This window comes from Oncorhynchus mykiss, chromosome 1 (assembly GCF_013265735.2).
Source record: "Oncorhynchus mykiss isolate Arlee chromosome 1, USDA_OmykA_1.1, whole genome shotgun sequence".
NCBI classification, from domain to species: Eukaryota; Metazoa; Chordata; class Actinopteri; order Salmoniformes; family Salmonidae; genus Oncorhynchus; species Oncorhynchus mykiss.
Genome location: NC_048565.1, coordinates 37254648 through 37398826, shown reverse-complemented (window position 1 = coordinate 37398826; position 144179 = coordinate 37254648). Strand labels below are relative to the sequence as shown.

The 144179-nt window shown below is 42.7% G+C and overlaps 2 protein-coding genes across 5 annotated transcripts; both read left to right on the top strand.

Moving 5' to 3' along the window:
- The first annotated feature begins 1192 nt into the window (after positions 1-1192).
- Positions 1193-18259, top strand: LOC110522348 (ETS homologous factor). 2 transcript variants are annotated; one of them, XM_021600689.2, is made up of 9 exons: positions 1193-1453; positions 10883-10988; positions 11184-11441; positions 11781-11837; positions 14409-14429; positions 14535-14597; positions 15153-15182; positions 15336-15531; positions 15950-18259. In XM_021600689.2, exons 2-9 carry the CDS (start codon positions 10892-10894, stop codon positions 16047-16049), a joined length of 822 nt encoding a protein of 273 aa, XP_021456364.1. In that variant the 5' UTR covers positions 1193-1453; positions 10883-10891; the 3' UTR covers positions 16050-18259. The 2 variants fall into 2 exon arrangements, with proteins under 2 accessions (XP_021456364.1, XP_021456372.1); XM_021600697.2 differs by lacking the exon at positions 14409-14429.
- Positions 18260-51183: 32924 nt separating this feature from the next.
- On the top strand, positions 51184-111271 carry pdhx (pyruvate dehydrogenase complex component X). Of its 3 annotated transcripts, none has more exons than XM_021600676.2 (11): positions 51184-51588; positions 58873-58956; positions 64417-64517; positions 73676-73854; positions 76370-76468; positions 87796-87967; positions 90709-90856; positions 96928-96986; positions 103253-103411; positions 106836-106900; positions 110269-111271. In XM_021600676.2, the coding sequence occupies exons 1-11, from the start codon at positions 51453-51455 to the stop codon at positions 110492-110494; spliced, it is 1428 nt and encodes a 475-aa protein (XP_021456351.1). In that variant the 5' UTR covers positions 51184-51452; the 3' UTR covers positions 110495-111271. The 3 variants fall into 3 exon arrangements, with proteins under 3 accessions (XP_021456351.1, XP_021456341.1, XP_036832957.1); XM_021600666.2 differs by having other exon boundaries at positions 110239-111271; XM_036977062.1 differs by lacking the exon at positions 51184-51588 and adding an exon at positions 56752-57284 and having other exon boundaries at positions 110239-111271.
- The last annotated feature ends 32908 nt before the right edge of the window (positions 111272-144179 follow it).

The following is a 144179-nucleotide window of genomic DNA, read 5'->3' as shown; positions in this document are numbered from 1 at the left end:
GGGGACTCATGTGAGATTCGAACCCTTGCCATAATCTGTGACAATTACATGAACTAGGCACTTTACACAGAGAGCAATTTGACCAGTGTTGGAACATGTCCAACTACATCTACGATTTTAACTGGCTGCAGAAGTTGTGCCAGGATGTAATCACTGCCACCTGGTGAGGTTAGAAAAGGGCTAACGTGTGCCATGTTATCTGACAGGACCAGCTACAATTTAGCTTTCTGTAACATGCAAGTAAATCGACAACTTTAATTGACTGTTTAACTCTAAATGTTTAACTTTAAATGCTTGGAAGTGTGTGTGTGTGTGTGTGTGTGTGTGTGTGTGTGTGTGTGTGTGTGTGTGTGTGTGTGTGTGTGTGTGTGTGTGTGTGTGTGTGTGTGTGTGTGTGTGTGTGTGTGTGTGTGTGTGTGTGTGTGTGTGTGTGTGTGTGTGTGTGTGTGTGTGTGTGTGTGTGTGTGTGTGTGTGTGTGTGCGCGTGTGTGTGTGTGTGTGTGTGTGTGAACCACACTTTGACCAACTGGGGACATTTTGTTAGTCCCCATTGTTAAGATCATGTTTTCAATATCCCTATATTTCTGTTATTACAGTGCTATCACTCTGTTATTAGTACGCCTGCGTGGTAATTTCACTGTCGATGGACCTGACCTGAGTGCAATGGCAACCATGAACTGTGGAAATACGGTCTAGTAAATGTTGACTGACCTAGTTGTTGTGTAATTTTAAGTGAGCACCCACAAGGTCAAATGTTATTTCTAGGGGGTCTAGGGTTAAGGCTAGAATTAGTGTTATGGTTAGAATTAGGTTTCAGAGCTAGGGTTAGGTTTAGGGTTAGGTTTTGGGGTTTAGGTTATGGTTATATTTTTTTTATTTTGAATGGAACTGAATTGTGTGTCCCCACAAGGTTAGTTTTACAAGTGTGTGTGTGTGTGTGTGTGTGTGTGTGTGTGTGTGTGTGTGTGTGTGTGTGTGAGTGAGTGAGTGAGTGAGTGAGTGAGTGAGTGAGTGAGTGAGTGAGTGAGTGAGTGAGTGAGTGAGTGAGTGTGTGTGTGTGTGTGTGTGAGTGAGTGAACAGAGTGAAAGTAAAAGCTATGACAGGTATGTGCTGTTATTCACTCCGTCACCCAAATCCAAATTACTAACTTGCATGAACTTACCCTCGTAGCCAATTGGAGAGAGATAAGGATAGGACAAGGAAGCTGACAGCATAAAATACCCACTGCTGGAGCAGCACCTTGGTGTGTGTGGGCAAGCACTTTTTTTTGTTTGTTTTTGGAGTTGGAAAGGCACAACTGCTAGCACTGACAACAACACTTCACCCACCTGTGTACAGAAGCACAGCTACTGTAGCTACCCACCTAAAGTCATCTGAGAGAAGAACGAGCGAGAGAGAGAGACAACACACCCATTGAACACAGGCCTGGTCGGACTCCATTCCACAGCTCTGGTAGGAAAACATGCTAAGCATTTTTAGGCAACCAGATTTGCTCCTGTTGTTAGTTGCTGTTATAATGACTGAATGGAGTGAAATCAATCTAATGTCAAATGGCTGGGCATAGGAATGAATGGGTGTTTTCATTTATCAGACAGTAGGTATTTTAACTGTAACAAAGCAATGTAGGCATTACTTTAATTGTCTTTTCAAACTAGATTGTGCTTGTTTGGATTCATGTGTCTAACTGTGTCAAGCTTTGATTGCCAGCAATGCTTCTTCAACTTTTTCAAGCATGACATAAAACTTTTAAAGAGCTGTTCATACGGTGTTAAAGAAGATGGCTGATTTGAAATAATTGTGCGGCTTGCTTTTGAATTCCTGAAGAGAAAGGCATATGCGTTGGTTTACAAGGTAAACGTGGTCATGGGCAAATCAACAGTGCCAGTCAAAAGTTTGGACAGACCTACTCATTTACTTCATTTGGACTATTTTCTACATTGCAGATTAATAGTAAATAACACACATGGGATCATGTAGTAACCAAAAATCAAATAAAAATATATTTTATATTGAAGATTCTTCAATTCATCTCAAATTTGGACTCATCAGACCAAAGGACAGATTTCTACCTGACTAATGACCATTGCTTGAGTTTCTTGGCTCAAGCAAGTCTCTTCTTACTTTTGGTGTAGTAGTGTTTTTTTTGCAGCAATTTGACCTTGAAGAAACTTTCAAAGTTCTTGAAATTTTCAGAATTGACTGACGTTCATGTCTTAAAATTAAAAGAGTTATGATGGACTGTCCTTTCTCTTTGCTTTTTTGAGCTGTTCTTGCCACAACATGGACTTGGTCTTTTACCAGATAGGTCTATCTTCTGTATACCACCCCTACCTTGTCACAACACAACTGATGAGCTCAAATGCATTAAGAAGGAAAGAAATTCCACAAATTAAGTTAACAATGCCCATATGTTAATTGAAACGCATTCAAGATGACTACCTCATGAAGCTGGTTGAGAGAATAACAACAGCGTGCAAAGTTGTCATCAAGGCAAAGGGTGGGTACTTTGAAGACTCAAATTTAAAAAATATTTTGATTTGTTTTTTACCCTTTTTTGGTTGCTAATTTGATTCCAAATGTGTTATTTCATAGTTTTGATGTCTTCACTATTATTCTACAACGTAAGGGCTCTGTTTTGCTTTGAGAAACAAACTGCCCCTTTGAAAGAGACGTACAACAAAATGCTGGTCAGCTCTTTTTATACCACATAAATATGCAAAAACAACCTTCTAAAATGAGCAACATATATTATTAATGTTTTCAAATGATTATCCATAACGTTCTATTGGTTCTATTCCAGCATGCTCTTGGAAAATGTTATGAAGCAATACTGTTTGAATCTGTTTCAGCACTGTCTGTAGGTCTCAATGTCATGTTTGATATTGGCCGTTACTTATTCAGTGGGGAGAACAAGTATTTGATACATTGCCGATTTTGCAGGTTTTCCTACTTACAAAGCATGTAGAGGTCAGTAATTTTTATCATAGGTACACTTCAACTGTGAGAGACGGAATCTAAAACAAAATCCAGAAAATCACATTGTATGATTTTTAAGTAATTAATTTGCATTTTATTGCATGACATAAGTATTTGATACATCAGAAAAGCAGAACTTAATATTTGGTACAGAAACCTTTGTTTGCAATTACAGAGATCATACGTTTTCTATAGTTCTTGACCAGGTTTGCACACACTGCAGCAGGGATTTTGGCCCACTCCTCCATACAGACCTTCTCCAGATCCTTCAGGTTTCAGGGCTGTCGCTTGGCAATACGGACTTTCAGCTCCCTCCAAAGATGTTCTATTGGGTTCAGGTCTGGAGACTGGCTAGGCCACTCCAGGACCTTGAGATGCTTCTTACGGAGCCACTCCTTAGTTGCCCTGGCTGTGTGTTTTGGGTCTTTGTCATGCTGGAAGACCTAGCCACGACCCATCTTCAATGCTCTTACTGAGGGAAGGAGGTTGTTGGCCAAGATCTCGCGAAACATGGCCCCATCCATCCTCCCCTGAATATGGTGCAGTCGTCCTGTCCCCTTTGCAGAAAAGCATCCCCAAAGAATGAGGTTTCCACCTCCATGCTTCACGGTTGGGATGGTGTTCTTGGGGTTGTACTCATCCATCTTCTTCCTCCAAACACGGCGAGTGGAGTTTAGACCAAAAAGCTATATTTTTGTCTCATCAGACCACGACCTTCTCCCATTCCTCCTCTGGATCATCCAGATGGTCATTGGCAAACCTCAGACGGGCCTGGACATGCGCTCGCTTGAGAAGGGGGACCTTGTGTGCGCTGCAGGATTTTAATCCATGACGGCGTAGTGTGTTACTAATGGTTTTCTTTGAGACTGTGGTCCCAGCTCTCTTCAGGTCATTGACCAGGTCCTGCCGTGTAGTTCTGGGCTGATCCCTCACCTTCCTCGTGATCATTGATGCCCCATGGGGTGAGATCTTGCATGTAGCCCCAGACCAAGGGTGATTGACTGTCATCTTGAACTTCTTCCATTTTCTTATAATTGCGCCAAGAGTTGTTGCCTTCTCACCAAGCTGCTTGCCTATTGTCTTGTAGCCCATCCCAGCCTTGTGTAGGTCTACAATTTTAACCCCGACGTCCTTACACAGCTCACTGGTCTTGGCCATTGTGGAGAGGTTGGAGTCTGTTTGATTGAGAATATGGACAGGTGTCTTTTATACAGGTAACGAGTTGAGAACAGGAGGGCTTCTTAAAGAAAAACTAACAGGTCTGTGAGAGCTGGAATTCCTACTGGTTGGTAGGTGATCAAATACTTATGTCATGCAATAAAATGCAAATGAATTACTTAAAAATCATACAATGTGATTTTCTGGGTTTTTGTTTTAGATTTCGTCTCGCACAGTTGAAGTGTACCTATGATAAAAATTACAGACCTCTACATGCTTTGTAAGTAGGAAAACCTGCAAAATCGGCAGTGTTTCAAATACTTGTTCTCCCCACTGTACATGAGCTCATAGGGATGCAAACCTCCTCTCCAGATGAGCACTGATCTGTGACTGATTACATGCATGAAAGTCAAACTACTGTTTTGCAGTGGTGTAAAGTACTTAAGTAGTACTTTAAAGTATTTTTAATTGAGTCGTTTTTTTGGGGTATCTGTACCCTACTATTTATATATTTTTTTCACAACATTTACTTCAATACATTCCTAAAGAAAATTATTTACTTTTTACTACGTACATTTTCCCTGTACACCAAAAGGTACTCATTCGATTTTGAAAGGTTGGCAGGACAGGAAAATGTTCCAAATCACAAACGTATCAAGAGAAGATCAATGGTCATCTCTACTGTCTCTGATCTTGTGGACTCACTAAAAACAAATGATACGTTTGTAAAATATGTCTGAGTGTTGGAGTGTGCCCCTGGCTATCCGTAAAAAAAGTATTTGAAAAACACATGCCGTCTGGTTTACTTAACATAAGGAATTATTTTTACTTTTACTTTTGATACTTAAGTATTTTTTGCAATTACTATGTACTTTAAAACTAAAGTATATTTAAAACAAAATAATTGTAGACTTTTAATCAAGTAGTTTTTAACTAGGTAACTTTCACTTTTACACTTTTACATTTTCTATTAAGGTATCTTTTCTTTCACTCAAGTGTGACAGTTGGGTACTTTCAATCACTGCTGTTTTGTTTTAGGTTGAATGACTGTACCTGATTATAACCTACTCTACAGTAATCACCTAGCATTGGTTGTAACTTGCATCAGTTGATATAAAACTCCACAGTGTATCTGTCCTCAGACACTTCAGAGCCAGGAAAGAGTGACCTGCCTGCACTTGCTTGTTGCTTACCTGAAGTGACATTGATCAGTGATCGTACTATTGTCTGTTCACTTCCTTCATCTTTAAGTCTTTCCTCATGGTTTTACATAATTATGTTATGAAACTTTGTTTATTTGGTGATATGCACAGTCAGTGAATATTGATCAGAGGTGAGTTTCCAAAGCGCTTTGTCTAGCTAACATGGAACTTTATGACTCATCCCTGAATAGTACACACCATGTATCGTTAACAAGTTAACCTTCAACCGTCCAGGAGACTATAGAAACTAGACCTGATGATAGCATGTCCCTAACTAAACATTCAGGAATACAATGCCAGCAGTCTACTCACATGTACAGTCTTTAGGCTGCTTAGACTAGACAGCAGGCAAACAGACAGTAGACTGCACTGATGGTAACCTAAAGCGTACATTTGGCAAGGCTTGGCAAGATGTCAATAGGATCTAGATCTGAACCCAACACTTGGCCTGAACTGTCAAAGGCCATATACCTCTAGTGAAAATCATACTCAGGGATCTTGACTCAAGTTCTTGGGAAACTGGTTTTGGATTGAGGAAGACAGTATAATTTATTATTAATACATGTTTTGCTTATTCTTTGGTTATTGTATGTTGTTTTCACTGTTCAAACTTTATGGTGGGTTGCGACTCAAAAGAAACCTCAATTGCTTGGTCACGAAACAGAAAAGTTTGGAAACACCTGGACTCAACAAACACTAAAATATGTGACAAAGTCATTGCAAGTACTGTGGTGCAGCCACTCCGCCTTCCTCTTATATACTCGTCACAGGCCTCAGTGCCGACCTCCAACTTTAATAATGTATACTGAACAAAACAATGAATGCAACATGCAACAATTTCAAAGATTTTATTGAGCTACAGTTCATATAAGGAAATAGATTCATTTGGCCCTAATCTATGGATTTCACATGACTGGACAGGTGCGCAATGGGGAGCCAGGCCCAGCCAATCAGAATGACTTTTTCCCCAAAAAAGGGCTTTATTACAGACATAAATACACCTCAGCACATAGTATATATTTACATATTGAATGCAAATATGGTTGTGGTGAACGGTTTTCTCAACAACAGTTCAATGAACGTAACCATGTTGTTGACCCACTATGGCCAACACTTCACAGGCAGTCAAGGGAGTGATATGGAGAAGAGTATACCATGGTTCACATACAGTACTGTAGCACTACTGTCTTTCTATAAATATTCACTGATGTTATTTGTGTTGCATTTACTTTTACAATGGAACTTCAATTCTTTGGACCTTCATTAACTTGTTTGTCAACTTTAAATGTGTCATTAAAGTCAAAATGGGGCCAACCAACTTGCTGGTGGAGAATGCAGTGATTAGTACTAAATTTGTCGCCCGTAATAAAGTGCAGTGCGTTATGATAAACTGCATCTAATGGCTTTAAAGAAGTGGCAGCTGTGTCCATATAGATGATGTCGCCATAGTGTAGGACTGATAGGAACATCGACTGAGTAATCTGCTTTATACTATTTAGCCAGAGGCAAGACCTATTTCTATAGAAGAAGCCCATTTTAATTCTCAACTTCTTAACTCATCAATATGCTTTTTAAAAGACAGCTTTTCATCAATCCAGATGCCCAGATATTTGTAAGCACGGACACGATCAATAGACACCATCCAAAGTGCATATGCATAAATCATCAGACTTAACTGTATGCGCTCTAGAGAACAAAATATATTTAGTTTGACCTTTAGTCAGTACTCATTTCTGGTCAATAAAGTTTTTGTATAATACAATGAAGGAAGACTGTAGTATAGATAGAGCCTTTTCAACCGTGGGGGCAATAGCATACACAACAGTATCATCGGCATACAAGTTTAGGTCACATTTTTTTAACGATGGTCGATAGTTAATGTTAACATTAAAAAGCACAGGACCCAGAATCGACTGCTGCGGGACTCCTTCTGTAAGGGAACCTGATTTAACACCATCAGTAGATATACATCGAGTTCTATCTGTCAAGCAATTTTTAAGCCAATTGAGGAAAGCCTCTGAATTAGCAATGAGTGATCAACAGTTTCAAAAGCCTTTGACAGGTCAATGAAGAGGGCAGAATAATGTTGATTTTTATCCATGCAGGTAACCACATCTTTTATACCTAGGGATGAAGCAGAGATGGTGCTATGACCTGATCAAAAACCTGAATAATGAACACTATACTGTGTATAAAAAAAATTGTGGACACCCCTTCAAATTAGCGGATTGGACTATTTCAGACACACCATTGCTGACAGGTGTATAAAAAAAGCCATGCAATCTCCATGCTCAAACATTTGCAGTAAAATTGCCTTTCTAAAGAGCAACACAGAATGGGATCACTGAGTGCTGAAGCACGTAGTGCTGTTCTCAGTTCCAACACTCACTAGTGATTTCCAAACTGCCTCTGGAAACAACGTCAGCACAAGAACTGTTCATCGGGAGTTTCATGAAATGGGTTTTCAAGGGCGAGCAGCTGTACACAAGCCTACGATCACCATGCGCAATGCCAAGAGTTGGCTGAAGTTGTGTAAAGCTCGTCGCCATTGGAATCTGGAGCAGTGGAAACGTGTTCTCTGGAGTGATGAATCACGCTTCACCGTCTGGAAGTCCGAAGGATGAATCTGGGTTTGGCGGAAGCCAGGGGAACGTTACCTACCCCAACGCACAGTGCCAACTGTAAAGCTTGGTGGAGGACAAATAACGGTCTGGAGCTATTTTTCATGGTTTCAACTAGGCCCCTTAGTTCAAGTGATGGGAAATCTTAATGCTACATCATACAATGACATTCTACACAAATCTGTGCTTCCAACTTTGTGGCAACAGTTTAAGGAAGGCCCTTTCCTGTTTCAGCATGACAATGCCCCGTGCACAAAGCGAGGTCCATACAGAAATGGTTTGTCGAGATCGGTGTGGAAGAACTTGATTGCCTACACAGAGCCCTGACCTCAACCTCATCGGACACCTTTGGGATGAATCAGAATGCTGACTGCTTGCCAAACCTAATCGCCCAACATCATTGCCAGACCTTGCTAATGCTCTTGTGTCTGAATGGAAGCAGGTCCTAGCAACAATGTTTCAAATTCTAGTGGAAAGCATTCCCAGAAGAGTGGAGTCTGTTATAGCAGTAAATTGAGCACCAACTCATAATTAATGCAAATGGTCTTGGAATGAGATGTTCGACGAGCAGGTGTCCACATACTTTTCGTCATGTAGTGTGCATTTAGAATACATTTCAAAGATAAGAAAGATCTTAGCTGAGAATGAATCAAGGATTCTAATATTTTAGCTTGGCAAGAAAGATTAGAAATAGGCCGCAACCTTTGTGAAGGGAAAGTACATGGGCCGCCTTCCAAACACCGGGAGTATCACATCATTGAATGCAACTAACCCCACTCATTCTACCATCAGAAAAACAAATAGGCATACAGTGCAATCAGAAAGTATTCAGACCCCTTGACTTTTCCCCATTTTGTCACGTTACACCCTTATTCTAAAATTGAATTTTTTTAAATCCCTCATTAATCTGCACACAATACCCATAATGATGAAGCAAAAAAACAGATTTTTTTTTACAAATGTGTTAAAATAAATAAAAAACAAACACCTTATTTACATAAGCATTCAGACCCTTTGAGACTCAAAATTAAGCTCAGGTTTGTCCTGTTTCAATTTATAATCCTTGAGATGTTTCTACAACTTGGAGTTAACTTGTGATAAATTCAATTAATTGGACATAATTTGGAAAGGCACATACCTGTCTATATAAGGTCCCACAGTTGACAGTGCATGTCAGAGCAAAAACCAAGCCATGAGGTTGAAGGAATTGTCCGTGGAGCTCAGAGACAGAATTTGGTCGAGGCACAGATCTGGGGAAGGGTACCAAACAATGTCTGTAGCATTGAAGGTCTCCAAGAACACAGTGGCCTATATTATTCTTAAATGGAAGAAGTTTGGAACCAACAAGAATCTTCCTAACTGAGCAATCAAGGGAGAAGTGCCTTCGTCAGGGAGGTGACCAAGAACCCAATGGTCATTCTGACAGAGCTTCAGAGTTCATCTGGAGAGATGGGAAACGTTCCAGAAGGACAACTATCACTGCAGCACTCCACCAATCAGGCCTTTATGGTAGAGTGGCCAGACGGAAGCCACTCCTCAGTAAAAGGCACATGACAGCATGCTTAGAGTTTGCCAAAAGGCACCTAAAGACTATCAGACCATGAGAAACAAGATTCTCTGGTCTGATGAAACCAAGATTGAACTCTTTGGCCTGAATGCCAAGCATCATGTCTGGAGGAAACCTGGCACCATCCCTACGGTGAAGCGTGGTTGTGGTAGCAACATGCTGTGGGGATGTTTTTCAACAGCAGGGACTGGACTAGTCAAGATCGAGGGAAAGATGAACGGAGCAAAGTACAGAGAGATCCTTAAGTGGCCCAGCCAGAGCCCGGACTTGAATACGATTGAACATCTCTGGAGAGACCTGAAAATAGATGTGCTGCAACGCTCCCCATCCAACATGACAGAGCTTGAGAGGATCTGCAGAGAAGAATGGGAGAAACTCCCCAAATATCAAATCAAATCAAATGTATTTCTATAGCCCTTCGTACAACAGCTGATATCTCAAAGTGCTGTACAGAAACCCAGCCTAAAACCCCAAACAGCAAGCAATGCAGGTGTAGAAGCACGGTGGCTAGGAAAAACTCCCTAGAAAGGCCAAAACCTAGGAAGAAACCTAGAGAGGAACCAGGCTATGTGGGGTGGCCAGTCCTCTTCTGGATGTGCCGGGTGGAGATTATAACAGAACATGGCCAAGATGTTCAAATGTTCATGAGTGACCAGCATGGTCCAATAATAATAAGGCAGAACAGTTGAAACTGGAGCAGCAGCACGGCCAGGTGGACTGGGGACAGCAAGGAGTCATCATGTCAGGTAGTCCTGAGGCATGGTCCTAGAGCTCAGGTCCGAGAGAGAGAAAGAAAGAGAGAAAGAGAGAATTAGATAGACCACACTTAAATTCACACAGGACACCGAATAGGACAGGAGAAGTACTCCAGATATAACAAACTGACTCTATACCCCCGAAACATAAACTACTGCAGCATAAATACTGGAGGCTGAGACAGGAGGGGTCAGGAGACACTGTGGCCCCATCCGGGGACACCCCCGGACAGGGCCAAACAGGAAGGATATAACTTTGTTATTATAGGGTATTGTGTGTAGATTGATGAGGGGAAAAAAACAATTTAATCAATTTTATAATAAGGCTGTAGCATAACAAATAGTTGAATTCAAGGGGTCTGAATACTTTCCGAATGCACTGTGTATGTATGCAAAACAGACACCCACACTCTCCCTATACTAACTCCTGCACTTTCACAACTGTCAATGTTGTAATTTAGAAATATCTCATTTGCAAACGTCTCAACTCACTATGGGGAATAACACTGTCTATGTGCACTGTGTGTGATTACATGGCAGCCTACCAATCGCCTTGTTTGGGGTTTTACTCCCTACTGACTGTACGTGTCTTTCTCCCCCAGCTCTGGACCATGGTCCGTCATACCACCTGTATCATGAGCATCCCTTCCACTGCCAGCATTGAGAGCCAGCTGCCCACAACATGGAGCTCCTACCCCTGCCCAGACAGTGAGGACTTGTTTGGTTACTCAATGGCTCTTTCTGTAAATTGCTCTGCTGGTTTAATTATTTACAAGTACCTGGGTTAGCCGGAGTTAATATTTTTTCACAAAACCCCCAGCACACTCGAAGATTAAATATTTGATATGCTACTCACAGCTATTACAAAACGCACCTAATCTCTATCTTCAACCCTATCCCCAGTTTCCACAGTGATGCCCGGTTACACCAGTCGACTGTGGTCCCAGGACTACAAGCCTCAGTATTGGTCAAAGTACCTGGTGTGGCAGTGGCTGCAGCAGATGGTGGACATGCACCAGATTGACGCTGCCAGCATCCACTTCCAGAACTTTGACGTGGACGGCCATCAACTGTGCAGCATGACCTACCAGGACTTCACACGGGCCGCGGGCACCGTGGGGCCTATCCTCTACCAAAGCCTCAACGAGCTCAAATGGAGGGGTAGGTTCACACATTGGACAAAGCTGTAACGTCCTCTGTTATTGTTAGTGTCTTATATTAATCAGAATGGAGGCCAGGTCTGGCCATGTATTGTAAAAACATACTGTTAGTGATACATTTGGTCTTCAGATTTTTGAATGTATTATTTATTTTCAACATTATTTGAATTGGTTAGAAAACCACAAACAAACAAGAACAGACAGTTGACCCAGTGTATGGTGGAAGGATCAAGGATTTAAGCATCAAGTTTGATTACATACAACACAAAATAAAGAAGGTTGTTGTTACTGTCAGTGAAATAACAATGACCTCTTGTTTCTCCCTGTCATCCCTACACAGGACAGTATCCTGGAATGGAGTTTAACCCACTGGACATTATCAAATCAGAGCCAGATGGTAAGAGCTGTCAAAAGCATACAAACCCAGAGAGGATGTAGTACATTGTTTTCACGTCCTTTATTCAAAATGCACTGTTGTATGCTTATAAAATTGTAATATATAAAGTTATAGAATGTATACAATGCTTCAGACCCTCTTAGAGAACGGGGAGTATATAGAGAATCTAGATCAGGGTTCCCAAACTGGCGGGCCTTGTGCTGGATTTGGCCTGGGGGTAGTTTTATTTGGCCCCAAGCAACAACAACAAAAAAATAATCATGTTTTGTTGAATTTACATTGTTGGAATTAAGACTAAAAACAACAAAAAAGCAGTTCCAAGTGATTTTAATTTGGAAATATTTTCCCAAACATTCACACGCATAATAGAGAGACATATGTGATCGTATACAAATAATAATAATGAATACTGAGGTACTCAAAGCGCTTTGCATACAGTAGTAGGGGGAAACTCAACTCACCTCATCCTCCATCAATGTGTAGCACCCACTTCAGTTATGCACGGCGACCATTTTGTACTAGAACTCTCACCACACATCAGTTATCATGTGGAGAGGTGAGGAGTGATATATGCCAATTAAGAATGAGGAGGATGATTAGGTGGCCATGATGGAATGTGGCCAGGTTGGGAATTTAGCCATAACACCGGGGTGAACACCTCTACTTTTACAATAACCGCCATGGGAATTTAAATGACTACAGAGTGTCAGCACAAGCATTTTAACATCCTGTCCAAAAGACAGCACCATAAGCAGGACAATATTCCCAAATGTAATCAAGGTTTGAAATTATGTCCGTACGGGAGTTGCAACGATGGGACAAGTCTAACTACCAACTGGTTATCATGACAATTGGGAATAAAGGGTGTAAAAAGTTTTTTTTTAATGAAATCATTTGTTTGAAATCATTATGTTTTAGACAAATATATCTGTTTAGGCTTCTGCGATCAATTTGCAGTCTAAGAATATACAGTACTATTCAAAAGTTTGGACACACCTACTCATTCAAGGGTTTTTCTTTATAAATTCTACATTTTAGTGAAGACATCAAAACTATGAAATAACACTTATGGAATCATATGGTAACTAAAAAGTATATAATATATTTTAGATTATTCAAGGTAGACATGATTTGCCTTGATAACAGCTTGCACAATCTTGGCATTCACTCAATCAGCTTCACCTGGAATGCTTTCCCAACCATCTTCAAGGAGTTCCCACATATGCTGAGCACTTGTTGGCTGCTCTTCCTTCACTCCTTCACTGCGGTCCAACTCATCCCAAGCCATTCATTTGGGTTGAGTCCGGGTTATTGTGGAAGCCAGGTCATCTGATGCAGCACTCTATTACTCTCCTTCTTGGTCAAATAGCCCTTACACAGCCTGGAGGTGTGTTTTAGGCCATTTTCCTGTTGAAAAACAAATGATAGTCCCACTAAGCGCGAATTAGATAAGATGGTGTATTGCTGCAGAATTCTGTGGTAGTCATGCTGGTTAAGTGTGCCTTGAATTGTAAATAAATCACTGACAGTGTCACCAGAAAAGCACCCCCACACTATCACATCTCCTCCTCATCCATGCATCATGGTGGGAACTACACACGCAGAGATCATCCGTTCACCTACTCTGTGTCTTCCAAAAATCTCAAATTTGGACTCATCAGACCTAAGGACAGATTTCCACCGGTTTAATGTCCATTGCTCATGTTTCTTGGCCCAAGCAAGTCTCTTATTACTGGTGTACTTTAGTAGTGATTTCTTTGCTTCTTCTGATTCACACAGTCGATGTTGAGATACGTCTGTTACTTGAACTCTGTGAAGCATTTATTTGGGATGCAATTTCTGAGGTTGGTAACTAACTTATCCTCTGCAACAGAGGTAACTCTGGGTCTTCCTTTCCTGTGGCGGTCCTCATGAGAGCCAGTTTCATCATAGCTCTCGATGGTTTTTGCAACAAACTTTCAAAGTTCTTGAAATTTTCCACATTGACTGACCTTCATGCCTTAAAGTACTAATGGACTGTCATTTTATTCTTATTTCAGCTGTTCTTGCCATAATATTTACTTGGTCTTTTACCAAATCTTCTGTATACCACCCCTACCTTGTCACAACACAACTGATTGGCTCAAACGCAGGAAAGAATTAAAGAAATTCCACAAAATAACTATTAACAAGGCACACCAGTTAACTAAAATGCATTCCAGGTGACTACCTCATGAAGCTGGTTAAATAATGCCAAGAGTATGCAAAGCTGTCAAAGCATAGCGTGGCTACTTTGAAGAATCTGAAATAGAAAATATATTTTGATTACTTTTTTGGTTACTACATGATTCCGTATGTGTTATTTCATAGTTCTGATGTCTTCACTACTATTCTACAATGTTGAAAATAGTAAAAAGAAAATAAAAAACGTGGAATCAGTAGGTGTCCACACTTTTGACTGGTACTGTATATTTATAAAAAATCTAGTCTGTGATTTCAATAAACTCTTGAGATGTTACTTTATGCCTTTTTTTAAGTAAATGTAAGCTTTATGTGCTCTCCTCTCCTCATATTTCCCTTGTCCATTCCCAGAACCTAGCATATATCCTGCAGGTAGGTACCACATTGAAATGACTAGGAGAGACTTAAAAATGGAACATTTTAACTAACTTACGGACAGCATCATTTTTTATATGTTGACATGTCTTTACTTTTTAGACATTTTTGATCCCTCATGTCGATGTCTCGCACCTGTGGCATCACCCACTACCTCAAGTCCAGGTAAAGGATGAGGACTGAAAACCTATAAACATTATATAAACAAAGACATTGGAACAACACCCAAGCCTTAAGAAGACTTACATCTAGATCTCCAGTAGCCTAGTCCCCAAATAAATTATTGCTGCACCAATACGAATTTGAAACATAAGACATCATTGAGCAAAGTGGCAATTCAAGGCTATTGAAGTCCATGAACGTTCAGTAAGTGACAGTTTTGGGAATGGGCCAGCTGAGTTTACTCCTTCACTAAACAATGTGACTGAGCAAACAATGTATGACGATACAACTGAACAAACTCATCCTGTAAATGTTTCCCACACCCATGTAATTGTACAGTATTGGGTTCCATAGAATTCATACGGAATGCGTAAGACAGCGGTACAAGTGTTAAACACGTATGGGTTAAAGCTCTGTTTGATTAGTTGGTTGGACTACTATGATGCTAGACCCACTAGTGAGTTTGATTGTCACATGTACCAAATATATTGAATGTCTTCATTTTAACTTGCTGTGAGCATCTGCTTAATGACCATGTGTCTATTAATTTACTTTCAGACAGTCGCCCTCATCAGATCAAAAAACACAGTGAGTAGTATTTATCATCTTCAATACTATCGTTCATTATCTTTTAATGTAAATGCTCAATCAGATGATGGCTACATGCTGAATGTTTTGCCTATGCTATAACTGATATGCAGTAGATTGTTCTAATGCCACCACTCATGTGTTTCTCCTCAGACCCCCGGGGGACCCACCTGTGGGAGTTCATTAGGGACATTCTTCTGAACCCAGAGCGGAACTCAGGCCTGCTCAAGTGGGAGGACCGGACAGATGGAGTGTTCCGTTTCCTCAATTCAGAGGCTGTTGCTCAGCTGTGGGGCAAGAAGAAGAACAACAGCAGCATGACCTACGAGAAGCTCAGCCGAGCTATGAGGTAAAGACTGAAGGAATTTGGGTGTTTTGATGTACAGTGGGGCAAAAAAGTATTTTAGTCAGCCACCAATTGTGCAAGTTCTCCCACTTAAAAAGGTGAGAGAGGCCTGTAATTTTCATCATAGGTACACTTCAACTATGACAGACAAAAATGAGAAAAAAAATCCAGAGAATCACTGTGTAGGATTTTTTATGAATTTATTTGCAAATTATGGTGGAAAATAAGTATTTGGTCAATAATAAAAGTTTATCTCAATACTTTGTTATATACCCTTTGTTGGCAATGACTGAGGTCAAACGTTTTCTGTAAGTCTTCACAAGGTTATCACACACTGTTTCTGGTATTTTGGCCCATTCCTCCATGCAAGAAGGCAGTCATTTTGGCTGTTCCATTAACCTCCCTGTCCATACCTTTCCAGATATTACTACAAACGGGAAATCCTGGAACACGTGGATGGCCGAAGGCTGGTCTACAAGTTTGGGAAAAATGCACAAGGATGGAGGGAGTCAGAAAAGTAAAAGAGTCTGGAGCACACCTCTCCACTATTTTGTGCCTTTTTTTTTGCCTGTCTATTTATGTTTGTTTTTTATTTTAATGTGTCACTGTGATGTTTTACTATGTTGTTGTTTTACAAAGAGGAGCAGAATGCCTTGTTGCAACTCTTGACATTTGTGGGAGTTTTTGTATGATATGTTTACATTTGGTTAAGCAAGGCTACATTTTACATTTAATTGCTTACCCAGCTAGCACATAAATGTTCTGAGAACCAAATGTTTCTTAGAGCTTGGTGACAGCGGGGTTGTCATATGGTTATTTTGTATACAACCTTCCTACAACTTTCTGGGAATGGTGCAGGATAGTTGCTTGACTGTGGAACATTCTCGGCACATTTAAGGAACTTGATTTTTTTTTTTTTATATAATCTTGGTATTTCATTACTTTAACTGAATGTTTCCTAAAAGTTCAAACATGGTAGGATTTAATGTCAATTTTGGTAATGTTCTAGGACTACAACTACTTTGACATTGGGAATGTTCTCAAATAGTTCAGAGAATGTTAAGAAACAACAGTCTTCTGTGGGATTTTCAGTACTTCAGCATAATGTTTTCTGCAGGTTTCATCATGGTTATTTTTAAAGTCATGTTCTCAGAACGTTAAGAAAATGTTCCATAAAAACCACAAGAACATTAGTAACATTCAAATAACTTTCTAAGAATGTTATTTAAAAACATTTAATTCTTAGCATCAACAAAACTCTTTATCCTCAATCTTGTTAAGTGTGTTCAGGTGTGTTGGCCTCGCCCACTTTTTGGTCACACCTGATCTTTATTAATGCCTGTTTCCTTTCAAATGGGGTCTGTTTGAATGGACTAAAATGAACATAGCATGCTAGCTCAATCCTGGTTGCACAGTGGAGTAATTCCATGGATAGAGAACCGAAGACTATAGGTACTGAATTTCACTGACGTTGTGCCACAACAGAAAATACATGTGTTTGCAAATTAATTTCTGTGTCCTATCTAGGGTTGCAAAGGGAGGGTATTTTACTGGAAACTTTCAATTATGTAATCTACCACAAGATAATGTATCTACTGGTCTTTTGGGGGTATTTCATAATATCACCGGTGTCTGTAATTCTCTCTGTCCTGTTTTCTGGCCTTTATCACATGGAAAATATATGAAATAATTAAATACAATTATTTAAAAATAAAATGAATGAGAAAGCTGTAAAATATCATCCTAAATATAAACCATCCAACTTAGTGAATACCATTGGTGCCTTTTTATTTATTTTACTACGTCAACATGTATTTTTTTGTGAATGTTTTTGCCTCAAACTGGTGAAAGTTGTGATTAAATGTTGATTAGATGCTTTTCTAGGCTATTTTGTCTTCACCCATATGGTCTATCTATTAGAAACGTATGGACAATATGGACACAGATATATAAATGAACACTATATATGACCATTTCTTTTTTAAGATATTCAAGTATAAATTACCAAAGTTACGATAGATTGCAATAGATTTTCTGTTAATCACCAAAATTAATGAAGATTTCTGTAACTTTGGTACCGATAGGACTAGGTTTGCAAAGCATTCTGTGCTTGGAGTTCAAAACAGTTAACCCAAACTGTTATTAAAATTCTTATTGAGTGAACGTTTTAAGAAAGTAACCTTTACATTTTGTTCAAAACATTCAAAACATTAAGAGAATGTTCTCAGAACTTTATTTAATTACCTTCAAATAACCAACCATTTCCGTTCTCAGAACATATAAACGTTATTTAAGTGTTAGCCATTGATGCCATTAATGCTAGTAAAGTCCTACTGTATGGCATCGTTCCTAGAAGCAATGGTAAACCAAAAAAGTACATTCCCACAACTTCCATTTGAACCAAATTGTGATGAGTACTTGCAGTGATGAATGTTTGCAGTACTGGGTACTTGATAAGTATTTGCACTGAACTACTGTAGATGTATTCACCATACATATGTGCAGTAAAAGGGAAGGACATTGTACTTTTAAATATTTCCGGATTGTTGTACATATTTAAATTGTGAAATGTTCTTTCCAAAGTATGTTTGATTGATGTGTTATACAATGCATTCAGAAAGTATACAAACCCTTCGACTTTTACACATTGTTACGTTAGACTAATTCTAAAATGGATTAAATAAATAACAAGGCCCCATCAAACTACACACAATACCCCATCATGACAAAGTGAAAACAGGTTATACATTTTTGCAAATGTATTAAATAAAAAACTGAAATACCTTATATACATAAGTATTCAGACCCTTTGCTATGAGACTCGAAATTGAGTTCAGGTGCATTCTGTTTCCACTGATCATCCTTGAGATGTTTCTACAACTTGATTGGAGTCCACCTGTGGTAAATTCAATTCATAATTTGACATGATTTTGAAAGGCACATACCTGTCTATTGTATATAAGGTCCCACAGTTGACAGTGCTTGTCAGAGGAAAAACCGAGCCATGAGTTCAAAGGAATTGTCCGTAGCGCTCCGAGACAGGATTGTGTCGAGGCAAAGATCTATGGAAGAATACCAAAAGGTTTCTGCAGCATTGAAGGTCCCCAAGAGCACAGTGGCCTTCATTATTCATAAATGGAGGAAGTTTGGCAGCAGCAATAATCTTCCTAACTGAGCAATTGGGGGCGAAGGGCCAATGTCAGGGAGGTAATCAAGAACTCGATGGTCACTCTGACAGAGCTCCAGAGTTCCTCTGTGGAGACGGTAGAACCTTCCAGAAGGACAACCATCTCTGCAGCACTCCACCAATCAGGCCTTTATGGTAGATTGGCCAGGCGGAAGCCACTCCTCAGTAAAAGGCACATTACAGCCGCTTGGAGTTTGCCAAAAGGCCCCTAATGGACTCTCAGACCATGAGAAACAAGATTCTCTGGCCTGCTGAAACCATGATTGAACTCTTTGGCCTAAAAGCCAAGCGTCCCATCTGGAGGAAACCTGACACCATCCCTAAAGTGAAGCACGGTGGTGGCAGAATCATGCTGTTGGTTTGTTTTTCAGTGGCAGGGACTGGGAGACTAGTCAGGATTGAGGGAATGACGAACGGAGCAAAGTACAGAGAGATCCTTGATGAAAACCTGCTCCAGAGCGCTCAGGACCTCAGACTGGAACAACGGTTCACCTTTTAACAGGACAACAACCCTCTCTGAATGTCCTTGAGTGGCCCAGCCAGAGCCCGGACTTGAAGCCGATCAAGCATCTCTGGAGAGACCTGAAAATAGCTGTGTAGCAACAATCCACATCCAACCTGACAGCGCTTGAGAGGATATGCAGAGAAGAATGAGAGAAACTCCCAAATACAGGTGTGCCAAGCTGTAGCGTCATACCCCAAAAGACTTGAGGCTGTAATTGCTGCCAAACGTGCTTCAACAAAGTACTGAGTAAAGGGACAGAATACGTAAATACATTTGTAAAATTTGTCAAAAAGTTTTTGCTCTTTTCATTATGGGGTATGGTGTGTAGATTGATGAGGGTGAAAAAACAATTTAATAAATAAAGGGGTGTGAATACTTTCCAAATGTGCTGTACAAGGCATATCCTTCAGTACTGTTAATATGAAACTATTATAGGTCTTGCTGTCTTCTTTGCATTCATCCTCATCAGATGTATTTTAGTTTTGTATAGGTAACCGATTGGGCAAGTGTAGTTGCTAAAACTAAAGTGTTAGTAAAGCAGCTAAAATCATGCAGTACGGTATACATCAGCAGTTTATTAGTTACGCTGGCGGGCCCCGTGGCAATAAATAAATTAAACCAAAAGCTTACCTTGACTTGGAAGAGTTCCAGTGTTGGATAGCCATAGCCAGCTAGCATCCCTCTCGGCTTGAACCGGTTGTTTGAATAGGGTAAACTAGCTAGCTGCATTCGCTAACTAAGTAAGTGAAAGTAATATATATATATATATATATATATATATATATATATATATATATATATATATATATATATATATATATTAAATAAATTCATACACTACAGTTCATAAGTTTGTGGTCACTTAGAAATATCCTTGTTATTGAAAGAAATGCACAAAAAAATTGTTCATTAAAATTACATAAAATTGATCAGAAATACAGTGTAGACATTGTTAATGTTGTAAATGACTATTGTAGCTGGAAACGGCAGATTTTTCATATAATATCTAAACACGCGTAGAGAGACCCATTATCAGCAAACATCACTCCTGTGTTCCAATGGCACATTGTGTTAGCTAATCCAAGATAATCATTTAAAAGGCTAATTGATCATTAGAAAACCCTTTTGCAATTATGTTAGCACAGCTGAAAACTGTGTCCTGATTAAAGAAGCAATAAAACTGTCCTTATCTAGACTAGTTGAGTATCTGGAGCATAAACATTTGTGGGTTCGATTACAGGCTCAAAATGGCCAGAAACAAAGACCTTTCTTCTGAAACTCGTCAGTTTTTACTTGTTCTAAGAGATGAAGGCTATTCAATGCAAGAAATTGTCAAGAAACTGAAGATCGCGTACAACGCTGTATACTACTTCCTTCACAGAACAGCGAAAACTGTCTCTAACCAGAATTCAAAGAGGAGTGGGAGGCCCCAGTGCACACCTGAGCAAGAGGACAAGTACATTAGTGTCTAGTTTGAGACAGACACCTCACAAGTCTTCAACTGGCAGCTTCATTAAATAGTACCCGCAAAACACCAGTCTCAAACTTCAACAGTGAAGAGGCGACTCTGGGATGCTGGCCTTCTAGGCAGAGTTCCTCTGTTCAGTGTGTGTTCATTTGCCCATCTTAATCTTTTCTTTTTATTGGCCAGTCTGAGATATGGCTTTTTCTTTGCAACTCTGCTTAGAAGGCCAGCATCCCAGAGTCTCTTCTTCACTGTTGACGGTGAGACTGGTGTTTTGAGGGTACTATTTAATGAAGCTGTCAGTTAAGGACTTGTGAGGCGTCTGTTTCTCAAAGAATTACAATGAAGGAGATCTGGGATTCCTTTATTTTAGACAGTGTCGATTCCACATAATGAAACACTGTATTAGGGCTCCTGAGTGGCTTAGCAGTCTGAAGCACTGCATCTCAGCACAGGAGGCATCACTGTAATCCCTGGTTCGAATCCAAGCTGTATCACGCCTGGCCATGATTGAGAGTCCCATGGGGTTGGCAGGTAGCCCACAGTGGTCTAGTAATGATACCAGGAAAATTTTACATGGTTATGGAAAATAGAGACCAGTCATATAATACGATATGTCAGTGAATTCTTTCTAAGGGTATGCTAAATTAAGCGCACATAAACGTTGGGGTAGATTAAAACAAACGATTAATGATTTGAGGGAGTACAATGGACTTATCAAGACTTATCAAGATCATGTTTTGTTTGTAGTTAAAACGTTTGGGTTGCTGATTATGATATTAATATATTGAATGCTAAATAAATTGACATTTCTCTTCCAGGAGAATGGGGGTAGTAATTTTCTCTCTTTGGAATGTTTCCTCAGGCTATGGTCTTGGAAGAGGGGTTAGTGAAATTTGGCAGTTTTATAGGCATAAAGGTGTCCAGATTCAGTCGTTAAGAGGAGTTACCAGGTTACATAAGGCCTGGCCATTTTTGTTTGTGTTTGACCTATGGTTTAACACACACACACAACTTATTGGGTATGAATACGGGTTAATGCCTAGGTATCTTAAAGGGGCACACACACATATGGAATTTTCAAAAGTGTTTCTTTTCTGAGTTTTAATTGAACACATTAATTATTTTGATTTAAAAAATGTACTGAAGAAACTTACTGTAAACCTAGGAGACGAAATGTATGACCTGTTTGACTGTTTTTAGATAATTGGTCTGATAGAGAAAGTAACAGAGTTTGAATGACCTCTGACCTCTGTCCTGACTTTCTAGTGTGGTTTGATCGCCCTCACTGGAATGCCGAGAGACATTGGACGATGATTTAAAGGTCATATTTAATACTGATTTAAAAGTAATTTGTAATACTGATAATTACGGAGAAGTTTTATAACTAATAGGACCACAAGAAGGTTAGACCTGTCTCTAGTCTATTTTTACTATGAGGATATGGGTAAAAAAAAAAATTTGTTGGAGTTAGGGTAGTATTTGATTTGTAGCGTTGTTGTTTTTACACATTAGTCACTATGGTGAGTTATGCGTCAAGATGGGGGAATTACCTTCTTTTCTTTTTTTTGGGAGTTTGAAGTTCACACCTTGAGTGATATGTAGGGATGTATTGAGTGATGTATGAAGGATTGTATTGTTGCGGTGTACAGCATACAGTTGAAGTTATCAAATGTTTTTCACTCAGGAGTGCAACAGAAGTCCACGTGGAGTGAACATGGAGAGAGATCTGTTCCAAAACTTCTCATATTGCTGGTTGGCAAATGGACAAGACTTAATGAGTTGTGGTGGGGTTCAGGTAAGACGTTGAAATTGGGACATTATCATGGGCCATCCACCTTGAACTGTGAAGCAAGCTGAAGAAGAAAATTAAGAAAAATCCCAGAAGATTAAGTGCTGGAGAAGGGAGGGGGTTGGTCAACTTTACCCGTAATTATTTTAGACTTGGAGGTCTACACTGCTAAATGTATTGTGATTTAGGCTAAGATTGCATTGAGATACTGATCTGTAATTATAACCCTGATTAGGAACTTAATACTAGAATTATGAGATTAATATATTGTAGGGTAATATAAATGTACATTCTGCCAGTGTTAAATTGAGTGTTTTTGATTTTGAATGATACAACCAATGTGAATCACCGAGCAATGTCATTCTAAATTTGTTGGATAATTAATTGGGTTTTAATTAGGATTTGGAAACTGAATGATTTCCCTGACCTATTCCCTATTCCTGACTACATCTCTGATGAGGACCCCAATCCGGAGCATAAGGACCCAGATGTGGAGCCCACACTGAATGTACAAGGTGCCCAGAGAGTGGTGTCTGTCACGCTGACCCCTGTCTTTGTGCAAAGTGCCAGTGTGATGACTGTCCTATTTCCTGTAATGAATCATGTGTGATTACATTTTTTATGTTTCATTTTCTATTCCAGATTGACTGTGTTTAGTTAAGATATGTCTAAAACTCAGCAACCAAAAGAAAGGTTGTTTACTATGGATGAAATATCAGGCACTAGAAATATGTACTTTGTTTGTTTGAATTTACGTTTAACAATAATCATGTAATGCTTGTATACTTACATTTTTTGTGGAAGAAGCTTAGCTTTGAGAGGGGAATGTCAGGGAAAAATGACATACTTACTTGATTTGTTTGATATTAATAGTAATTTATATTTAACTAAGAGTGAGACTGGCCTGCTAATGCTGAGTTTTCATGGTGTCCACTCTAGCACCCTGTAGCTAGTCTGGGTGTCAGCTTGAAGCTGACGATTGATATCTCTGTGATAAAAAAAAACAGCCACATTCCAGTCTATCATTAGTGGTGTATGTGAGACATATGTCTCTGGTCTAACTGGGCCTGCATGCTATAGATGAGATTGAGGCTCTCTCTATGGTTCTTAGACATCCTGGCATCTGGGAGACAGCACCAGAGGCAGATGACCATAGGATGAACCCAAAGTGGCTTATCGTGTGCCCCAATCTATATGGGATGGGTGGAACCAAGCATTCTGGGTATAAGCTTTATGAACTGTGCATTGTCTGTATGATTCAGACTCTCAGCCCAACAGTCAGTCAAGACTGTTGGGTTGACGTCTCATTATTGCAATAATGAATAGATATTAAATAAAGATGATTGTTTGAAGAAATGACTAAGTCTCTCTCAGTACTGCATTTCCACAATGTGTGGTGCATATATTTAGTATAGTTTTATCTAAAAAAGATTTTAAAAAGTTGTTTCACTATTTCCATTTTTCTGAAATCCACCGAGGAGGATGATCCTTCCCTTCCTCCTCTGAGGAGCCTCCACTGACTGGCACTGTCACCATGTCTGGCATGCACAATGCATGCTAGTAAGTTGTACTGCAAGCAGTGACATTGTAGCAGTGGTGGAAAAAGTACTCTATTGTCAAAGATAGCTTTTAAGAAAATGACTTAATAAAAATATATTGGCACCCAGTAAAATACTACTTGAGGAAAAGCCTAAAAGTATCTTGGTTTTAAATGTACTTAAGTACAAGTCACATTGTATAATGATTGGAGACAGGCGCAGGAATACGTAATAGGGGGTTTTATTGTCTCCACCCAAAGAAAAGAGGGAGGTTTAAACCTCTAAATAATACATGGAACGAGACCTGTAAAACAAGTGCACAATAACACGTAGCATGGAAGCCGATACAATACCAGTGTCGTGACGTTGCTCATCGAATGATTAAAAGTTTCTAATTGCGTGATTAACTTAATCAAGCAATCATTAACTCATTAACCTGGGGCACCATGGGAAAATAAGTTTTTATTGAGTTTTATTTCCCGAATTAACTCAAAGAATATCAGAATATAGATTTTCCAACAGACACTAATTAACCAGTTACCTCCACAATCTTGTTCTGAATGTCGCATAATCCGGGAATTTGCACGGACCCGGGTCTCAGCAATGAGTTCGTACCACGCCAATCTTAGTTGGGTATTTATTTACTAGAAAGCTAAAATGATAAAATATACACATACACATTCTAGGCTATTGATTAGAACTTAGTATAACGGGCCAACACACTATGGTGCGTGTTACCCAAAATGGGGATTTAAAAAGGAGAAAAAGAGAAAGTACACGAGAGAAATGTTTATTTGGGTGAATTTGTCAGCTATGCTTATTCTAACCCTAGCCTTGCCCCAAACTGCCGCTCTTATGGGTCAGAATATAATGATGTAATTACGTGAGGAAGGTCTCTGTTGATTCTCCTCGTGTACCGTTCAGGCAGCTCAATCACGCACTTCTCCGGCGCACCTCTCTGGTCGTACTCACGATGTCCTTTTGGCTTAGGAGTCTGTTCCCTCGTCCTTGTTCTGGAAGGGCTCTTCTGAGGACAGACAGCTCTGTAGCTCAGAGCTCACAGCGTAGGAATGAAACAGTGTAGATACCACAATTCGATGGGAGGTGGAGGCTAGGTGGTTCGACTTGAATTCACCCGCTTAGACACAGCTACTCATCCGCAGCTTGGCTAGAAAAAGATTTCTTTGTCTTCAAACTTGTGTTGTGTTTTGGGTTTGTTGACTTTTTAGACCTCGGCTGCAGCTTGGGTCACTTAGTCTTATCTGTAAATTCTTTACTCACAGGTTTTATACCCTCGTGTCAGAAGTGGGCATAACCGCCTTTAGGGCAATTCCCTGGGTGAATCTAGTTAAGAGGCAAGGTCTAGATTTTACTCAAATTAAATTTTAGACAACTTTACATTTCATCTAACCAAAACATTCTCTTTGATTTGGACATTTTCCATACAACGTACAATGGATAAACATATACTAGGTAAACTGTTGACGTTACAATGTTTTTGTAATAACGTCATCTATTAACCTTTAATAACAAAACAAAAATGACATACATTTTCATATTCCATCTATCGTCATGACCACCATTATGGCTGATGGAAAACATTGTTCCAAAGTCCCTTTATTTCATGTTAATGTTCTGAGGCTGGTTCTCCATAGTAACAGGACAAAAGGAATGTGTCTGTGGCCTAAGATTTACCAGGGGAGTGAGGGGTCATAAAATCCCACATCTTCAGACCCCTAGATCTCTCCTCCTATGTTGGGGTTGAGAGATAATCTGTAGGGTTGTGGTCTCCTGTAACCTGACCTGATCAGGACAGTGATGACAACAGGTACTCACACGACCAACAGTCATGGTAACAATAACAGACAAGGGAGAACGGAGGGCACATACATACGCATACTAATCAGGGAGAATGGGAATCAGGTGTGCGTAATGAGACAAGACAGTCCAGGGTTGGTGGTAATGAATCCAGTTCAATGACACCTAAAAGGCCGGTGAAGTAGATCTCCGGAGCTGGTGAACAGAATGAGCAGCAGTACCGTCGGGATCTCCCCCCACCCGATGCGCTGAAGGTGGGATGACACCGGCCTTGGGGACGACTACAGGGATAAGGTGCGGGTCAGTCAGGGCATCGACAGTGATAATCCCTTTTCAGCGAAGCTTCCAGGTTCTCCACCGCAGGAACACAGCAACGCGGGCTCCTCAGTGTGCCGAAACCAATCATCCACACAGGGGCCTCAGTCTGGCTCAGATGCCAAGGTCAGCTGATATCCCAACACTCACTGGAAAGGAGTGAGGTTAGTGGAGGAGTGAATTCTGCGCGTACTCAGCCCAAGGTATAAAATCCACCCACTCCCTCAGCCAGTCCTGACAGTAACACCTCAGGAACCTGCCCACTTCCTGATGGACCCTCTCCACCTGCCTATTAGCTGGAGGGTGGTACTCCGGGGTCAAATCAAATCAAATTTATAAAGCCCTTCTTACAGGAACCAGGCTCCCATAGTGCCGTGATACCGTAGTGCCGGAAAACGTGTGTAAAAAGAGCCTCCGCGATTTGCATGGCCAATGGGAGCCCTGGCAGAGGAAGGAGGCGACAAGCTTTGAAAACCGGTCCACAACGACAAGAACAGTGGTGTTCCCATGGGGGGGGGGGGGGGGGGGCGGTCAGTGACAAAGTCCACCGAGAGGTTAGACCAGGGTTGTTGTAGAACCGGCAGGGGAAGGAGGTTTCCATAAGGGAGGTGTCTGGGTGTCTTAGACTGGACACAGATGGAGCAGGAAGAGACATAAACCCAGACGTCCTCGCCAAGGTGGGCCACCAGTACATCTCAGTCAGGCAGGCGATGGTACGGCCTATCCCAGGATGACCCAACACAGGTGCCGCCCAGGTAAGGAGGCAGTCCCACACACCTGTAGGCACGGTTCTCCGGGCAATGTGCAGGTGTGGGTTCCGTACGCAGGGCCTGCCGTATGTCGGTGTCCACTTCCCACACCACTGGTGCGATGATACGGGATGGAGAGAAGGGGGTCTCCTCTCCCTCCCTCTCCTCTGCGTCATAGAAGCGAGACAGGGTGTCTGGCTTCACATTCTTCGAGTCTGGCCTATAAGAAAGCGCGAATTGGATCCTGGAGAAGAATAGAGCCCACCTGGCCTGTCTCAGGTTAAGCCTCTTCACTGCCCTGATGTACTCCAGGAAAGGGTGTTTGGACCCCTCCAGCCAGTGCCTCCTTGCCTCCCTCTTGACCGCCAAGAGTTCCCGGTGCCCTACGTCGTAGTTCCTCTCAGCGGGGCTCAGCTGCTTGGCATAAAAGGCGCAGTGCCGCAGCTTTGGAGGGGTTCCGATGCGCTGGGACAGCACTGCACTGACTCCTTCAGAGGCATCCACTTCGACGTTGAAGGGAAATGAGGGGTCGGGATGTGCCAGCACAAGAGAAGTGGTGAAGCGTGCCTTAAGTGTCTCGAACGACGACCCCCCTCTCCACCTCCGCAGTCCAACGAAGTCGCTGGGGACCTCCTCTCAGCAGGGAGGTAAGAGGCGCGACCACCATGCTGAAGCCCTGGATTAACCGCCGGCAAAAATTGGCGAATCCCAGGAATCACTGGACTGCTTTCACGGAGTTGGGGATGGACCATGACCTGACTGCTCTGACGCGTTGCTCCTCCATCTCCGCTCCCTCCGAGGATATGAGGTAGCCCAAAAGGACACAGACTGCTAGAAAAACAAACACTTATCTTGTTTGACGTATAGATCACGCTCCAACAGTCTTCCCAGCACAGACCTGACTAACGAGACGTGCTAGGCGCGGTCAGCAGAATAGACCAAAATGTCATCTATATTAAACCACTACGCCCCATCCCAACATGTCCCGAAACACTTTGTTAATAAAAGCCTGGAAGACTGAAGGAGCATTAGATATACTCGTAATGGCCCGTGGTCGTGGAAAAGGCCATAATGAGCCCCACCCATCTCTTTTGATTTGAATTGATTTAAATCTGAATGTATTAACAACAGCAGTCAAGCACCCAAGCTAACTTGCTAGCTACTTCCAGACATCTAAGTGATAGATAGAGAACAGCTCACTGAACATTAGCAGAGCTGGCTAGGTTGTTACGTTATCCAGAGCATTGGTGACTGCAACTGTGCTGTCAGATTGTCAGTTTGTATATTCAGAGTGTTTGAGTTCTGTCACGACTCCGACCGAAGGTGGCTCCCCTTCCCGTTCGGGTGGCGCTCGGCGGTCGTCGTCGCCGGCCTACTAGCTGCCACTGATTATTTCCTCCCCCTCCTTATGTGTTCATTGAGTGCACCTGTTTTGAATTATGTATAATTAGTGAGGCTTTATTTAGTCAGCCGGCCCGCCTGGTTCCTTGTGCGGGATTAATTATTGTGACCTTCTGTGTTGTGTAAACTTGTGTGCACGTCTGTGAGTTACGTGCTTTCCCATTTCGTGGGTCTTTTCTGGACAGTTTAAGTCCCCCTGTTTGGGGCGTTTGTTTTGTATTACGCCCTGTGTTTTCGTGGGGTTGGCTTATGTTCGCCGTTGTGGTGCATTAAAATAGCACTCCCCTGAACTCTCTGCTTCCTGCGCCTGACTTCTCACCCACTACACTCAGAACGTTACAAGTTCAGAGCACACACCGGACGCTCTAGCCAATGAGTAGGGTTGATCTAAATGTTCTGACCTCACAGCGGCAGTCAAGCACCTAACCTAACTGGCTAACATTAGCTAGCTTGCTAGCTACTTCCAGACAAATAATGAGCAGAGCTGGTTAGGCTGTTTTCATGTAATCCATAGCGTTGGTGACTGCAACTGTGCTGCTAGTAGCAATTTAATTAAGCTTTTTTGCCGATGTTTACTGACACCGGCCATATTCAAAGGGTGTTGAGCGTTCGTAAATTCAGTTATTCTGCGCTCTCTGGCACACTTGGATGAGAGTGCTCTGAAATATGAATAGATGGCCAGACTGAATTTAGCAATGCACCCGAAATGGTTACTTATAGCGGAGTCTTTTGTTAAGACATGAAGCTAGCTAGTTATGTAAACAATGAACCATAATCCCAACTCATGACGTTACTATCATGCATGAATCTGCAGGTAGCTATCCAACCAGGTCAATGTTAGCTAGCTAACATTACGCTATAGCCAGCAAAGCAAATTGCTCTGAGATACGAATAATAAGTCATACACGTAATGTTAGCTAGTGAGCTAACGTTAGCTAGCTAGCTAGGTAAACAATGGATCATAATCACAAATCTTGACGTTACTACCCTGCATGCATCTGCAGGTACCTAACCAACCAGGTTCAATGTTAGCTAGCTAACATTAGCCTATAGCTAGCCAAGCAAATGGCTCTTTCTGTCAAAATGTGAGACGTGTAAAATCTGAAAATGTAGCTAACTAGACTATCTTACCCGTATGTATACATCATTCATGGTTAGACACATCTCCTGTCGGATGCCATGGTTGCCCTTAGTTTGAAGATGTAATCCAGAGACAGGCGTTTTCTCCATCTCCTTAGCTACCAGACTCGAATTCCAAACTCAGTCCTCCAGAAAGTGGAGAGCAACACAGTTTTAATACACAATACATAAAAAAAACTGCGTTCGACAGGATTACCTAGACATACTGACCAGCACAAATAAACAGAAGCATGCTTTGTGGCGGACCAATCCAAACTCATCTCTTGGCATGTCCAGTACACTAATTATCTCAGCCAATCGTGGTTGCTGTCTTTGGCTAAACTAAATTTTCTCTATTTCTGCTTTTTGTGACTCCTCTCTTTGGCTGGAAAAATGGCTGGGTTTTTCTGTGACTAGGTGCAGACCTAACATAATCGTTTGTTGTGCTTTCGTCGTAAAGCCTTTTTGAAATCGGACACAGTGGTGGGATTAACAACAAGTTTATCTTTAAAATGGTGGAAAATACTTGTATGTTTGAGTCACTTTAATTATGAGATTTGTTGTTTTGAATTTGGCGCCCTGCACTTTCACTGGATTTTGTCATATCGATCCTGTTAGCGCGATCTAAGCCATAAGAAGTTTAACAATTTTGTTTGTATTTACAGATTTTTACAAGTTATTCTTATTTCCGTATTTACAAGTTTGTTACTCACACTTACTTCCGGTATAGGTACCAACAACAGGAGACAGCCTACAGGGAGGTGAGGGCACTCGGAGTGGGGTGTCAAGAAAAAAAACTCACTCAACGTCAACAAAACTAGGAAGATGATCGTAGACTTCAGGAAACAGCAGAGAGAGCACCCTCTCATCCACATTGAAGGGACAGCAGTGGAGAAGGTGGAAAGTTTTAAATTCCTCGGCATAGACATCACAGACAAACTGAAATGGTCCACCCACACAGACAGTGTGGTGAAGAAGGCGCAACAGCGCAACGCATCACCGGGGGCAAACTACCTGCCCTCCACAACACCTACAGCACCCGATGTCACAGGAAGGCCAAAAAGATCATCAAGGACATCAACCACCCAAGCCATTGCCTATTCACACCGCTACCGTCCAGAAGGCGAGGTCAGTACAGGTGCATCAAAGCTGGAACCGAGAGACTATCTGAAGGCTTTCAGACTGCTAAACAGCAATCACTAACTCAGAGAGGCTGCTGCCTATATTGAGACACAATCACTGGCCACTTTAATAAATGGATCACTAGTCATTTAAACAATGCGTTAAATAATACCACTTTAATAATGTTTACATATCTTACATTACTCATGTCACATGTATATACTGTATTTTATATCATCTATTGCACCTTGCCTATGCCACTCGGCCATCACTCGTCCATATACTGTACTTACATGTACATATTCTCATTTACCCCTTTCGATGTGTATTAGGTAGTTGTTGGGGAATTGTTAGATATTACTGCACTGTCGGAACTAGAAGCACAAGCATTTCGCTACTCTCGCATTAACATCTGCTAATCATGTGTATGTGACAATTAACATTTGACTTGATTAGGAGTTTTTGGTTATATGGGCTGGGCGGCTGCTGCACCAGCATCCTCCTCCTGAATCCTCCTCACGATGGCTGCAGAGGCTGGGATCCTTGGGATATGTTGCCTCCTCTGTATTTGAGGTCTTACCAATGCCTTGCCCAGCTCCTCATGAAAGAGCCTTCTCCTCTGGAGCTTCCCTCTGTTCCCATCTGGGTTCAATACCATCCAGATGACAAAAGTGTTGTACGCCGAGATGTCCAAGATGTTGAAGAATATCACAAGTGGCCAGCGAAGGCTTCTTCTTTTGCAGCTGTAGCCAGTCACCAGTTTGTCTGAATTGTCCACCCCTCCCATTTTGTTTCATTGTAATTCATTATGATTTCTGTTTTTTGATGTTCCTGGCCACAGATTCTCCCATCCCTATGCAGTGTAGCATATTTTTGCCTTTCTATGGCATGTAGGACACTTGGGATGTGTCGGCCGTGAACACAAACTTAGAAATAATAGGCCTGTTCCATGTATTCAACAGCTGAGGTGGGATCTCTGGCTTGTTTTTCCATACTGTTCCTACCATCGTCAACTTCCTCTTTAAGGAGCTCCTGTTCCAGCTTGTGTGACGTAAAAAAGTAATTGCTTGTGATGCTGTGGTCACAGTCCCTGTGTCATGTCCAGGACAAATCACATCCCTTGATTCTTCTCAGGGGCTCCTCCATCTGGCTTCCCCTTATACACTTATACACAAACAGCATCACAGGCAGCCCAGATCTTGATTCAACTTTTTGCGGGTATAGACGGTACGAACTGTCTGAAGTGGCAGCGGCCACTAAATGGCATAAGCTGCTAATCAACAGAAATCTTGGGCCCAGGGTTAGAAAACAGGGGGACGTGGTCCACCCACTTGTCCCACACTGATCTGATTGCAGTCAACTTGTCTCTCTGCCACCGAGCTGGTCTGGTGTCACGGTTAATGAAGGGGATAATCCTGGAAATAATGTGACAGTTGTCCAGAGACATTGTTACACAGAAAAGTTCTGACAGTTTCTGCATCCCACAGGGATGGACTGGATTCCCCATTTGATCTGAAAACACCAGCAAGGACAAGAACCCCAAAGTATACATGTAAATGAGTTTGGTCCATCTCCTTCCATCTCTCTACAAAAACATGCCTTCCCTCCTAATTAGTGCAGTCCACAATTATTTTCTGGATGTTGTCTGGGATGAACAGTTCAAAATAATACTTTGTGTCCTGCTTATGAGTAACCGCAATCCGCGTCGGCCCTGGTTGCATCCTTATCACATTGGCCGCCATGCTGGGTGGCTCATTCCTTGGGCAAGAAGACCATTCAATTTCATTATTTTTTTTACATTTCTTCCTGCAGGCTGCTGATGAGCTGGTTGCTGACGGGCTGGTCCTGGGGCTGGCTGCTGACGGGCTAGTCCTGGGGCTGGCTGAGGGTCAATCTCATTCTCTTCTTCCAACTCACTGTCAGACTCGAAATTGACAGAGGCATGATCCTCATATACGGAAAATTCTTAATCTTCCAAAGTGGAAGACGCTCCTTCCACACAAGCTTCTCTCTCTGCAAATATGATTTGAGCAGAGATTATTTTTGCCATACTGATTGATTTTGGTAAGGGGCCCCACATACAAAGCTATTTATTTGTTTTTTTCCTCCTCCAATTTGCACCTGGCTGGGGTAGAGTTGGGGAAAATACTGAATTTTTAGCAACGCATCAAAATAATTTATCGAAATAATGTATTTAAATAACATTGTGCAGGTTCCCGCAAGGCATTGTGTAGTTTCACACACTACAAAGGGTAAAGAGAGTACGAGAAAACCAGGACACAGGCAGACAGGCAGGGAGATAGACAGGTTCTTGGTGCTATGTTGAAAGAGCAGACCCAGGGAGGAGGAAGACAGAGTGAAGGCATTCTGCATACCTTTGTTAAATCTTTACTTGTTTTCACTTACACACACACTCTTCCACACTTGTATTACCCTCGGGTCCAGTCAACCCGAACACCACATATTTAATACAAATTATGTGTAGGGGGGTGCATAGTGTGCACTCAATGAAAATGTGTTATTTTACATGTTCCTCACAGAAAATGAGCCAAGGCCAATGAGTCTCAGGTTGAAAAAATAATTTATTATATAATTTTTATTTTAATAAACATTGAAAATGATCTGAACACCACTCCACCATACCAAGGGTTAAACTGCCAGGCCACACTACCTGGAAGGTAGCCTAGTGGTTAGAGTGTTGGACTAGTAACTGAAATGTTGCAAGATTGAATCCCCAAGCTGACAAGGTCAAAAGCTGTTGTTCTGCACCTGAACAAGGCAGTTAGCCCAATGTTTATAGGCTGTCATTGAAAATAAAAATATGTTTAACTGACTTGCCTAGTTAGATAAATAAAGGTAAAAAATTCCCCCCTTAATTTATGTTGCTGTAGGCAATCTGCTGCCGCGTGCACGTGTAGAGCGCAAAGGAACAATGCTTATTTGTGGAAAATGTGATATTTTTAACTAAAGCTTAACTATTCAAAAATTAGATATTTGGCAAAGGTGGGTGTTTTGGAAACCTCACCTCTTTCTGATACAATATAGTAATGTTACGGTGTCAACACAGCTTGGGGTTCGAACCCAGGCTGTGTCACAACCGGCCATGACCGGGAGTCCCATAGGGCGGTGCACAGCCGGCCCAGCGTCGTCCGGGTTAGGGGAGGGTTAGGCAGGGGGGGCTTTACTTGGCTCGCTGTGATCCAGCAACTCCTTGTGCCGGGCTGGGTGCCTGAAGGCTGACATCAGTCGTCAGTTGAATTGTGTTTCCTCCGACACATTTGTGCGGCTAGCTTCCGGGTTAAGTGAGTGGGTGTTAAGAAGCGTAGCTTGACGGGTCATGTTTCGTTTGATGCATGACTTGACCTTCGCCTCTCCAGAGCCCGTTGGGGAGTTGCAGCGGTGAGCCAAGATCGTATTTGGATATCAAGAAAAAGTGGGTAAAATATATTTTTTTAATTCTAAATGTCTTACCTGCATGTGACTGTAGGAGTACTTGAAAAAGTCACTTTTTGGCACTCCAGGGATTTGGTCCTCTTAAAACGGCTTTTAACACAAATTCTGTTTGTGACAATGAAATTCTAACATCGTGCGTGTGTCAAACTGACTTCCTCTGCACTTCTACCGTTAAGTAGTAATTCAAACCATTTTTAGTAAGACCCTTGTGTTATTCAGAAAGTGTCTGGTTTCTGCTAGTTTGTGATAATTCATGAATGGTATATTGAAACACCTTCTCATGTGATGGTGTTCAGGATCTGGAATTCAAACAAACACATTTGTATTGATTAAACTGTTACAGGGATACTTTGTTTTATTTCAATGTTGAATAGCATATCTGGTTAGATTGACTAGATGGATACCCTATCCACGTTATTTCATTGGAGGCCAGGAATCTCTGACAAAAGGGTACAGTATGCATAACCCATGCAATCACTTATCTGGCTCCTCGTATCCTTTGTCACATTGGAAAGATTAGATCCCAATTTGAATGAGCCGTGCTGAATATTTTTTTTTCAAAGCGAATACATTTATGCAATCAGATAGACTGCGGAGGAAGAATAAGGAGGTGATGACAGAACCACAGGCATAAAGACAAACCAGCAATCAGCAAACAGACACTTTTGTATAGTATATCCTTAGTGGATATATCATACTATCCCAAAAACGCACTGATAATAAGTAGCCTATGACTCCATCTGGAAAGGAGCAATGTGTGTTTGGAAACACTGTCTCCTCTACCGGAAGATACACTTTAACTTTTTGTTACCACAGAAACAAGTGAGAGGTTCCTTTGGATAGCCAGAGTGATAGAATACATAAGCAACTTTTAACATGTCTGACTATCTTCCTAACACACCATCCAGAGCAAGCTTGACAACTTCAGCCAGTTAGCTTAGGTGTTTGACTGCCAGTGAGCGATTTGATTAATACCCCGGGCGAATCAGGTTAGCGTTGATTGCATTCATTTTGGAACCAGGCCGTCTCCCAGGTTTGGGCCAGGTGTCCTGTTTTGGCCGATGGAGAAGTCGGCTCAAAACAGAAGTGACGTAGGTTAAGCACGTGGCGTAATGAGTAGGATTCTTTCACATGCAAAAGTAATTGCTTTAAAAAGTATATCTATAAAAGGCTTTATATGCCTTAAAATATATTGAAAAGAGATGTGTGTTTCCAAACGATGCATCTTGCTAGCTTGTGGACAACATGATCGAGCGGCACAGATTACTGTTTGATTTGAGAAAGGCTTCATCCTCATCGCTTTTGCCCATTCATGTTTCCCTGTTCAGCCCAGTACACTTAATCAAACTTTCTTATTGTGAGATCAGATAAGTTAGCTGGACAGCTGGTGTCCGCTCAGAGTGGTTTGAGAGATACTTTATAAGCTAACACCCCGTGTTAGTGGGCATTACTTGAAATCAAACCCCACCCAATCAAACCCCACCCAGCTAACAACAAACATTCTCACAACTTTAGAGAATATTCACTTAAGAGTCTCATTTGGTAATTTCCTAACATTTTCTTAGGAATGTTCCAGTGACATGCCAGGTCTGTTTCCAAGATACCATTCCCTTAATGTCAAACGGAACATAGAAGATTATTCCATCAACTTCCCACCAAACTTACACAGAACATGGTTGCCATGTTCTCAGAATATAAGATATTAATGTTCTAGACATATTTCATGGGAATGTTGCAAGAACATTCCTGTGTCCAGTTTTCTGAAGGTTAGGAGAATATTCCAGCCCACTGATCCCACTTACACAGAGCTACCTTACACCTTGACCTCTTTCTCCCCTCTCTGTTCAGATGAAATCCTGCGACTAGTGATGTCCAGCCGCCCAACAACCTGCCCACTTGAACCCATCCCCTCCTCCCTTATCTAGACCATCTCTGGAGACCTTCTCCCATTCCTCATCAACTCATCCCTGACCACTGGCTGACTTCAAGAGAACCCAAGCCTTTACTCCTATGATGTCAACTACAGACCGGTATCCTTTCTTTCTTTTCTTTTCAAAACACTTGAGCAGCTGTCTAACCAACTCTCTCAAAATGATCTTCTTGACCCTAACCAGTCAAGATTCAAGGCGGCTCACTCAACTGACATTGCGCTCCTCTGTCACAGAGGCTCTCCGCTCTGCTAAAGCAGACTCTCTCTCTCTCTCTTCTGTCCTCATCCTACTAGGTCTATCCACTGCCTTTAACAATGTGAACCATCAGATCCTCCTCTCCAACCTTTCAGGGTTGGGCATCTCAGGCTAAGCACACGTCTTGATTGCATCGAACCTAGCAGGTCGCTCCTGAATTGACTAATTGTAAGTTGCTTTGGATAAGAGTGTTTGTTAAATGACCAACATGTAAAAATATATACAGTGCCTTGCGAAAGTAATCGGCCACCTTGAACTTTGCGACCTTTTGCCACATTTCAGGCTTCAAACATAAAGATATAAAACTGTATTTTTTTGTGAAGAATCAACAACAAGTGGGACACAATCATGAAGTGGAACGACATTTATTGGATATTTCAAACTTTTTTAACAAATCCAAAACTGAAAAATTGGGCGTGCAAAATGATTCAGCCCCCTTAAGTTATTACTTTGTAGCGCCACCTTTTGCTGCGATTACAGCTGTAAGTCGCTTGGGGTATGTCTCTATCAGTTTTGCACATCGAGAGACTGAATTTTTTTTCCCATTCCTCCTTGCAAAACAGCTCGAGCTCAGTGAGGTTGGATGGAGAGCATTTGTGAACAGCAGTTTTCAGTTCTTTCCACAGATTCTCGATTGGATTCAGGTCTGGACTTTGACTTGGCCATTCTAACACCTGGATATGTTTATTTTTGAACCATTCCATTGTAGATTTTGCTTTATGTTTTGGATCATTGTCTTGTTGGAAGACAAATCTCCGTCCCAGTCTCGGGTCTTTTGCAGACTCCATCAGGTTTTCTTCCAGAATGGTCCTGTATTTGGCTCCATCCATCTTCCCATCAATTTTAACCATCTTCCCTGTCCCTGCTGAAGAAAAGCAGGCCCAAACCATGATGCTGCCACCACCATGTTTGACAGTGGGGATGGTGTGTTCAGGGTGATGAGCTGTGTTGCTTTTACGCCAAACATAACGTTTTGCATTGTTGCCAAAAAGTTCAATTTTGGTTTCATCTGACCAGAGCACCTTCTTCCACATGTTTGGTGTGTCTCCCAGGTGGCTTGTGGCAAACTTTAAACAACACTTTTTATGGATATCTTTAAGAAATGGCTTTCTTCTTGCCACTCTTCCATAAAGGCCAGATTTGTGCAATATACGACTGATTGTTGTCCTATGGACAGAGTCTCCCACCTCAGCTGTAGATCTCTGCAGTTCATCCAGAGTGATTATGGGCCTCTTGGCTGCATCTCTGATCAGCCTTCTCCTTGTATGAGCTGAAAGTTTAGAGGGACGGCCAGGTCTTGGTAGATTTGCAGTGGTCTGATACTCCTTCCATTTCAATATTAATCGCTTGCACAGTGCTCCTTGGGATGTTTAAAGCTTGGGAAATCTTTTTGTATCCAAATCCGGCTTTAAACTTCTTCACAACAGTATCTCGGACCTGCCTGGTGTGTTCCTTGTTCTTCATGATGCTCTCTGCGCTTTTAACGGACCTCTGAGACTATCACAGTGCAGGTGCATTTATACGGAGACTTGATTACACACAGGTGGATTGTATTTATCATCATTAGTCATTTAGGTCAACATTGGATCATTCAGAGATCCTCACTGAACTTCTGGAGAGAGTTTGCTGCACTGAAAGTAAAGGGGCTGAATAATTTTGCACGCCCAATTTTTCAGTTTTTGATTTGTTAAAAAAGTTTGAAATATCCAATAAATGTCGTTCCACTTCATGATTGTGTCCCACTTGTTGTTGATTCTTCACAAAAAGTACAGTTTTATATCTATATGTTTGAAGCCTGAAATGTGGCAAAAGGTCGCAAAGTTCAAGGGGGCCGAATACTTTCGCAAGGAACTGTATAAATACATACAAGTACAAAGTATTCAGACCCATTGAATTGTCCACATTTTCCACATCAGAGTCCTTTAGGTGCCGGCTGTCATGTGCCTCTTAATAGCTTCTGTCTGGCCAGTCTACCATAAAGGACTGATTGGTGGAGTGCTGCAGAGATGGTTGTCCTACTGAAAGGTTCTCCCATCTCAAAAGAGGAATTCTGGAGCTCTGTCAGAGTGACCATCGGGTTCTTGGGAACATCCCTGACCTAGGCCCTTCTCCACTGATTGCTCAGTGTGGCAGGGCGGCTAGCTGTAGGAAGAGTCTTCGTGGTTCAAAACCTCTTACATTTAAGAAAGATGGAGGCCACTGTGTTCTTGGTGACCTTCAGTGTTGCAGACATTTTTTGGCACCCTTCCCCAGATCTGTGTCTCGATACAATCCTGTCTCAGATCTCTACGGACAATTCCTTCGAACTCATTGCTTGGTTTTTGCTCTGACATGCACTGTCAACTGAGGGACCTTAAATAGACAGGCATGTGCCTGTCCAATCAATTGACTTTACCACAATCAAGTTGTAGAAACATCTCAAGGACGATCAATGGAAACAGGATGCACCTGAGCTCAATTTCGAGTCTCATAGCAAAAGTTCTGAATACTTACGTAAAATCTGTTTTTGATTGTTAATAAATTTGCAACAATTTGTAAAATCCTGTAATTATGGGGTATTGAGGGTGGTTTCATGAGGAAAATGATTCATTTCATCTATTTTAAAATAAGACTGTAACACAACAAAATGTGGAAAAAGTCAAAAGGTTTGAATACTTTCCGAATGCACTTCAACTACAGTTGAAGTCGGAAGTTTACATACACTTAGCTTGGAGTCATTAAAACTCATTTTTAAACCACTCCACAAATGTCTTGTTAACAAACTATACTTTTGGCAAGTCGGTTAGGACATCTACTTCGAGCATGACACAAGTACTTCCTCAAACAAGTGTTTACAGACAGATTATTTCAATTATAATTCACTGTGTCACAATTCCAGTGGATCAGAAGTTTACATACACAAAGTTAACTGTGCCTTTAAAAAGATTGGAAAATTCCAGAAAATTATGTCATGGCTTTAGAAGCTTCTGATAGGCTAATTGACATCACTTGAGTCAATTGGAGGTGTACCCGTGGATGTATTTCAAGGCCTACCTTCAAACTCAGTGCTTCTTTGCTTGACATCATGGGAATATCAAAAGAAATCAGCAAAGACCTCAGAAAAAAATGGGAGACCTCCACAAGTCTGGTTCATCCTTGGGAGCAATTTCCAAACGCCTGAAGGTACCACGTTCGTCTGTACAAACAATAGCACACAAGTGTAAACACCATGGGACCACGTAGCCGTCATACCGCTCAGGAAGGAGACGCATTCTGTCTCCTAGAGATGAACGTACTTTGGTGCAAATCAATCCCAGAATAACAACCTTGTGAAGATGCTGGAGTAAACAGGTACAAAAGTATCTATATCGACAGTAAAACGAGTCCTATATCGACATAACCTGAAAGGCCGCTCAGCAAGGAAGAAGCTGACGCTCCAAAACCGCCATAAGAATACAGACTACGGTTTGAAACTGCAAACTGGGACAAAGATCGTACTTTTTGGAGAAAGGTCCTCTGGTCTGATGAAACAAAAATAGAACTGTTTGGCCATAATGACCATCGTTATGTTTGGAGGAAAAAGGGGAGGCTTGCAAGACAAAGAACACCATCCCAACCGTAAAGCATGTGGGCTCGGTGCTTTGCTGCAGGAGGGACTGGTGCACTTTACAAAATAGATGGCATCATGGTGAGAGGAAAATTATGTGGATATATTGAAGCAACATCTAGACGTCAGGAAGTTAGAGTTTGGTCACAAATGGGTCTTCAAGATGGACAATGACCCCAAGCATACTTCCAAAATTGTGGCAAATGGCTTATTAAGGACAACAAAGTCAAGGTATTGGAGTGGCCATCACAAAGGCCTTACCTCAATCCAATAGAAAATGTGTTGGAAAAAGATGAAAAAGCGTGTGCGAGCAAGGAGGCCTGCACCATCTCTGTCAGAGGAATGGGCCAAAATTCATCTAACTTACTTTGGGAAGCTTGTGGAAGGCTACCTGAAACATTTGACCTATGTTAAACAATTTAAAGGCAATGCTACCAAATTCTAATTGAGTTTATGTAAACTTCTGACCCATTGGGAATGTGATGAAAGAAAGAAAAGCTGAAATAAACACTTCTCTACTATTATTCTGACATTTCACATTCGTAAAATAAAGTGGTGATCCTAACTGACCAAAGACATGGAATTTTTACTCTGATTAAATGTCAGGAATTGTGAAAAACTGAGTTTAAATGTATTTGGCTAAGGTTTATGTAAACTTCCGACTTCAACTGTATATACAAATTATATGACAAATCAAAAACAGGTTTAGAAATTTTTTGCAAATGTATAAAAAAATAAAATATAAAATTTACATAAGTTGTGACCCTTTCCTCAGTAATTTGTTGAAGCTCCTTTGGCTGCGATTACAGCCTCGAGAATTCTTGGGTATGACACTACAAGCTTGGCACACCTGTATTTGGGGAGTTTCTCCCATTCTTCTCTGCAGATTCTTCTCTGCAGATCCTGTCAAGGTTAGATGGGGAGCGTTGCTGCACAGCTATTTTCAGGTCTCTCGAGAGATGTTCGTTCGATCGGGTTCAAGTCCGGGCTCTGGCTTGGCCACTCAAGAACATTTAGAGACTTGTCCCGAAGCCACCACTGTGTTGTCTTGGCTGTGTGCTTAGGGTTGTTGTACTGTTGGAAGGTGAACCTTAGCCCCAGTTTGAGGTCATGATCTCTCTGGAGCAGATTTTCATCAAGGATCCCCCTGTACTTTGCTGCATCTTTTCCTTGATCTTGACTTGTCTCACAGTCCCTGCCACTGAAAAACATCCCGACAGCATGATGCTGCCACCTCCATGCTTCACCGTAGGGATGGTGTGACGACCCTCCCACTCTGTCTGCCGTATTTTGTCTTTGTTCTTGTTTCCTTCCTTATTAGGATGCCGGTGGGCGGAGTTGAGAGGGTCGTCAGCTACATGGGAAACACCTGGGCCCAGGTGTTTCCCAGGATAAATACACCCCTTCCCCATTCATGGAGGAGACTCTCTCTCCATGCAGACATTTGTAGATTGTGTTGTGGTTCTTGTTGACTTTTTGTTTGTTTGCTTTGGCACCTTTCAACACCCTGCATTATCATATTCATGCATGCAAAACACTCACTTACGCTACTGATTACTGATTACACACATCATTGTATATTTTCCTTAGTTGCTTTAGTTAATAAATATATTTTGTTACTCCTTATCTCCACGTTGTCTCCCTTTGTTACGGGCTTTGAGCCGGTTCGTGACAAGTGGGGGCTCATCCGGGATATTTGAACTGTTGGTTTGGGAGACCGTGGAAGTACGTGTTTGTTTGTATATTGTGTTTGAGTTTAATAGGCCCAGTATTGGTTGCCTTTGGTTGGGTTGTGTGCTGCGTTGGAGAGAGTATAATGGTTAGTTTCCAGGCCCTGCCTAGCCTGGAAACGTTTGTTCTACTTTCTTTTGGGACATCAGCCTGAGGTGAGTAATCGGCTGTGTACCTCAGTGGGAGATTTGGGTAGGGTAGTGGAACTTGCTACCTGGAGCTATAGCTTTTTTCCCCTGATAGGCTTAGCGACATGTTTCATTTTTGGAATATGTTGGGCATGGTTAATGTTTGTTATTTTTGTGTGGTGTCTGTGGACTGAGCAGTTGTCTCGGGGGCACATCCGTGGCTTGGTGGAATTTACCAGCATGCTGGGGAGTTTTTCCTTGCCAGCGGGCTACAGTGCGTAAATTCCCACTGCAAATCTGCACGAAGACTAGGGTTGAGTTATTGTAGGTTTTGGGGAAGCTCCGTATCTCATCTCTCTTCTGTGGTGCTCAGGGTGATTGTCAATTATCGGGTTATGGTCTGGTGTGCTCAGCAGAGGGGAAGAGCGAGATTTTTTTTTTTTTTTTTGTGTTTTGTTGTTGTAACTATGGCATCTTATATAGATGAATTCATTCGCTTTCCATCGGAGAAATTGTTAGATTTAGGTACTAAAGAACAGCTGTTGAAGGTCGCTGAACACTACAACGTTGAGATTAGTGATAAACGTCTAAAGAATTCTATTAGGTTGATATTGAAGGCCAATCTGATGGAGAGTGGTATTCTTGAAGTTACCACTGAGCCAGCCTCTGCTGAGAGTTTGTCGTCTCCCCATAACGTTACAATGGCCATTCCATCGGTTAGTCCAAGTAGTCTTCTTTTTGAACAGCAGAAAGAACTGCTTTTGTTACAGCTAGAGCATGATCGGCAAAGTAATCGTGAGAAGCTAGAGCATGATCGTGAGAAGCTAGAGCATGATCGTGTAAAGTATGAAAAGGAATTGGCATTTAAACAAGATATGGAGCGTGCTAAAATCAAGTTGCAACAAGAACGTATAGAGTTGGTTAGGGAAGGAAAGATCTCAGGGGAGAGTTTGTTTTGGGAAGGTGATCCAGATTTACCTAGGGGTAGTTCCTCTTTTGGTCATGCCCCAGAGACATTTGATATTGTTGGGAACTTACGGTTATTGCCTCAGTTTAATGAAAGGGATCCCGAGACATTCTTTTCGTTGTTTGAGCGTGTTGCTGACGCTAGGAGTTGGCCTGATTCTGACCACACTTTAATGTTGCAGTGTGTGCTGACTGGTAAAGCGCAGGAAGCGTATTCAGCTCTTAGTGTACACGACAGTGCCAATTATGATAAAGTTAAAACAGCTGTGTTACAGATTTATGAATTGGTCCCTGAGGCTTACCGCCAACGATTTAGAACATTAAAAAGGGATGATAAGCAATCTCATGTTGAATTTGCGCGACAATTATCTTTACAGTTTAATCGCTGGTGTTCCGCCTCTGCAGTTGTGACTTTCCAAGGGCTGTGTGATCTGATTATGTTAGAACAATTTAAGGACACAATTCCTGATCGTATTGCCACGTATATTAACGAACAGAAAGTAAAGAATGTCGCTGAAGCTGCGGTTTTGGCGGACGAGTATGTGTTGACTCACAAAAGTGTCTTTGCAGAGCCTCGTATTCGGAAAGAGTGGGGGCGTTCGGATAGATTTGGGCTTCGCTCACCAAGATACTTTGGTTCACGGGCAGAGTTCTATTCAACTAAGGTTGAGCCTGACTCCCATGGTAAAGCTGACTTTGGGCAGGAGTGTCACTACTGTCAAGGTTCAGGTCATTGGAAAAACGAATGTCCACTTCTCAGGTCAAAGGGTGCTTACGCTAAATCCAAGCCTACCGCGTTAGCTGCACCTTTTCCACATCAGTTCACTCATGACTCATTTCCTCAGGCCCAGGAGAATGTGAAAGTCCATATTGATCCAGACTATTTACCTTTTATTACGGAAGGTTTTGTGTCTATGTTAGGAAGTAAAGACTTAGTGCCAGTGAAGATCCTGAGAGACACAGGTGCCTCTGAATCATTTGTGTTGGAATCTGTGTTACCCTTTTCTGCTAAGACTGATTCGGGGAATAGTGTTCTAATTAGGGGAATAGGTTTGAACACTCTGTCAGTTCCATTGCATAAACTGATGCTGGATTGTGGACTGGTGAAAGGTGAAGTTGTTGTGGGAGTGCGGCCTTCGTTGCCTATTGAGGGTATCGACGTTATCCTTGGGAATAACTTGGCTGGTGAGCGTGTATGGCCTGCCGTGTTTCCATCTCTAGTGGTTTCCACTAAGCCTTCATTTGTTGGGATTCCTGATGAGAGTGTACAGAGTTTCCCAGAGGTGTTCTCTGCGTGTGCAGTGACACGTTCTCTGAGCCGTGGCGAATTGGTCACTGCGCCGACTAATGATAATAATACAAAGAAGTATGCCACTGTTTTCCCTGTTATTCCGTTATCTGTAACCCGCTCAGATTTAATTAATGCGCAACGGGATGACCCCACGTTAGAAGAGTTGCGTGACCAAATTGTGCCTGTAGAACAGTTGGGAGATGTCGCCCATGGCTATTTTCTCCAAGAGGATGTCCTGATGAGAAAGTGGGTGTCTCATGATAGTTGTTTTCTGGGGGAGGCAATTAGTCAGGTTGTTGTACCAGTTAAGCTTCGTGACTTGGTGTTGGAAACTTCCCACAGCGACGTTGCTGGACATGTGAGGAAAACCTACAATCGCATTTTAAGACATTTCTTTTGGCCTAGATTAAAGAGGGATGTTTCTGATTTTATAAAAACTTGTCACACCTGTCAATTAACTGGTAAGCCTAATCAAGCTATTAAACCGGTACCATTGTTTCCTATTCCTGTACTCAGCCAACCTTTTGAGTATCTGATTATTGACTGTGTGGGTCCCCTGCCTCGTTCTAAAAAGGGTAGCAGTTACCTGTTCACTGTGATGTGTCAGACCACTAGGTTTCCTGCTGCCTATCCTCTCCGATCTATCACAACTAAATCTGTGTTAAAAGCTTTGACTCAGTTTCTCTCATTGTTTGGAATCCCTAAGGTCATTCAGAGTGATCAAGGATCGAATTTCACCTCTAATCTGTTTAGTCAGGTTCTTCAACAGCTCCATATTAAACACAATTTGTCTAGCGCCTATCACGCGCAAAGTCAAGGAGCACTGGAACGTTTCCATCAAACTCTAAAGTCTTTATTGAGAGCTTATTGTACTGAGATGGATAAGGATTGGGAGGAGGGGTTGCCTTGGTTACTGTTAGCCGCTAGGGAGGTATCACAGGAGAGCACGGGTTTCAGTCCAAATTACCTTGTGTTTGGACATAGGGTGCGTGGACTTTTATCTGTTCTCCAGGATGACTGGAAGTCTCCCGAGCCTCCTCAGTCCCTGTTATCGTATGTGTGTGATTTCCGGAGACGGCTGTATGCCGCTGGTGAAATGGCTAAAGAGAAGTTATCATCTTCACAGGAGAGGATGAAGGGCATATTTGATCGCCGAGCTGAGCCTCGTCAATTTAGTCCGGGTGACCAGGTTCTTGCTCTGTTACCAATTGTTGGTTCTCCTTTTCAAGCAAAGTTTCAAGGTCCATATACAGTGTTGCGCCAGTACACTGAGCAAAATTATCTAGTGGCCACTCCAGAACGAAGGAAAGCACACCAGCTGTGCCATGTAAATCTGTTAAAACCCTATTATGCACGTTCCTCTGAGACTGAACAGTGGGATTCTGCAGAGGACGCTAAACCTGTTCTTTTGGCTGATACCGTTGTTTCCTTGGGTTCTTGTCGTGCTAGATCTGTGCATGAGGAGGAAGATGTTCCTGGTCCTGACGATTGTATATTGCAGGGTAGATTGAAAAATTCAGAAACACTGGATATCTTAGACAGTCTTCTCACTCACCTACCTGTTGATGGGCGGAAAGAGATGGTTGGTCTGATTCAGAGATTTCCAGGTTTGTTTTCTGATACACCTACACGTACAAACTTAATGGAACATGATATTGACATTGGAGATGCTGACCCCATTCGTCAGCGGTTCTATAGAGTTTCTTCAGAGAAACTACGTTGTCTGGATGCTGAGGTCAAGTACATGCTGGAGAGTAACATAGCAGAGCCTTCTTTCTCCAGTTGGGCTTCTCCCTGTATCTTGGTCAGTAAACCGGATGGAACAAACCGATTTTGTACGGACTACCGTAAGGTAAACAGTGTCACAAAGCCAGATTCATTTCCTCTTCCTAGGATGGAGGACTGTGTTGATCAAGTCGGTGCAGCTAAGTTTGTGAGCAAATTTGACCTGTTAAAAGGCTATTGGCAGGTGCCACTGACGACTAGGGCACGTGAAATCTCTGCCTTTATTACACCCTTTGGTCTGTACTCATATTCGGTTATGAGTTTCGGTCTGCGTAATGCACCTGCGACTTTTCAGCGACTTATGAACAGGGTTGTCGCCGGTCTGACCGGGTGCGCTGTTTATTTGGACGATGTAGTGATATATGCAGATACTTGGGAAGAACATCTGTCCCGTATTCAAGCCTTGTTCGAGCGTCTGGCTGCGGCTCGCCTCACAATCAATCTGGCTAAATGTGAGTTTGCTCAGGCAACCGTTACATACCTTGGAAAAGTGGTTGGGCAGGGTGAAGTGCGTCCTGTTCGGGCTAAGGTGGTAGCTATTGATGCTTTTCCATCACCAACTACTAAAAAGGAACTGATGCGTTTCTTGGGCATGATTGGTTATTACCGTAGTTTTTGTAGTAACTTCTCTACTGTGGTCGCTCCCTTGACCGATATGCTGAAAGCTAAGGCTGTTTACGTTTGGTCTACTCGTTGTCAACACGCTTTTGAAGATGCAAAGAGGTTGCTTACCTCAACTCCGGTGCTGGCTGCTCCTCGCATGGATTTGTCATTTACCTTGCAGGTGGATGCTAGTCATGTGGGGGCAGGTGCAGTTTTGCTGCAAGCAGATGTGTCTGGGGTTGAGAGGCCTGTTAGTTTCTTTTCCAAAAAGTTTAACGATTATCAGTTGAACTATTCGGTTATTGAAAAGGAAGCACTAGCACTCATTTGGGCGCTACAACACTTCGAAGTGTATGTCGGGTCGGGGGTAGTACCTATTGTGGTCTACACCGACCATAACCCCCTCACTTTTTTGAGGTCCATGATGTGTCCAAACCAGAGGATAATGCGATGGTGTTTATTTTTACAATCATTCCATCTCGATGTGCGGCACATCAGGGGATCTGAAAACGTGATTGCTGATGCGCTCTCTCGTGCACCCTGCTCCTAAATGTTTACGGGACTGACCATTGCTTCCTATTGTCATGTTCTCTCTGTCCTGTCTGCTCCCTCCTGGTCTTGTTTTCTTCGTTCCTCTTAAATGTTGCTTCCTGGGCGAAGGTTGCTGAGGTTTGGGGAGGCGATTGGCTGGGGCAAATTGTAAGTGTGAACACATAACCCCTCACCAATTTGGGACTGCAGGGGCTGGTATGTTGTTCCGGGGTCCTTGTTGGTCCCCGGTTTTATGGGGGGGAATGTGACGACCCTCCCACTCTGTCTGCCGTATTTTGTCTTTGTTCTTGTTTCCTTCCTTATTAGGATGCCGGTGGGCGGAGTTGAGAGGGTCGTCAGCTACATGGGAAACACCTGGGCCCAGGTGTTTCCCAGGATAAATACACCCCTTCCCCATTCATGGAGGAGACTCTCTCTCCATGCAGACATTTGTAGATTGTGTTGTGGTTCTTGTTGACTTTTTGTTTGTTTGCTTTGGCACCTTTCAACACCCTGCATTATCACATTCATGCATGCAAAACACTCACTTACGCTACTGATTACTGATTACACACATCATTGTATATTTTCCTTAGTTGCTTTAGTTAATAAATATATTTTGTTACTCCTTATCTCCACGTTGTCTCCCTTTGTTACGGGCTTTGAGCCGGTTCGTGACAATGGTGCCAGGTTTCCTCCAGACGTGACGCTTAGCATTCAGGCCAAAGACTTCAATCTTGATTTCATCAGACCAGAGAAACTTATTTATCATGGTCTGAGAGTCTTTAGGTGTAAAAGGCTGTCATGTGCCTTTTACTGAGGAGTGGCTTCCATCTGGCCACTCTACCACGAAGGCCTAATTGGTGGGGTGCTGCAGAGATGTTTGTATGTCTGGAAGGATCTGACATCTCCGCACAGGAACTCTAGAACTCTGTCAGAGTGACCATCAGGTTCCTTCTTGGTCTCCTCCCTGACCAAGGCCCTTCTCCCCCGATTGTTCAGTTTGTTTGACTAGCTGTAGGAAGAGTATTGGTGGTTCAAAACTTCTTACATTTAAGAATGATGGAGGCCATTGTGTTGCAAAAATCTTTTGCTACCCTTCCCCAGATCTGTGCCTCGACACAATCCTGTCTCGGAGCTCCACAGAAAATTCCTTCGAACTCATGTCTTGGTTTTTGCTCTGACATGCACTATCTACAATGGGCCTTTCCAAATCATGTCCAATCAATTTAATTTACCACATATGGCCTCCAATCAAGTTGTAAACATTTCTCAAGCATTATCAATGGAAACAAGATGCATCAGAGCTCAGATCTGTCTCATACCAATGAGTCTGAATACTTGATATTAAAACATATATTTATATATTTTTTGTTTTAAATACATTTGTTAATTTAAAAAAAACTGTTTTCACTTCGTTATTATGGGATATTGTGTAGATTGATGTTTGTATTTAATCAATTTTAGAATAATGCTGTAATGTAACAAAATGTAGAAAAAATTCAAGTGGTCTGAATACTTTCCAAAGGCACTGTGTGTATATATACAGTACCAGTCAAAGTTTGGACAACACCTACTCATTCAAGGGTTTTTCATATTTTTACAATTTTCTACATTGTAATATGATAGCGAAGTCATCAAAACTATGAAATAACACATAATGAAAGATTAGTGGAATCTCTGTGGGTAGCTGGACAGGTAGGATGACTGACAGTGAAGGTGAACAGGTGTCAGGTGACTGTGGAATGGATGAGACTGAGGCAGGAATTCCTTTAACCAAAAAGGTAGTCTGTGCTGCATCACAAAGGAAACAAATAACATGTATCCGATCAAATTCGTCATCCCAAAGATCATATCACAACAATCATTCATGATTAACATAATTAGGGAAGTCAACAATCCAGTTCATTAAGAAGTCAATAGTAATCATCCGTGAGTCATTTAGGCTCGTAACTATTTATCATAAATCATGAAAGAATACAAACAGTGAATGGTTATTCAATCTATAATCCCCATTAGTTTGGTATCAAAGTCGATCAGTTAGCAAACTATGACGTTTCTCATTTCACCCTTTCAATTGTCTTCATATAATTAATTTCATTACATATTAACCACATCGATTGCATAATTGGCCTATGAGGATCCGTAGGGCCATGATCATTGACAATTCACATTACACAATATGTTTGAAGCGTGCGCTCCACCAAGCTGCGCTCCACCAAGCTGCGCTCTGCGGTAATAACGATAAGCAATAAATGATGGCCCACTCCCCCGATCGCCACAGATCGTTCAGATGAAAGGTAACAGAGTCGGTGGACGTGGATTCATGGACGCACAGAAGAGAAAGCAGCGAGATCAGGCGTTGGCAATTTCCTTATTTTATGGAGTTGAGATCTGTCGAACATTTCCACCTGACCTAATTAAAGCGCCCCTGGCCCAGCTGAGTAAGTGGCAATTATTCCATCAACTCCATGGCCTTTTCTACACATATGGAATCATGTATCAACCAAAAAAGTGTTAAACAAATCTAAATATATTTTATATTTGAGATTCTTCAAAGTAGCTACCTTTTGCCTTGATGACAGCTTTGCACACTCTTGGCATTCCTTCAACTAGCTTCATGAGATAGTCACCTGGAATGCATTTCAATAACAGGTGTGCCTTGTTAAAAGTTAATTTGTGGAATTTCTTTCCTTCTGAATGCGTTAATGCTACAAGGTGTGTTATACCCTATTAGGAAAAAGACCAAGTCCATATAATGGCAAGAATAGTTCAAATAAGCAAAGAGAAACGACAGTCCGTCATTACTTTAAGACTTGAAGGTCAGTCAATTCAGAAATGGTCAAGAACTTTGAAAGTTTTTTCATGTGCAGTCGCAACAACCATCAAGAGCTATGAAACTGGCTCTCATGAGGACCGCCACAGGAAAGAAAGACCCAGAGTTACCTCTGCTTTAAAGGATAAGTTCATTGGAGTTACCAGCCTCAGAAATTGCAGCCCAAATAAATAATACACAGAGTTCAAGTAACAGACACATCTCAACATCAACTGTTCAGAGGAGACTGCGTGAATCAGGACTTCATGGTCCAACTGCTGCAAAGAAACAACTACTAAAGGACACAAAGAAGAGAAGAAGAGACTTGCTTGGGACAAGAAACACAAGCAATGGACATTAGACCGGTGGAAATCTGTCCTTTGGTCTAATGAGTCCAAATTTGAGATTTTTGGTTCCAACCGCTGTGTCGTTGAGATGCAGAGAAGGTGAATGGAGGGTCTCTGCATGTGTGGTTCCCACCATGAAGCATGGAGGAGGAGGAGGTGTGATGGTGCTTTGCTGGTGACACTGTCAGTGATTTATTTAGAATTCAAGGCACACTTAAACAACATGACTACCACAGCATCCTGCAGCGATATGCCATCCCATCTGGTTTGCATTTAGTGGGACTATCATTTGTTTTTCAACAGGACAATGACCCAACACACCTCCAGGTGGGTAAGGGCTATTTGACCAAGAAGGACAGATGACCTGGCCTCCACAATCACCCATCACTCAACCCAATTGAGGTTTGGGATGAGTTGGACCACAGAGTGAAGGAAAAGCAGTCAACAAGTGCTCAGAATTTGTGGGAACTCCTTCATGACAGTTGGAAAAGCATTCCAGGTGAAGCTGGTTGAGTGAATGCCAAGCGTGTGCAAAGCTGACATCAAGGCAAAGGGTGGCGACTTTGAAGAATCTCAAATATAAGATATATATCTTGATTTATTTGGTTACTACATGATTCCATATGTTATTTCATAGTCTGTACAATTATTCTACAATGTAGAAAATAGTAAAAAAAAAAATGAAAAACCCTTGAATGAGTAGCTGTGTCAACTTTTGACTGGTACTGTGTGTATATATTTCCAAAATGTGTGTGTGTATATATATATATATATATTTCAAAAATGTGTATATATATGGCGGATTGGAAATGATGCAAAGAATTACATTGCAATATATTTGCAAAATTAAAGCTGATCTTTTTCAATCGAAGATGTGTTTTGTGCTGCATGAGGCAAATGGTTGTCACACCCCTACATTTTCTAGTATCCTGACCACCATATATGTGACAAACAGATACATATCTGTATTCCCAGTCATGTGAAATATGTAGATTAGGGTCAAATTATATTATTTAAAATGACAGATTTTCTTATATAAACTGTAACTCAGAAAAATCTTTGAAATTGTTGCATGTTGCATTTATATTTTTGTTCGGTATATAATACATCGTTAAATATAAAACAAGTTTAAAGAAAGAATATATATATTTCAATTGTGCTGTGCTAGCCCTTTAACTGTGAAAAAAATACTTGAATTGACATGTTCATCAGGTTGCAGCTGAACTACAAGTTCATGACAGAGGAAGACTACAAAGAAGGACCTCAAAGATCCAAGAAGGACGTCTTTGGCATTTAGTTTTATAGGAGAGTTGCAGTCAAATAGTAATCTTGATGAATGTATATCTGTCTAGTCACATGGCTCATTTTACATCGTATATAAACTATTCCACGTAATGGCTTTGTGTTGTACCACTTTACGGTTTATTTTCTTTACTCTTATCACCTGTCAGGCATAAACTTGGGCAGCTCTTACCGACTGAGGACGAAAACATGGCGGCCTCCTTGCGTTTGGGTCGTCAAGGAATTCTATTTGGCCTGAGATTTGCAAAGCTTAAAAAAAAATCCTGGACTTCATATTCGTTTCAGGACAATGTCAGGCAGTTCTTTCAATCGCCATATTTCTTTGGTAAGCGTTGACACTTCATTTATTGTACTAACATTCGTTGCGGATGACGGCCGCTAGCAAACTTGCTAGCTAACCTCTTATTTATTTTTTACATCACCCACTTCTAAAAAAAAATACGTTTCAGCCGAATGTCACTGCATCTATGGGTTTTATTGAAGTAATATGGGTTTTAGGTTTTCTTGGCTTTGCTGAACATTATCAGACGCTCGCTATCCGTTAGCTCTTCTCGTAGATGTTACAGCCGAGCTGTCAAGGTTGCGCAGATTAGGTAGCTAGCCAGTTAGCTAACGCTAGTCATAACAAGTCTTGGTTTTTATTTTTCTAGCTAGCCAGTTGGGCCATTCCTACGATTTGCCATAGTTTTGGACCTCAAACATTTATAAATGTTTTTATTATATATTGTTTTGTATTTTATCAGAAAAGGACGTTTGACTTTCAGGAAAACATTTGTTAACCTCAAGCACTTTCATTTTTTTTCCTTCAACCTGTTAGTTGCAGGTTGGAAATGTGGAGCCTAAATTAGTCATAGCTCTGTGAGTGAGCAAAATTGTGCTAGCATAATGGTGAAGACTTGAACAGGATTAGATATTTTCTATTAAACATATTTGACATTTATAAATGTGCTTAATTTTCTCTAGAATTAACCTAATAGGGTGGACATTTATGGGTGGGACATAGACTAACAAGGTAAAATAGATTCAACTGAGTGTTTGTTTATTTATTTAGCTTTGTTTCTCACCGAAGACATTACACTTCCTGAATTAGTTATTTTCTGAAATTGATAATTACAACAAACTAACAGGGTGGGTGGAATGTGATTTAATAAAATAGTCATTAAAAATACATTATTGATGAGAGGTTTTAACTAGGACCTGATTTGACCAACCTGAAAATCGTGTTGGTTTTTCTGTATGCTGCTCAGTGTCTCTCTACATAGCTTACTCTGTCTTCCTGCTAAAGCTGACAAAACATAGTAGCTATGTTGTAACTAAGTCAGTGATACACTGATGTAAGGTTGATCACGGTTACTCTATTTTAACCAATTCACTCATTCTACCTGGACCTTGTGCTAGGTCAGTTGAGTCATGGACATGGGGCCAGCTTTTACAAATGTGGTGTAATTAGATTTAAAATAATTTGTGTTCAATTCTGCTCCCCACTTCAGATTGTGGCCCTCCTTGCTTTTTTTGTGAAACTTTTTTTTTAAACAAAATATCTAGGCCTATGATATTGATATCAAATTATATTCTGCATTTAAAACATGTTAATAAGATAACATGTTATTTGTCACATACACATGTTTAGTAGATGTTATTACGGCTGTAGCGAAATGATAGTACTGCACTGTTGGTGCTAGAAGCACAATCTAACAATTCACAACAATATACACATACCCTAAAAGTAAAAGAATGGAATTAACAAATATAAATATTAGGATGAGCAATGTCAGAGTGACACAGACTAAAAAACAGTAGAAAATAAAATATAGTAGAATTGAATACAGTATATACATATGAAATGAGTAAAGCAAAAATATGTAAACATTATTAGTGACTAGTGTTCCATTATTAAAATGGCCAGTGATTTCAAGTCTATGGGGCAGCAGGGTTACGTAACCAGTCTGATGGCCTTGAGATAAAATGTGTTTTTCAGTCTCTGTCCCATGACAATTGAGGGAAATAGGCATACTGCTTTTCAGTTTACTTAAAGTGCACAGAAAACATGATCTATTGGTGGGCAGTATTCTAAGATTACACTTAAGATTCAATTTCTGAAAACTGGCCCCTGGTGATGCTGTCTTTTGCTGGATCATTGCCATCGCTTCTCATAAAAATGCCCCCTGGCCCAACGATTTGGCAATTCACAAAGATTTCCAGCAGAGGGCAGCATTGTACCATTTGTGTGTGTGTGTGTGTGTGTACACACAGCCTCAGTGGCCTCCATCATTCTTAAATGTAAGAAGTTTGGAACCACCAAGATTCTTCCTAGATCTGGTCAAACTGCGCCATCGGGGGAGAAGGGCCTTGGTCAGGGATGGGACCAAGAACCCAATGAGCTCTGTAAGAGTGACCCAGAGTTCCTCTGTAGAGATTGGGTAACATTCCAGAAGGACAACCATCTCATAAAAGGCACATGACATTGCGCTTGGAGTTTGCATTAAAGGTACATAAAGGACTCTGACTGTGAGAGACAAGATTCTCTGGTCTGATGAAACCAAAATGGAGCTCTTTGGCTTGAATGCTAAGTGTCATGTCTGGAGGAAACCTGGCACCATCCCTATGGTGAAGCATGGTTGTGGCAGCATCATGCTGTGGGGATTTTTCAGCGGCAGGGGCTGGGAGACTAGTCAGGATCGAGGGGAAAAATGAACTGAGCAATTGTACAGAGATCCTTGATGAAAACCTGCTCCAGAGCTATCATGACCTCAGACTGTGGCAAAGGTTCACCTACCAACAGGACAATGACCCTAAGCACAGCCAAGACAATGCAGGTGTGGCTTCGGGACAAGTCTGAATGTCCGTGAGTGGCCCAGCCAAAGCCCTGGAGAGACCTGAAAATAGTTGTGCAGCGATACTCCCCATCCAACCTGACCGAGTTTGAGAGGATCTGCAGAGAAGAATGGGAGAAACTCCCAAAATAACAGGTTTGCCAAGCTTGAAGCATCATTCTCAAGAAGACTCGAGGCTGTAATCGCTGCCAAAGGTTCTTCAACAAAGTACTGAGTAAAGTGTCTGAATACTTATGTAAATGTAGTATTTCATTTTTTTTTATATACATTTGCTAAAATGTACAAATCTGTTTTTGCTTTGTCATTTTGTGGCATTGTGTATTGATTGAGGGGGAAAAACTATACATTTTAGAATAAGGCTGTAACTACAAAATGTAGAAAAATTCAAGTGGTCTGAATACTTTCTGAATGCACTTAGGTATGTATATACTGTATGAGGAAATCAAGTCACTGTCAAGTTTTTTTTCATTTACTCAATCTTATCTCTACCTCCTTTACAAAGCACATTGGATGAGAAGATCCATGTGATTCAATGCGTTTTGAGAAAGTGAGGAATAGAATGAAAAGAGCCATTGTTCCTGCCTTCCTGGGTGATTTGACCTGCTAAGATTGAATCAGTGTAGACCTATTTGCAGATCTTAATTGGAACTGCCTAATCAGCTGGTTTGTTTCCATGGTCAATTTGAAGTCACAGATACCATCATCTTTGCTCTCAGCTAATGAGTAGTTCAGTGATGTATTTCTATGTTGGGGCCTATTTCATCTGATTTTTTTTTATGAAAATGAGACTTACATAGCCTACACCTAGCCCACTGAATGGGAAACATGGAGGCCTACTGGCTGCTAGGCTCTGCATGCCTCAGTTTTCTCAATGAATTAAGAGCGCAGACTGTTAGCAGTCCTCAGGTCAGTGGTCAGTCAGATGCATGACCCAAAGCATTCTGTAATGGTGAGCATGATGGGGCCTTGGGCTTCAGTCGTGCATGCTGCCCTGAAAATGCTTGACGTAAGAAAGTATTGCATGTAGTTCATTACCTCTCCTCCTCAGGTCTTTGACAGTTTAAATCGGGGTCAGAATACAGAGAGGATGACCAAAAAGGGTCTCGAGAAAGATGCCCTGGAAATGAGGATGATGTGACCTGTGTGTCTTGATGGGCCCTTCTGGACATGCGTCCTCTGTCACCTCTGATCCAATACCCCCGCTAACATTACCCCGTCAAAGAAGAAAATCCCCCCCAAATAAGAAACAAACAGCCTATGCCAGGGGACTCCATCCCTGTTCTTTGAGTGCTTACCCTCCTGTAGGTTTTCGCTCCAACCCAAGTTGTTCTTCTATGATAAAATGGAGCTCTGCAAACAAATTAAAGGTGGATGCCGCCACCTACTGTGCTGGAGTCTGGTCAATCGCGGTTTACAACGTTAGCTCCACATTTCTAAATCCTCCTACCTAATTCAGTAATTCTGAGAAGAAAAATAACCCTTCTAACTTCTAATATACCCTCCCCATCCCTCAAGTTCCTTCCCAACCCCCGTCTAACCTCAACGACTCTACACTGCAATATTTCCCTCTCTTCAACATGCTTACAACAATATAACACATTCTCCACCAGTTCATCCACCATACCCTCCAGACACAAACAATTCACATGCTTACCAACCAGATGTAGTGACAAGTAGCGCAATTGAGCAAACACCACTCTTCCTTCCTAATCTGATCTTTGAATCTTGGTCCACTGACCTTTTCTTTGGAGGGCATATAAATGTAATCGCTGCCAAAGGGCTCAGTCCCATCTCCTCTGCCACACATCTATCAAAATGGCTCTTCTCTTACATTTGGCCCCACCTGTACCCAGTGCAACAATAATATTTAAGTATATCTGGTTTTAAAGCTCTTTTGGCTCTGGTCTACAATTTCATTCCCTTCCACACCTCAATAGGCTGGGGTTATCTCACTACTATTCAGTCTCTCAATTCTCCATAGGAACATTTATGCCACCCATAGTAGGTCACTCCCATTTAGATTTGCCAAATGGCAAACTATTCAATACAGACAGGGAATCTGAGTGTACTATAGTTCTGACAGGTTGAACAACCCCAGTTGTAATTTTTTTTATTTTATAAATTGAACCTTTATTTATCTAGGCAAGTCCATTTTTAAGAACAAATTCTTATTTACAATAACGGCCAAACACGTATGACGCTTGGCCAATTGTGCGCTGCCCTATGGGACTCCCAATCAAGGCCGGATGTGATACAGCCTGGAACGAACATGGTTCAGCTTATCAACCAGCTAATTATTAGAGTCAGGTGTGCTAGATAAGTGTTGGAGTGAACCTACAGGACGGTACAGGAACAAGGTTGGAGAGCCCTGGCCTAAGCCTAGCCAAAATGAAAAAAGAAGCCAGACATATTGGCTTATAATTAAGGTTAATTTGAACTAGTGATCTTTCTGCTGTGGATCTGATTATGATAAGTTTTTTGTAAGGCTGGGATAAAAATCGAGCCTGTGATGAAAAATTATTTCAGGTGACGACGACAGGCGTGGCAGAGCAATGTTTTACAGACAGGAATTGGTCTGCAAGCTCTTGTCATGGCGGTCACGGCCCTTACATTCTCTATCTCTCTGCCTCTCTCTTTCTCTATCTGTGTGTCTCAACAAACGCACACACTCAATTACACATTGGCTTCCCCTGCCTGTTCGGATTAAGAGAGTGAGGGTTATGAATGGGAGGTTTCAGCGGGTGTGCTTTCAGGGCATTGTTGTGCAGATATGTGCTCATCCAGGCCTGAGTTCTTCACACATGACATGCAGAGCAGAAGGAGACCTTCGTACATGAACGGCAAAAACAACACATGAACAACAACACGAGCACCAGAACATGAGGTTCCCTCTGTTCACACACAGCCATGGCTCATCACCATGTATCATTCGGGCCTTGCAAGCCATTTTTAATCCGCTAGTTCTATCTAAAGGTCTGTATTCTAGCATTTGTCATTCTAAGGCAGCAAAACATTGTAATACTCAGTATTACAAGGAGGTGACTTAGTTGGGCATTAGCATGGCCAGCCCAATGCCTACATGACCCTGAGCCAGCTGAACTGTTGTCTTCTGAGTGGCTCTAGCTGCTGTGGATGGCTAGGTCCCAGGCTGTGGTGGCCCAGTGGGTGACAGGGCTACCAGCCCGAGGCAAGTATGTCAGCCGCCATCGCAGCCTACTGTTGATCTGCCTGCACTGCTCTCTCTTCTGTCGCCAGTGTGCTGTCCACTTCCTGTGGCCTGGTGGCTTTCATATCTCCCTGTCAGTGGATGAGTGCTGAGGCACGAGCCCCACAGCTCTCACCCCCTCTCCTATTGCCTCTTACTGTACCACTTCTTTCTTCTTCGTAAGCGCCTATGCATTTTTAGGCTCCTAACTTTCTGCTCCTCTTTCCATCTCAAAATACTGACAATATAGCCTAGCTTGCCTTTTTAATGGACTTATTTGATGTCACACAGACCCAATCAGAATAGGATATACACTACGTGACCAACAGTATGTGGACACCTGCTCTTAGAACACCCCACCCCCCCACCCTCCCTTTTGCTGTTACAACAGCCTCCACTCCTTTCCACTAGATGTTGGAACATTGCTGCAGGGACTTGCTTCCATTCAGCTACGAGCAATAGTGAGGTTGGGCACTGATGTTAGGCGAATAGGCCTGGCTCACAGTCAGCATTCCAATTAATCTCATGGGGTTGAGGTCAGGGCTCCATGCAGACCAGTCAAGTTCTTCCACTCCGATCTTGACAAACAATCTCCGCATGGACCTTGCTTTGTGCACAGGGTATTGTCATGCTGAAACTCATTGTATGCTGTAGCGTTAAAATTTCCGTTCACTGGAACTAAGGGCCCTAGCCCGAACCATGAAAAACAGCCCCAGACCATTATTCCTCCTCCACCAAACTTTACAGTTGACACTATGCATTGGGCCAGGTAGTGTTCTCCTGGCATCCGGCAAATCCAGATTTGTCTGTCGAACTGCCAGATCATGTAGCGTGATTCTTCACTCCAGAGAACGTGTTTCCAGTGCTCCAGAGTTCAATGGCGGCGAGCTTTACACCACTCCAACCGAGGCTTGGCATTGCGCATGGTGAGATTAGGCTTGTGTGTGGCTGCTCGGCCATGGAAACCCATTTCATGAAGCTCACGACGAACAGTTATTGTGCTGATGTTTCCAGAGGCAGTTTGGAACTCTGTATTGTGTGTGTTGCGACCGAGGACAGACGATTTTATTACTCGGGGGTCCCGTTCTGTGAGCTTGTGTGGCCCTGCCACTTCGCAGCTGAGCCGTTGTTGCTCCTAGACGTTTCCACTTCACAATAACAGCACTTACAGTTGACAGGGGAAGCTCTAGCAGGTCCGAAATTTGACGTACTGACTTGTTGGGAAGGTGGCATCCCATGACGGTGCCTCGTTGAAAGCCACTAAGCTCTTCAGTAAGGCCATTCTACTGCAAATGTTTGTCTTTGGAGATTGCATGGCTGTTTGCTTGATTTTTTTTTTTATATATCTGTCAGCAACGGGTTTGGCTGAAATAGCCAAATCCACTCATTTGAAAGGGTGTCCACGTACTTTTGTGTGTATATATGGTGTTGCATAGGCCTATTAATGCATTTATGTTCAATAGACTTCCAGTTATCTAGTCTAGGGTGAAAATGTCCCTCCTGTTTATAGATGAGCATGTATTGCTACTTGTGATCTGACTGGTGTTGATGTGTTCTCTCTTTCCTCTAGGTGCTGCACCAGTCAAAGTGGAGATGCCTGCTCTCTCTCCCACCATGGAGGAGGGAAACATTGTCAAATGGTTGAAGAAAGAAGGTAAGTGAGCCGTGCCTCCATTTGCCAATGTTCACAACATACTCAGCTTTTCTGTTGCATGCAGACTACAATGCTACATAATAATATAATATAATCTGTTGTGGAAATTTCCTCTATTTACCAAATCATGAAAGCAAACCACACACACGTCAGAGTTAGTTATCACAAAGTCAATTTTTAATTATATGAGCTCTATCACAACCCTGTGACTCTCAGATCAATTCAGTGTCTATCAATGAATTCTCTGAGAGCCCCTTACACATTGCAGCTGAGATCCTTTAATAGCAAAAAAACACAGTCATACAGCATAGACATAATAAATCGTTCAGCTTTGTCTCCTAAACTATGTTATTTTCTCAAACTCAGAACCATAAACCAATCCTCCATATCAACAGGCATATATCAAATCCATCCTATCTTTACAAGATCACAGAGACACACTGACTGGCACACAGACATTGTGGAGCCAAGAGATACACGCTTGACCTCTCTCCGGCCCAAGCAACTTAGTCTTGACATAGAACAGATACTGCAACCCCGCCACAGTATTATACAAAAATAACATTCTGATGAGAAGTAACTTACAAACATATGATGAATATAAAACATCTTACCTATGTTACCAACCAATTCTGATTATTCCCCAACAAATCGAGCCTACGAAACAAATCCAATATGGTTGATTTTAATTTTACATCTCCATCCATATACCTTCATAAAGACACACATCACCCTACACACATTCTACATTTTGAGATGTTAATAATGACTGGATATTCCATGGTGCAGTTTAGTGTTTGTCAGATTAGCCAGCTCTCCTAATTTATTAAGGAGGAGAAAAGCAGTGCCCTGTTTCTCCCTTTCTCCACCCCGGAGTGATAGGGGTCCATTGTTAATGTTTAACCATGTGACATCACATCCTTCTACACAGCAGTCAGAGCCCAGCCATGCTGAGAAAGTAAGGCACCTGAGGACTGCTGCCAGTTAATTGGCCCAGAGAAAGTTGGTGCTGTCTATGTCACCGGGTTGCAACGCTGTTCCCCCCCCGCCGCCATAGCCACATAGCCTTGGGTCTTTGGCCTGGTTTGCTATCTAACTTTCTGAGTGCAGTGTATAAAGCAACTGCCTGTCACCACAGGCCATTCCGATTAATCAGTCGACCTCTACCGTGAACCTTACATGGTACAGACAACATCTTGGTGTCATTATACTACATTATGTTCTAAAATATGGAGTACCTCTATATCGGTATCGGCGTTGAAAAATCATAATCGGTCGACCTCTAGTTCACGGATCAAAGGGTCTTACAGGAATAATGTCTAGGTCTAAAAAAGGGCGTAAAAGGGCCACTTTCCTCATGATTTTCCCAAACAAATGTGTCATACAAATGTAAAAAAGCATGTTAAACGTCCTTCCTCGCAATAAATTTGTGAGTTGCAGAACAATATGTGATACCAAAAGTTTTGGGAATCGCCCACTTGGCTTTGTCAATGGATATCCAGCTTTTCCTCTGACCCTATCCCATCCCATCCCCAGTGGTGTAGTGCTATATTTTTTTTAGTTGAGGGAGCACCATTTTTATTTTTTTTGTGACGTCATATATTCTTAAAGTTTGTACAGAGTACCGACAGATGTAGCCTATTGAATATCATTGTAGGATAGGTCTATGCAAAAACTGCATCCTTCAATTGCCACATCTGCCTATGTCCACCCATATTGTTTTAAGGCATACCTAATTTCAAAATAGGCCATAATCGCTGTCAATCGTGAATGATCATTTTTTACATGTTACGGGTGAATGTCCAAACTGCATGCAAATCATTTTCACTTGCAAATCAGTTTCATGGGAATATGCATTAAGATCTTGAATTAGTGCTTTGTGAGTGAATTAAAGCAGATGGTGTTAACAAACTGGCCTTTCTTGTCGACCTATTTTGTTTTAATCAAAGCATACAGTGTGTTCCTTGATTTTTTTTTTCTCCACATTTTGTTACGTTACAGCTTTATTCTAAAATTGATTAAATAAATAAAAATCCTTACAATCTACATGCAATACCCCATAATGACAAAGCAGAACGTTTAAAAAAAATCTTTAGCAAATTTATACAAATAGTAAATTGAACTATTACATTTACATAAGTATTCAGACCCTTTACTCAGTACTTTGTTGAAGCACCTTTTGGCAATTACAGCCTCGTCGTCTTGGGTATGACGCTACAACCTTGGCACACCTGTATTTGGAGTTTCTAACATTTTTCTCTGCAGATCCTCAAGTGTCAAAGCCCCTCCTGCTTTGTCTTTTGCTGTGTGCTATGGTCGTTGTCTTGTTGAAAGGTGAACCTTTGCCCCAGTCTAAGGTCCTTAAGGATTGCTCTGTACATTGCGCCGTTCATCTTTCCCTCGATCCTGACTAGTCTCCCAGTCCCTGCTGCTGAAAAACATTCCCACAGCATGATGCTGCCACCATGGTTTACCTTCGGGATGGTGCCAGGTTTCCTCCAAACGTGATGCTTGCATTCAGGCCAAAGAGTTCAATCTTGGTTTCATCAGGCCAGAGAATATTTTTTCTCATGGTCTGAGTCCTTTAGGGGCCTTTTGGCAAACACCAAGCGGCTATAATGTGCCTTTTACAGAGGAGTGGCTTCCGCCTGGCCACTCTACCATAAAGGCCTGATTGGTGGAGTGCTGCAGAGATGGTTGTCCTTCTGTTAGGTTCTCCCGTCTCCACAGAGGAACTCTGGAGCTCTGACAGAGTGACCATCGGTTTCTTGGTCACCTACCTTACCATGGCCCTTCCCCGATTGCTCAGTTTGGCCAGCTCTTGGAAGAGTCTTGGTGGTTCCAAAATTCTTCCATTTGACAATGATTCTTCTTTTTTCGGCACCCTTCCCCAGATCTGTGCCTCAATGCAATCCTGTCTCTGAGCTCTACGGACAATTCCTTACACCTCATGGCTTGATTTTTGCTCTGACATGCACTGTCAACTGTGGGACCTTTTTATATAGACAGGTGTGTGCCTTTCCAAATCATGTCCAATCAATTTAATTTACCACAGGTGGACTCCAAGTCGTAGAAATATCTCAAGGATGACCAATGGAAGCAGGATGCATCTCAGCTCAATTTCAAGTCTCATAGCAAAAGGTCTGAATGCTTATGTAAATATAAGGTATTTGTTTTTTATTTGTAATAAATTAGCAAAAATAATAACCTGTTTTTTGCTTTCTCATTATGGGGTGTTGTGCGTAGATTTGATGATTTTATTTTATCCATTGTGGAATAAGGCTGTAAAGTAACAAAATTTGGAAAATGTCATGGGGTCTGAATACTTTCCGAAGGCACTATTTTCCTATTCAGCTTCGAATATTAAATGACTAAGTTGTTTTTGTTGTGACATATTATAGGCCTACTATGCTATAGGATATGCTATTCAATTCCAATCAGTGTTTAAGTGATCTTGCGAGACATTGATTAAGCTTTGATCTAACTTCACTAAATGAGATCCATGGTGAGAAGTGATTATCTTCTATTTGTAATAAGTACTGATTAGGCAACAGATCTTGATGAGGGTTATTTTAAGCGATTTGAAGGCCCTTCGAATCGTTTTTCTGAAAGGACAGCACTATAAACGTAAGTGGCCACACATCGTTCTGTGTTCCACTGCGCAAGAGCGGGTCCAAGGCAGACGTGGTGAATTTGGATCCTAGATCTCATCGGTGTGATAAGGTTCGTGTGGTGGATCAGTTTGTCTGCATACGCAATCGAGGTAGTACGTTTCTGTAAGCTAAGCACTCGGACAGTAGGTCGAGTTCAGGTGCGTCGTACATGAGCCCTTAGTCCATAACAAACTGGAGGACAGCCGTTTTAGCAACCCCTGGTAAAGTTTTATGTCTGTTACTGTTCACGTCAGATTTGGCCCGCTCGAAGTGGTCAGGCCTCCGGCCGACGGGCCTCTGCACACACGCCAACAGTTACTAATTATTCGCACGACTGCCAGAAAGAGAGAAGACGGGGAAGAAACCATAATTTAACTTACCTACCTATAAGCTTTAGCCTACATATTTGTTTAGTTTTTCGTTCTAACGTTTTCATGGAATGTTAGTGGTCATTTAAATCAAATTTATTTAGAACAACTTTTCCAGAAATATTTTTGCCAGCTCTGTGTATTCTCAAATTGAAAAAAGTAAGGGAGCCTGCTCACCTGCGGAACAGCAGCACTACATCCCTGCCCATCCCCTTGTATTGTACGTTTGTGTCACCGTGTAGCTTAATCCTATTGCCATTCCAGTGGAGAAGAGTTGAAAGGGGCAGGTGGTTGACTGTTTTACTTTTAATATCGCTCATCACTGGCTAACCCCTTGGGTCATCTGGTGTTAAAACCACACACACACACATCCAATCTAGTCCTCCCTTCTCCCGGCTCTCTGGAGCTTCTGAGGTCAATACTCACTCCCACCCCTGCCCACTTCTTCCCTCACATCCTCTATGATCCTCCCACTACCTTCTCTCCCACAATTCTCCCTTTCGCTCATCCTAAAAGTTGAGGTGATCTTTTACTAGGCAGGATATTGGAGCTGAGGATGGTGTTTTCCTGTATGGATGTGTACCTTCTCTCTCCCTGTGTTATTGTGCTGACCTGAAGTGACCTTCCCGCCCTAGGATCACCTGTTGAAAATAAAGACTGACTCAATGTGACCCCTGCCCAATAGGCCCCAGCATCCATCTTCCTCTTCTGCCTTGTCTTCACTCAATTACAAATGGCCTCTTTTTAATAAAACATCTTGAATCACCCCTCCCCTCTCCTGTTTTAGACTTGCTTCCCTAGCCCCATAGGGAAATGTAGATGCATGAGAAATATTATGAAGAACATATAAATCCACCAGAACCCCTTCCTTTACACCCAGTACTGCTACTGTTTGAATTGAAGGGCAGTCCATAAGCGCAGATGAAGGATATCAAGGATATGGAAAGATTCTGTATGGAGGAATGATCTTCTCCAATCTCATAAAACATTTGAGAAAAAGCCTGTGTCGTTATCCTTGCAAGGGCAGGGTGCTGGAGAACTGAAAACGGGTGCCAATAATTTTGACCCATATCTTTTTGAGATTTTGTTTTTATTACTTTTTAAACTAAATATATTTTCTCTGAGCAATTGTATTACTATATACTGTATAATAATAATAAATTGTCCCACTTTTTTTCTCATACAGTATACAGTAGCTCAGTTGTATTATTGTACACTATTTTTTTGCTCATCTTTATCAAGGGTGACTTTATGTACCCCACTGTATAGCCTAATGATCAGAGTGTTACCACCATAGCAGTTCTATATCTATGGTTTCATCATCCCTTAGAAATGGACTTTCTACACTCTCGCCAATTTTTTTTCATGTAACTTTTTCCTTTTCCCAATTATTGGTCTTTGACATTCTAAGCGGTCTGACTGTTGCTGGTGTCCTGCAGGTGATGCGGTAGCGGCTGGCGATGCGCTCTGTGAGATCGAGACGGACAAGGCCGTGGTTACCCTGGAGTCCAGTGATGACGGCGTCCTGGCCAAGATACTGGTGAGTGAACTGTGTTGTGTGTGTCAGTTCTTAGGGCTTCCCTCTTCTCCTTAATTGGCGGAACATCAGTGATGAGGTGTGCTTCGTGACCTCTGTGTGTTGTGTGAATATTAATGACTCTGCCAAAGACAGACCGATCACTTGTCTTTCATCAACACTGCACCACATGTTTGTACCTCAGAACAGAGGGATGAAAGCAGTTTATCCTCCGCTGTCAGATCGATCTGGCAATGGGAGAAAGCCTCCAATTACGTCCTAACGAGAGAGAGTGAGAGGATATTGATGGAAACTCTGTGGTACAGCTTTGCCTGTAAACCATCCTTTCCTCCGTCCTCTTAATTATAAATGATCCAGCAGTCATAATGACATACTTTTGTGTATGTGGACACACCTTCAAATTAGTGGATTCGGCTATTTCAGCCACACCCGTTGCTGGCAGGTGTATAAAATTGAGCACAGAGCCATGCAATCTCCATAGGATAACATTGACAATAGAATGGCCTTACTGAAGAGCTCAGTGACTTTTAATGTGGCACTGTCATAGTCAGTTCATAAAGTTTTTGCCCTGCTAGAGCTTCCTCGGTCAACTGTAAGTGCTGTTTTTGTGAGGTGGAAACGTCTAGGAGCAACAACTGCTCAGCTGTGAGGTATCAAATCAAATCAAATCAAATTTATTTTATATAGCCCTTCGTACATCAGCTGATATCTCAAAGTGCTGTACAGAAACCCAGCCTAAAACCCCAAACAGCAAGCAATGCAGGTGAAGAAGCACGGTGGCTAGGAAAAACTCCCTAGAAAGGCCAAAACCTAGGAAGAAACCTAGAGAGGAACCAGGCTATGTGGGGTGGCCAGTCCTCTTCTGGCTGTGCCGGGTGGAGATTATAACAAAACATGGTCAAGATGTTCAAATGTTCATAAATGACCAGCATGGTCGAATAATAATAAGGCAGAATAGTTGAAACTGGAGCAGCAGCACAGTCAGGTGGACTGGGGACAGCAAGGAGTCATCATGTCAGGTAGTCCTGGGGCATGGTCCTAGGGCTCAGGTCCTCCGAGAGAGAGAAAGAAAGAGAGAATTAGAGAGAGCATATGTGGGATGGCCAGTCCTCTTCTGGCTGTGCCGGGTGGAGATTATAACAGAACATGGCCAAATGTTCATAAATGATCAGCATGGTCGAATAATAATAAGGCAGAACAGTTGAAACTGGAGCAGCAGCACAGCCAGGTGGACTGGGGACAGCAAGGAGTCATCATGTCAGGTAGTCCTGGGGCATGGTCCTAGGGCTCAGGTCCTCCGAGAGAGAGAAAGAGAGAAGGAGAGAATTAGAGAACGCACACTTAGATTCACACAGGACACCGAATAGGACAGGAGAAGTACTCCAGATATAACAAACTGACCCTAGCCCCCCGACACATAAACTACTGCAGCATAAATACTGGAGGCTGAGACAGGAGGGGTCAGGAGACACTGTGGCCCACTCCGAGGACACCCCCGGACAGGGCCAAACAGGAAGGATATAACCGGAAGGAAGGAAGGATATAGGTAGTAGCCTAGGCCACACAAGCTCACAGAACGGGACCACTGAAGCGCGTAGCGTGTAAAAATATTCTGTCCTCAGTTGCAATACTCACTACCGAGTTCAAAACTGCCTCTGGAAACAACGTCAGCACAATAACTGTTCGTTGGGAGCTTCATGAAATGTATTTCCATGGCCGAGCGGCCACACACAAGCCTAAGATCACCATGCGCATTGCCAACCGTCGGCTGGAGTGGTGTAAAGCTCGCCGCCATTGAACTCTGGAAACACGTTCTCTGGAGTGATGAATCACGCTTCACCATCTGGCAGTCTGACAGACGAATCTGGTTTTGGCGGATGCCAGGAGAACACTACCTGCCCGACTGCGTAGTGCCAACTGTGAATTTTGGTGGAGGAGGAATAATGGTCTGGGGCTGTTTTTCTTTCATGGTTCGGGCTTGGCCCCTTAGTTCCAGTGAAGGGAAATCTTAACGCTACAGCATACAATGACATTATAGACGATTCTGTGCTTCCAACTTTGTGGCAACAGTTTGGGGAAAACCCTTTTCCTGTTTCAGCATGACATGACAGCACAAAGTGAGGTCCATACAGAAATGGTTTGTCGAAATTGGTGTGGAAGAACTTAACTGGCCTGCTCCGAGCCCTGAGCTCAACCCCATTGAACATCTTTGGGATGAATTGAAAGTGCCCGACCTCGCTAATGTTCTTGTGGCTGAATGGAAGCAAGTCCCCGCAGCAATGGTACAACATCGAGTGAAAAGTCTTCCCAGAAGAGTAGAGGCTGTTATAGCAGCAAAGGTGGGACCAACTCTATATTAATGCCCATGATTCCGGATCCACATACTTTCGGTCATGAAATGTGTTTTTCGTATTTATTTTCAACCCAACATTCATTAACTAGCTAAGTGACACACACACACACACACACACACACAGACCCTTGCCTGTCCCACAGCTGATGCCATGGTTCCCTCCAGTCAGTCATCCGATCAGTGAGTGTCACATCGTTCAGAACAGTGTCCTAGTGGCAATTAGCCGTGTAAACCAGGCCACATAGCATAGTTCAGCGAAGCATACCCATGTTATTCTAGTGCTGTGGTTCAGGTGGTGTCTGAGTGTACCCTGAATAAAGAGCTGATATGGAGTAATTACTTAGACAGATAGCAACACGTGTGCATAAACAAGTGTTGTTCTGGAAATATAACATTTCTATGAGATCACTATCAGCAGGCGAAGTGTCTCTCTCATTGTTATGTGTTTTCAATTATTATAATTTCTCCCTTTTTTAGCCCTTGCTCTATTCTCACTCTTCTTCATGTTTTCTTTCTCTTCCTCTTTCTCTTCCCTCTCCCTCCTTCCAATCCATGTCTTGGCTGCCATGGGGATAAGGTAGTTTCCATGGCAACGGCCCAGGAGTTGGAGGAAGGGGCTTAGGAAGGCTTGGAGCTGGCAGAAAGAGGGAGAGCGATAATCCCCCCAGGTTCAGCTAGCATCCAGACCAACACCCCCACCCCTGAATACCCCAGACCCAGTCTCTACTGGGGGTATTAGAGAGGAAGCGTGCCAGTCTCTGTGTGGATGTGTGTCTGCCTCCTGGTGTGTATCGTGTGTGGTGTTACTAGTATGAGCGACGTTTTTCCTGGCTGTGTGTGGAAGGGGCTTGATGGCCTCTGCTCTCTGTAGATCACAGCACAGATTAGCCCACAGTGGTGTAGTAGTGGTGCTGTCTAAGCATGTACCCACTAGGATTCTAGTTTAGCAGCCAGTGTTACATCCGTGAACACACAAAAGGCTGAAATGGCACATGTAGAGATCCCCCACACATTGATGGATCGGTGGTTGTGCAGGGATTTTCGAGATGGATTGATACGGTGGACAGAATGTATGTCAACATTTAACGGTCGAGATAACTAGTGGCAAGATGGATGGATGTTTAGATGGATGGAAGAAGGAAAGGCTAGATGAAGATGGTCTGACATGGTCCACAGTGCTAACCTGACAGCATTTATCATGTCATTTATCACTCTGCTTCCCTCCCTCCATTCCTACATACTTTCTCATCAGGATGCTGTCATTTTAGGATAGATTAATCTTCCAAGGGGGAGTTTGTTGGCTGTGTCTCTGCTCAACTGACATCTTCCCTGCACTACAACTAGCCAAACCATGACTGTAAAAATAATGGACAAAGCCATCCATCACGTGACCTCATTCATTTCTATGTGAAGCCTCAATAGATCATTGAAGTCAAATGAAGTGAGTTAAGATGGCGTCTCATGGAGGCATAACGTGTAGTTAGAGCTACTCGAGGAAGTGACGTTACAGGCTAGCTCGGTGCTGCCCCCTCAAATTCAGTAATGCTGCGTTTACCTGGTACGAGGTAGACGTCAATCCGGATGTCCGGAGCTCAACGGTAAATGCTGTTGTAGCTGGCAGTGAATGCCGTCAGCCACCATGGCAGATGGGACTTGCCGCCAGAGTTCAAATATTTCAACTTTTGCTGTCTGCCGTAGCATTGTTTTCTACCGGATGTTGATTTGCTCTGAAATCACCATAGCAACGCATCCCGTCATGCTGGCTTGCTTTTGCCATCAGTCTTTCTTGCTTTCTTTCCCGCAATGTCGACTGGTATGCCGGTTTTTGCATCCCTTGTCTAAACGCAGCATAACTCAAGTTGGTGGCCGGCCGGAATACTGCATGCTGCCATTAGCAACTCAATTAGCAACTCAACTTCTCTGTACGATTTTAAAATGATTGGTTCAAGGACATACATCTGGTGTATCAGAAGCAATTATTGGTACCATGATTGTCTTCGAAAGTGTTTATTTACATGAAGATTGCCCATGAAGATTGCCATTTCCCCATTCACTATAATGGAGGATCATGCTTTCTGCCAATTATACTTGCTGGAGCGGTGGGCCTTCTGTGGCATTAATGAGAAGGGCCAGTCGTTCTCCCCTGGGCCGAAAGTCTTATGAAGAGAAGAACAGAAAGGCCCGCATGTTGAATATGCTCCCAAATTACCACCTTTTATAGGCAACGTTTCAATCCAACACAGATCTTTGTCTGGTCTTTGAAATTATACAAAATGCATAGGATAACCTCATAAATGGTGTTTTGTTATATAATTTATGAACTAGTTGAAATATTCAGGATAGACCCCGTAGGAACACTATACTCACTGATCTCCCTCGTGTGCTTTAATTTATCAGATTGAGAATGCAGACGAATCAAAAGCCCTGGGAGAGAGAGGGCTGCTGGGGAAAAGCCCTCCTCTGGACTCTAATTAGACTAGTCTGCCCAGTAACAAGTTGCAGGATATAGGATTCAATCATATCGCCTCAAATCCCTCTTTCTGTCTCTCTCCTGGCAGATCAATACACTCACACGGAGGCACATACACACACACACACACACACACCAAATCAATACAGGATATTTTTATTCCAAGAGTCTCCAAATAAGCCACCCTCTTCCCCACCTCTTCCTTTCTCTTTGATCTGGAGGCGAGGGACTAATTGTGTACTGTTTACAAGTCACAGGTGTCAAGCCTATCCTTGTTGAGGGTGCAAGTCTGGGTGTGTGAGTCTTGAATTGTGTCAGAGATCACAAGAGTAAGAGTAATTTTCTGAAATCCATGCATAGCCTGCTAAAAATGGTGTCCTCCTCATCCACCTCTTGACTTATTGTTCTTTACTGAAACCAGCCAGGTCTTCTAATGTATGTCAGTCAGGTTGAACCTGTGCCATTTCAGGTATTTGGCTAAGTGCCTGTGTTTGCTATGATGTGGCGGAATGGTTCAGGACCGGCACTGTCCTTTTGCAACCAGATGGCAGTGTTGAGCCCCACACTAGCAGTGTGTTACACTCTTCTCCCTTTTCTCTCTCTGTGTGCCTATGTGCTCTTGCGTCTTTGATGGAGACATCCACATAAGACGGCACCCCATCTGTGAATAAGTGGAAAGAAAGGGACGATGATGATGTGTGCGTGTGTAAAGGCTGTGAATGACACAGCCCCCAGCTGCAGCTTCTTCGAGAGCTGTGTTAAACGTCTATAAATACCTGCTTGTCTAACTGGTGTTTATAGAGCCTAATGGTAGGGAAAGAGCATCGCTGGTCTCTCACTCACTCACTCACTCTCAAACACACCAGTTACATGCATTGTGTGGCACAGTATTGTGCAAGACTGTGGTTGTATGTTTTCTTGTTCATTGCTCAGTATGTGTTCTTGTATTTGCAGCCCCACAGTCACATTGGAATTTAATGATTTTGTTTTGTAGCACAATAGAGTTGTGTGCCTATTGGGATGGTGGTTGTCAGAGGCAGTTTGAAATACTGCAGTGTTGCACTGATCCAATCAAAGGAAGATATGTGGATTATGATGGGGATATACTAATCTGTCATGCCCTTCAGACAGCTGTATGACCCGGCTAGGGTCAGGGGTCACAGCCAGGGCTGAAGTTCAGTGTCATGTCACATCCAACTGTTCTGGTAATCCTGTCATTTCTCATTGTGGTGAATGTAACCAACATAGCCACATAGTCCTACTGTATGTGGTAATGGCATTTCTAAAGCTATGAGGCCCTGCCATTTATTGATCACCTCACACTGGGCCAGAGGTGCCATGGAGACGCACACACACACACACACACACACTACCTGTAGCACCTAGCATATGGACAGGAAGCCATATATATATATATATATATATACAGTGCCTTGCGAAAGTATTCGGCCCCCTTGAACTTTGCGAACTTTTGCCACATTTCAGGCTTCAAACATAAAGATATTAAACTGTATTTTTTTGTGAAGAATCAACAAGTGGGACACAATCATGAAGTGGAACGACATTTATTGGATATTTCAAACTTTTTTAACAAATCAAAAACTGAAAAATTGGGCGTGCAAAATGATTCAGCCCCCTTAAGTTAATACTTTGTAGCGCCACCTTTTGCTGCGATTACAGCTGTAAGTCGCTTGGGGTATGTCTCTATCAGTTTTGCACATCGAGAGACTGACATTTTTTCCCATTCCTCCTTGCAAAACAGCTCGAGCTCAGTGAGGTTGGATGGAGAGCATTTGTGAACAGCAGTTTTCAGTTCTTTCCACAGATTCTCGATTGGATTCAGGTCTGGACTTTGACTTGGCCATTCTAACACCTGGATATGTTTATTTTTGAACCATTCCATTGTAGATTTTGCTTTATGTTTTGGATCATTGTCTTGTTGGAAGACAAATCTCCGTCCCAGTCTCAGGTCTTTTGCAGACTCCATCAGGTTTTCTTCCAGAATGGTCCTGTATTTGGCTCCATCCATCTTCCCATCAATTTTAACCATCTTCCCTGTCCCTGCTGAAGAAAAGCAGGCCCAAAACATGATGCTGCCACCACCATGTTTGACAGTGGGGATGGTGTGTTCAGTGGGGATGGTGTGTTCAGCTGTGTTGCTTTTACGCCAAACATAACGTTTTGCATTGTTGCCAAAAAGTTCAATTTTGGTTTCATCTGACCAGAGCACCTTCTTCCACATGTTTGGTGTGTCTCCCAGGTGGCTTGTGGCAAACTTTAAACAACACTTTTTATGGATATCTTTAAGAAATGGCTTTCTTCTTGCCACTCTTCCATAAAGGCCAGATTTGTGCAATATACGATTGTTGTCCTATGGACAGAGTCTCCCACCTCAGCTGTAGATCTCTGCAGTTCATCCAGAGTGATCATGGGCCTCTTGGCTGCATCTCTGATCAGTCTTCTCCTTGTATGAGCTGAAAGTTTAGAGGGACGGCCAGGTCTTTGGTAGATTTGCAGTGGTCTGATACTCCTGCCATTTCAATATTATCGCTTGCACAGTGCTCCTTGGGATGTTTAAAGCTTGGGAAATCTTTGTGTATCCAAATCCGGCTTTAAACTTCTTCACAACAGTATCTCGGACCTGCCTGGTGTGTTCCTTGTTCTTCATGATGCTCTCTGCGCTTTTAACGGACCTCTGAGACTATCACAGTGCAGGTGCATTTATACGGAGACTTGATTACACACAGGTGGATTGTATTTATCATCATTAGTCATTTAGGTCAACATTGGATCATTCAGAGATCCTCACTGAACTTCTGGAGAGAGTTTGCTGCACTGAAAGTAAAGGGGCTGAATAATTTTGCACGCCCAATTTTTCAGTTTTTGATTTGTTAAAAAAGTTTAAAATATCCAATAAATGTCGTTCCACTTCATGATTGTGTCCCACTTGTTGTTGATTCTTCACAAAAAAATACAGTTTTATATCTTTATGTTTGAAGCCTGAAATGTGGCAAAAGGTCGCAATGTTCAAGGGGGCCGAATACTTTCGCAAGGCACTGTATATATGTATGTATGTATGTATGTCCCACAACAAACAGACCGGGTAGTCTTGGTAGTTTAATGCGTCAGGGATGTTGTGCAGCTATTTTGTAGTAAACAAAACCATTTTTTTCCTTCTTCTCACTGCCAAAGCAGTCTTCCCTAGCTACCTACTATCCAATGGACAATAGAAATTAGCCTACCTTTTTGCTTTTAGGAATCCCTTGCCTTTACTCAGTGAGACATGGTAGTAAAGTGTTTTTGACTGTTGTACTGAGGGGAATATCCTGGGTGAAACTGGAGGTGTGCCTGGCCTGCTTGCTGGCCTGGGAGCGCAGGTGGTCTTATCCTGCTGTTGTTTCTGGTTAGGTGGAGTCCGTGGTCTTATTGTTGCACATCTATTGTTTAGATGCCACTGGGGAGAAGGTGACTGGGTGAACTCCTTGATTCAAAGCTATCTGACATTCAGCCAGTTACAAGGGCTTGTGTTCTGATCTAATGCAGAAACCAATTGCCTGATCAATTTCATTGTCGCCATGATTGAATGGGACTGCTTTCCCTGTCGGCAACAGCGGTTGTTATTTGTGTTGTTTTTCTCTTCTTTCCTGCGAGCGGAGCTACGCCCTTTAGCAGGAATGACAGCTCCGTAAGTGGATACCATTTGGAAATAGATGGAGTGTTACAGCCCTGCCTCATCCATTGTGCCTGGCCTTTCATTTAGAACTAATCAATATTGACCGGGGAAAAACACCTTGCTGACTATGAGGGGGTGGAGACATCCACGCTGTGCCTTAATGACGCTGTTAGAGACCGAGATGAAGAGAAAGATGGATATTGAGAGCGAATCGATGTGCGACCGGGGGGGGGGGAGGGTGAAGGAACAGTAAGCATTCATTCCCGCCTCCATTAGAGTCCTTGGCCTTGTGTGTTTTGTCAGAACAGAGGTGAGGGGAAATGAAGTGAATTGAGTAGGCAGTGTGGACAGACACACAGTGGATGGAAAGGTCTGCCTATGGTCCCTCTGGTAGCAGTAACATATTATGTCAAGAGGTAATGATCTTTTGAACATCCTCCTCCTGGTGGTTCTTTCCATTCCTATCATTTTGTTCTCTCCCTCTCTAGTTCCTCTCTTCTTCTCCCTTCCTTCTTCCCCCAAATGCTCTTTCTTTCTCGTTCTTATGTGCTTTCTTCCCCTCTCTATTTCTCCACCTCTCCTCAGTCTTCTTGCGCATTCTGAGTCAAATTCAAATGCAGCTTGATAGTGATTATTATTATAAAAGTGTCTCTGCGTGTCCTCAGATGGAGGAGGGCAGTCGTGCCGTGCGTCTGGGGACTCTCATTGCCCTCATGGTGGAGGAAGGGGAGGACTGGAAGACAGTGGAGATCCCGCCACCTGTGGCAGCCACCCAAGCAACTCCCGCTCCGGCAGCCCCCACTGCACCCCCACCACATCCCCCCAGAGCAGCCTCCACAGGACCGTGAGTCTCACCTCTCTCCTCTTCTTCCTCTCTCCCACTATTACATCACTCTACTGTCATGCTCTACTCTGCCATTCTAATCAACTAATCATTAAATTAATCAGTAAATCAATTGGTATTTGTGTAGTGCTTTTCACAAATACACAAACATTTGTCAAAAGTGCTTGATAACAACCTTGGCATGACCCTGTAAAGAGCAAATAGATGCTTCAGTGGTAAGAAAGAAACTCCCAAGGAAGGAAGAAACTAGACTACAGCTGAAGCCCATCCTCTTTTGCCTGGTCAGATAAACGTTCAGAGTACATACAACTCCTTTTCCCATTCTTAGGGTCTCCACCATCACACAACGTGCTAAGTAAGACAACTGTCCCTTTCCACACCCATGTTAAAACGCAAGAGATACTCTCCTGCCTTATTGACAAACATAGGACAGGAACTGGAACTAAACATCAAATCAGGGCCTATTCAGAAAAATGTGTTTCCACTGTCCACTTGTATTCCCATTTTCCCCCAAAGCTTGTTCAAATGAAGCAGGGTTAAAGGTTATTTGCATTTGGGAAAGAACAGGCGTCTTGTTTAATTGGTGTTAGTTCGGAATGAGACAGGACAAATGGACTAGAGGTCGACCGATTAATCGGAATTGCCGATTTAATTAGGGCCTATTTCAAGTTTTCACAACAATCGGAAATCGGTATTTATTTTTTTTTGTAATTTTTTAAAAAGCTTTATTTAACTTGGCAAGTCAGTTAAGAACACATTCTTATTTTCAATGACGGCCTAGGAACGGTGGGTTAACTTCCTCGTTCAGGGGCAGAACGACAGATTTTCACCTTGTCAGCTCGGGTTATTTTATCTTGCAACCTTACAGTTAACTAGTCCAACACAATAACGACCTGCCTCTCTCTCGTTGCACTCCACAAGGAGTCTGTTACGCGAATGCAGTAAGCCAAGGTAAGTTGCTAGCTAGCATTAAACTCATCTTATAAAAAACAATCAATCATAATCGCTAGTTAACTACACATGGTTGATGATATTACTAGATATTATCTAGCGTGTCCTGCGTTGCATATAATCTGCATACAAGTATCTAAGTATCTGACTGATCGGTGGTAGGCAGAAGCAGGCGCATAAACATTCATTCAAACAGCACTTTCGTGCATTTTGCCAGCAGCTCTTCGTTGTGCGTCAAGCATTGCACTGTTTATGACTTCAAGCCTATCAACTCCCGAGATGAGGCTGGTATAACCGAAGTGAAATGGCTAGCTAGTTAGCGCGCTAATAGCGTTTCAAACGTCACTCGCTCTGAGCCTTCTAGTAGTTGTTCCCCTTGCTCTGCATGGGTAACGCTACTTTGATGGTGGCTGTTGTCATTGTGTTGCTGGTTCGAGCCCAGGGAGGAGCGAGGAGAGGGACGGAAGCCTTACTGTTACACTGGCAATACTAAAGTGCCTATAAGAACATCCAATAATCAAAGGTTAATGAAAAACAAATGGTATAGAGGGAAATAATCCTATAATTCCCATAACTACAACCTAGAACTTCGTACCTGGGAATATTGAAGACTCATGTTAAAAGGAACCACCAGCTTTCATATGTTCTCATGTTCTGAGCAAGGAACTGAAACGTTAGCTTTCTGACATAGCACATATTGCACTTTTACTTTCTTCTCCAACACTTTGTTTTTGCATTATTTAAACCAAAATGAACATGTTTCATTATTTACTTGAGGCTAAATTGATTTTATTGATGTATTATATTAAGTTACAACAATACTGAATGAACACTTATTTTAATTGTCATTATTACAAATACATTTGTTTTTTTTAAATCAGCCGATTAATCGGTATCGGCTTTTTTGGTCCTCCAATAATCGGTATCGGCGTTGAAAAATCATAATCGGTCGACCTCTAAAATGGACTCTGAAAGTCACTTGACTTCAATAAGTGTTTGCTAATTTGAGCAGTACCACTGTCATTATCCTCTGTCTAAATTGAGAAAGCGTGAGAGCAGTGTCATGTCAATGTTTTTAGGATTGAAGTGGGTGTTAAGGCCCAACGGCAGAGACATTAAATCGGTCCTTTAGAACAGTTTAATTGCTCCTCTATTAAAATGTCACAGGGCGAAGCATTTACGCTCATAGCTGCTTTTTTGTTTGTCTTTTTAGGTGAAAGTGAATCTAATCAAATAAAATTGTATTTGTCACATACTTCGTAAAACAACTAGTGTAAACTAACAGTGAAATGCTTACTTACGGTAGTGAATGGTAATGCAGGTGCATGTTCTGAACTGTCTAGAATGTACACAAGCTGAGTGCATTGACAGCTTAATGGGCTGAAGCCTATATGGTCTACATAAGCTGAAAAATAACACATTCTGAAAAAATATTTGTTTACATTTAATGTTGAATATTCATGTTCTCTGACCAATCAGGACATGCTTATGGTCAGGTTAATTTTGTGTCTATGTGTCTCTCTGTCCCTATCTCTGTGTGTCTTGTCCTTTCCTCTCCCCCCAGGTTGCGGTTGAGCCCGGCAGCCAGACACATCCTGGACACACACGGTCTGGACCCCCAGCTGGCCACCCCCACCGGACACAGGGGCATCATCACCAAGGAGTGAGTTCACGTACGAGATGTGTTCAGCATGGTGAAGTGCAATGAATAGGGCGGACATGATTCCCCTCTTCTAATCTAGCTATAGACTGTCAAGTGTTTTGTGACTTTAGACTCAGAGTGTGGGTACTGGGTGGTTTATGTGTGTTATACACTACTGAGCAAGTTAAAATAGTGCAAATCTCTCTGAGGAAGAAATTACAATCTAACTGACAAAAACAAGTGCGAGAGATGTTGTGAATGAAAGGGGAGAGAGGAGAGTACGATGTAAAGTGACAACTTTTGCACTCAGTGAATTTCTATCAAGTTGCCAGGTGCTCTAACCCTGGTATGCGGGTGTGCTCACACCAGAGGAAGCTGTGAAACTGTGAGCGCAAACAACACACACACACACACAACTTTAATGGCCACCTGCTGTCACGCAGGGTTTGATGGAACGTTCTAGTTACCCAACTCGCACCCTGCTGGGGAATCTCATTAAGACACAGCTGTCTCCATGGCAACCCAGTCTCCAGGGCCGACTGGTGGCCATAGAAACACAGGCCGTATGTTTTAGGAGACGTATCTGTCTATGTTCCCGTGTGTCTCTTTGTTATTCACACAAGTTTGTGCACGTGTATGTCTGTTAAAGAGCGAGTGTAAGGGGACGTAAGGAACCACACTCGACACAGGAAGATCACCTAAAGGCCTTGGATTCAGTCTTTTGCGATTATTATATGTCACATTGTGTGATGTTACCAAATTAAAATCTTAATATCAACATGGCCAGATTGTATGATTTGCTTCAGTTCTGTCGTCACATTCTGCAATTGTCTTGTGAGGCTACGTCAGCCGATGTAAGGTATGTCAACGGCAGCGGTGTATTTGGTCTGTGCATGTTCCAGCAGCGCAAGCCTTCCTCTATGCTTATGCGCGAGTAAAGGGAGTTTGGAAGAACTGAAAGTATGCATCTTAGAAATAGTTTTCACATGCTTTTAGTCATGTTGCGTACAAAGTTATATGTGGACACCTGCTCATCGAAAATCATGGGCATTAATATGGAGTTTGACCCCCCCATTGCTGCTATCACAGCCTTTCCTCTCCTGGGAAGGCTTTCCACTTGATGTTGGAGCATTGCTGAGGGGACTTCCATTCAGCCACGAGCATTCGTGAGGTTGGGCGATTTAGACCTTGATCGTAGTCGGTGTTCCAATTCATCCCAAAGGTGTTAGATGGAATTGAGGTCAGGGCTCTGTGCAGGCCAGGTAAATTCTTCCATACTGAACTTGACAAACCATTTCTGTATGGACCTTGCTTTTTGCACGGGGGCATTGTCATTCTGAAACAGGAAAGGGCCTTCCCCAAACTGTTGCCACAGTTGGAAGCACAGAATCGTCTAGAATGTTGTAGTTCCAGTGAATGGAAATCTTACTGCTAAGGGGCCTGAACCATGAAAAACAGCTCCAGACCATTATTCCTCCTCCACCAAACTCTACAGTTGGCACTATGCTTTGGGGCAGGTATCATTCTCCTGGCATCCGCCAAACCCAGATTTGTCTGTCGGACTGTCACATGTGGAAGCGTGATTCATCACAGAGGCAGGTTGGAACATGGTCGTTGTGGTAAAACAATGCACAGAAAGTGGTAGGCAATTTTAAGCATTTTTCAAAATCCCATCAGGTAGCCTGATTTCAGATGTCATGTAAACACGAATATTAGGGAAGTCGTTCTTCTTCCAAAGCATGAAACATGTTTAAATTGAACTATTATATTAATCTGACTATTCACAGTAATAATTTGACCCTATTGTGTGCATGCTCAGTTCCGGCCGTGTTCCTGTTAGTCATCGGGATCTGCTCGTAACACCAGCCACACTACACAATAAAGGCTCCAGATTTTTGACACTGACAGAACTTTGTTGGAGACTACGATCGCACGAAGTGGTACTTAATCGGCAGACTTAGACCTGAATGAGGCAAGGCGTCCGGCAATTGTTTACTACCTGAAGATTTGCCCATGGCCATGAGGTGTACATTTTGTCTGGGATGACAAAGTTGTGGCATCAGAAGGCTAAAATTGTACAGTCTGTGCGGATCTTACTGTAGACATTGCAGAAAAGTATGTACACTTCTTTGGTGAGGGTAGATTGCCAGCAATGTTTCCCCTATATGCATTTTACTGCAGCGCACTCAGATAGCATAAGCTACGTAAACGGGCTTAAGCTACGTAAACATGTGTAGAATTTTCTCTCTGCCCTGGCGCAAAATTAGAAGAATTGCAGAAAATGTGCTTTAAAACAGCAACATTTTGTCTCTTCCGGCCAAGAGGAGTGGCCTCTTGTGTGGGTCCACTATAGAACAACAACACAGAACAAAACATATAGCCCATTGATGAGATCATAGTGGTAACGCAAATCCACAGGAAGGGTTCATTTAGGAGTGGAAGGGGATGAGGATGTTGGGTTTTTGTATCACTGGTTATTCAGTGCTTGATTTATCATACCAATAGCCCTCATACACAATGGCGCATGGAAGTAGAAAAAAAAATGAGGCCACTCCCACTTTAGTGTAGCCAACTGCTCATCTATTTTCTGGTGCATCAGTGAGTTTCCTAACTAATGTAAGTAAACACATGTTACGTGGTACGTTGATATGACAGCTCTGACACCAAAACAAACTAACTCCACTGTCTCTCAAATCATTAGTCTTTATCTCTCTCTCTCTTCCTCTATTCATTGTCTGTTGATGTTGAAAAGGAGGCCCTGTGTTTCTGGAGAACATTGTGTACTGTTAACTCCACAGAGGAGAGAATTGGGGGATATGGGGGATTCAACACATTGTCAAATAACAATGACAGGCATGTGGCTGTCCTCTTTCCTTCTCTGTCTCTAAGGCCTACAGCTACAGCATGTACAGAGAACACACATGACTGGCTAGCTACAGATAGATAAAGCACCACTACCTATCTCTACCATGCTTCACTTCACCTCAATGGCTTAGAAAACACTTTCTCATTTGCTGGATGTGTTCCAACAAAATATATGGTTAATATAATTGATTTATACAATTATCATGCATGCCTTGTAAGGATCTGACGGCGAGTGGGTAATCTGTCTCTACCATCAGTCAACCTATAATCATTGGATAACAAAATAGACGAGCTACGATCACGAATATCCTACCAACGGGACATTAAAAAACTGTAATATTTTATGTTTCACCAAGTCGTGGCTAAACGACGACACAGATAACATACAGCTGGCGGGGTTCACGCTGCATCGGCAAGATCGAACAGCTGCCTCCGGTAAGACAAGGGCTGGTGGTCTGTGTATGTTTGTAAACAATAGCTGGTGCACGAAATCTAATATTAAGGAAGTCTCAAGGTTTTGCTCGCCTGAGGTAGAGTACACTATTTACCAAGAGTTTATATTTTTCGTAGCAGTCTATTTACCAAGACCGCACTCAATGAGCTGTAAGCCATAAGCAAACAGGAAAACGCTCATCCAGAGGCAGCGCTCCTAGTGGCCGGGGACTTTAATGGGTAGGTAACAACACATCTGGCACGCTGATCCTCAACACGGCGGCCCCTCAGGGGTGCGTGCTCAGTCCCCTCCTGTACTCCCTGTTCACCCATGATTGCATGGCCAGGCACGATTCCAACACCATCATTAAGTTTACAAAGAAACACAGACAGGAGGAAGGGGAATGAAAAAAGATGGCTAATTAAAATCATACTTTATTTTTATAATATCTGTAGTAATGCGTATTTCCCAAAGTCTGTGAATTAGATAATTGGGCATTTACCCTCTATTATGTCAGGGCATGTCTTGTATAAGCTTCCAGTAATTGAACAAAGTTACAGGAATCTTCAGTAATTTTGGTAATGAACTTAATCAATGGCAATCTATCGTAGCTCTGGTAATTTATACTTAAATAACTTTTAATACATTAAGACTATATATTCATATATTTTATCTGTGTCCATGAGTTTCTAGTAGAGGGAAAAGGTATACCTACTCAGTTGCACAATTGAATGCAATCAACCAACATGTGTCTTCCGCAATTAACCCAAACCCTCTGAATCAGAGCAGGGCTGCCTTAATCAACATCGCCTGGGGAGCAGTTGTTGTTTGGAGATAACTGCCTCGCTCAGACCATATGGTTCAAGAGGAAAATGGTATAATTCATGAAAAAAAGCATCTAATCAACAATGGCATTATTTTCAATTTAACTCTGCAACTCTTCCAACTATTTACTTTTTTCACAACTGCCACCAGTTTGGCGACAAAACATTTTCAACAAATGCATATTGACATAGCAAAATAAATGTTTGTAAAAAATTTAGATTTTTAATGCTGAAACCCTCATATTAAACACCAATGGTATGTATTCACTAAGTTGGTTTATATTTAGGATCTTTTACAGCTTTGTCATTCAATGTATTTTAAAATTATCGTATACAATTCTTTCATGTGTTGTACATGTGATAAGGCCTCACAGAGGGCCAGAGATTATTAGTCTCCTGTGATAATCTGAAGTACCCAAAAGGGCCACTAGAAGTCTGGTGATAAATTTCATAATTCTTAAGTTTCCAGTGATAAACCCTCCTTTGGCAACCCTAATAAGCATGAAGTGGGCTTTGGCTTAAAATAAACTAACATTTACATTAAGTCTGCCTCAGAGCGACGTGTGTCTAAGCCAGCCATATTGTCTCCATACGAAGGGCTATTATCGTCAAGTACATCCCCTGTTGTTAACATCAATACCATTTTAAAGGCACTTACACCATTTCAGTGTGCTGCATGTTTGTCTGCCGGAGGAGAGAGGAATGGAGTAGAGTTTTTTTTTTGTACTTCGGGCTGATTGTGTTTTTATGGGAAGGGTTGTTTCAGAAATGTAACATTTGTCCAAGGAAGTCTGTGGTCGTGACTTATTTCAAGGTACACTGTAGGTTTATTTTTGGTGGATGTTAGGGTTATGCAAAACCTGTCCGCAGCATTACTTTTCTAGATTTCTTATCGCCCTCTGACAAGCGATCTGAAAAGCCTGCCTCAGTTTGACCCAGTGACTTTAGATATTATCCTTATCATCATTACTAATAATAGTATAATTACAGTATCATTATATCGTATCATTACTTTATACGGCAGTGGTTCCCAACCTTTATTGGTTTCTGTACCACCAAGTATATTTTTCTCTTCCCAGATTATCATTGGAAGTAACCCATCTGCATTTTACCAGTAGGCCTATGGGCTCATGAATTTTCTCAAGTACCCCGTGTGGATAGGCCATGTACCTCCAGGGCTCCTACTACCTCTGGTTGGGTAACACTGGTTTACGGTATAACTTCACAGTATTCTTTAATAGCTAGAATCTGCAAGAGATCAGGCCAAAAATCAAACCCAGCTGCACCAGGTTTCTGGACTATGGTAGATATTGTATTTTATGTTGAGAGACTCAGATCTTTCCCTCTGTGGCAATACAAGGCTTTTCTCCACTGGAGTGAAGGGGTTTTCATGACCATCATTCCCTCTGTCGTGTCCCAGATGGCAGTGTAGAGTCTGGGTTTCACTCAGACAGTCAGGGGGAGGTGTGTGTGTGTCTGTTTTATCTGTGGTGTGTGTGTGTGTCTGTGGTGTGTATGCATCTTTAATATTCCAGTCACCTCTTCACAGGCTTTGAGGCTCTTTGGCCTTGTCTGTCAGTGGGTGTAAATGGCCTGTGTGAAAAGCAGATGTCTTGTGTGAGGAAGGATCAGCCAGCCAGGCAGCCAGTGAGCCAGCTAGCTGCACACGCAGTAGCCTATTAGTGAATGATGTCATCGCCACACACTGGGGGCTCTGGGCTGACGATGTATGAGCTAAATTGATGTGCTCTTCATCGTATAGAAAGGACACTCTTCATGTTGCATTGGGATTCATGGATAATGTGTAACACACTCCATACAAAGAAATAGGATGAATGTTGTACATGGTACATATATTGTGGTGTTATTTTTCAAGTTGTAATGTGAAGCTCTACATGCAGCCCCCCCATCCCTTTTGAAAGAAACTGACAGGGAGGTAATGACATCGTCAATGTTTAATCTAAATCTCACATCCTCCTCTTGTTCACTGGCTGGGCTCTCTTTGTTCTCTGAGCAGGAGTAGGAGCAGTCATGCAAATTCAGATGCATATGTACAGTTGAAGTCGGATGTTTACATACACCTTAGCCAAATACATTTAAACTCAGTTTTTCACAATTCCTGACATTTAATCCAAGTAAAAATTCCCTGTTTTAGGTCAGTTAGGATAACCACTTTATTTTAAGAATGTGAAATGTCAGAATAATAGTGTAGAAAGTGATTTATTTCAGCTTTTATTTCTTTCATCACATTCTCTGGGTTAGAAATGTACATACACTCAATTAGTATTTGGTAACTTTGCTTTTATGTTTAACTTGGGTCAAAAGTTTCAGTTAGCCTTCCACAAGCTTCCCACAATAAGTTGGATGAATTTTGGCCCATTCCTCCTGAGAGAGCTGGTGAAACTGAGTCAGGTTTGCGCACAAATTTTCTATTTGATAGAGGTCAGGGCTTTGTGATGGCCACTCCAATACCTTGACTTTGTTGTCCTTAAGCCATTTTGCCACAACTTTGGAAGTATGCTTGGGATCATTGTCCATTTGGAGGACCCATTTGCAAACAAGCTTTAACTTCCTGACTGATGTCTTAAGATCTTGCTTCAATATTTCCAGATAATTTTCCTTTCCTCATGATGTACGATATTTGTCCCCATGTGCAGTTGCAAACCGTAGTCTGACTTTTTTATGGTGGTTTTGGAGCGTCGGCTTCTTCCTTTCTGAGCGGCCTTTCAGGTTGTCGACATAGGACTCGCTTTACTGTGGATATAGATACTTTTGTGCATGTTTCCTCCAGCATCTTCACAAGGTCCATTGCTTTTGTTCTGGGATTGATTTGAACTTTTCGTACCAAAGTAAGTTAATCTCTAGGAGACAGAACGTCTCTTTCTTGAGCAGTATGACAGCTGCATGGTCCCATGGTATTTTATACTTGCGTACTATTGTTTGTACAGATGAACGTGGTACCTTCAGGCATTTGGAAATTGCTCCCAAGGATGAACCAGACTTGTTGAGGTCTTTGCTGATTTTATTTAGATTTTCCCATGATGTCGAGCAAAGAGGCACTGAGTTTGAAGGTAGGACTTGAAATACAGAAGCTTCTAAAGCCATCACATCATTTTCTGGAATTGTACATGCTCTTTAAAGGCACATTGAACTTCTGACCCCCTGGAATTGTGATACAATGAATTATAATTGAAATAATCTATCTGTAAACGATTGTTGGAAAAATGACTTGTGTCATGCACTAAGTAGATGTCCTAACCGACTTGCCAAAACTATAGTTTGTTAACAAGACATTTGTGGAGTGGTTGAAAAATGAGTTTTAATGACTCCAACCTGTGTATGTAAACTTCAGACTTCAACTGTATCAGCAGAACGGGTAGGAAGAGTGGAGTAGTGATTGGGCCACCCATGCAAAGGGGCTCAGGTCTTTCAGAGGGCATGTAGTCACTAACCTAACCTGGAGGAACCAGCCTCTTCTGCCTGTATGCTTGCCTACCTACACTGCTCTTCAATTATATATATGTGTGTGTGTGTGTGTGTGTGTGTGTGCCTGCAAATTGGTTTGTGTGTCTTTAAGTGTGGGTGGGGGAATTCCAACATGCCAAGGACCCCAAAAACAACAACCAAGAACAATGAGAGGAAGGAAGTGAGGGATTGCGAGAGAGACTGCATGGAAATGGAGAGTCAGGGACCCAGTCTTGTCCCTGCTTTATGGACGAGGGCAGCAGGAGTAGCTGGTTCAGACAAAGATGTGGGGTAGGAAGGCCTCAGTGCACTGTTGTGGAACCAGGGTGCTGGAGCAGATACCCAAAAAGGTAATACCAGTCGCCTTAAATTATTTTAACTCAATGTACTAACACTTACTGTAGATTGCAGCTGCCAATAATGTAAGCCGTGGGAAAAGTATCTTCAGTGTGAAGCGGAAGCAACGTACAACAATGTGTCATGACTAACGACAAAGCCATGCAGGTGTTAATATTTATACCAAAATAACATTTCTGATCCTTATTTGCCTGTGCTCTGGGCTGGAGGAAGGTCGAGGCTGTAACCTGAAAGCACTTTACTGCTCTGTTCTGTTTGATGAGCAGAGAATTCAGCCCACATCAAAGATGGCTGCCACCTTTGAACTGCTGATCCAGGTGCCTGCCTGACAAACCACATTAATTACGCTTCAGGGACACTTGATGAAACAGTCAGGTTTTGTTTTTTTGTTTTCCTAGGCGGTTATCATATAGATAATGATATGTAGAGCGATGTTTTGTTGATGTGATTTTTTGCTCATAGTAGTTTTGTTGGCCTTTTAGTTCCCTGCATCTCCTGACTTGTTCAGCCTGCCCAGTGTGCCCATGCGATATGCATGCTCCGTTTGTCCGATGAGAGAGTGAATGCATCTGACACCTGATCCTGGCTTCCATTGTGGCGAGGTATTTGTTTGTGAATGGTGAGCGCTTCTCTTCTCACATCACCGTCCCTGTGCTAGCCCTGGAAGGATTTAATAAGAGTTAGCTCTGTCTCTCTCTCTCTTGCTCTCTCGCTCTCTTGATCACTCGCTTGATCACTGTCTTTCTCCCCTTTCCCTCTTTCTCCTCCTCCTCTTTCTATACCTGGCCCTCCACTTTTTGTTCTCTCACACTCTCTGTCTCTCTGCCTGTGACATTACACACGAAATGAGCAATGGGGTCACTTTCAGTCAGTCTCCTCCAGCCTTGGGTCACACAGTGGAAAGGGTGGTGGCAGTCGTAGTGCTTGACCTGACTACACCAAGCCCTCTCCTGGTTGGGGCAAACTTCTCCAGCTAGATAGACATTCTATTCCTGTCTGCCTGCCTGGGAATTTCCATTGAAAAGCTTTCAGCTAAACAAACGCTCTCCTCTGAAGATGGTGAGAGGATTAGTTAGCTTGCATAAATGTTTATGCGAGTAGTGAGTACTAGGCCAGTCTCTACCTAACCTGGGTTTTGAAAGCATGTTGCTTATCCCTGGGAAATATTTACAGTGCCTTGCGAAAGTATTCGGCCCCCTTGAACTTTGCGACCTTTTGCCACATTTCAGGCTTCAAACATAAAGATATAAAACTGTATTTTTTTGTGAAGAATCAACAACAAGTGGGACACAATCATGAAGTGGAACGACCTTTATTGGATATTTCAAACTTTTTTAACAAATCAAAAACTGAAAAATTGGGCGTGCAAAATTATTCAGCCCCTTTACTTTCAGTGCAGCAAACTCTCTCCAGAAGTTCAGTGAGGATCTCTGAATGATCCAATGTTGACCTAAATGACTAATGATGATAAATACAATCCACCTGTGTGTAATCAAGTCTCCGTATAAATGCACCTGCACTGTGATAGTCTCAGAGGTCCGTTAAAAGCGCAGAGAGCATCATGAAGAACAAGGAACACACCAGGCAGGTCCGAGATACTGTTGTGAAGAAGTTTAAAGCTGGATTTGGATACAAAAAGATTTCCCAAGCTTTAAACATCCCAAGGAGCACTGTGCAAGCGATAATATTGAAATGGAAGGAGTATCAGACCACTGCAAATCTACCAAGACCTGGCCGTCCCTCTAAACTTTCAGCTCATACAAGGAGAAGACTGATCAGAGATGCAGCCAAGAGGCCCATGATCACTCTGGATGAACTGCAGAGATCTACAGCTGAGGTGGGAGACTCTGTCCATAGGACAACAATCAGTCGCATATTGCACAAATCTTGCCTTTATGGAAGAGTGGCAAGAAGAAAGCAATTTCTTAAAGATATCCATAAAAAGTGTCGTTTTAAAGTTTGCCACAAGACACCTGGGAGACACACCAAACATGTGGAAGAAGGTGCTCTGGTCAGATGAAACCAAAATTGAACTTTTTGGCAACAATGCAAAACGTTATGTTTGCCGTAAAAGCAACACAGCTGAACACACCATCCCCACTGTCAAACATGGTGGTGGCAGCATCATGGTTTGGGCCTGCTTTTCTTCAGCAGGGACAGGGAAGATGGTTAAAATTGATGGGAAGATGGATGGAGCCAAATACAGGACCATTCTGGAAGAAAATCTGATGGAGTCTGCAAAAGACCTGAGACTGGGACAGAGATTTGTCTTCCAACAAGACAATGATCCAAAACATAAAGCAAAATCTACAATGGAATGGTTCAAAAATAAACATATCCAGGTGTTAGAATGGCCAAGTCAAAGTCCAGACCTGAATCCAATCGAGAATCTGTGGAAAGAACTGAAAACTGCTGTTCACAAATGCTCTCCATCCAACCTCACTGAGCTCGAGCTGTTTTGCAAGGAGGAATGGGAAAAAATGTCAGTCTCTCGATGTGCAAAACTGATAGAGACATACCCCAAGCGACTTACAGCTGTAATCGGAGCAAAAGGTGGCACTACAAAGTATTAACTTAAGGGGGCTGAATAATTTTGCACGCCCAATTTTTCAGTTTTTGATTTGTTAAAAAAGTTTGAAATATCCAATAAATGTCGTTCCACTTCATGATTGTGTCCCACTTGTTGTTGATTCTTCACAAAAAAATACAGTTTTATATCTTTATGTTTGAAGCCTGAAATGTGGCAAAAGGTCGCAAAGTTCAAGGGGGCCGAATACTTTCGCAAGGCACTGTACATTCCCCAGGTGTTGGGGACATTTTTTCTCAAATGTTTATTTTTGATCATATTGGGCAACGTTGGAGTAGGGGATTTGTCGACTCTGGTTGAGATGAGTGTTTTTCCTCTCCGAACCAAGCAGGGTCAATATCAATAGGCCTGTTCACTGACAGAAGGCCAGAAATTGGATGTTTGCGCTTGGATCGAAAGTACATCATGTATGCTTTCCTCAGGCTTTCAATAACATGACACCGATAAATGGCTTCCTAGTGCCTAGCTACCTACCTACACACTGGTGTTCCCGTATCTGCTGCAATACTCCGTACAGGTGTGTGTGAAAGCAGTTTTTATTTGCATTATTAGTTTGCCCATATTCATGTTGGGACGGTCAGGGTGTCAGAGGAGTGGCCCAGTGTTAAGTATTTTCATACGGTTTCAAAGCCCTGGTCTCAGATCCACCCTCCCTGAGTCGTACTGTAGGCATAGTGTACATTTGCTTGGTCTTGTTGAAATGGTAGGCTACTTGTTTGTATTGATCTGTGTAATAGTGGTGGGGATTGTCCTTTTTACCTCCTGCTTTTTGCTTAATCTATTCTCAACCACCTTGTGCCATTATTTTCCTCTACAGAGATGCCCTTAATCTCCTGAAAAAGTTCCCTGATTCCAAGACAACTCCAGTTACAGCAGCCCCAGTGGCAGCAGCCCCCAGTCCTGTCGCCACCCCAGCAGCTGCCCCACTTCCCCCAGGCAGCAGGCCCATGTACCCCCCTCAATCCATACCTGGCAAGCCTGGAGCTCCGGTGAGTACACACACACACACACACACTCTATCAGTAAACACATTAAAATGTCAAAATTGGGATCAACACCAAGTGCTCAAGGGGCTTGAAGCATGTTCAGAAAGTGTATGGCTTAATGACTCATGCACCTCAACACAGTGGATTATATCATAAGGAAAGCAAGTCGTGGTTAGGGAAGTATAGATTTAACTCTTAGCTCACTGGTGTGTGAAGAGATGGAGGGAGGCAGGGACCACCTCGACGTTGGTATGAGTCACTATGGCTGCCACCTACCCTCCCCCACTTTCTATACAGACTCACACTCTCTCTCTCGCTCTCTCTCTACCTCACCTTCTCTCAGTGCTGCTATTCACTAAAGGTGATGGGCACAACACACAATTTATCAAGATCTATAAATAGTGGAGTTGAGGGCACGTTTTCACGGATTTAATTTTCTCATGACTTCACATTAATAATTTACCTGTAAGTGTTGGAGCCTCGTTCTAGCCTTATGTAACATCTTATAACATTATAAAGGGGAGGAACAGCATTTTTCAGTAGGTAATTCCCTCATTCAGAAAGCCAAGTTTATGCTAATATATACTACTACTATCGGTAGTTGAATGGTGTGACTTTCATGTTCTTCATTTCCTCCTGTTTGTTCCTGTTGTGCAAGTCTGTGAGATCGGTGATTGGACACAGTTAGCTTGATTTCTAAGAACTTCTGAGAAAGTATTGAAACAACACTCTGCTCCAAAGCGTATGAAAAGCTTCTAAGCAGACATTAGCAGTATCTTAATAGTCTCTGGAGGCCCCCATGCTATGGAACAGATCCCGATCGTTGTTTGCACACAGCCCCTATGCTCCCATGCAAAATGAGCATGACGACATATCGTCTTACTCCCTCTCCCGCACAGATTGATCCATCAAACAGACAGAGGCCTGGGGTTGTGCAGGGGGTAACCAGACTTTATCATCTGGTCAGTGGAAACCCTGTAGAGAGCTGAGGACATGGGTCTTGACTTTGACAGTTAATGCAGTTTTAGTATTATGATCATGGAATTCCGAGCACATCATGTGTGTACACATACATTTCAATGTGTCCAGATTCCCTTTGTCTGCGCTATATTCAAATGCCTGTATGCATTCTATAAACGGTAAAATAGACAAAATGTGATAGCCACTACCACCAAGTTGTTGTTGTGTTATCTTCTGTAGCTAACTAGCAAGCAAAGCTAAAGTGATTGCAAATGAGCTACCATAACTAAATATTAGCTAGCTGGCTAGCATTTATAAGGCCAGCAAGCATTTCCTCACATGCTAGGAATGTATTTCCTCCAAAGTTATAATGAAAAGTTGCCTCTCGCTCCCAAAACACATGTTTTTTGGAGACTTGTGGGTGGAGTGCTGATGACTTTGCCCACTGTATTTACTTTTGGTAGCCTGATTGTCCAGACGGAGGAGAAATTAGCACACAGTGCATCGCTGACCACCTCCTGATGTGGTCAGCCAGATCTGAACACAATGTGACTTTTGTCTTTTCAATGTGATCTTCGTATTCTCACAGCAAAGTTGCACGTTGCCACTTTCTCTCTCTGAAAACACCCCTGCTGATCAGTGACTACTGGGACTCCAAATGAGACATCAGTATCACCTCTGTTTCCCCTGACAGACGACTGGTGGGGAGGCAGGAAGGCTCCTGGGTCTCTTGAGGAGTCACGGTAATTGTGTCAGGGTGCCGAGCATCGCTCAGCGGAACAAAAGGCCACCTCCAGTGACAACACTTTATCCTATTTCTTAGTAGTGAGGTGATGACGTAATTTGTTTGCTGTATTCTGATATGAGGGAATAGCATTCTGTGGTATGATGACACACACACTGGCTTTTCGGTCTGTAACGACCAAAAAAACAGCACCTTGACTTTCTCTTACGTTTTATATGATCACAGTCATTGCTGTTTGATGTATTTTGTACTTTTTATTTGATAGCTTTTTTCATTTTTTTTAGCTTGACTTGATGCCCTTGTAAAGAGTATTGTGTTTATTGGACAACTCTATACTGTGGGTTGAATAGACGGCTCCTCCTGTCCTGAGATAGAGCCCAGACCCTGGTCAAGCTTTAGAGCCAAGCCTGTCCAAACACTCCAAACAGCAGCTTCGTAAAGACGACCCAGACTGGTTGGGGTAGTCTGCTTTCCATCCCTGCCTCTTTTTCACTGTAATGGGGATTTAAAGAGAACCTGTTGAGTTTTGACTGTTGAATACTAATTGTAGCATTACTGCAGAAGTGTTTACAGCAATTAAGATCTACACAAGAGGTTACTATTCTTATATATATGTGTGTGTGTTTAGGCATGGTGGATTTAGTTGTAATGGCAAAAATTTCCTCATCTTGTTTGCCTTATTGGGTTTGAACTACCTAGTATAGTGTCTAGCATGTCAATAACTTAAGTGCTAATTGTATTTTCAAGACGATTACGTCGCCTGGTCACAATAAATGACCCAATATACCACCTTAGAGTTGGTCCTATTTTTAGTTGAACAAAATCGATCCCAATCAATCTTTTGTAACGAGCTTGTCAACAGCATTGCCATGGGTTCTGTAGCCTCATCAAAGCCTCTAACTTTAGGTGAAAGTGAATACGTCTGCAATGGCGTTATTGATGGGAGCAGAGTCATAAAGTCGTCCAGAAATATAAATCTGCACAGTGACTGACTGACCGTTCTCTGTTCTGTCCTCTCTTTCCTCCTCTCCTGTCTCAGGGCACCTTCACAGAGGTCCCGGCCTCTAATGTGCGGCGTGTCATCGCCCAGAGGCTGACGCAGTCCAAGACCACCATCCCTCACGCCTACGCCACCATCGACTGTGACCTGGGCGCTGTCATGCAGCTCCGCAAGGAGATGGCCAAAGGTGAGGCCACAGCACATCAGAACATAACAGGGCACAACGCATCACATCAGAACATAACATAACAGGGCACAAGACATCACATCAGAACTAGAGGTCGACTGATTATGATTTTAACGCCAATACCGATTTATTGGAGGACAAAAAAGCCGATACCGATTAATCGGCAGATTTTTTAAATTTTATTTATTTGTAATAATGACAATTACAACAATACTGAATGAACACTTATTTTAACTTAATATAATACATCAATAAAAATCGATTTAGCCTCAAATAAATAATGAAATGTTCAATTTGGTTTAAATAATGCAAAAACAAAGTGTTGGAGAAGAAAGTTAAAGTGCAATATGTGCCATGTAAAAAAGCTAAAGTTTAAGTTCCTTGCTCAGAACATGAGAACATATGAAAGCTGGTGGTTCCTTTTAATGAGACTTCAGTATTCCATGGCAAGAGGTTTTAGGTTGTAGTTAATATAGTATTTATCGGACTATTTCTCTCTATACCATTTGTATTCTATATACCTTTGACTATTGGATGTTCTTATAGGAGCTTTAGTATTGCCAGTGTAACAGTATAGCTTCCGTCTCTCTCCTCGCTCCTACCTGGGCTCGAACAGGAACACATCGACAACAGCCACCCTCGAAGCAGCATTACCTATGCAGAGCAAGAGCAACTGCTCCGAGTGAGTGACGTTTGAAATGCTTTGAGCGCTCACCTCGCTAACTAGCTAGCCATTTCACATCGGTTACACCAGCCTAATCTCGGGAGTTGATAGGCTTGAAGTCATAAACAGCGCAATGCTTGAAGCACAACGAAGAGCTGCTGGCAAAATGCACGAAAGTGCTGTTTGAATGAATACTTATGAGTCTGCTGCTGCCTACCATCACTCAGTCAGACTGCTCTATAAAATATCAAATCATAGACTTAATTTTAACATAATAACACACAGAAATACGAGCCTTTGATCATTAATATGGTCGTATCCGGAAACTATAATTTAGAAAACAAAACATTTATTATTATCGCGTATACCCTGACTCTGCGTGCAATGAACGCAAGAGAAGTGACACAATTTCACCTGGTTAATATTGCCTGCTATCCTGGATTTCTTTTAGACAAATATGCAGGTTTAAAAATATATACTTCTGTGTATTGATTTTAAGAAAGGCATTGATGTTAATGGTTAGGTACACGTTGGAGCAACGACAGTCCTTTTTCCGCGAATGCGCACTGTATCGCTTGTATGCAACGCAGGATACGCTAGCTAAACTAGTAATATCATCAACCATGTGTAGTTAACTAGTGATTATGATTTATTGATTGTTTTTTATAAGATAAGTTTAATGCTAGCTAGCAACTTACCTTGGCTTCTTACTGCATTCGTGTAACAGGTAGGCTCCTCGTGGAGTGCAATGAGAGGTAGGTGTTTAGAGCGTTGGACTAGTTAACTGTAAGGTTGCAAGATTAAATCACTGAGCTGACAAGATAAAAATCTGTCGTTCTGCCCCTGAACAAGGCAGTTAACCCACCGTTCCTAGTCCGTCATTGAAAATAAGAATGTGTTCTTAACCGACTTGCCAAGTTAAATAAAGATGTAAACATATATATATATATATATATATATATATTTTTTTTTTACAGATTTCAAATTGTTATGAAAACTTAAAATCGGCCCTAATTAATCGTCCATTCCGCTTTAATCGGTCAACCTCTAATCAGAACACAACATAACAGGGCACAACACATCAGAACACAACATAACATGCACAGCACAACACAAAGCTGGTCAAAGATGAAGGCTGTTTGTGTTCAAGTAAACAGTAGCGCGACATCACACAACCCAGCTGGACACTGAGGGATATAGGTAGCCTAGCCTCCTTATCGCTAAACATTGCATCATTATTGCTAAGCAGGGAGCTGAGTGACATGAGCCTTCAACGGTTTCTCCCCTTATCAGTACTGCCACATGTGATCGTGTTCCCTGCACTCAGCCCCTCCAAAGCTTCATTATGGCACCCCTCATGTCTCTTGTAACTGTGCCTATACTTCTGAGTATAACAATGTTCAAAGTTTCACCCAGAATTCAACACCTCCATATGTATTTGGACAGTGAAGCTGCATTTATTTTATTTGTCTCTATACTCCAGCATTTTAGATTTGAGATATGTTTCATATTAGACGACAGTACAGAATGCCAGCTTTTATTTGAGGGTGTTTTCATACCTATCTGTTATACCATTTAGAAAGAAACGTGTGTTGAATTATGATGAGTGAGAAGGTAAGAGGCACAGATACCATAAACCCTCCCCCCAGAAAATGCTAACCTCCCGTTATGGTATTAATGAGTGGTAAGCATGTTTTTTGTAGGCATCTCAATCATCATTATTCACGATTCATTCATGATTTTTCTTATTATTGGCATTATTATCAGGATTAATTTAGAAGTGCTCAGAAACATCTTATCTACTCACTTAGAAAGAAAATGACTCCAGTCATCATTCACCATTCAGTTACTATTGTGCAAAACATAACCCAAAACAAACAGCAAATGCATCCGAGTTTGTAGTCACAAGCTTGATGTAGTCTTTGCGTGCAAGGAATATGGGACCAAATACTACACTTTTGACTTCTTTAAAACCCCCCAATGTCCACTCCCCTGTGGAAATGTAATTAGCATAATAAAGAAATCTGCTTAAAAAAATAATAATAATAATTGGATGCCGCCGATGTCGCACTTCCGCATCTGCGGTGAAAGGTGACAGCTAGAACGGTGTTTGTCAGACCATGAGACAAATGCCTAAAAACCTTTGTCATTATGCTTTGTCATTATGGGGTGTTGTGTTAGATTGATTAGGAAAAAACTATTTCATCCATTTTAGAATATGGCTGTAATGTAACAAAATGTGAATGGGTCTAAATACTTCCCGAATGCACTGTATGTACTGTGTACCCTGCATGGCATTGTCATGTCATTTACGCAAAGTCCCATGGGGGGGCTATTCGGTGGCCATTTCCTTTTTAAATTAGGGTAAGATACATATATTGTTGGGTGTCTCCACTGGCAAAGGAGAGACTTTTATTTGCAGGACACTCCAAACTCAAACGTCTCCAGTCAGCCAGGATAATCATGTATTCCGGGTTCAAAACATGTCACATTGATGTGCCCTGTGATTATATCATCGCAGCAGGGAAAAGGTGTCTGCTAAACGCCTAAGAAAGGGAGTGATGGGGGAGAGATGGAGAGAAGAAGAAGGTGGAGGGTGAAGGAAAGGGGGAGGGAGAGCGAGAGAAACTGAAGGGATATGGAGAGAGAGGAGGGCTGGTGTTTCTTTAGTGATATGACATGAAGTGATTAGGCAGGGCTGGCAGTGCCTAACCCATTCAGTCCTGCAGGGGATTTCTTGCATGTTCTCCTTTCACTCCCTCACCTCTTCTCTCATCCCATTTCTCTCCACCAATCAAATTAGCCAAGGCATTGTGCACAACATATGTTCCATGTTTCTTCTGCTTAATGGCTTCTCAGTGAAGGGAGGTACAGGTAGACTACTCTACAAGAAGAGAGAGAAAGATAAAGAACATTGTTTACACGTGTCATAACTACCACCCGATGGTGTTTTTTTATTTTAATACTTGGACCCGAGCCAGTCCAGAAACTCCATGGTGTTTTGGTGGGGTGGCACCAGGGCCCAGAGTTGTTCCTTCTCATTTTACATGGTCAGGAAAAACTCCTGGTCCAGCTCATTATTCCTTTTAAGAGATTAATGCAATGCAACGCGGCCTTATTAAATCTAAACCTGATAGTTAAACCCAACTTTATTTATATGCTCTTCAAGATGACTGTGACAATACATGTAATACATTTCCATTTCCAAGGAATGAAATAATGATTCCTATAATTTTATAAACGCGGAGTGAGTGGCCATTCCAGGCTTATTAGCTTCAGTGTTGTGTGTGTGTTGAGGTATTCTCTATCCTCTGTCCGTCCGGTTGTTTTCCCTTGTTCTCTTTGTTCAGGAGCACAGCGAATTTCACAGTTAGCTCATTAGTGATACTGCTAACAGCATTCATAACCGTCTGCCGCTAATGGGCACTCTTAAACAGCCCAGCACTAACGCCAGGCCCTGCCCTATCCACCCCGGGTACTGTATTGAGGACAGGAGAGACAGTGAGGTATATAGGCGAGAAAGAAAGCGAGACAGAGGGAACCTGGAGGACAGAGAATGAGACAGATGGTAGAGGCAGGACAGAAGGTCAGGGATGTATAAAACATGTGCCTGTTGTTGCTAGAACGTTCCCAGAACACCTTTTAAAGGTTCCCAGAATGTTTAAATAAGTTGTGGGAACAGTCTAGTGCAAAGATTGTGTGGACATCACAATAGATATGTTCGCAAAACACAAGCTGTCCAGTTGTGCGGATTATTATACGTTTATTTTAGGGTGCAAAATGAATTCATCTGATGTTACAAGAACGTTCCCAGAACACGTTTTTTATGTTCTTTATGTTCTTTAAAAGTTCCTAACATGTTTTCTTTTTTCAATTAAAAAAATAAATAAAATTCTCCCCAATTTTATTAGTCTCTCATCGCTGTAACTCCCGTACAGACTCGGGCAAGGTCGAGAGCCGTGCGTCCCCCCCAATCACAACCAAACCAATCCGCACTGCTTCTTGAGACAATGCCAGAAGCCAGCCGCACCAATGTGTCGGAGGAAACACCGCACACCTGGTGACCGTCTCAGCGTGCACTGCGGGTAGCCCGCCACAGGAGTCGCTAGTGCGCGATAGGACAAGGACATCCCTGCCGGCCAAACCCTCCTCTAACCCGGACGACGCTGGGCCAATTGTGCACCGCCCCATGGGTCTCCCGGTCGTGGCCGGCTGCGACAGAGCCTGGACTTAAACCCAGAATATCTTGTGGCGTAGCTAGCGCTGTGATGCAGTGCCTTAGACCACTGCGCCACTCAGGAGGTCCCCCAAACACATTTCTTTAGGTTGTGGTAACATTGTGGGGATATGATGAGAGAGGTTTCCAAAACACTAAAGCTGTCAAGTTGTGCTGACATTCAGATAATGTATGTATTAGGGTGCACAAAACATTCCTTTGACGTTGCAAGAATTTTGACATAACAGCCTTTGAGTTTTGTAAAGGTTCCCAGAACATTTAATGCGTTTATGGGAACAGTGTGGATACATTACAAGAGAGGTTCCCAGAACACACAATATACTCAATTGTGATAACATTTATGCAATGTTTAAGTTAGGTAGCACAGGACATCCCTTTAATGTTGCAAGAATGTTGACAGAGCACTTTGTCTAAGTTCTTTATTAAAGGTTCCCAGAACATTGAATTAAGTTATAGGAGTTGTCTGGGATGTTGCAAGAATATTCTTGTGATATTCACATAGGTTACACAGAACATTCCCACAACGTTCCATTATTTACCAAAAACTGTGTTTTTATGACGTTCATAGCATATTTGTTTTAGGTTTAACATATTTCATTCTGGGAACCTTTTAAAGAACAGACAATGTGTTCTAGGAATGTTCTTGTTCCATCAGGGAATGTCTTTTCACCCTAAAATAAACATTGTAGAATCAATTGCCCATCTGAACAGTTTTTGTTTTTTGGGAACATATATTTTGGGACGTCCCCACAATGTTCTCACCAGACTGTTCCCACAACGTAATCATACATTCTTGGAACCTTTTTAAAGAGTGGTTTAATGTTGTTCTAGGAACATTCAACATCTGGAAAATGTTTTATAATGTACGAACACTCTATAATCATCATCACGACCGGACATTTTGTGTCATGAGAACATTTGCCGCGACCTGACGAATGTTCTGGTAATTTTAGCTGAACCAATTTTGGTTTGCTGGGAGGCCTCTATTTGTCCTAAACACACATGATTAGTAAGTCCGATTCTTCACATCATCCTATAGCTTGCATACCAGATGTCACCTGCCATGGTCTTTAGAGCAGTTGGTATTTGGATAATTAACTTACCTGACTAGCAGCTCTCTTATAGATCTGGAGTGTTTGACAACTGTTGTCTTTTTTCTTTTTTTCCCAGCGGAAATCAAAGTGTCCGTCAATGATTTTATCATCAAGGCCGCTGCTGCTACGCTTAGAGTAAGTACCATGCCTGTTTCAGTCATTCTGTCAATGTTCATTTCCATATGAATGATTTTGATATATCAACAGTGCCCATAGAAAGTACACAGACCTTTGCAAAATGTGTGTTGCTTCACAGCCTGGAATTTATTCGGTTTTAGTTTCCTGAGCAACAAAGCCACGTCACCTTCACCATTGCAGATCCCCTGAAGCCATTCCTCCCCATCTGTCCCTAGTTCAAACAACCCCATTTATATTTATCGACTGACTGGTGGTAGGCTAAGGCAGGCACAGAGCTTACTATTGTCTGGCTGATGGGCAGACTTATAAATAGACACCAATTTCCAGTTAATTCTAGCACATGTTTCGGCCAGTTGATGGGGATTCTGAGAGGTGAATACTCTTTTCTGGAAAGTTTTTCTAAATTAATTTAGTACATTTTTCATGGCAAGGAAAGCGAGAGAAGGAAAACATTTCTGTAGTAGGGAAAATGTCTAGATTTTCAATTTCCTGCGCTCTGTCTGAAGACAACAAAATCTGTAGGATTTAGCTAGTACAATTTGGGGAGAGAATAAGCTTTGATTTTCATAATGTGCATTTTGAATATGAATATAGCTCCTTTGTGTGACTGACTGTATCCATGGAGACCGGGACAGCGGTGAATAAAAGATGAGAACGTGGCTCACCACTTTGTTATGACCTGCGGCCGTGCCTTTTGTCAGAGCAGTGAATCTACTATCACACTGGCCCATTCACCTTTCACCCTGGCCCATCCTTTCTTCTATGGAAGCATCTTATCTTAATATGTTACTGTATCTTATCAATCGTGGTGATAGGACAGGGTATAGTTTCAAGTTTTATTTTCACATGCAAAGGATATGGCAGGTGTAGAACAGTACAGTGAAATGCTTAACCTATCATTTATCTGCATGTCCAGCCCTTATACGCAGAGTGTACAAAACATTAAGAAAACGTTCCACACTCAATTTGTTGGGGCATGGGCTCTACAAGGTGTTGAAAGCGCTCAACAGGGATGCTGGCCCATGTTGACTTCAATGCTTCCCACAGTTGTGTCAAATTGTCTGAATGTCCTTTGGGTGGTGGACCATTCTTGATACACAGAGTAAACTGTTGAGCATAGAAAACCCAGCAGCGTTGCAGTTCTTGACACAAACCGGTGCGCCTGGCAGCTACTACCATACCCTGTTCAAAGTCATTTAAATCTTTTGTCTTTCCCATTCACCCTCTGAATGGCACACATACACAATCCATGTCTCAATTGTCTTAAAGCTTAAACATCCTTCTTTAAACTGTCTCCTCCCCTTCATCTACACTGATTTTGAAGTGGATTTAACTATCTGTGCTCACTAAAGATCCCATGGTATTTATTGTAAGAGTAGAGGTCTTAAACCTGGTGTCCTGTCTACATTTCCAATCTGGCCCTTATACCATCATGGCCACCTAATCACCCCCAACTTCCAATTGACTCATTCACCCCCCCCCCCCCCTCCTTCTCCCATGTAACTATTCGCCAGGTCATTGCTGTAAATAAGAATACCGTCTCAGTTAAATGACTTGGTAAAATAAGGGTTAAAAATAAATAAATACAAATAAAAATGTCGTGCCAAGAGCTGTTAATGTTTCAGTGTATTTTGCCACACAATTGAGTGTGTTCAAATATTCCTATTCATGACAACGAGACAAAATTAACAGTTGCATTCATGAGTTTTATTGACAAATGTCAATAAAAAAACCTGATGCAAACTAATTTATGTGAGTGCTGTAAGTACAGAAATTGTTAGCTCAGTGGGAAATGAATATCCAACTAGTCAGTGACAACTGTTTTGGAGTTTGTGAAAGCAGCAATGCAAGCTTATTACGGTATTATAGACACTATGTCCTTTCTATTCCTATGATCTTCTATGTAGATAAACCCCCTTACCTTCTAACGACTCTTGTGTAGCTTGTTAGTCTCAGCTTTTTATATATTGCATTTAATAGTTTGCAGTTCAAACCATTCCAACTCCACAGACATTTCGGGTAGCCTTCCACAAGCTTCCCACAATAAGTTGGGTGAATTTTGGCCCATTCCTCCTGACAGAGCTGGTGTAACTGAGTCATGTTTGTAGGCCTCCTTGCTCACACATGCTTTTTCAGTTCTGCCCACACATTTTCTATAGGATTGAGGTCAGGGCTTTGTGATGGCCACTCCAATACCTTAACTGTGTTGTCCTTAAGCCACAACTTTGGAAGTATGCTTGGGGTCATTGTCCACTTGGAAGACCCATTTGCGACCAAGCTTTAACTTCCTGACTGATGTCTTGAGATGTTGCTTCAATACATCCACATAATTTTCCTGCCTCATGATGCCATCTATTTTGTGAAGTGCACCAGTCCCTCCTGCAGCAAAGCACCCTCACAACATGATGCTGCCACCCACCCCCGTGCTTCACAGTTGGGGTGGTGTTTCTCCAAAAAATTAGATATTTTTCCCCATCTGCAGTTGCAAACCGGAGTCTAGCTTTTGTATGGTGGTTTTGGAGCAGTGGCTTCTTCCTTGCTGACCAGCCTTTCAGGTTATGTTGATACAGGACTTGTTTTTACCTTGGATATAGATAGTTTTGTTCCTGTTTTCTCCAGCATCTTCACAAGGTCCTTTGCTGTTGTTCTGGGATTGATTTGCACCAAAGTACGTTCATCTCTTTCCTGAGCGGTATGACGGTCCCATGGCGTTTATGCTGGCCTACTATTGTTTGTACAGATGAACGTGGTACCTTCAGGCGTTTGGAAATTGCTCCCAAGGATGAACCAGACTTGTGGAGTTCTACACATTTTTTTTCTGAGGTCTTGACAGATTTATTTAGATTTTCCCTTTATGTCAAGCGAGTTTGAAGGTAGGCCTTGAAATACATCCACAGGTATACCTCCAATTGACTCAAATGATGTCAATTAGCTTATCAGAAGCTTCTAAAGCCATGACATCATTTTCTGGAATTTTCCAAGCTTTTTAAAGGCACCGTCAAGTTAGTGTATGTGAACTTCTGACCCCCTGGAGTTGTGGTACAGTGAATTATAAGTGAAATAATCTGTCTGTAAACAATTGTTGGAAAAATGACTTGTGTCATGCACAAAGTAGATGTCCTAACTGACTTGCCAAAACTAGTTTGTTAACAAGAAATTTGTGGAGTGGTTGAAAAACTAGTTTTAATGACTCCAACGTCCGAATTCAACTGTTATGTAAGTAAAGTATTTCATTTTTTTCCCGCTTTGTCATTATGGGGTAATGTGTGTAGATTGAGGATTTTTGTGTATATATATATATATATATATATATTGCCTTGCGAAAGTATTTGGCCCCCTTGAACTTTGCGACCTTTTGCCACATTTCAGGCTTCAAACATAAAGATATAAAACTGTATTTTTTTGTGAAGAATCAACAACAAGTGGGACACAATCATGAAGTGGAACGACATTTATTGGATATTTCAAACTTTTTTAACAAATCAAAAACTGAAAAATTGGGCGTGCAAAATTATTCAGCCCCCTTAAGTTAATACTTTGTAGCGCCACCTTTTGCTGCGATTACAGCTGTAAGTCGCTTGGGGTATGTCTCTATCAGTTTTGCACATCGAGAGACTGAAATGTTTTCCCATTCCTCCTTGCAAAACAGCTCGAGCTCAGTGAGGTTGGATGGAGAGCATTTGTGAACAGCAGTTTTCAGTTCTTTCCACAGATTCTCGATTGGATTCAGGTCTGGACTTTGACTTGGCCATTCTAACACCTGGATATGTTTATTTTTTAACCATTCCATTGTAGATTTTGCTTTATGTTTTGGATCATTGTCTTGTTGGAAGACAAATCTCCATCCCAGTCTCAGGTCTTTTGCAGACTCCATCAGGTTTTCTTCCAGAATGGTCCTGTATTTGGCTCCATCCATCTTCCCATCAATTTTAACCATCTTCCCTGTCCCTGCTGAAGAAAAGCAGGCCCAAACCATGATGCTGCCACCACCATGTTTGACAGTGGGGATGGTGTGTTCAGCTGTGTTGCTTTTACGCCAAACATAACGTTTTGCATTGTTGCCAAAAAGTTCAATTTTGGTTTCATCTGACCAGAGTACCTTCTTCCACATGTTTGGTGTGTCTCCCAGGTGGCTTGTGGCAAACTTTAAACAACACTTTTTATGGATATCTTTAAGAAATGGCTTTCTTCTTGCCACTCTTCCATAAAGGCCAGATTTGTGCAATATACGACTGATTGTTGTCCTATGGACAGAGTCTCCCACCTCAGCTGTAGATCTCTGCAGTTCATCCAGAGTGATCATGGGCCTCTTGGCTGCATCTCTGATCAGTCTTCTCCTTGTATGAGCTGAAAGTTTAGAGGGACGGCCAGGTCTTGGTAGATTTGCAGTGGTCTGATACTCCTTCTATTTCAATATTATCGCTTGCACAGTGCTCCTTGGGATGTTTAAAGCTTGGGAAATCTTTTTGTATCCAAATCCGGCTTTAAACTTCTTCACAACAGTATCTCGGACCTGCCTGGTGTGTTCCTTGTTCTTTATGATGCTCTCTGCGCTTTTAACGGACCTCTGAGACTATCACAGTGCAGGTGCATTTATACGGAGACTTGATTACACACAGGTGGATTGTATTTATCATCATTAGTCATTTAGGTCAACATTGGATCATTCAGAGATCCTCACTGAACTTCTGGAGAGAGTTTGCTGCACTGAAAGTAAAGGGGCTGAATAATTTTGCACGCCCAATTTTTCAGTTTTTGATTTGTTAAAAAAGTTTGAAATATCCAATAAATGTCGTTCCACTTCATGATTGTGTCCCACTTGTTGTTGATTCTTCACAAAAAAATACAGTTTTATATCTTTATGTTTGAAGCCTGAAATGTGGCAAAAGGTCGCAAAGTTCAAGGGGGCCAAATACTTTCGCAAGGCACTGTGTGTGTGTGTATATATATATATATATATATATATATATAAAATCCATTTTAGAATAAAGTTGTAACGTATCAAAATGTGGATAAGTCAAGGGGTCTGAATACTTTCCCGAATGCAGTGGGAAACCCTTTGGGTAAGGGGGAAATATCCTCATTGGCAACCTGGCTGTTATCAAATGTTGAAATCAGATGTCAATTATGTATATGGAGGCTTTTACATTTACATTTTAGTCATTTAGAAGATGATCTTATTTATTTTCTTCAGCAAAGTTAGTGCTAGCAGAAAAAAGTCAAGTGTACGAGTTATTTCACTGTGCAGTTGTGATTTCACCTCCAGAAAAGGGCCTTCAGAGCTCTGGGAATAGTACATATATTCATCTTCTGAGGAAGTTTGTAAAGATAGTCAGAAATATTAGATCAATATGTCTATAGACTGCAAAAGCATGAACATCATGAGCACGCACACACACTCACATAGGATAAGGTATCTGGGGTGAGATTTCTTAAGCCTGTCTTTGCTTTGTCATTATGGGGTTGTGTGTGTGTGTGTGTGTATCTGCTTATATTGATATATCCCACTGTAAATTGTACAGGTAACAGCCCAAATAATGGAAACATTTGAGAAAATGAGCACTACAATGTACTCTATATGGAAAATAGGTGCTTCCAAAAAGGTGTGGTTCTTGTGTTAATTAAGCAATTAACATTCCGTCGTGCTTAGGGTCATGTCTAAAAATGCTGGGAAGGCCATCATTTTGGCTACCATGGGATGACAATGCCCACATCCACAGGGCACAAGTGGTCACTGAATGGGTTGATGAGCATGAAAAAGATGTAAACCATATGCCATGGCTGTCTCGGTCACCAAATCGCAACACAAATAAACACTTATGGGAGACCACCATCAACAAAGCACCAATTTATGGAATTTCTTGTGGAAGAATGGTACCTCTAATAGAGTACCAGACACTTGTAGGGTCTATGCCAAGGTGCATTGAAGCTGTGGCCCTATTGTTGGCGTTTCCTTTATTTTGTCAGGTACCTGTATTTTCCCACTGTGCTCAGCCTATACTCCAGAGTTTTATGTTTACTGTTCTGTTATTGTATATTCTGTATGATGTCTATGTGGACTGTGCATTTTGTTTGTATATTGTCCATTGCTGGCAGCACCGTCTCACTAAGGCAAGTTCTGGATATGTGTAAATGTAGGCGATTCTGAGAGTCATTGAGTCGGTCTTCCTTTATCCCCTTCCACTCTCTCTCACCCTCAGTCATCTTCTCGTCCTCAGTGTCTAATCTCCTCTGACAAAATCTGACCTGACCTTTGCCTTCAGGAGCTGCCGGAGGTCAACGTGACCTGGTCGGGGGAGGGACCTCAGGCGCTGGACTCCATTAGCATCTCCATCGCTGTGGCGACCCCAAAGGGCCTCATCACCCCCATCATCACGAACGCTGCTGACAAGGGGGTGCAGGAGATCTCAGCTAATGCCAAGGTAGGGTTGAACACCGCTCTACCGATACCCGGGCACTGTTGAGCTCACAGTTCAGAATGGTGGCCTTATGTACTGTTCGAGAAATTCATGCCAGTGAGCTGCTAACTATCCTGGCCGGAGGGGATTACAATCATTAAATGTTACAGTATCTGAAATGGAATTAGCTGTCTCCATTATTTAATAGTAGTTACAAAACACTCAAATTAAAGTTCCACTAAAATGAGTGTAGGACTGTACTATCACCAGCAGCCCTTTGCTCTGAAACTGACTGAGACTGCATTCCTCAGGAGCTTTCTTTAGAAAGGTCAGGCTGGGTAATGACTTGTAGTGTGGAGGCTCATTCTGAATCACTCTCTAGGTAAACACATTAGCAGGGTTCGTGGCATTTACCTTCTTGGACCAGGGAGTATATGCAGATCTGGGTTCAAATACATGTGTATTTGTTATTTAAATACAAGTAATTATTTTCTGTGTATTTCAGTATTTAAGTAATGTGGCCCGAATCAACTGCTTCTATTGGAAGTATTTGAAAGTATTTTCAAATAAGGTCCTATAAATAGCCTACGATTTGAAAATATTTTTAAATCCCTGGGTTAAATGCATTGGAGTGTATTTGAGTCTGTGTGTTGGACTATTTTCATGCACCTGCTGTTATTGACAAATAGATACAGACCGCCACCCTTTGTCTTACCGGAGGCAGCTGGTTTATCTTGTCGATGCAGCATAAACCCCGCCAGCTGTATGTTATCCATGTTGTCGTTCAGCCACGACTTGGTGATATTACAGTTTTGAATGTCCTGTTGATAGGATAGTCTTGATTGGGGCTCATCCAGTTTTTATTATCCTATGATTGCACGTTGACTAATAGGACGGATGGTAGAGGCAGGTTACCCACTCGCTGTCGGATTCTTATAATGCACCCTCAACCTACGGCCCTATATCACCCTCTCTTCTTCATGTGAATTACAGTGATTGGGGCCTAGTCTGAAGTAAAACCTTTGCGTCCGATTCATCAAAGAAAAAATATTTGTGCAAGATTTAAGAACTGCAAAGAATAATGCAGATAATGCTGTGGTAGAGGCCTGAAGTACAACCCTCCAGACCTGGGTTCACCTGTTTTTTTATTAATTTTTTACTTCAGTTTATTTTAGTAAATACTTCCTTAACACTTATTTTTCTTCACTGCATTGTTGGTAAGACTTTCACTGTAAGGTCTACCTACACCTGTTGTATTTGGCGCATGTGACAAATAAAATGTGATTTTTGATTTGTCTGAGTTATTGGACATTTTAAGACTCAAGTTCCCTCCATCTCCATTTCAGCATCCAGCTATCAACTGAACGTGCCATAATTATACATGAATATACATACAGATATGATGAGAAAAGATCACCATACTAGATCAGTAGAAGGTATATAAAGAGGTTTATAGTGGGGGTAGGTTTACATAGGCCTCAGCTGCCATAGGCCACTAATGGAGTCTACAGAACCAAGAGTCAGTCCTTACCCTCAGGTGACTGCCTGCAGCTGGGGAGAGCGGGAGGGAGGGAGAGCTCAAACACACTTGTACATGCACATTCATTCTTGCTCGCTCTCACACACACAACACACCGGTGTGCCAGCTTAAGAAATAGACTTCTGTCTCAAGAGGCTAGTGATTAGGCTGTGTCACCAGCAGTGACAATGTAAATCCCCTCAAATGATGCGGTGGACATGTGCTCCCGATTTTGTGGCCCGCCACAACTCATTACTGTTCTCTAATATTGACTCTCCCCAGAGTGCACACAATCGCTAACAAGACACACACACAACCATGTGTGTATACACTCAGACTGTTCTCTTTCTCATGCACATTTACTACACATTAAATGTGAGTCAGAAGCCTGGTTTGAGTTAGGGCAGAATGTAAACCCCTTATCAGCAGCTAATTGAATACAACATGTGGTCTGGAAAATACACAGAGCGCTCACTGGCTACCATGCCTGAATCCACTGAAAACATGATTGCTTCTCCTTTCAGTGCTTTTATCGCAAATGGATCCCCATGTGTTCTATTGCGCCTCTGGGTCTTTTGACATAGTGTTTTAGCTAAAAGCAGCTTCACTGCAATATCTATAAAGCATATTTCCATTTGAATGAGCATGAGAGCTGTATGTAGGATTATGATACGTTATATAGATTTTTTTTGACTTTTGATTGAAGAAGGGAATGTGTGTTTTCATGTTATTGTTTGTAAAGCACCATTACATTCTGTCTTCTCTGCTCACTGAGTCATGTCAACTCCCTTTCTCAGTCTAGTCGATTCAGGTCAATAGGGAGGATGACACACTTAATACATTTGGTGAAGCAGCAACTTGGGCTCTCACTCCACTGTAGCCAATAAAGGGAAAATGTATAGTATACAAATGTACTACTGTGTTTGAAGTTTACCCAGGACTTGTAATCAACAATGGTGTCAACTGGGGTTAAACATAGATGATAGACTACAGGACATGCATTCAGAGCTGTAAATCAAGATGAGTCGATTGTTTACACACAACGTTCATTTCCCAATGTTAATTTAGCAGAATATTGTTGTCATTAGTCTAGTGCTGTCACATTTCACCCCAGATGGCCTGCTTAGGCTCCTTCTAAAGACTAATAGCTGATTTATGCTCGATCCTGCAATGCTGTCCCGAGGCTCCGTATGGGAGGGTGTGACGCAATTGCGGCGCCTGCGGAGGCCAAATCAAGCTCCATATGGCGTTGCCATGTACCTCCAAATTTTTTTAACAATGCAGAGTTACGCAAAGCATAAGTAGTATGAATGACTTCTACAGAGGCGGTATCGCAGTAAATGCTGTATGGCCACTGCAAATGACAGATTGACCTTGCAGAGCCTTTAACTCTAAATTAGTGGAATTTTTCATTAAAAGCAATAGCCTGCAGTCTTTCCTCCCGCTCAGCCAATTTAGCTCTCATTGTGCTAATTAAAAAGCAATGTGTTGACTTCGATGGGGTTCAACAGAGTAGTATTGAACAGCACTCTGCTCTAGCTCTGTGTGTGTTGATGCCTAGGTTTATTTAAGTGATGCTAACAGAAGCTCTGGTGTGAAGCCCTTTTAGTAAAGCAGTTGGGGTGTTGACAGTATGAACTCTTGAGTGAGGATTGCCTTTAGAATGTTAACCATGTCGTGTTGGAGGGAGGTTGTCAGCATTTCAACATTACAGTATGGTCTTCATGGTTCAACGATATCACTGGAACTGCTAGAAACCTGATTTGATAGATATGATTGAACCAGCATCACCTCTAGACAGTAGATCATTGATTTGAGTTAGGGCAGAATGTAAACCAGTTTATCCCTGACAATCTCATTTTAGAGTAAGTCCAGAGGATCATCTGACTACATTAGATGACTGACTAAATGCTGATCTCTTCTCTCCAGGCACTGGCCCAGAAGGCTCGAAATGGGAAGCTGCTTCCTCATGAGTACCAGGGAGGCTCCTTCAGGTAAACACAACACGCCCTTGCTATTAGGGCTAGGAATTGCCAGGGGCATCACTGTACGATGATATCGTGATATTTAGGTGGCGATACGAAATGTATTGCGATTCTCACGATTCTATATGTATTGCGATGGGATACTGTGATTTTTATAGTGACTTGACATTCCAAACATATTGCTCACAATACATTGCCTTCATAAAGTATTCATACCCCTTGCTTAGTCCACATTTTGTTGTTGCAGCCTTAATTCAAAATGGAGTAAGTATTTTTTTTTCTTCAACCATTTACACACAATGCCCCATAATGAAAACATGTTTTTAGACATGTTTGCAAATATATTGAAAGTGAAATACAGATATCTAATTTACCACCAAGACTCTTTCTAGAGCTGGCCGGGGGAGAAGGGCCTTCGTCAGGGAGATGACCAAGAACCCAATGGTCACTCTGACAGAGCTCCAGAGTTCCTCTGTGGAGATGGTTGTCCTTCTGGAAGGTTCTCCCATCTCTGCAGCACTCCACCAATCAGGCCTTTATGGTAGAGGGGCCAGACGGAAGCCACTCTTCAGTAAAAGGCACATGACAGCCCGCTTATAGTTGCCAAAAGTCAACTAAAGGACTCTGACCACGAGAAACAAATTTCTCTGGCCTGATAAACCACAATTGAACTCTTTGGCCTGAATGCCTTGCATCATGTTAGGAGGAAACCTGGCACCATCCTTTCGGTGAAGCATGTTGGTGGCATCATCATGCTGTGGGGATGTTATCCAGCGGCAGGGACTGGGAGAGGCCTCAGCTGCTATAGGCCACTAATACAACCCTACAGACCTGGGTTCACATGTTTTATTTATTTTTTACTTCAGTTTATTTGAGTAAATACTTTCTTAGCACACTAGTCAGGATATAGGGAAAGATGAGCGGAGCAAAGTACAGAGAGATACTTGATGGAAACCTGCTCCAGAGCGCTCAGGACCTCAGACTGGGGCGAAGCTTCACCTTCCAACAGGACAACTCTAAGCAAACAGCCAAGGCAATGCAGGAGTGGCTTCGGGACAGGTCTCTGAATGTCCTTGAGTGGCCCAGCTAGAGCCCGGACTTGAACCCGATTGAACATCTATGGAGTTACCTGAAAGTAGCTGCACAGCGACGCTCCATCCAACCTGACAGAGCTTGAGAGGATCTGCAGAGAAGAATGGGCGAAACTCCCCAAATACAGGTGTGCCAAGCTTGTAGCGTCATACCCAAGAAGATTCGAGACTGTAATCGCTGCCAAAGGTGCTTCAACAAAGTACTGAGTAAAGGGTCTGAATACTTATGTAAATGTGATACTTTAGGGTGTTCTTCTCACTATGTCATTATGGGGTGTAGATTGATTAAAATATATGTGTGTGTGTGTGTGTGTATTTCATCCATTTTAGAATAAGGCTTTAACAAAATGTAGAACAAGTCAAGGGGTCTGAACTCTTTCCGAATGCACTTTATAAGCACTTTATTTCTCTCCTGAACTTATTTACACTTGCCATAACAAAGGGGTTGAATATTTATTGACTGAAGACATCTTTTCGTATTTTGTTAATTTTAAAAACATAATTCCACTTTGACATTATAGGGTATAATGTCTAGGCCAGTGACGCATCTGAATTTAACACATTTTTAAGTCAGGCGGTTACATAACAAAATGTGGAAAAAGTCAGGGGGTGTGAATTCTTTCTGAAGGCACTACGTCTGCTGCAGAGGAACAAGAGAGAGCCATGACAAAAAAAAGTTCTGAGCAGTCATGTAAATATAAGTGTTGGCTCCATATTTCAAAAGATGGAGAACAAGCTATGAAGAAAGTTTCGGTGCAGGTACAGCCAACAAGCACAAATATAATATTGCGATGCAGTGCCCTAGACCACTGCGCCACCCGGGAGGCCCCCGAGGTGTAAAGTTTTAACTTGTTTGTATAGCGAGTTAAATTAACAAATATGGATTGTCAATCAAAATTGGCAAATGCAAAAAATCTCTCCTCACATCAACCCTCAACACTTTGACGCACAGTCTGGGTATTTATATGCTGACCTCGAGCATCTTGTTATTGGTCAATACTCCTGTCCACCGTTGATTGGCAGATGTGTGAAGTAAATGTGCGTGCCCACGGAACAGTTTTTCGAGATGGAGGGAGAGACATCCGCACGAGCTCAGTCATCCACATAAAGGGATGCACGTGCAATTATTGAACTGGGAACATTTTCACGCGTGGAGACATTTTACAGCATGATGTCACAATTAGAACGATTGGGAACTATTTCACGGGGGAAGATTTGTACAAGGCATGAGGTAATAATTCCTGTATAGTTCAGTGGTCTGCTGATAGGGAAGTAGTCCTAAATGTCCTGCTATTAGTTATAACCCAGACCCATAAAATAGCTAGTCCATATATTATGCATATTCTACATTATCACATGCAGGCATGAAGAGAATATGTGGCCAGACGACGAGCCATCAATTACATGGCCATCCATTCCAGTGGAGGGAGGGCGGGCTGTTTTAATGCATTCAAATTAATGGGGTCTTTTAGACATAAATGGGGTTTTTGTCTCGGAGAGGAGGATAATTAATTCCTATAGAGGATGTGAGCTCTTTCTATCTCTCCTTGAAGATATACTCAGCAAATAAAGAAACGTCCCTTTTTCAGGACCCTGTCTTTCAAAGATAATTCGTAAAAATCCAATTAACTTCACATTAACCAGCACCTGTGGAACTGTCGTTAAGACACCAACTTTATCCATTCGTCCATCCATCCCCAATGCCTGTATGTCATTAAGCCACACAGCAAATTGCCTATGGATGTTATTGCTCACCAGACACAGAGCTAGGATGGTCTCTCTCTGTGTTCACCTCTGTTGTTACAAGTGGCACATTGTCTTTGTCTGTTGAGGAAATGTTCCCTCTGGTGTCCTCTTGTATTCAGTTTTAATTCACCTATATTCCACTGCTCTTGTATTCAGTTTTAATTCACCTCTCACCCTTCTTTACGATGTGAGTGTATGCTGTATTGAATTTATTAGTAACAGGACATCTGTAGTAAAAAGGCCCCGTTATCTCTGACTGTAATCTCCCCTTGGTTAATTGTCTGCATGTTTTCCCTGGCTGAGCCATATTTATAATGGGATATCCATTGTCTCCTATCTCTCTCATTTCTCTCCCTTCTCTCACCACCCTTCTTTCTTTCTCGCACTCCTTCATACCTCCCCCTCATTCTCCTATCTCTCCTTCCCCTATTTATTCCTCCCGATTCCTCACAAATCAAATGAGCTTTATTGGCATGAAAGATTAAATCTCTCTCTCGCTCTCTCTGACAGTATTTCTAACCTGGGAATGTTTGGCATCAGTGAGTTCAGTGCGGTGATCAACCCTCCCCAGGCGTGTATCCTGGCTGTGGGAACATCAAGGGCTGTGCTGCATCTGACCGAGGAGACCGGTGCCCTGAGCACCCAGCAGCTGATGACCGTCACCCTGTCCAGCGATGGGCGCCTTGTGGACGACGAGCTGGCATCACGCTTCCTGGACAAGTTCCGTGCCAACCTGGAGCGGCCACAGCGCATGACACTGAACTGAGAGGGGGATGAAGAGGAAGTGAAGGAGAGCAAGGGAAACACTTCCATCATGAAGCCTATTTCATGCTTGTAAGAGAAGCGGTCAGACAGTTAATTTAAGTTAATTTTAACTAAATGACCATTGTCAATGCACATTTCAATATTAGGTGTGCTATTGGCCTGTACATAGTATATAGTCGTTTTGACTGTTTATGACCTATGCTATGTCCGGATCATCACTCCTAAGGCTTTGGGATGGAGGTGTGTAAGTGTACTATTGCTGCAGAGGTCTATGTTCTGTAGTGGAGCCCCAGACAAATGTTACCATAACAGGGTACGTCTCAGTTAACCTGAGGGAGGTTGGAGCTGCATGGGAGCTATTCTAACACACCATGTTGGTATCTAAAGTGGCTATTCCAGTCCCATATATCAAGTCCCAATGCAACGACCCATGTCACAATTAGTTCTCATTCTTTCACCTGGATAATTCTAACATGTTTTTGTACATTTCTTTTGTGTTTATTATGGGCCATCAAAGCACTGCATTTCTTCTGTGCAACTCATTCTACCCCTGACAGAGTGAGTGGCACTTTGAAATTCCTCTGAACATTCTGACTGTTGTGATTTTTGGGTCTCCTGATAGGTTGAGGAAAGCAAACAAGTCCACTGATATCTCTCACGATTGTGCGTATGAAAGGTTTTAACTTATTTAAATACAAATGTAGTCTATCATAACCATCCCCAAAACAGATATATATATTGACAAAGCAAACCAATAAATTGCATTCAACTCACAAAAGGCCTACTGTTCTGTGTTTTATTTACCAATTTCTCCTCCATCCTGTCTTATATAATCCTCTCCAGTGTAAATACAGATGTGTCTGGGTCTGTGTGTGCTTAATTGGAATCTGAAGCCAGAGATTTGCATCATGGCTATTGCATAGAATCCAATTAGAATAATTTGCTGGCTAGAGAGGGGTGTTAAGCCTCCGGCGGCAGATGGATTTGCGCTCTAAGTATGTTTAGAACAGCTGTTTACATGTGTGTGTCAGCACTGGTGGGGCACTGTATCCTCCATAAACACACAGACACTGTATAACATTTCCAGTGTGTTCAATGACATCAGTATCCCACTCCCTTTACCCCAACAGAGCTCATCTTTGTTAAATCAGAGGTGCTCAATATAAGTTTGACTTGGAGGTCTGAGGCGTTCCCCGATTCATCTTATCCCCCCTTGTGAGAGATCACATGGCCTGGAGGATGACCCTGGGACCTGCTCCGTTGACACACAATGTGAGAAGCGCTTTTAAACAGGTCGTACATACGTGCACTTGTCCAATGAGAATCAAATCAAATTTATTTATATAGCCCTTCGAACATCAACTGATATCTCAAAGTGCTGTACAGAAACCCAGCCTAAAACCCCAAACAGCAAGCAATGCAGGTGTAGAAGCACGGTGGCTAGGAAAAACTCCCTAGAAAGGCCAAAACCTAGGAAGAAACCAGGCTATGTGGGGTGGCCAGTCCTCTTCTGGCTGTGCCGGGTGGAGATTGTAACAGAACATGGCCAAGATGTTCAAATGTTCATAAATGACCAGCATGGTCAAATAATCACAGGCAGAACAGTTGATACTGGAGCAGCAGCACGGCCAGGTGGACTGGGGACAGCAAGGAGTCATCATGTCAGTCCTGAGGCATGGTTCTTAGAGAGAAAGAAAGAGAGAATTAGAGAGTATACTTAAATTCACAAAGGACACCGGATAGGACAGGAGAAGTACTCCAGATATAACAAACTGACCCTAGCCTCCCGACACAAACTACTGCAGCATAAATACTGGAGGCTGAGACAGGAGACACTGTGGCTCCATCCAAGGACACCCCCGGACAGGGCCAAACAGAAAGGATATAACCCCACCCACTTTGCCAAAGCACAGCCCCCACACCACTAGAGGCATATCTTCAACCACCAACTTACCATCCTGAGACAAGGCCGAGTATAGCCCACAAAGTTCTCCGACACGGCACAACCCAAGGGGGGGCGCCAACCCACTTTTATTATTATTATTATTATTTATTATATACTTTTCATTACAGCACCCATACTCTCAAACATTCCTTTACACGCTATCTATCCCTAAACACGCTACCTATCAATCAAATTGATTTATAAAGGCCTTTTTACATCAGCATATGTAATGTACATTATATTTTGCCGTCTGAACAGCCTCAATGCATTGGGGAATGGACTCTACAAGGTGTCGGAAGCGGTTCACAGGGATGCTGGCTCGTGTTGACTCCAATGCTTCCCACAGTTGTCAAGTTGGCTGGATGTCCTTTGGGTGGTGGACCATTCTTGATACACACGGGAAACTGTTGAGCGTGACAAATGCACTCAAATCGTGTGCCTGGCACATACTACCATAACCTGTTCAAAGGCACTTAAATATTTTGTTTTGCCCAGTAACCCTCTCTCTGAATGGCACACTTACACATTTCTCATGGCTTAAAAATCATTTAACTTGTCTCCTCCCCTTCATCTTCACTGATTTGATGTGGATTTAACAAGTGACATCAGTAAGGGATCATAGTTTTCACCTGGATTCACCTATGTCATGGAAAGAGCAGGTTCGTAATGCTTTGTGTACTCAGTGTATATGTCATTATCTTTCAGGAAATTGCTGATTCTATCAACTGTAGGCACAGGAAATTCAGACACTTGCTATATTCAGAAAGGCTATGGTATTCCATGTGTTTCAAAGGAGAAATGAACACACCAATGAAACATGAGATCCACTAAAATTATACTGGTTACAATTACCAGGACCCAATTAAGAGTCCCCTCCTAAAAGGCAACACCAATGCATAACCCAGGGTCCTTCCCACTATTTCACCGGTGACAGTGCTGTTTCCATCGCTCACACTGCATACAACCACACTACAATGACCGTGGTGAGAGAACATTTTGTTCTTCCTTTGAGGTTGGCTGGAGCCGTTGCTTTGGAAGCAGGGAAAGATGTGTGCATTCTGTGTTGAGGGGAGGGGGAGTGGGGGAGATAGACAAGCGGGGGTTCAGGGGGCACACAGGCAATTGGCACCACACAGATGCTTTCTACAGTGTGCCCAGTGTTCTTCCACCCATTTCCACACACACCCAGCCACTGTCTCCTAGTTACCACGGTGATGGAAGGTGCGCTAAAGAAAGAGAAAAGAACAAACACCTCTGAACATTTCAGCTGGAGTTATAACAACCTCGCTACAATATAGGGAAAATACTCCTGTTACAGAATGACAGCTATGTTCCCACTGTCCCTATCTCACACACAACCTTGAAAGGCCAGCTTAATATTTTGTGGTGTTCAGCTATTGTTTCTGACAGTGCCGTACCATATGATATTTTATGTATACAGAATATGTGCAAGACGTTCTATGTGGTATAGCTTTGCTTTTTACACAGGATGAAATATGCTATTACCCTAAATCCCCCAATAGCCGCACCAGCCAAGATAATCTCCTTCCTCATCTCTGCCAATTGAAAATTGAATCCATGAATTCCATAGTAATGGTCTCATATCCCCTCCATTGTGCAGGCTGCTGCATAGTATATATGGATGCAGGGGAGGCAGCAGCTGTTGCATGCATGTACAGTAGGTGTGAGTCCACCTATGACAACCATCGGCCCATAGATTAGATTTGGCCAAAGGTCTGATTCGACAACCAGGGGAGCGGCTGTGGAGGGGGTCCATCAAAGACTCTGTGTCATACCAGGGAGATTCACAGGATGGAGAGGGGGTGGTCATTGCTCCTAAATTATGAGTTTATACATCCTTTCACAACCATTGTTTGGATGCCATATGAGGAAGGCACCTCCCACAGAACCTTGGCACTAGACAGGTGGAAGTGTTGGTAACGTGGATACATTCACATTGCCATTAGGAACTAATATAGCAACAGTATACTAATCACAACCTTGATAGGTCTATTGACAAACAGCGGGGCTGTCTTTTATTGGGAAGTCAAGAAGTGTTCCGGAATGGTGTTGGACATTTCATCGACAGGCACAAAGTCTATATCATAAAAATTCATGAAAACAAAAACGTGCTCTTTGGTCTTAATTGTAGGTTAGGGTTAGGCATCATGTTAGCAGTGTGGGTAAGATTAGGGTTAGGTTTAAAATCTAATTTTAAGAAGATAAATGGTAGAAATAGGCAAGGTTTATGACTTTGTGACTGTGGTAACTACCCAGCTAGCACATTTAGTTCATTGGAAGTTGTGGGAACGTACATTTTTGGTTTCCCATTGGTTCTGGGTTTGAACCCATCAGTTTCCAAAACGGTAAAATGGAAAGTTTTAAACATTCTCAGAACGGATGGGAAAATGTCACTTGTTCTGGGAACATTTTTAGGTTGCAGGAGGTTTCTGAGAACGTTTTAAGGTTATTTTTAAGGTTATTTTGAGTTATATCCTTAAATCTTTCAATAAGATTTCCAGCTTATTTTGGGTTAACTGTTTTGAACACCAAGCACAGATAGGACAGACACATGGAAGTTCATTTGCTTAGGCATTAATTACATTTTACATTTCACTCATTTATCAGACACTCTTGTCCAGAGTGGCTTACTGTAGTGATTGCATACATTTTCATACTTTTTTTTACTGTACTCGTCCCCCATGGAAATTGAACCCACAACCCTGGCGTTGCAAGCACCATGTTCTACCAACTGAGCCACACAGGACTATTAATCATGCTAACACATACATTTTTATTTTGGCACAACGTCAGTGAGATTCAACCCTGTCATCTTCTGTTCTCTAGCCATGGAATTAGTCCACTACGCCACCAAGATAAAGCAAGCATGCTATGTATTTTATTTTATTTTATTCCTCGTACAAGCTGTTCATTTTAGGCTATTCAAACAGACCCCGTTTCAAAGGAATCAAACCTTCATCAAGATCAGGTGTGGCCAATTATTGAGCGCAGCCAACACACTTTAACATCATAGGGCAGTGGTTCTCAATACTGTTCCCTTTTTTCCCTTTTTCCCCTTGCCCTAGCACTACACACCTGTATATATACTCTTTTTTGTTCTACTGTGTTATTGACTTGTTAATTGTTTACTCCATGTGTAACTCTGTGTTGTCTGTTCACACTGCTATGCTTTATCTTGGCCAGGTCGCAGTTGCAAATGAGAAGTCTGATGGTGAGTTGATGATTTGGATCAGGTGTGTAGTGCTAGGGCAAAAACAAAAATGAGATAGAGGAACTAGAGATTTTTGTTGTTGACAACGGATGTATATGTTTTAAATAACATTCTTAGAACATTCTTTGAATGTTACTAATGTCGTCTTGTGGTTTATGTGCTGAAGTACTGAAATTCCCACTAGAAATTATGTTTCTGAACGTTCTGAGAACATGCCTTTAAATAGAAACATGAAGAACCCTGTAGAAAAAAACCTGTAGAAAATGCTGAAGTAAATTCCCACAGAGGAACATCATAACATTCCCAATACCAAATCAGTTGGAGAATTTTGGAGAATTTTCCTAGAACATTACCAAAATTGAAATTAAATGTAACCACGTTTGAACTTGTAGGAAACATTCTGTTAAAGTAACCTAGAAAACAATGCTTTTTTTGTAAAGTTGCTTAAATGTGCTGAGAATGATCCAAAGCCAAGTAAACATCCTTCCCCAGAAAGTAGTGGGAAGGTTGGATGCAAAATAACCATAAGACAACCATGCTATAAGAAATATATGGCTCTTAGAACATTATGTGCTAGCTGGGTAGTTATGACCAAAGGATTTTGACATTTTGCCAGCCTCCTGCCACAGTGACATTTCCTTCCCTGAGCAGAGGCTGCCTGTCTCTGTCATTACATTGTTGTAGATGCTCTTATCCAGAGCAACTTACAGTAGTGAGTGCTTACATTTTCATACTGGCACCCCCATGGGAATCAAACCCACAACCCTGGCATTGCAAGCACAATGCTCTACCAACTGAGCTACATGGAGCATACAGTCCAATACCCAGAACATCTAGAGTCAGGCACCGCTCGCTGTAGAGGAACACGTCTGATTGGCTGTTTTAGAAGATACATGGTTTTGATGAAATGAGGGCTGAGTCTTAAGGAAGGAGAGCATGGTGTAGTGTCTGGGGTGTAGGGCTGGAGGTCAGACTTACAAACACACAGCATGGCGAGTCACATGACATCAGTAATACCACGGACAGTTGCCATGGAGACAGAAGAGGGCCAATACTGTCATGAAGAGGGCCAATACTGTCATGGTGTGATGGTTTGGCTATTATACTAGTGTCCAGATGTCCTTCAGATCCAACTTATGATGGGTGTGTGCACATATGTACGTGCGTACATGTGACCATGAGAGTTTTGGAGCTTTGGTTAAAGGGATCTGACATAATGGAGATGTTTGATTACAGACCCAATGGGGAACATGCAGGCCAGGCAGACAGCCTGCTGCTCATTGTGATGTGGGGGAAAAATAAACTTCCTTCGTTAGTGGAAGTTGGGGGGGGGGCTTCATTCAACATTGGGAGAGAGAGACGGAGACAGACAGAGGGATGTACTCCACCACTCTACACCACCCCACGCCCCTCTCTCTCCCTCGGCTCTACCATTCCAACCCTCTCTCTCTCCCTCCACCTTACCCCTGTTCCCCCACCCACTGAGCTTCATCAAAGCAGTGAACCATACATTCATGTCTTAACAGGTCCAGGCATTTATTTTTCATATTTGCCCATAAGCAAACAAAAAATTCTCATCCAGTGGTGACGCTGCTAGTGGCTGGTGATTTTAATGCAGGAAAACTGAAACCCATCTTGCCTAATTTCTACCAGCATATCACGTGTGGAACTAAGTGGTTGAGCTAGTAATAGGTATTGGGGAAGCTTTTTCTCTTTTGTGGTTGACACTGTGCTTCTGGTTTGATGTACTCAATTGGGGCGAGAGCAGGTTGTTATTTGTCCATAATTGGTTGACTTTGACTATGGCTAACATTGAGGAATTCTTCCAAGTCCCGAGGGAGGAGTTTCTGGATTGCTATATTAAAGACCAATTGTTACGAATTGCGTAACATTGAGATTGATGATAAACGTCTGACTAGACGGTTAAGTCCATACTAACGGCCAACTTGATCGAATCCAGCATTCTAATGGAGTAATTTTGTTCTGGTTTTGCTACATTTCGGTCCACAGCAAATGCCCCTAATCCTGTTTTATCTTTTGAACAGCAAAAGGAAATATTGCTACAACTAGAGCATGATAGGCTGAAACAGCAACACACCTTGGAGGATGAAAGGCTTAAACAAGAAACGGAGTGTGTCAAACTGACGCTGCAACAAGTGTGTTTTAGATTTGGTCAGAGATGGTAAGCTCTCTGACATGTCTCTTAATGACAGTTATGATGATTTCTCCAGAGGTCGTGCTCAGCTTTCCTTCGACGTAGCTGGAAACTTGAGGATCCTGCCGAAATTCAGTGGAAAGCAACCTGAGATTTCTTTTACTGTTTGAAAGGGTACCTGTTTCCAGGAATTGGCCTGATACCGACCGTACATTGATGTTGCAATGTGTGCTAAATGGGAAAGCACAAGAGGCCTGTTGGCTCTTAACGTTGCTGACAGCCAGAACTATGGAAGAGTTGAAGCTGCTGTGTTGCACACCTATGAGTTAGTTCCTGAAGCGTATCACCAGCGGTTTAGAACCTGGATAAAAGCTGACAGACTTATGTTGAGTTCACACGGGATTTGCACACCCAGTTTAACCGATGGTTCATTTCGTTGGATGGTACAACCTACGAGCAGTTGTGCAGCTTAGTTGTGCTGGAGCAGTTCTGTCTCTGACCGCCTTGCCACATACATAAATGAGCATAGTGAATAGACCGCCTCTGAGGCTGCCGTGTTGTGCTGAAGCATGTGCTGACACATAAAGATTACTTTGGGGAACCATGTCTTCACAATTATGGTCGCAGGGAGAGTTTTGTGACAAAAATGATTTCCTACTGGGCCTGATCTTGTCTCAAGGAGTTGACTGTGGTTCCGATGTGAAATCAGATCATGGCAAAATCTGTAATTACTACCATGGTAAAGGTCATTGGAAAAATGAATGCCCTGTCCTTAAGAGTTAAAGCTAGGCCTTCTGGGGTTAATGCGCCCATAAAGCCTACGGCATTAGCAGCACTTGCTTTTAAGGTAAGGGATTCAATTGTTCCACCTCAGGACCAGTTAAAAGAACCATTGGGTATGGTTGACAGTGCACCCATCTATTCACCATTCGTTAGAGGGTTACGTATCGCTGATAGGTAACCAAGAGTGGGTCCCAGTTAAAGTGCTGCGAGACACTGGTGCTTCAGTCTTTCATTCTGTAGTCAGTGCTCCATTTTTATCCAGAGACGGACACACCGTGTCTTGCTCCGAAGGATAGGTTTGTATATTTCGTCTGTCCCTTTACACAAACTTGTGCACTCGACAGAACTGGTACAAGGTGAGGTCATCATATGAGTGCGTCCCTCATTGTCTGTCGAAGGAGTGGTGGTGATTCTAGGAAATTACCTTGCCAGTGTGTGGGTCTGGCAAGGTGGATTATCACCCCCCATAGCCTTCGGCCCATCTCAGAGGTGCCAGATGAAGTGCCTGACCTTCCTTCCTTTGTCTGCTCCCCCAAAATGTATACAGCCATATACAGTGGTACATCAGGTTTCGGAGTTGAACTATGTGGTTGCAAATCCACAAAGGAAAAAGGCTACACAGCTCTGTCATGTGAATTTGTTGAAGCCTTGCTAATGTTTTCGGTGGATGCTTTGTCCCGTCTACCCTCTCCTTAGCCGTCCTGTTTAATAATGAATGTTCTATGACAATTTGGTCTCCTCTCTCTTGGTCTCTCTCTTCCTCTCCTTTTCTTAATTTGTATCCAGCTGGAGGTGTGGGTTGAGTTAAGTGGTGGACCAGGGTGGTTGGATGTTCAGGGAGTGTGCAAGTATATTTGTATTGTCTATTGCTTGTACATACACGTGATTTTAAAAGGTTTGTATATTTTGGTTTGGCCCATCGCGGGTTATCTGTATTTCCATACCCCCTTATTGTTCTATTTTGCCTGACCTTCATCTTGCAAGGTATGTTCTTGTCACGACATCCGCCGAAGTCGACTCCTCCCCTTGTTTGGGTGGCGGTCGATGTCACCGGTCTTCTAGCCATCGCCGCTCCACTTTTCACTGTTCCCTGGTTAGCTCGTCATGACCACACTATTTCATGGCAACAGAGGGCTCTCACGGGGTGGTCGCAAGAGTGCTCGGGGAGGTGTGTAGGGGTTTCCATTGGTGCTACCACGGTGGAAAATCCAGACCAGGTCACCACCATGTGCCACCCCCCCTGAATATGCTGATTTGGCTCTCGCCTTCTCCAAAAAGAAGGCGACTCATTACCACCCCATCGACAGGGGGATTGTGCGATAAATCTCCTGGTAGACGCCGCACTTCCGAGGAGTCATGTGTATCCCCCAAAACTTTCTAAGTCTCCTTTGCTATTTGGATGATCTGATGGTTTTTGCTAAGACGGAGGAAGAGAGTCTGCAGAGACTTGAGATGGTTTTTCAGCGGTTGCAGGAGCACAATTTTAAACTGTCTCCGTCTAAGTGCAAGTTTTTGAGGTCTGTTAAGTTTTTGGGCCACATCATTTCTCAGGAGGGTGTAGCCACCGACCCTGCTAAGGTTCAAACCAATTTAAATGTGACTGAGAGTGGGATGATGGAAGCTGATGGTGTCACTCCGTCTCCTAGCAATATCCGTTCTTTCCTTGGTATGGTAGTATACTATCAACACTAAATTGAGAATTGTTCCATGGTTGCTAGGCCATTGTTTCAGCTGACCACAGGTCAGAAAAGCCTAGGAGAGGCAAGGGCAGAAAGAGGCCTGGTCCCTCTCACAGGCTCACTGCTGCAGACTGGACTGCCGAATGTCAACTTGCTTTTGAAGCTTTGAAAGCAGCACTAGTTGACCAGGCACTGCTGGCTCATCCAGATTTTTCTCAGCCATTTTTACTTTCTGTTGATGCATCTACTAGTGGTTTGGGAGCTGTACTATCCCAAGTGCAAGATGGGAAGGCCATAGCCAGGCCAATAGCTTTTGTTTGTAAATCTCTTAATCATGCACAATCCAAGTATCCTTCTCACTGGCTGGAATTTCTAGCCATGAAATGGGCCATTCATGATAAATTCAGCCATTGGCTGCGAGGGCATAAGTTTACTGTGTGGACCGACAACAATCCACTCAAATATATTCTTACAAAGCCGAGACTTGATGCATGCGAGCAGAGATGGGTTGCAAAGCTGGCATCCTTTGATTTTGATATCCAGTACATACCAGGGCCCAAGAATGTCGTTGCTGATGCTTTGAGCAGAGAGCCATTTGTCCTCTCAAGTTCTGCACCGACTGACAAGAATTCCATATGATGTCCTGCTGGAGGAAGCCAGAGGTCTTTGAGTGGATGATGTACAAGACATGTTCCGCCTTCCCTGTGAGCAGCCCGAGGCTGGCTGTAGAACGTCTATGGCTCCTGGGAGTGAGTTGAGTAGAGCTGGAGACGATGTCAGTGGGTTGGTTTCCTGTGAAGAGGTGTCTGCTGTCCTCCATGCTCACCCCTGATGGGATGATGGTGCCACAGTGAGGGCAGTTTCACATGTGCAGCACCTTGAGAAGTTGATGTCCATGGGTCAGAGCCCATTACCTGTCCTTACACACAAGGAGCTGTATAATAACCAGTCACTGGATCCTATCATCAGCAGAGTCATGTTCTTTGTAGATAGAGGCAAGCCCATCTAGGAGAGAGCGAGTCCTTGAAGCTAAATAAACAGTTCAAAGTCTAAGACAGTGGGGAAAACTCACCACGTGGTTAGGGATTCTGTATCGTGTCTCAAAACACCCAGTGAGTAAGAAGAAAATATTCCAGTATGTCGTACCTGTGTCTTTAAGAGGCCTTGTGTTGAAGGGAGTTCATGATGATGCTGGTCATCAGGGTCAGCAGTGAACATTGTGGCTCACGAGACAATGGTTTTACTGGGAATCTGTGGAAGGATGTCAAGGAATACGTGGTCCACTGTAAGAGATGTGTGTTGAGTAAAGCACCTGAGCCTGAAGCAAGAGCTCCACTTGTCTCCATTGTGACAACGGTACCTTTAGAACTCGTGTGTATTGATTTCTGTACTGCAGAAGATTTGAACAATAAGTCTATTGATGTGTTAGTAGTGACAGATCACTTTACTAAGCTGGCCTGTGCGTATCCATGTCCAAACCAGTCTGCTAAGACTGTTGCTCGTGTTCTCTGGAATAATTTCTTCTGCATTTATGGGTTCGCAGATTGTATCCATTCTGACAGGGGTGCTAACTTTGAGAGTTCACTTATTGAGGAATTACTTCAGTTATCTGGTGTTGAAAAGTCCCACACCACACCTTACCATTCCATGGGTAACGGTCAAGCAGAATGTCTGAATCGCACACTGGGTGGGATGATTAGAGCTCTGCCAGCTAGGTCCAAGGCTAAATGGCCTCAGGTGTTGAACACACTGACATTCTCCTATAACTGCACTGTTGGATGCACCGCTAGGTTGCCGGTAGATGTTATGTTTGAAAGTGTGCTGTTGAATGGGGACACAGTAGACGTGGATAAGTATGTCCAGTCTCTGAGTGAGGATCTGAGAGAGGCCATGACATTGGCCCAGCAGCATGCCAGTAAGCAACAAAAGAGACAAGCCGAGGTCTACAACAGACGGTCTAAGGGTCACTCGGTGCAGAAGAGAGACAGAGTTCTACTTGCTAACAAGGGGGAGAGGGGCAAGAAAACACTGGCTGATCGCTGGGAGAGTGTGGTGTTGCTCACTGAACACATGTCGTATCCAAATCCATACCATTGGACGCATCAAAACTGTTCATAGGAACCTGATTATGCCAGTCAACTTTCTGCCTTTGCCTTTGTGGGAGGAACCTGAGGGTCACGGATCTCTATCGAGTGGTGACGTGATCTCTGAGATGTCTGTAGGGTCCAGCCAAATGGATGGGAGTGACGCCAGGACTGTCCACTGGGTAGCAGGCCTTCCTAAGTCTTCTGGGAGGATACTCCAAGACGATGGTGAAGTGTCAGCTGATGGAAGTGAAGTGGAACAACCGTATGAAATCCCCTTAAGTGAGGTGTGGACCAGAGAGATATCCCCGAAGCCTACATTAGTTCTGATAGCGAAACTCCATTCCGTGTGGATGATGCTGTGACAGATGATGTTACCTTGGTTGAAGATGCTTTGTCAGTGTGGTCTGAGACAATCTACCAGGATTCTGATCAGTCGTCTGACACTACTAGCATTGAGTCTGTAACTGAAAGTGTGCTGGCTCCGGATATGCCGATCTGTATTACTCCCCATCCTGAGGTTAGACCTCTGAGCACGGTTAGTGCTGTCCGTGACAATCCTGCTAGGTTTTTGGGTGAGGGTGTTATGACTAGACTAGGTAGACGTATTAAGCCAGTGGATAGGCTAATCCAAACTATGTCTACACAGGAAATGAAACAGTTCTTGGTTTCTCAGTGACGGTAGGATATTGCCTACATTTTCTTTTTTTATATATGTAGTAATCTAAGCGTGTATTAGAATGATTTGTGGGTTTGTCTAATATATTTGACAATTCATGTAAGTTTGTTTGTAGTATATGGCATTGGAATAAGTGATTAGCTACCCCTTACTTTTCTTATTCCTTCGCAGGATAGTTTTTCAGCTGATCGACCATTTGTGGGTCTAGAATTAAGGGACTACACTGGGTTACTCTGTCTCCCTGGGGGGGTGACATTTTTTTTTTCTTTCTTTGCTTTGTTACCTTCTAGGTAATGTGTTTTGTGCCTATAATCTAGTGTAAAACAGTGGAGGTGAATGTAACAGTGTGATGTTGTTCCTCTCGATTATACACCAAGTTGCACACAAGGACCAATTCAAATAGGCCAGGTCAAGAGGGCATGTTAATAATTTGATAATAATAATAATTATTATTATTACAGTAATTACAGCTGCATAGCTAATGTTAGTTTTTGATGTACAAACACTTTTTCATATCTATGTTGTACATACACGTGATTGTAAAAGTTTTGTATATTTTAGTTTGGCCCATCGCAGGTATTCTGTATTTCCATACCTGCTTATTGTTCTCTTTTGCCTGACCTTCGGCTAGCAAGGTGCCTGAAAGCTGTGACTGCGCCAAGGGCTAAAATATTGTGTGTTGTCTCTTCATGTGCAGGGCAAATAAAAACAATCCAACCAGCAGACCTCCTGTTGTGGCAGTGTCCTAATTATGAAATAGCACATATGGAATCATGTCTTTAGAACCTTTTTTGTTGCTTCTACTGTGAAGGAGGGGGGAATGGGAGCTGAATGAGTCAGAGGTCTGCCAGAGTAGCATGACCTGATCACGCGCGCTCACGTGAGAGTTAGCAGTGTTCCATTACATTTCTACAGACAAAGGAATTCTCCGGTTGAAACATTATTGAAGATTTATGATAAAAACATCCTATAGATTGATTCTATACTTCTTTTGACATGTTTCTACGAACTGTAATATGGATTTTCGTTTGAAATTTCGCTTAGACTCGCGTCGTGAGTTTGGATTGTGTACTAAACGCGTGAACAAAAAGGAGGTGTTTGGACATAAATTATGGACTTTATCAAACAAATCAAACATTTATTGTGGAACTGCAATTCATGTGAGTGCATTCCGATGAAAATCATCAAAGGTAAGTGAAGATTTATAATGCTATTTCTGACTACTGTTGACTCCACAACATGGCAGATATCTGTATGGCTTGTTTTGTTGTCTGAGAGCTTTACTCAGATGGTGTCCTTTTTCCGTAAAGATTTTTAAAAATCTGACAAAGCGGTTGCATTAAGGCATTAAGGAGAAATGAGAGAGATCTAAAATTCCATGCATAACACTTGTATAATTTATCAATGTTTATTATGAGTATTTCTGGAAATTGATGTGGCTCTCTGCAAAATCACTACTGAACATAACGCGCCAATGTAAACTGAGATGTTTGGATATAAATATGAACTTTATCGAACAAAACATACATGTATTGTGTGACATGAAGTCCTATGAGTGTCATCTGATGAAGATCATCAAAGGTTAGTGATTAATTTTATCTCTATTTCTGCTTTTTGTGACTCCTCTCTTTGGCTGGAAAAATGGCTGTGTTTTTCTGTGACTAGGTAGTGACCTAACATAATCGTTTGATGTGCTTTCGTCGTAAAGCCTTTTTGAAATCGGACACTGTGGCTGGATTTATAACAAGTTTATCTTTAAAATGGTGTAAAATACTTGTATGTTTGAGGAATTTTAATTATGGGATTTCTGTTCTGAATTTGGCGCCCTGCAATTTCACTGGCTGTTGGCGAGGTGGGACGCTACCGTCCCACATATCCCAGAGAGGTTAAAAGTACACAACGCAGAACGAACCACACTACACATGCATACCTTTGTTTCATTGTGGCTTCGGCAGTTGACACCTAATTACTGACCTTCATGCCTCATCTGATTATTGTTGTGAGTGTTTACTTTATTTATGGAATAAATGAATTTCGTTATTCCTTTACTCAGTGTTTGGTTTCCCATTGTTTGTTACAATCTTGAGCCAGGTTTTACCAACGGATACCAGAAGCGTGGCGGTCCAGCAGGAAGGGATGACAATGCTAGAGATCAGATGAAGGGACACCGTGGCACACAGCGAAAAAGACAGAAAGAAAGGCACGGAACTGAATATGAGAAGGACCGAGCCAACCCTACATTATTTTGTTGTCTAGGAAAGTCATGTTTTCTGACTAAAACCTCCATGTCTCTGTGTTAATCTCTGCATGCTCTACCCAACACCCCACGGTTTACCACATGTTAGTCGGGTTTCAAGCAGGCGGACACTGGCCATTTGGCATTTCGGAAGTGCTGGTCCATTTTTAGCCCAGTGGGCCTTTCTAAATAAAATTATCTGGCTAATAATGGGGGTTTCAAGGTAAATATATCCTTATAATATCCTTTTTGAAATCATGCGAGAAATTGTTATTTGGAATGGTAAACCAGAAAGTTAAACGAGCATATTTATATAACGAAAATGAGTTTGGAGGGTTAAAATGATCAAGTATTAAGGCATTAATCTCTCTCTTAAAGCCTTCATTGTACCTAAATCCAAATATATTATTTAAGCTACTAAGAGAGGCCCATCCTTAGTTTGAGAGTAGGCTATTTGCTTGTTTGAGGATAAAACAGTACATGTTCTGTGGATTTACAATGGATTCCTTTTCAAATTAATTTATTTCATCCTCCAGAAAAGGACAAATCTAATATTCCACCGAATAATATGGGTAAACTCCAATATATTGATAAATACAAATTTGGGGGGATTTCAATTTTTTTTTAATAAAGGACATTGTAAACAAGAACAGTAAAGTTGCCACACAAGCAACAGTGTATGCTCACTACAAAATTACAACCAACTCATTGTGGCTCTGCCACAAAATTGGAGGCAATTAGACTAAAACTTTAATTTCTTTGTCTGCCACATGAAAAATCATGACTAAAAATGTTTAGTATAAATCAAAAAATGTATCAGTTTCACTTAAAGCAGCAATATGTAACTTTTTGGGTGACCTGACCAAATACACGTTATAGAACTGTCATTCTCATTGAAAGCAAGTCTAAGAAGCAGAAGATCTATTCTATGTTTGCCATTTCTATGCTTCCGTTGTTAAGTTTTGTTTTTGCATCTTTTACTTTAGACTTTGTACACCAGCTTCAAACAGCTGAACATATATTTTCCATTGGGTGTGACTAGGGTGGGCATTCTAGTTTCTTTATTTCTATGTTTCCTGTTTCTATGTTTTGGCCGGGTATGGTTCTCAATCAGGGACAGCTGTCTATCATTGTCTCTGATTGGGAATCATACTTAGGCACCCTGTTTTTCCACCTTAGTTGTGGGTTGTTGTCTTTGTTATAGTAGCCTGTATAGCTGAAGTAAGCTTCATGGTCGTTTCCTCATTCTTTGTTTTGTTGGCGATATTTATAAATAAAGAGAAATGTACACTCACCACCCTGCACCTTGGTCCGGTCATTTCCACGACGACGGCGATTGTGACTGAACTATCCACCACAAACGGACCAAGCGGCGTGGCCGGGAGGAGCACCGTTTTCTGGAGGAATGGACATGGGAGGAGATCTTGGAAGGCAAGGGACCCTGGGCAAAGGCTGGAGAGTATCGGCGTCAAAGGGAGGAGACAGAAGCGGTGAAAGCAGAGTGGCGACAATACGAGGAGTTGGCACAGCGGAGCAGGCAAGAGAGGCAGCCCCAAAATGTTTTTTGGGGGAGGCACACGAGGAGATTGGCTGAGTCAGGTTGGAGACCTGAGCCAACTCCTCGTGCTTACCGTAGGAAGCGTGGTACTGGTCAGGTGCCGTGTTATGCGGTGGAGTGCACGGTGTCTCCACAGCGCGTTCACAGCCCGGTGCGCTACATTCCAGCTCCCCGCATTGGACGGGCTAAAGTAAGCATCCAGCCAGGACGGATGGTGCCGGCTCAGCGCACCTGGCCTCCAGTGCGTCTCTTCGGCCCAGGATATCCTGCGCCGGCTCTGCGCACTGTGTCTCCGGTGCATCTGCACAGCCCAGTGTGTCCTGTGCCAGCGCCCCGCATTTTCCGGGCGAAGGTAACCATCCAGCCAGGACAGGTTGTGCAGGCTCTATGCTCGAGACCTCCAGTGCGCCTTCACGGCCCAGTGTATCCGGTGCCTACTCCAAGAGCGAAGCCTCCAGTGATGATCCATGGCCCAAAGCCTCCAGTGATGATCCATGGCACGAAGCCTCCAGTGATGATCCATGGCCCGGAGCCTGCAGTGAGGATCCCATCAATTCCCATTATTAAAGTGGCTGGAGTTGAGTCAGTGTGTTGGCAGCAGCCACTCAATGTTAGTGGTGGCTGTTTAACAGTCTGATGGCCTTGAGATAAAAGCTGTTTTTCAGTCTCTCGGTCCCAGCTTTGATGCACCTGTACTGACCTCGCCTTCTGGATGATAGCGGGGTGAACAGGCAGTGGCTCGGGTGGTTGTTGTCCTTGATGATCTTTATGGCCTTCCTGTGACATCGGGTGGTGTAGGTGTCCTGGAGGGCAGGTAGTTTGCCCCCGGTGATGCGTTGTGCAGACCTCACTACCTTCTGGAGAGCCTTACGGTTGTGGGCGGAGCAGTTACCGTACCAGGCGGTGATACAGCCCGACAGGATGCTCTCGATTGTGCATCTGTAGAAGTTTGTGAGTGCTTTTGGTGACAAGCCGAATTTCTTCAGCCTCCTGAGGTTGAAGAGGCGCTGCTGCGCCTTCTTCACGATGCTGTCTGTGTTGGTGGACCAATTCAGTTTGTCTGTGATGTGTACGTCGAGGAACTTAAAACTTACTACCCTCTCCACTACTGTTCCATCAATGTGGATAGGGGGGTGTTCCCTCTGCTGTTTCCTGAAGTCCACAATCATCTCCTTAGTTTTGTTGACGTTGAGTGTGAGGTTATTTTCCTGACACCACACTCCGAGGGCCCTGACCTCCTCCCTCCTCCCTCCTAGGCCATCTCGTCGTTGTTGGTAATCAAGCCTACCATTGTTGTGTCGTCCGCAAACTTGATGATTGAGTTGGAGACGTGCGTGGCCACGCAGTCTTGGGTGAACAGGGAGTACAGGAGAGGGCTCAGAACGCACCCTTGTGGGGCCCCAGTGTTGAGGATCAGCGGGGTGGAGATGTTGTTGCCTACCCTCACCACCTGGGGGCGGCCCGTCAGGAAGTCCAGTACCCAGTTGCACAGGGCGGGGTCGAGACCCAGGGTCTCGAGCTTGATGACGAGTTTGGAGGGTACTATGGTGTTAAATACTGAGCAGTAGTCGATGAACAGCATTCTCACATAGGTATTCCTCTTGTCAAGATTGGTTAGGGCAGTGTGCAGTGTGGTTGTGATTGAGTCGTCTGTGGACCTATTTGGGCGGTAAACAAATTGGAGTGAGTCTAGGGTGTCAGGTAGGGTGGAGGTGATATGGTCCTTGACTAGTCTCTCAAAGCACTTCATGATGACGGAAGTGAGGTAGTCGTTTAGCTCAGTTACCTTAGCTTTCTTGGGAACAGGAACAATGGTGGCCCTCTTGAAGCATGTGGGAACAACAGACTGGGATAGGGATTGATTGAATATGTCCGTAAACACACCAGCCAGCTGGTCTGCGCATGCTCTGAGGGCGCGGATGGGGATGCCGTCTGGGTCTGCAGCCTTGCGAGGGTTAACACGTTTAAATGTTTTCCTCACGTCGGCTGCAGTGAGAGTCCGCAGGTTTTGGTTGCAGGCCGTGTCAGTGGCACTGTATTGTCCTCAAAGCGGGCAAAAAAGTTATTTAGTCTGCCTGGGAGCAAGACATCCTGGTCCGTGACGGGGCTGGTTTTCTTTTTGTAATCCGTGATTGAGTGTAGACCCTACCACATACCTCTTGTGTCTGAGCCGTTTAATTGAGATTCTAATTTGTCTCTATACTGACGCTGAGCTTGTTTGATTGCCTTGCGGAGGGAATAGCTACACTGTTTGTATTCGGTCATGTTTCTGGTCACCTTGCCCTGATTAAAAGCAGTGGTTCGGGCTTTCAGTTTCACGCGAATGCTGCCATCAATCCGTAGGCTTCTGGTTTGGAAATGTTTTAATCATTGCTATGGGAATGACATCTTCAACGCACGTTCTAATGAACTCGCTCACCGAATCAGCGTATTCGTCAATGTTGTTGTTTGATGCAATACGAAACATATCCCAGTCCACGTGATGGATGCAGTCTTGGAGTGTGGAATCAGATTGGTCGGACCAGCGTTGAACAGACCTCAGCGCGGGAGCTTCTTGTTTTAGTTTCTGTCTGTAGGCAGGGATCAACAAAATTGAGTCCTGGTCAGCTTTTCCGAATGGAGGGCGGGGCAGGGCCTTATATGCGTCACTCTTGCATAAAGTATTTATTTCTAGGGCAATATTAGTTGAAATGCTACAAACAGGGAGGGTAGGGTGACCAAATACTTATTTTCCACCATAATTTGCAAATAAATTCATTAAAAATCCTACAATGTGATTTTCTTTCTCATTTTGTCTGTCATAGTTGAAGTGTAAATTACAGGCCTCTTTCATCTTTTTAAGTGGGAGAACTTGCACAATTGGTGGCTGACTAAATACTTTTTTTGCCCCACTGTATAAACATGTAATGTCATGAAATGTGAGATGCGTGTGTCTGCCGCCTCACCCCAACCCACATGAAATAGCCTATTTGAGGCTGAGGAGAGGGCGGGACCACATCAATGGCCAAAGTGAAATGGAGACAGTAGATACAGCTGGTCTGTTGTAATATAACAAAGACAGTAGATCTAGCTGGTCTGTCATAATATAATAGAGACAGTAGATCTAGCTGAAATGTCATAATATAAAAGAGACAGTAGATCTAGCAGGTAATAATAATATAATAATATATTCAACCTAATATAGTCAACCTTCAACCTTCAACTCTCTATATATATCTGTTTATTATACCTGTTGATACAGGGCTCATATGTGAAACTGTTCTAACTTTACATTTTCTTTCACAGTGACACTGACTCCAAATGGGAGTCTTATCCGATGTCCTGTGTGAATTTAAGTATGCTCTCTCTAATTCTCTCTTTCTCTCTGAGGAGGACCTGAGCCCTAGGACCATGCGTCAGGACTACCTGGCATGATGACTCCTTGCTGTCCCCAGTCCACCTGGCCTTGCCGCTGTTCCAGTTTCATCTGTTCTGCCTTCGGATATGGAACCGTAAACTGTTCATTTTTACTCTTAAGGTGCTGTCCTGTTGCACCCTCTACAACCACTGTGATCTCCACCCGGCACAGCCAGAAGAGGACTGGCCCACCCCTCATAGCCTGGTTCCTCTCTAGGTTCTTCCTAGGTTTTTGCCTTTCTAGGGAGTTTCTCCTAGCCACCGTGCTTCTACACCTGCATTGCTTGCTGTTTGGGGTTTTAGGCTGGGGCTATATAAATTGATTTGATTTGATAGAGGACTGAGGGTCTTCCAAATATTTGAAAGTGTGTAAATAATTACCCATGTTATTTTGTAAATGTATATATATATTTTTTTCATATATTTTTTTATCAATAATAATTATTTGTTTCCATTTTTTTTGTTCCATTTTTTTTCTCAATTCAGTGTGTGTTAGAATACCATTTTGGTATTTTGTATATAGTTATTTGTTTCAAAATGTATACCTTCACCAATTTGGCCACTTGGGTACATTTGGGCTACTTGTGTGGGACACCTGGGTGACTTCATGATAAATGTCATGTAGCACACTCATTTTGGAAGTTATCATTCTGAAAGTACTGTTGCCCTCTTATATGTTTCACTGAAATTGTCCCCATCATCCTATCTGAATGTTTGTTTTATCTTGTTCATTTTAAAGATGATGATATAAAAATAAAAAACGAATGTTTTTTTTCATTGTTTTATCTAAACCAGATCTATTGTGAGGGGGGCTATTGTGTTATTCTCCTACATTCAATTCACATTTACACAAACTTCAGAGTGTTTTCTTTCAAATGGTACCAAGAATATGCATATCCTTGGTACTGTGCCTGAGCTACAGGCTGTTAGATTTGGGTATGTCTTCAGGTGGAAATTGCACAAAGTAGGGGGGGAGCTGCAAGAGGTTAAAGAAGAAGTTACAGGTCTGTGAGAGCCAGAAATCTTGTTTGTTTGTAGGTGACCAAATACTATTTTCCACCATAATTTACAAATAAATTCATTAAAAATCCTACAATGTGACTTTCTGGATTTTTTTTTCAGGCCTCTCATCTTTTTAAGTGGGAGAACTTGCACATTTGGTGGCTGACTAAATACTTTTTTGCCCCACTGTGTGTGTATATATATATATATATATATATATATATATATTTATTTATTTTTTTAAACCGTTATTTAACTAGGCAAGTCAGTTAAGAACAAATTCTTCTTTTCAATGATGGACTAGGAACATATTTACCATATTCAAAGTGAATTTATAAATATTGAATATTGAATTACATTGAAATTAACATTAATTTTGTAACCACTCCCTCTTCCAATTAGGGCTAATTGGAAAAGCTGTTCAAAAGAGGACATTGTATTCCCTTTTCTTGTACTCCCTGACGAAGGCCATGTAGCCGAAACTGTTACGGTGCGTGAATGAGGACCCAAAAGCGAATTAACGTAAACAGAACTTCTTTAATAACAAAACATAGGTAGGCTCAGATGGACCGGCAGATTCCGACAGGACAGGACAAGGTTGCAGCAAACATGACGATAGTCTGGTTCAGGCATGAAAAACACAAACAAGAATCCGACAAAGACAGGAACAAAAACAGAGAGAGATATAGAGGACTAATCAGAGGGAAAAAGGGAACAGGTGGGAAAAGGGGTGACGAGGTAGTTAGGAGGAGACAAGGAACAGCTGGGGGAAAGAGGGGGAGAAAAGGTAACCTAATAACGACCAGCAGAGGGAGACAGGGTGAAGGGAAAGGACAGAAACAAGACACAACATGACAATACATGACAGTACCCCCCCACTCACCGAGCGCCTCCTGGCGCACTCGAGGAGGAAACCTGGCGGCAACGGAGGAAATCATCGATCAGCGCACGGTCCAGCACGTCCCGAGAGGGAACCCAACTCCTCTCCTCAGGACCGTACCCCTCCCAATCTATTAGGTACTGATGACCACGGCCCCGAGGACGCATGTCCAAAATCCTACGGACCCTGTAGATGGGTGCGCCCTCGACAAGGATGGGGGGGGGGGGGGAAGACGAGCGGGGGCGCGAAGAACGAGCTTGACACAGGAGACATGGAAGACCGGGTGGACGCGACGAAGATATCGCGGAAGAAGAAGTCGCACTGCGACAGGATTAATGATCCGAGAAATACGGAACGGACCAATGAACCGCGGGGTCAACTTGCGAGAAGCGGTCTTAAGGGGAAGGTTCTGAGTGGAGAGCCAAACTCTCTGACCGCGACAATATCTAGGACTCTTAGTTCTACGCTTATTAGCAGCTCTCACAGTCTGCGCCCTATAACGGCAAAGTGCAGACCTGACCCTCTTCTAGGTGCGCTCGCAACGTTGGACAAAAGCCTGAACGGAGGGGACGCTGGACTCGGCGAACTGAGATGAGAACAGCGGAGGCTGGTACCCGAGGCTACTCTGAAAAGGAGATAGCCCGGTCGCAGACGAAGGAAGCGAGTTGTGGGCGTATTCTGCCCAGGGGAGCTGTTCTGACCAAGACGCAGGGTTGCGAAAAGAAAGACTGCGTAAGATGCGACCAATAGTCTGATTGGCCCGTTCTGCTTGACCGTTAGACTGGGGGTGAAAGCCGGAAGAGAGACTGACGGAAGCCCCAATCAAACGGCAAAACTCCCTCCAAAATTGAGACGTGAATTGCGGACCTCTGTCCGAAACGACGTCTGACGGAAGGCCATGAATTCTGAAAACATTCTCGATGATGATTTGTGCCGTCTCTTTAGCAGAAGGAAGCTTAGCAAGGGGAATAAAATGAGCCGCCTTAGAGAACCTGTCGACAACCGTAAGAATAACAGTCTTCCCCGCTGACGAAGGCAGTCCGGTGACAAAATCTAAGGCGATGTGAGACCACGGTCAAGAGGGAATGGGAAGCGGCCTGAGACGGCCGGCAGGAGGGGAGTTACCGGACTTAGTCTGCGCGCAGACCGAACAAGCAGCCACGAAGCGACGCGTGTCATGCTCCCGGGTGGGCCACCAAAAACGCTGGCGAATGGAAGCAAGCGTACCCCGAACGCCAGGATGGCCGGCTAACTTGGCAGAGTGAGCCCACTGAAGAACGGCCAGACGAGTAGGAACGGGAACGAAAAGAAGGTTCCTAGGACAAGCGTGCGGCGACGGAGTTTGAGTGAGTGCTTGCTTTACCTGCCTCTCAATTCCCCAGACAGTCAACCCGACAACACGCCCCTCAGGGAGAATCCCCTCGGGGTCAGTGGAGGCTACTGAAGAACTGAAGAGACGAGATAAAGCATCAGGCTTGGTGTTCTTAGAGCCCGGACGATAAGAAATCACGAACTCGAAACGAGCGAAAAACAGCGCCCAGCGCGCCTGACGCGCATTAAGTCGTTTGGCAGAACGGATGTACTCAAGGTTCCTATGGTCAGTCCAAACGACAAAAGGAACGGTCGCCCCCTCCAACCACTGTCGCCATTCGCCTAGGGCTAACCGGATGGCGAGCAGTTCGCGGTTTCCCACATCATAGTTACGTTCCGACGGCGACAGGCGAAGAGAAAAATACGCGCAAGGGTGGACCTTGTCGTCAGAGAGGGAGCGCTGAGAAAGAATGGCTCCCACGCCCACCTCTGACGCGTCAACCTCGACAACGAACTGTCTAGTGACGTCAGGTGTAACAAGGATAGGTGCGGATGTAAAACGATTCTTGAGGAGATCAAAAGCTCCCTGGGCGGAAACGGACCACTTAAAGCACGTCTTGACAGAAGTAAGGGCTGTGAGAGGAGCTGCCACCTGACCGAAATTACGGATGAAACGACGATAGAAGTTCGCGAAGCCGAGAAAGCGCTGCAGCTCGACGCGTGACTTAGGGACGGGCCAATCAATGACAGCTTGGACCTTAGCGGGATCCATCTTAATGCCTTCAGCGGAAATAACAGAACCGAGAAATGTGACGGAGGAGGCATGAAAAGAGCACTTCTCAGCCTTCACAAAAAGACAATTCTCTAAAAGGCGCTGGAGGACACGTCGAACGTGCTGAACATGAATCTGGAGTGACGGTGAAAAAATCAGGATATCGTCAAGGTAAACGAAAACAAAGATGTTCAGCATGTCTCTCAGGACATCATTGACTAATGCCTGAAAGACAGCTGGAGCGTTAGCGAGGCCAAAAGGAAGAACCCGGTATTCAAAGTGCCCTAACGGAGTGTTAAACGCCGTCTTCCACTCGTCCCCCTCCCTGATGCGCACGAGATGGTAAGCGTTACGAAGGTCCAACTTAGTGAAAAACCTGGCTCCCTGCAGGATCTCGAAGGCTGAAGACATAAGAGGAAGCGGATAACGATTCTTCACTGTTATGTCATTCAGCCCTCGATAATCTATGCAGGGGCCCAGGGACCCGTCCTTCTTCTTAACAAAAAAAACCCCGCTCCGGCGGGAGAGGAGGAGGGGACTATGGTACCGGCGGCAAGAGCTACAGACAAATAATCTTAGAGAGCCTTACGTTCGGGAGCCGACAGAGAGTATAGTCTACCCCGGGGGGGAGTGGTTCCCGGAAGGAGATCAATACTACAATCATACGACCGGTGTGGGGGAAGAGAGGTGGCCCTGGACCGACTGAACACCGTGCGCAGATCGTGATATTCCTCCGGCACCCCTGTCAAATCACCAGGCTCCTCCTGTGAATAAGAGACAGAGGAAACAGGAGGGATAGCAGACATTAAACATTTCACATGACAAGAGACGTTCCAGGAGAGGATAGAATTACTAGACCAATTAATGGAAGGATTATGACAAACTAGCCAGGGATGGCCCAAAACAACAGGTGTAAAAGGTGAACGAAAAATTAAAAAATAAATGGTTTCGCTATGATTACCAGAAACAGTGAGGGTTAAAGGTAGCGTCTCACGCTGAATCCTGGGGAGAGGACTACCATCCAGGGCGAACAAGGCCGTGGACTCCCTTAACTGTCTGAGAGGAATGTCATGTTCCTGAGCCCAGGTCTCGTCCATAAAACAGCCCTCCGCCCCAGAGTCTATTAAGGCACTGCAGGAAGCTGACGAACCGGTCCAGCGTAGATGGACCGACAAGGTAGTGCAGGATCTTGAAGGAGAGACAGGAGTAGTAGCGCTCACCAGTAGCCCTCCGCTTACTGATGAGCTCTGGCTTTTACTGGACATGAAGTGACAAAATGACCAGCAGAACCGCAATAGAGACAGAGGCGGTTGGTGATTCTCCGTTCCCTCTCCTTAGTCGAGATGCGGATACCTCCCAGCTGCATAGGCTCAGCACCCGAGCCGGCAGAGGAAGATGGTAGTGATGCGGAGAGGGGGGCAACGGAGAACGCGAGCTCCTTTCCACGAGCTCGGTGACGAAGATCAACCCGTCGCTCAATGCGAATAGCGAGTTCAATCAAGGAATCCACGCTGGAAGGAACCTCCCGGGAGAGAATCTCATCCTTTACCTCTGCGCGGAGACCCTCCAGAAAACGAGCGAGCAAAGCCGGCTCGTTCCAGCCACTGGAGGCAGCAAGAGTGCGAAACTCAATAGAGTAGTCTGTTATGGATCGATTACCTTGACATAGGGAAGACAGGGCCCTGGAAGCCTCCTCCCCAAAAACAGATCGATCAAAAACCCGTATCATCTCCTCCTTAAAGTCCTGATACTGGTTAGTACACTCAGCCCTTGCCTCCCAGATTGCCGTGCCCCACTCACGAGCCCGTCCAGTAAGGAGAGATATGACGTAGGCGACACGAGCAGTGCTCCTGGAGTAAGTGTTGGGCTGGAGAGAAAACACAATATCACACTGGGTGAGGAACGAGCGGCATTCAGTGGGCTCCCCAGAGTAACACGGCGGGTTATTGATTCTGGGCTCCGGAGATTCGAAAGCCCTGGAAGTGGCCGGTGGATCGAGGCGGAGATGGTGAACCTGTTCTGTGAGGTTGGAGACTTGGGTGACCAGGGTCTCAACGGCATGTCGAGCAGCAGACAATTCCTGCTCGTGTCTGCCAAGCATCGCTCCCTGGATCTCGACGGCTGAGTGGAGAGGATCCGAAGTCGCTGAGTCCATTCTTGGTCGGATTCTTCTGTTACGGTGCGTGAATGAGGACCCAAAAGCGAATTAACGTAAACAGAACTTCTTTAATAACAAAACATAGGTAGGCTCAGATGGACCGGCAGATTCCGACAGGACAGGACAAGGTTGCAGCAAACATGACGATAGTCTGGTTCAGGCATGAAAAACACAAACAAGAATCCGACAAAGACAGGAACAAAAACAGAGAGAGATATAGAGGACTAATCAGAGGGAAAAAGGGAACAGGTGGGAAAAGGGGTGACGAGGTAGTTAGGAGGAGACAAGGAACAGCTGGGGGAAAGAGTGGGAGAAAAGGTAACCTAATAACGACCAGCAGAGGGAGACAGGGTGAAGGGAAAGGACAGAAACAAGACACAACATGACAATACATGACAGAAACGCATTGGTTTTTAAAAAACTTTGTTTCTATTGAACATGCCATACTAATAAAGGCATTTTAATTAATTATATGAAGAGTGCCTTGGTCCTCCTTTCTTTTTCATTTCAATTTAGTTTCAAATCATTATATAAATGTTCAATTTATTAATTCAATGATTCAATTTGTGCATTAACCATTAAAAAATATTACATTTAATATCCTAATACATTTAAAAATTATAAAATTCAAATAAAGTTTTTGTTGGCACTGAAATCGCTCCATACACCAAGCGTGTGTGCAAACACACTGTGAATGGGGTGAAGTGAGTGTGCAAAGCTGTCATCAATGCAAAGGGTAGCTACTTTGAAGAATATCAAACATGAAATCTATTTTGATTTGTTTAAAAAAAATTGGTAACTACATGATTCCATTAGTGTTATTGAATAGTTTGGATGTATTAATTATTATTATACAATGTAGAAAATTGCAAAAATAAAGGAAAACCCTTCAATGAGTAGGTGTGTCCTAACCTTTGACTGGTACTTTATATTTTGTAAATATTGTTTGCTTAGACATCTCATGGCCAGCTTGCTCTTTCACACACACACACACACACACACAGTCTTGTACTAACCTTGTGGGGACACACAATTCAGTCCCATTCAAAATCCTATTTTCCCTAAGACCTAACCCTAACTCTAGTTCATAATCCTAAAACTAAGCCTAGCCTTAACCATATACTCCCTAGAAATAGAATTTGACCTTGTGGGGATAAAAACATTTGCCCAGCTGGTCAAATTTTTGTTTGTTATAGTGAAACACGTCCACACACACACACACACACACACACACACACACACACACACTTCTCTGGGTGAGCAGGCTTTGTGAATGATCACCAGACTTGGTAAAAGGCCCAATCCCATCCACAATGTCTCACGCTCAAGTTTATTTAACCATTGTCGACAGGATTTCCTCTGCCCTCCCCTCGTCCCCTTCATACTACGGAATCACTAATTCTAACGGGGATGTACTGCAACTGTACGCTGAAAAAAACATTACAACTCTTTCCCTTTACTTTCTTCTGATCTTTCTATATTTGTGTGTACCTTCTTTGTAATTTCTTTGAACAAGCATACAATTTCAATTTTTCATTGGTACTGGAAGAGAGGTTTCTGGCTTGGTGGCACCAGATGAAGAGTGGCATTTATGCGCTATATTACTGCACCTGTGTGCTTTCAGGTCATGACTTACTGTAAAGGAAACCCCATTTCAACTACAAAAATTCTGTGGAGATTCCACTTAACCCTAGTTGTGAGTATGACTGCATGTGACACTGACGAACGCACATTGTGCCCAAATATTGATCAGATTGGTTCACCTGCAGTACCAGTCAAAGTTTGGACACATACTCATTCAACAAGACAATGATCCAAAACACACCTCCAGGCTGTGGACGGGCAATTTGACCAAGAAGGAGCGTGATGGAGTGCTGCATCAGATGACCTGGCCTCCACAAACACCCGACCTCAACACAATTGAGATGGTTTGGGATGAGTTGAACCACAAAGTGAATGAAAAGCAGCCAACAAGTGCTCAAGACTGTTAGAAAAGCATTCCAGGTGACTACCTCATGAAGCTGGTTGAGAGAATGCCAAGAGTGTGCAAAGCTGTCATCAAGGCAAAGGGGGGCTACTTTGAAAAATATAAAATATATTTTTATTTGTTAACCACTTTTTTGGATACTACATGATTCCATGTGTTATTTCATAGTTTTGATGTCTTCACTATTATTCTACAATGTATAAAATAGTTTTAAAAAATAAAGAAAACCCTGGAATGAGTAGGTGTGTCCAAACATTTGACTTGTACTGTATATATATCAAATAGGGGTGTAACAGAATGAGGTTCTCTTTGTTATCCTCTGACTAAATCTTGTATGACCCAGAGGTGAATGAAACATGGGAATTCCTGCTGGCCATACAGTAGACTCTCACACCGTCACTATCCAAACACCTGGCTGCCTGAACCATCTCGTCACCCGAACACCAACCAAGCCCCTCGCTCTCTCTGTTATTGTAGAGCAAAGCCAGTCCTTTTGAAGCAGCCCAGTCATGCTCCCATGATGCCTGGCCCAGCCGAGACTGGCTGGTTCATTCAGGCTCTGACGCTGCTGCGTCAACTGAGCAGGGGTGAGGTAGGGCTGACCCGTCCGATCCTCTTAACACACACAGAGGTACACACACACACACACACACACACACACACACACACACACACACACACACACACACACACACACACACACTCACACACACATCAACACACACACACACACACACACACACACACACACACACACACACACACACACACACACACACACACACACACACACACACACACACACACACACACACACACACACACACCATTCTGGCTCAGGATGTGTTTGGTGGTTGCAGAGAAATGTTAACCAAACCCCACAGGAAACTGCACCACTGCAACCACCATGGTTCCTTTTCTTCACTAATGTCCTTAGAGCTCACATCTTTACCAGAAAGATAAAAGACAGATCAGATGATAAGGACAACCCAATGTTTGACAGTTATAGGTTTCATGGTTTTTAGACATCACAGAATCAGAGCTCTTCATGGTATCTTCAAGAGTTGAGCCCATTGAGGCTTGGCTATATCATCCTTCCTTATTCCCACCAATTCATTAACTGATACATGTTTAATGAATATCCTGGTAATGAGCAGCCTGTTTCATTCACCACTACGGGTAATATCAACTGTCTATCCACTACTGACAGTGTGACAGAGGTATAGTCCACTAGTCCAACTAACTTACATTTCATCTTCACTAGAGTCTTTGCACTCATACTTTAATGTTTAGTGGAACCAGCTTTCTCACCGGTCTGTACATATATGGACATCTTGTGATCACGTCTAGCCACATTCTTCTCAATGGGCTGCTACCAGGCAAAAAAGGCACGTAGTGTGAGAGGAATGCTGAGGAAGTACCATTAGTCAGCCAGGCCGTCACCACAAGCAGAACCGACCACGGGTCTGGCTGCGTGTGTGTCTGTGTACGTGTGCCATACTGAGTAAACGCATGAGAGCAGAGGAAACTCTTACTGGTTCTGTATCTGTAATTTTGGGATTAGGCTTGCCTGCCACACAACAATTAACCTCATGTGTTCCTGTTCTACTCACACTTATGTCTTCTGGAGAGCACAGAACACAGACAGAACCAAGTTGGATTTGTTAGGCGTTTGGTACAAATTTTGAGAATGCTCATATTGCTCAGGACTTTCTTCTTTGTCTGTCTTTGTTTCTCTCTCTCCCCCCCTCCTCTCCTCTCTCTCTCTAGTTATATTGACTGGCTGTCTGTCAACGTGTCTCTCATTCTTCCTTAAGGGTTCGTACAAGAAAGGAAATTTGATCCATATCTTAATCCCAGACTCCAAAATTGACCCCTTTCAGAGAAATATGATACCTTCAGTCAAAGGCCATGTTCACTCTAGAGCAAGTCCCGGGGTCCTTTTCCTGAGTTTGACTAAGGTAAACAGGTAAGCACAGGTGAAATGGTTTGGTGTTTGAGCAACTGGAGCATTCCATTGTGCTGCACCATTTTGGTTTTGGTCTGTGCTACATTTGGCATACCAGTCGCTGTGTGCCTAAGTGCTTAAAAATACATTAGTCGAAAAAAGCAAATATGACACAAATGGTCCAGCGCACCCATTAAGGCCTGGACCGTCTTTGCAGTGTGGGTCACTGTTGCCTCCCCACAGAGAGAAATGAGACAGCCATTGTTCTCTGGAGGGAAACTCAAATGGACACTCTTTCTCTCTCTCAGACATATTCAACATTACATGATAGTTTATACAGATTCTAGATTTAATCTTCGTAATTATGTGTTAACCTCAGACGTAAGTGTCTTTCCATGTGTGTAAGTGCACTTTCATTACCTCCAGCTGTTTTGATGAGAACACAAAAATGTGTTTTATTTGGGCGTCTCGGTACGTGCCTTTGCTTTGTACCCTGTTATCACTACAGAGGAGAAAACAAAAACTATATGTTGCCATGCCAATGACTGAACAGTAAGCGACACGTTGAGGAAGTGTGAGGTGAAATATGATTCAGAGAGGGAGGATTCTTAAAGGCCCACACAGACTGTATGATTTTAGCCTTCTTATGCCACAATTTTGCCGTCCCTGACACGTCCTGATCCGTTTCACCTGCCTTTGATTGTCCCCACCCACTTCCAGGTGTCATCCATTTTCCCCATTAGTCCCTTGGTATTTATTCCAGTGTTCCCTGTTTGTTTGATCCCAGTTCATCTTGTCAAGTCAACCAGCGCTGTTTTCCGTGCTCCTGCTTTTTCTTATCTCTCTTTTGCTAGTCCTCTCGGTTTTGACCTTTGCCTGCCTTGACTGAACCCTCCTGCCTGACCATACTGCCTGCCCTGATCTCGAGCCTGCCTGCCACTCCTGAACTCTGACCATGTTTATGATCTTTTGCCTGTCCACGACCATTCTCTTGCCTGCCCCTTGGATTATAATAAATATCAGAGACTCGACCATCTGCCTCCAGTGTCTGCATCTGGGTCTCGCCCTGTGCCCTTATATCCCAGACAATATGTTGATGACAAATTCTTAGGTCGTAAACGATTGTCAGACATCTTGGCTTGCTCAGTGTGACGGTCTAGGTTTGCCGATTAAATACCACTGCGTGCGGTCATAGGCTTGGAAACAGTTTTGCCAGTGTCAGAAATATTGAGCTTTTATCGTGTAGTGAGGCTGGTGTTACGAGCCGATCCCAGTGACTGACCAATAGGAACACAACCGGCACTGAGTATTGTTGTGGATATTCTAATCAAGTAAGGGAGAAGAGACTTTCAATTTTTTTCAAACAATCAACCTTTAATATCGATACAGTTTTGCAATAATGGAGCTGGTCAACAACCACCCGTAGCTGATTGTTGAGAGCCCAATAATACAGAAAACGAAGAGAGGAACCATCCTTTCTCAGAAGACCAGCATTGTTAGAATGGAAATGTCTTACTATTGTTAAGCATATAATTGTTAACTAATAATATTCAACAAATGAGATAAATTCATATTTTTTATCTCACAGTATACCCACAATAATACGATCATTGTGAATAGTCACAATAATATAATAGTTTGATTTAAAAGATTACATGCGTTGCAAAAATAACAATTTCCATAATCTTGTTTACATGGACAAATCTGAAATCAGGCTACCTCAAAATAAACTTTCTACCACAGCGACCATGTTATTTTTGGGAAACCTATTTAATTCTGAGTTAAGACATATCAAATTTGTACGTGAAAACTATTTGCATACTTTCAGTTTTTCTAAACTCACTTCACTTGTGCATAAGCATAGAGGGAGGATTACGCTTCTGGTGAGGGGAACATGCACAGACCAAATACACCGCTGCCGTTGACATACCTTACATCGGCTGACGAAGCCTCACAAGACAATTGCAGAATGTGACGACAGAACTGAAGCAAATCATACAATCTGGCCATGATTATATTAAGATTTTAAATTGGTAACATCAAACAATGTGACATATAATAATCGCAAAAGACTGAATCCGACTTACAGTGTGGGAAGGAAGGGCTTTAGTCACTGTGGTTAATGCTTTGTCCTCTAGTTCCTACAGCCCAGTATGCCTCACTCAGGTTGATCCCATCATTATTCACACATGATTCACTCTCTCATCATCTTCTTGTGTATTACACAAGATTACAAAAGTATTTTGCTGTAAAATACAATCCACAGCCTGAGGGGCAGTCTAGTTCACATTCATGCCTCACGTCAATTCAAGCTAATTCTGTCTTATCGGCAGTAAATATTTTGCCTTCCACTTATCCACAGATCCTCTGGTCCTCTTGACTCACTGGCCTCTTGTGAAACCAGCTGTCTTCATCTCATATATGGTTATAAACCCCTGTACATTACTACGTTCCATTGACGGGGCTAAGGCAGGTTGAGGAATAGGAAGTGGACAGGTTCTCTGACAGTGACCTGTGGGGACTTCGTTGCTCCCAGTGTTTTCTACATTGTTACCGATTCCAGCAATTCAACTCACATTGTGTTTATGTACAGCGTTAGGTATTTCCTAATAAACTCTTGGGTTGGGAGGGATGATGAACGTGACTGTTTAGCCCCACACTAGGTGTTTCCTTCATTTACAGCTGGCTGTGTTTCAGGAGCTAGCAGCAGTGTCAGCACTAGCAACAGGTCTAACAGCGTTTAATGAATGGCTCAGGGAGAGCCACAGGAGAGTGGAGACTATTACTATGCATCTTAATACTTTTTTAGGGGAGTTTACTGTATGTTTGCCTTACTGTGTTGTTGGGATACAGATCATTTCAGTCACAATACATGGGATAGGACACGCAAATGAATCAAAAGGACATGAGCGGATATCCACAGTGTTTTATTGCAATATCATTGCTTTATGTGTTACACAAACCTGACTGTTTTCCTGTTAGTGAGATTAATTTGGCTTTTTAGACAGCAAACACCTAGATGGCAACTTGCTGTTCATAACACTCCCACACTGTCACCTGTCACAGTCACGAGTCCAAACCTCTAGAGCTGTCATCGAGATGATAAGATCATCGCCGATGGTGGGATTTATACAGCAGTGGTTATCTTTACCATCATCTTTCATAGGCGTGATAAAGATAAACTATAACAATGCTCTCTATATCTCTCTTGTGGTTAATGAATGGACACAGTGCTTTATGTCTCACGTTTGCTCTCGCTATTGCCTCATGTAGATATACACAGATACAAAATGTGTGTATAATATTAGCTTGTTGCATACAATATACAGTACATCATATTAATGTAGAATCACATATTCAAGGTGTTTTACATAGACTACTTTAGATACACATGTTTAGTTTATCCTGAAAGGTGCTTGCCTGACAACTCAAATTGAATACTTCCGCTGCTCTATACTGTCACCACATACTTCAGTCTGAGAATGCAATCATTGAAGTTGTTCGTGGTGATGTGAAAATGAGGGGTGTTGTACAAAACAAAGTCATCAGCGATTGGATCATCTCTAACCAATCAGAGTATCAAAGCCAATGACATATTTTCAAAACGTTGCTTCACCCACGTGTTCTGGCTTTGGCTCAACCCATCGGTTTCTGGGACCAATCAAAAGGTCTCGAACGTGTTTTCATTGCAGAAATTGTCGGGAAGGTACTCGGTTCGAGACTCATACTCAGATCGAGACTTACTGCAGAGAAGAAACTGATGTCCATGGGTGTGGCATAGAATTTGGCCAGAGCAAGGAGTTTGGGTAGCCAAGCAAGTAAGGTGCCATGGGTTACTTGAAATTAGCATCTGGAAAATTACTGTCCAAAATGACCGCTCT

Coding starts and splice junctions, on each gene's coding strand:
- LOC110522348 (XM_021600689.2), top strand. CDS start 10,892: ATGGTCCGTCATACCACCTGTATCATGAGCATCCCTTCCACTGCCAGC. Junction 14,598..15,152: donor ACCCACTACCTCAAGTCCAG/GTAAAGGATGAG, acceptor ATTTACTTTCAG/ACAGTCGCCCTCATCAGATC. Junction 15,532..15,949: donor AAGCTCAGCCGAGCTATGAG/GTAAAGACTGAA, acceptor ATACCTTTCCAG/ATATTACTACAAACGGGAAA.
- pdhx (XM_021600666.2), top strand. CDS start 51,453: ATGGCGGCCTCCTTGCGTTTGGGTCGTCAAGGAATTCTATTTGGCCTG. Junction 51,589..58,872: donor TCAATCGCCATATTTCTTTG/GTAAGCGTTGAC, acceptor TCTTTCCTCTAG/GTGCTGCACCAGTCAAAGTG. Junction 103,412..106,835: donor AGATCTCAGCTAATGCCAAG/GTAGGGTTGAAC, acceptor TCTTCTCTCCAG/GCACTGGCCCAGAAGGCTCG.